Raw genomic sequence first — 144,179 nt, forward strand, 5'->3', positions numbered from 1 at the left:
TAGTTTGTAAAGCTATTTCCTACTCAAATCAGGAGACTACATTTTGAACTTTTTTCAAGGTTGATTTTTTTTTTTTTATCTTTTATGGACAACAGAAAAATTTCCAGCAATATGTAGAGGGGTCTAAATACAGCACAAACAACATTTTTTAAAAGACAAAAAAAAAAGTATATTATAACAAAACGCATTTGACTAGCAGGTCGAACAACTGATGTTCTTAAACCATGCTGACTGCAATTGACGATTGCCAAATAAATTGATCACCAGGTATAACAAAGTGGATCTTTATATTAATTTAATAATCTAATACCAAATAGAAAATAATAAACTTGCGGTAAAGATTGTAAACCACAAACATGAGGTTCTAAAATTTGTACACAATATCCGGATTTCGACAATTAATGTCTCTTCATGGATCGAAAAGTGTTTCAAAGGCCATATTATTTACCTCAATTATTTAGGATAGACTCTTGAACTTTAAAGAGTCGAAATCGGATGAACGGATTATAAGGGAAAATATAAAACAAGCCCAAACGAAATAAATATAAACAAGTCTAATTTGAAAACAACTCTCAAACCTATGATTGCGTCGAATAAAACGCAATATATACAAATAAGGAAATGAAGTATGATTGGCAATGAAACAATAACCAAAACCCTTGTCACAAAGTCAACTATAAAAGGGCCCAAGTTGACAATATTGTGATGAAATTAGTTTTACCTGTTTTATTTTACTAGGATTCAACTTATTATGAATTTTATCAAGTTAAAGCATTGTTATACGAACTCGTATAGTTTGAAAATTGAACGTGTGTTTATTATCGGTAATGTTTTGTTTATGCATTGCTAAAATTTATAATATTTAGAATCAGGAACGGACAGGTTGGGGTTAACAAACCCGGAAATATTTCGATCTGCAATCGTAAAATTAAGAGCCGTCATTCAAACGTTTTAGCAATAAGGATTAGGTATTCTACAAACCCTCTTAGGAACAAAATATTTGGAATCGTCCAAAGTAAATGGTATGGTCCAAAACTTAATATAATTATAGATTATCGTTGATCATCTCAACGAGATTGATTTTCTCGCTTGAGCTGGAACAGCGAAAGTGAGAAAAGCAATCGAGTTGAGATGACCGATGATAATCTGTTTATCGCTATTTTACCTATGACGACGTTGTCAATTTCATGTCAATTTCGTTAGCAACGCCACGTGTCCTCCTTAGTTTCTAGCGATAATTTTTCCATCTCAAGCGAGAAGCATGATATGAAAATTATCACAAAAAAACATCAAAAGAAAAATGCACAAAATAGCGATAAAACCTGATACACTATCAGAAAAAGGGTCGCTTAATGAATAGCGTACCTGAATAAGGTTGCAGGAGGATATAAGTGGAACATACACCTGGAAATAGGTGCATAGGCGACTGTGCGGTAATAAATCACGGGTAAATACGTATAATGCTAAGCATTGCACAGGCGGAACAAGCCAGATAGTGCGTAGGATAGCGGTGAACAGGATAGTAGTGCATAGGTAGCAAACTGCAAAGTTTTTGATATTGCACAGGCTACTGAGTACTGGTTGTTGCTGGACACACAAGGTCTGTTCAGAAACAGTAACACGTCCGTCCCACACATTGTTAGTGTGTGACAGAGGTCAAAGTACAAGTTCAAAGATAGAAAGCTAAGAAACGGTGCATCTTCCAATATCCAGGGGTGAACTCTGGTACTATACCCATAAGTCACTACAACGAGTACGTGAAAATATATGTAACATTTTAACTTCCTCTTGTGGACTTTTAATGCCCGAGGGTATCAACAGCAAAGTAGCTCGGTAGCTCGGTAGGTCGGTACTTCTGCCCTGGCTTGAAAATACGGAAGCGATTTTATTCAAAAACTCAAAATAGATGACAGGGTTATTATGTCAAATACGACGAAGCAATCCATTCATTGGGTAGAAAATCCTTAATATTTACAAGAATTTAACATTTGATAAACAGTAAATTTACCCCCAAAAAAATAATTTACCAAAGATGCTTCATGTCGACGAAAGAATGTTTACAATTAGATGGGGACATTCACAAGCAGTGAAGGGAACTTTCACAAGCAGTGGCATTCGTGAAACGGGAAAGGGATTGTAGTTACGACATAAGGAACATATACGATATCATCTGTGAAACGGTTATTCCATAACGGTCAACCAACTCGTGATGGCGTCCATAAAATTTACGAAGGGATGATTTCAACTTCACCATTTGGAACTCTTGGTTTAATAGCTTCCTTGTGAGCAGCTATCCTCCATCAAAGAAATCATGATAGGATATAAAAGCCCGGGAATATCGTATCAATTGGGAGATATGCTTGCGCTGTTGGAATGTTGCTACATAGAAATGGAAAGTTCACAATTGGGAAACTGAAATCATCTCTTTTGTCGTAAAGTTTTGTTTTCAACCGACCCTCATTGTCAATTTCTATATGTAAGTCAAGATATGAAAAAAGTAAAATCACAAAAATACTGAACTCAGAGGAAGATCAATTGGGAAAGTCCACAATCACATGGCAAAATCAAATAACAAAACGCATCAAAAACGAATGGACCAGAACTGTCATATTCCTGACTTGGTACAGGCATTTTCGAATGTAGAAAATGGTGGATTAAACCTGGTTCTATAGCGCTAACCCTCTCACTTTAATGACAGTCTCATCAATTTCCGATATTTTTACATTGATGCGTTAAATAAACAGACACAATAAATAAAATAGTCAAAATATGGGTACATCAGTCATCATCGTTTAACAATTTTAAAAGGAACAATTTAACAGAACACAAAAACATCTACTATCTACGAACACATTTATTGATTTGAGTGTCTGACGTCAGAAAATTTTATACGTCACATAAATTTGTCGTTCAATGTGCGTACAAACAATTTTAAAATTTTTATGAGGCAGACTTAACTGTATCTGTGGTATCCTTTATCTCTAGTTCGATGGGATAGATTCGTTCAACATAGTCACCAAATTTTGTATTATTTAGTGAGAGAACACCATCTATATAGCGGAACCTAAAGTTAAACGATATTGCTAACTTCTTATCTTTCTTCCTAGGAAGTTCCTGAATGGAGTCAGCCTCATGATAATAAAGAAACAAGTCCTCCAAATTTAACAAATATGTTGTCAATCAAAAAATCAAGCATCTCGATAATGTAGGTTTCAGAGAATTTTCTGTTTGAATCAGAGTGATTCTTTACAAAGTAGGATGTATCCCTCTCCAAGAAAAGATACTTGTATATACGTTCGCCATTCTTTTTAATGAAACAAAGTAAAACTCTTTCAATTTGTCTTTTTGTTTGGAATGAGGAATACTTTTGTAAAGTGTAGAAAAGTCAAATGTTTTAATTATTTTGCAAGATGAGAGAGTCTTAAATTGTATGTCTCTGAAAGATCTTTAGAATTTTTTAGTATCCACATCTAATTCTCGCCACCTCTAGAATAGGCAGTTTCACAATAAATCTGTAGCCCGGCTTTGGTGGCTGATAAAATAAATGTTAATCATTTAAAAAGAGGTTTCGTGGAGCACTTAGAAGACCCAGCAATATACCGTTGTTTATAAGGACACTTATGTAATTTAGGTATCAAATACAGTGATGGAAGATCCAGTTTTTCGTCTTTGGTTGAAATGCCAAATGAACATAGACCGCTATCCTACGCGTTCATTATCACTGGACTAGTATATATTTGTTTAGGGGCCAGCTGAAGGACGCCTCCGGGTGCGGGAATTTCTCGCTATATTGAAGACCTGTTGGTGACCATCTGCTGTTGTTTTTTTATTTGGTCGGGTTGTTGTCTCTTTGACACATTCCCCATTTCCATTCTCAATTTTATAGAGCAGACCTATGATTATCCAGGATTTCCTCTTTGGTAAGTGTCGTGAGGGTGTATGTTGAGTTTGCAATTGAATTGTCAATACCTCATTCATTTATCAAGCAGTTTATGTGATGAGATTTACACACACAAACGATGTTGTTTGAGGATTTATCTTCGGGGACAACAACATATTGGTCATGGGGGTACGACAAGTGTTTTGCCACATTTTGGTCTTTAAAAATTGACGTAGCGTGGGTATTGATACATCCATTTAGTTTCACAATACGGATTTGTATCAACTACCTCACATTCTTAATCAATTCGGAAAGAGTATTATTACTTCTTCTTTCGCGCGTTTAGTTTAGCCCACTGCCTGGCATAATCCTCGACTGAATCCATCAATATTTTGAAGTTGTATTTCCAATTGATAATTTATAAACGTTTTTATCTCAAGCATCCTTAGCTCTGATTCTTTTTCCGGCTTTTGCTATACTTGTGGTCTTTTCTGTTATGTTCGCACTCTCCAAAACATGCAAGCAACTTGGTTATTGATTTAATGTGTCACAAGTGATTTTCTAAATTTACCTTCACCCAGAACGCCCAAAGCCGAATATTTGAAAGCCGAGGAAGTATAAAAACCGAAACAGGGCTATATATGACAAAAGAACTTTTAAAAATAGCTAAATCCATATGAGGTCAATTATTAAGTTTTTGGAGATGTGTTATATTAATAAAATATTCATTTAGTTGAAACAAACCATATCACTTTAAATTACAAATGATTTGATTGGTCCAGCAGTTTTTTGGTTCTAAGATGATGCCAATGATATCATAACTATGCTTGAGTATCAAATAAACTCATCATAGATACCAGGATTAAAATTTTATATTAACGTCTGTTAAAAATGCCAAATAAAGCAAAAATTGTTAAAAAGGCCAAATAAAGTACGGAGTTGAAGAGCATTGAGGACTGAAAATTCCTAAAAGTTTTGCCAAATACAGCTAAGGTAATCTATTCCTGAGGTAGAAAAGCCTTAGTTTTTCCAAAATTCAAAGTTTTTTAAACAGTTAATTTATAATGTGCAGTAAACTGTTATCAATTGCATCCACTATAGTAAGTAGTCTATACCAAACAAATTATTGTCTTGAATTCATAAACATATTTAATCTTTAGTGATCTTTATTACTCTTCTGTCCGTTCCACCGAGTCAAAGTACAAAATTGCATGTTTTGTATGATGTTTCAGGTGTTTCATTTTGATATAAACACTTGTACATTGAACCATAAACATAGGTCACTTATTGTTCTCAAGTGTAATTTGAAAATAAGCACAGGAAATATAGAATTGAGGCAGGGGAAAGTCCTTTTGAAAAAATATTGTTTAAACAAATTGTATTCTATTATTAACAACATGTTTGCACAAAAGAGGATTTTCATTTTCAGCTATTCTAACAATAATACCATAACTTAAAAAAGAAATCAACAGTTTTTGGAACTTTTGGGATACTTGTCATGAAATAAAACTCGTTTGCAATGAAATTTTATTGTTACTATTATTATGATGACAATAAAATTTCATGTCGTCTATATAATTATCACTGATTGATGTCTGCCTTTCAAATGGTCTGAAACTAACGCTCCATATAGAAACAGGTTTAATCCACAATTGTCAATCGGACAATGCCTATAATAAGTCAGTGGGGGAATATGAGTTGTTATCCATTCGTTCCGTTGGTTGATAAAGTCTAACAATTGATTTTATCAGTTTTTATTGACTTAATTCATTTTGAATTTACTTTTGAGTTCGTTTTTTTGGTTCTGCTTTTAAGTAAAAACAATAACTTCTTTCTTAATGCTGTCGATGTTATATAGCAAGCAGCTTATAGTTGTGATCTTCATTTTGTTCTTCTGTACCAATTTAAATTTTAACCAGGTGCTTCGCAGGGCGCAGCTTTATACGACCCCAGTGGTCAAACCCTGAACAGTTGGGGCAAATTTGGTCACAATATTCAAGCTTGATACTGTCTGAATTTTGATTGTGATAAAATTTTTGACATAATATAGGTTTTTGCCACAAAATTAATGTGGTTCAAGATCTAACATATCTATTGCACAATACTGTGCAATTGAATATTTCTTATTGAAACTTTTCAAAATATGAAATTTGAAAAATGTTGAAAAAATCCCTTAAAAAAATGGTAAACTGAGACCCCCCCCCCCCCCCTTGGAGCAATAACCCTTAAACTCAATCCCATGCTTTCCTTTGTAATATTGAACCTTGTAGTACGATTTTAGAGAGATACATACACTTAAACACAAGTTATTGTCATGATTGTTTGGAAACTAGAAACATGCTTCTTTTTGGCCCTTTTTTGGCCCTTAATTCCTACATATTTTGGGCAATTAACCCAAAAGTTTAAACGTAATCCCAGCTTCCCTTTGTTATATGGTACATTGAGATCCATGCAATTACACACAAGGTATTGTCTGGAAACTAGAAAAATGCTTGTTTTGGCCCTTTTTGGCCCTTAATTCCAAAACTTTGGCCCCATAACCCCTTAAATGAATCCAAACCTTCTACTTGTGATTTTAAACATCGCAGTATACTTTCAGAGCAATTGAAATACTGGTAAACAAGTTATTATCCTGAAACTAGAAAAATGCTTGTTTTGGCCCCTTTTGGGCCCCTAATTCCTAAACGGTTCGGACCATCATCCCCAAAATAAATCCCAACCTTCCTTTTGTGGTATTGAACCTTTTGAAAATTTAAGATCTATTCACTTAAACTAAAGTTATTATCCGGAAACCAAAGTGTCTTCGGACGACGACGACGCAGACGACATCATACCATTATACGAACCCAAAATTTTGTTGGGGTCGTATAAAAGATCTATATCAAGGCACAATATGATCAACCGAAAAAAGAAAAGAATGAGATACATAAAAAATAGCAAAAATCGCGGTTAAAGTCAAGTTCAGCAATGGGATCAACAGTTCCGGCGTCCCTAGTCGTGTTGTCCCTATCGAAGTACGACAATTAGTCACAATCAGGGATGCGGTTTCACAAAACAGCGGATTGTTAAATGTTAATTGACAATTTTAGAAAAATCATTGGTACACGTGAGCTAGCTAAGTCTTTTACATGACTGCATGTGAAAGTTTGAAACATAAAGGTAGTATTTTCGGGTGATTAATACACGAGACCTTCACCTAGAGTTATAACTCAGATATTGAAACCTATAATGATAGCTTGTGTCATGTTGCTCATGAAGTCGCATTATGTGATATCATCAACTGGCAGAGAAGGATAATATTGAGCATACGAAAAATGAAACAACCAAACCATGATAAATTTGTAATTTTTGTAAAAACTATGGAAAAGGTGAATTCATCAAAACAGGTTGTTGTGTATTTCAACTAATTAGCAAATAATTATAAAAAGCAGTTGATTTTCTTCTTAGACCTTGACTTTCACATATTTCAAAAATATCCATTTTTGTACCTCATTAAGACAAAGAGTTAGTTGCTGACCTTGTCCTTGAAATATTATTTGTAGAACGCTCAATACTGATTAAAAAAAGTCTTTTGACAATCCTTTGTAATAAAATTCCAGTAATACCTTCATATGAATTAATATGTGCGAATTGATACGATTTGCCAGGACACGAGTTACCAATAATCTAGTCTTTGATGGATTATTGCTGCTTATAATTTGTATTTAACCAAAGCTAGCAAATAATAATGTTAAAAGCTTTCACCAACGAAAGTAAAACGGAATCCTTTATTATTCAATTCAGCGTTATATATGGAATATATTTATCACAAATAACAACACATATAGCCCACTAACTGTTAATGTATAAAAATCGTTCAGACTTGGCGCAACCTTTTTTGAAATTTTGGTATCCAATATTTTCGACTTCGTTTTTGATTTATTCTTCTTATCGTGACCTTTCCTTTTTGAATCTCCTCGGAGACCAGTATTTTTTGTGATTTTACCTTTTACTGTTCTAAATAATATATATAGCCTGGTATCTTTTAAAAGTTTCCAGAACACTGGGTGTATGCCACTACTGGTGGACGTTTTGTCCTAGATAGTATCACTTGCCCAGTAGTCAACACTTAAGTGTTGAATCAAAATATCATTACTGTGACTTGACTAGGTGTTTCCGTTTACCTTTACATATTGTTCAACCAGATTGTTAAATTTACTATATACAGTTAAACCTGTATTAAGAGACCACTAAAGGGAGAGCAAAAAAGGTGTTTCTTAACACCGGTGGTCTTTAAACTACAAATGTTATGGAATCAATGTGCACAAAATATTTGGATTTATTTTATACTAATTCCCTTCTTAGATGTCGTTTAATTTTGCTTCATTTAAAATTTGTGACTTGTTACCAAGAATTGATTGTCTTGAAAGACTCAAGGAGGGAATAATACTGCATGGCTTTCAAATGATGATGTTGTTGTAAGAATTAATTTTGGAGATTATCTTGCAGTATTTTTCTTTGAATTCTGTTACTAATAGGATTTTTGTGCATACAAATTCTTTATGAAAATAAGAAGATGAGATATAATTTCCAATCAGAATCAGACAATAATCCACATAAGTTCAAATAAAGTTGATATAAGTAAACGTATGGCCTTCACTTTATGCTCACTCAATGGAACTTTTTTTTTTTTTTTACAAAATGGGATTAAGTAAATCTAAAAGATAAACAAAAATTAATCAGGAATTCAAGAAGGAAAAAAAAGCTCATACAACATGTTTCAGTGGCATTATATGTGATTTTGAACATATTCATTTTTTTAATATGAAGAACATTCGCCGTTTAGATGGATATATATCATGAAAATGAAATACAATGAATACAGTGGATAGATTCAAATCTACTGATAAATTGAAAATAATTGAATGATATATTGGAAATAGTGATTATAAAGTTCAGAAGTTAGTATTGTTGAACCGTGGCATAGATCTTGGGGAAATGAAATAAAAACGGAATACTGTGGATAAAGTAAAATCAAGTGATATAGTGGAAAATATAAATAAAATTTATAAAGTCAGGATATTTATTTGGAATGTGATATTGGCAGCAAAAATAAAATTATAAAATTCTGGACCTAATAAAAGGATTCTGCATCTATTTCCAAAATTAGAGTTATAATTACGATTTTTAACTCTTTTTTTTTAAACATGCTGGTAATTTTCTAAGAAACTATATTAATAGATTACATTTTTTAATGTGTGTGTTTGGATGAAATGATTAGGATTCTTCACAAATATATAAAATAGTGTGTCTTTCTTTCATAATGGGTTGTCTTTAATTATTTCATTAATAGACGGGATGTGTATGCGCATATTGAATATTCATTTTTAATTAAGTTATCAATATATTCGACAATTGATTTCATTAAATACTACGATTGTTCTTTTAAAATTGACCATTGAATTCAATACATATTCATATCAATCTATCAAAATTTGGAAAAAGGCCAGAGTAGCCTATAAAGGTTTTTGGTCAAATCGGTTGACAACGTAAATAATCATCTGACTACGAAATCCATTTTGTCCATCATGATTTCCATCATGAATATTGAATATGCGGTTCATTTAAAATAATAGTTTTAACTAACAACGACCCATTTTTTCTCATATATTTTTTGTATCTGTCGTTTGAAATTTGTTTAAGCTCGACTTGTGCACATATTCCGAAAAGTACTTCTGAATTTTATATCAAAAGAAGCATAAATGAATGGGTTTAGAACGCTATTCAAAATATAACTATGATACAAAAAACGGAAAAGAGTCATATTATTCCCTAAGAAAGAAACAACATTCCTCAAATTTCCAGCACAAAAGGATTTCATTAAACTGTTTGGTACAAATGATATCACATTAGTTGTGGTAATCGCAAAAAACATTATTGTGTAACAATATGTGTTCTTAATAGATTGTTTATCGTTTCCATGTCTGCAAAATATGGTTTTCAAATTATTGTCTACGTTATCAACAAATGCAGCTTTCTTCTGCAATATCACATTAACATACGAGTGACGTCTGTCTTGAATCTTCTTTTGGTGGTATAACTGTCTAAGGATTAACATATACAATGTATACATTGTAGTGATGACAATAATGCAATAAGCAAATACGAATAGCTCATATACTATCACCGATTTTGATCCCAGATAGTGTGTTTGAATTCCACAAGAAAAAGTATTATTGGGCGAATTTGTCACGTGTATGGGTGTGGATTTTCCGTAGAATTTCAGAACAGGGCTACTACATAAAACAGCAAAAGTAATTGTGGAACATAAACCCACTCTCTTCCATCTCAAAGTCATTTGACCGCCGTTGGGTCTACAAATTAATAAATACCGCTGTACTGCTATTACTAAGAGCAAAGTCCCAGAAGTAATTGGACAAACGCAAGTAATGAATATCATTATTTTGCAAGTTTCTTCCTGAACAAATATAAGCTGCATGCAGTCGGTAACAATATTGAACGTACAGTTAATGCAACAGATAATAAAATCCACCATTGATACAACTGCAATGAAATACTTCTCACTGTATAAGCACTTCAGCTTGAAGACATAAATATAAATGACTAGTGCATTTCCTATAGTTCCAGATATCAGATAAATCAAGTTTGTTATGATGTCGGGAATCGCATCTAATGTGAGCAACTCATTTTCATATTCCAGATCTACACCTTGAGTGACATTATGATCCATTTTTTTTTCAATTTTGATGTAGAACAATTCCAGATGTATCAGTTTATATACATGACTATTGAATCACGTCGAAAGCACATACCTATAAATGAATAAAGGCACCAGTAGTATACCGCTGTTCAAGTCATAAATGAAACATTACCCTCTAAACTTTTCCTGTCACAGTATAAGAGTCTGTCGTTTCCTGTGTGAACATTTCAAAAAATACAAATCTGCCATCTATGCTATATTTAAAACAGTACGTTTTTATGAAAGGTAACTTTTGGATTATAGCTCTTCATCTTTTATGTAAGCTTTGGATTTCAAATATTTTGGCTACGAGCATCACTGAAGAGACATGTATTGTCGAAATGCGCATCTGGTGCAACAAAATTGGTACCGTTGATTTTATTACTACCACTGGGTCGATGCCTCTGCTGGTGGACTATTAGTCCCCGAGGGTATCACCAGCCCAGTAGCCAGTACTTCGGTACTGGCATGAAAATACGGATTTTTTGTGTTTACATATTAAAATTTGCTGTTACAAAATATTAGATATTATTATAAATTAAGGAATGTATCTCCCTCATGCAAAGCTCTGATTCCTTTCACGAATTTGGCTATACTTTTTGGACCTTTTGGATTATAGCTCTTCATCTTTTATGTAAGCTTTGGATTTCAAATATTTTGGCTACGAGCATCACTGAAGAGACATGTATTGTCGAAATGCGCATCTGGTGCAACAAAATTGGTACCGTTGATTTTATTAAGGTACATGATATTTTTTTTATTCTGTGAAGTTTCTAAAAAACAAGACAATGCTAATTTTTGAAAACTACCAAAAAAAACCTTTATTTTGTTACAATGAGATCTTGCAGTTCAATTTTTACAAGTTACTTTATTCATCTGTAGAGACATGTATAGAGGACAACATTTAAAATGAATAGTATTGTATTGCTAAATTACGTATAAAAATTATTTGTTATTTGGGAAAAAGTGCTATTTGTGCATTTTTCCTTTGATCTTTTTTTGAGATAATTTTTCATATCATGCTAATTATTAGGTAAAATAGCGATAAACAAATTATCATTGGTCATCTCAACTCGATTGCGTGACCGGCTCAAGCGAGAAAAGCAATCTCGTTTAGATAACCAACGATAAGCTATAAATATTTGTCAGCGTGCCTAATTATGTGACTTGTTACAATGTGTTCCTTTGCTATTTACTGCATCAAATCGTTTTCCCTTCATGAATATTGGACTTTCATTTGCTCCCTCCATATATATGGTAAATCAACTAGTTCAAAGAATTGTCTGAAAAGTTGTTGAGACAAGCACAATATATGATAAAAAAAATCCTTTTAGCTCCCTTTATGTAATGGCATCTAGACCAGCACCCTTGATAAAATTTGAAATCAGGTTTTGGTCCTTAATGCTCTTTAGCTCAGTACTTTATTTTACCTTTTTAACATTTTTTATTCGAGTGTCACTGGTGAGTCTTTTGAAGATGAAACTCACGTAAAATATACAATATCAATCCTGGTATCTATGATGAGTTTATTGCTTTGCTATTCCGTTTTTAGCAATGTTTAAGTCCTGCATTTAAGGGATAAATCGTATGTCATGTCGCAACGGTTTTCAAATGTAGTGTCGGTGAAATTTGTTAAATCAGAGACTTGAAACAGTTGATCTGAGTCTGCATGGAGTAGACAGTTATCTTTTGATTATAAAAAGCTTCTGGAATGGTTTGACAGTCATTGATGTTAAAATAATTTGTTTTACAACAAACTGAACCTAAATGGTGAACGACGACAGAAAGAACGATCGATATGCTTCACTTCAGCCACTAAATTTCACAGGCCTTATTAAAAGGGTTGTGGTTTTCAGTACCCAGCCCTATTCACGAAAACGTCATATTTACCAATGAACATGGTCAAGGTCAGATGAATCCCTATTAGACGAACTTTGAAATCATTCTATTCATGAAAAACGTTTTATTATTACTTAAAGTATTCCTACTATGACCTTAACTTAACGTTGACCATGAATAATAAAAGAGAAGCCAATGTCAGATGAACATGTAATCCTTGCATTTCGTTTTATACCAAATATAGTTGCCCTATTAATCATTTAAAAAACTTGAAAAATCGCATGATAAAAAAACCTAGACATTCTGACAGCAAAGGATTGTAACCTATATCTAATCTTTGAGGATGCAACAGAGCTATTTTCTTGGTATTGAATCAGATTGACCTCTTCAATAGAATCTATGACAAATGTACCAATTTCATTTTCCTATTTTTCCTTAGTAACATATCATTTGTTGCAGTGCAGTGCAGTGTATTAAGTTTACATATTCCATTAATTCATACACACCATCTTGAATAAATTACTTTTCACATATAGATTCTGATTGGATGTGGCTGAGATACAGCAACAGCTATTGGCTTAAATGAGATAAAGAATTGCAGACTTTTCTTGTTTGCTTTATTACCCTGCATTTTGCACGATTTGCTTTGCTAAACAATGTTTATATGCAATGTTTACAAAAATACATTATCTGTAGTTTATAACTTCTGACAATCTAGGCACAGCATCCTAAATTAATTTGTCAAATACTTATATAAAGTTTCAAGCATGATGAGCAACAGTTCTAAGTCTTAAGTTGATTTAAATACAATTTCATGGTAAACTACCTTAAACCAAACCCCAAACAGGATACAGAGGTAATTGAACAGAACAAAGGACAAACAAAAGACCAGCCTCACTGAAGGATGACTTTAAACATAAAGCCCCACCTAATAATGTAGGTGGGTTATTTAAAGGTCCAAACATTATCAAAAATAGTTTGATTTGAAAAATGTCTCACCATGCACACTAATATATCTGTTTAGATCTATAGACAAAGATTTAACTCGCAATTGCAGTATTATTTTATTTTATAGTTATATGAATGATTTACAATGAAAATATATTTCCTATGCAAATTGTCTGTAAATTGACTGTAAAAAGGTACATATTATTGAAGACACAATGATTGAAAATAATATTGATAACAACATTTAATGAAAACTGATTATTCACTATTCTATTAACTGTGACTTTTAATACATGTATACACAGCTGTTAACAGAATGGTGAGATTGTAGCTAGTAGATTTCAGCTACCAAATAACCAGCAATACGTATTCCACCATTATGATTATTTACAAATGATACTTCTTCATTCAACACTTGTAATCAATGTATAGTTTCTTTGAGGCTAATCTTCTCGATCAAGGATTGTAACATTGTGACAAAATTAAATCACCCAAAAAAACAGTTACGGCCATGTAGATTATTTGTGGACAAAATTAAGAAATGTCTAATTTCAGACGAATTGCTATTGTCATTCACAGCTTGATGATAATATTTCTAGTTACTTTGAATCAAACTATATTCAGCAAAAACAAAGCGTTCTATTGAATCAAGCATCTGTGAGAAAGACAATATATTTTCCACATACAGATCTAAATTAAATATATGCTTCTCACTCTCTTTCACACACAGGCACACACACACACACACACACACACACAGAAACAAACTACTGTCATGACAAAGGCATCAAAATATGAGAGCTACAAAAGGATAATAATAATGACATGACCTTCAGAATATAAGATAAATAGAAAAGGTAGCATACACTCATCCAAATGCTGCTAAAGTTGAATTGCTCAAAGATAGTTTTCTTAACTGTTTCTAATGTGTATTTTAAAGGTCAAATCAGTGTTTAAAAACAAAAATATGATATTTCATATCAATTTTTCTTTCAAGTATGCATAACTACTATAATTAACATAACAACTTGAACACAGACAATTCTTTAATGTCATTCCTGAATTATGCCATGATGTTGTACATGACAGATGATGACAGCACACTGTTTTATAATTTTCACTGTTTCTTTTGTTTATTGCTGAAAAGATCCACTTTCACTGTCCTGTAAATGAATTCCTATTCCTCCTTGTAACATTGTTATACATGATTGTACTGTTCTACACTGGATAGTTTTTGCATGTTGTCTTATTTAAACAAAAGTCCATTGAACTGTTCTACATGGGATAATTTTGCATGACATCTTGTTTGGCCAACTCCAACAACATAGGATCGTCGAAAAACTTATTGATACTGACATCCTCACTGAGGCCCTAAAATAATATTATAAAATCATTTAACCTTCCTTCCTCATTAAAAACTAATTCATATTCTGTAGAAATTAAGAAAAGACTGCATTTTTCACATTACTCAATTTCCCTAAAACAATAATTCATATATTCATTAAGGATCTTTTTAAAGCCCAAATGGAACATATTGGTAGCTGTGTTAGACATATATTCATTTAATTTCATCTTACCCTCTAATAATTTAATTTTGGATGTAACGCATCTTCTGATTGGCCGACGTTGTTTTCTTTATCAGGTCATAGACATAATTTTGTCATGTGACGTAAGAAATAATTGTAATATTTTTTCTGTCTATTCGAAATAACATAAAAAGTGTGGTGGACACTTTAAAATATCCCGCTACCAAGTTATTCAGTGTTCACCACATTTTTTATGTTATTTCTTCATAGACTGAAAAAATATTTCAGTCATTCCTTAAATAAATGTTGTCAATAAATGGGGTATGTGTCCATGGGACACAGATGATGCCCCTGCTTGCATAAAACATTATAAAGGGACATCACTATAAAACAGTAAAAGGGACATTACCCAAATTTGTATTTAAATTGAGTTTAATAGTAAAAAGCATGGTATGTTAGTTTCATAACATTTGGTTGAGGCATACTTAAGTTATAGAACAGAAACCAATTTTTTGACATATGGACGGACGTTGAAGGACAAGGGTTAAACTTAATGTCCACTCTGCTACAGCAGTTAAATTTAGATTAGAAAATATTTTACGTATTCTTACAAATGATATGAAAACATTTACACTGTTTAAAAACAGAATGAATTGACTTTTAGATAAAAAAACCTTTCCTAATTACATTGCAAGAAGAGTAACAAAAACTAACCTTTCTTCGTCTTGATTTGATCATGAATTCTCTAGCTAAATGTGTTGCTGGCTGTGGTTCTAATGGTCTGATTATAATACTTTTGTCCAATGGATCTCCAGGTACTATCTGCCAGTGATGAAATACTGACAGACAAAAGGCTTGTCCTAAAGTATGTGTTCTCAGATCTGTCTCAAAACCAAAGGAATCAATGGCAGGGATAAAAGCTTTAATTGTGTATAATGGTGATCCTGGTACAGGTGCATCCTGGGTAACATGGCCTCTGTGAATAAATAATGTAAATTCTAGATGCTCAGAAAATTAATAAAATTAACCAGATGTGATATTTTTAAATGTTATTGGTGGTTTTTTTAAACTCATGCATGATAACATACTCTTCTCTCAATTTTTTAATTGGGCAGAGTTGTATTCAATCAAGGCTTAAATGAGTTATCTTTTTTTGCAATTTTAAGGGCCAAATAATGGCTCTCAGCATACCTACTTCTTTCAACATCACAGGAGGAAACACATGACGCCACAAACCAAAAATACTTGTTATTTGATTTAAATAAATAACACAAAATATAGATTCAAAATAGCAATAACTTGTATTCTGAATCAAATGTAAAAGATAAATGTTTACTTTTGATCTGATTTGTACCATTAGAAAGAAAAATCTTTTGCAATTTGCATATGATGTTCAATGGGTAAATCGAGCAATTTCTCGCAGTGTAAAATACATTACTTCTCTAATCAATTAATATGTTTACCTTCTTCTTGCTAAAACTGTATATACTGCTGATACACAATCTGCTGGAGCCATTACTTCTACAAAGTAGTATGGTTCCATCATACGTGGGGTAGCCTAAAATATCAATATATGCAATAAAATACTGTAGCAATTTTTGTCTTTTGCAAACATTGAAACATTTAAAGGGAATACAATTATATGCATTTAGTGGAATAAGACTGCTTTTAATTGTTTCCTTAGTGTAAAATTAATATTTTTCTCTTACTATTACTTTTTATAAGAACAAACTTTCATTGATAAGTGAAATAGCAAAACAAAAACACTGCAACTTTAAATAGTTAATGTTACAACACTGAATAAACAATAAAATACATGACATACAAAATAATTTAGGAACCTGCAGTTATGCCACAAGTTTTTAACGTTAACAGTTCCTCAGCTGACATTGAATAAAAAATCTTACCATAAGGAATGCAGAGTATGCCACTCTACGGGCTGTTGGTATAATCTGTCCACCTCCTCTGTGGATTGGTTCCTGTGCTATCACAGCATCTAATATCTTAAATTTGACATTTCTAATGGCTGAAAAATAAAATATTAAAACTCAGATTATTTCAAGTCAAATAGCTGTGACTAATTTTTATCAATAGGTACTAATCAACAATTCTTTTAATACCAGTGTATAATTCCAATTTTTAATTCCATGAGATAATTCATGATTCTATCTGCACTTAAACTACAAATATTTTCAAAGAAGAAGAACCCACAACAGCATTTAATAGATAGAAATATACATTTTTAACCAGGTTATGTCTTATTTTCACAACTGGCATTAAACTCTGAATTCTCAATTGTTTATAAGAGATTACATTAGTGTATACTTTAGCAGTTTAAATATTTAGCAAGCACATATCTAAAATTACAAGATAATGAGAAATGTAAAGTTAGAGTACTTAGGCAAGTATTGAACTTTAAAATTCATACTGTTGAAAACTATATGAATTTCTACATACAATCGGAAATTCAAATAATAATATGAAGATAATAATACTTTTAAAAGACTTGATTTCATCAAACTTACGTTCATCACATAAAGGTCCTTCTCTTGTGGCCCATTGGAACCCTTGTACTATACTATCCTTTACTGCTCCTAACAAACTTTTATCTACCTGTAAGTAATACATGTACATTTTAATTGAAGTTTCTTACAGTATATCTGCACAACTATCTACAGAAGGTAATCTTTTTAGTTTATTTAATGTTATATCATATATCATTTTTATTTTTGTCTTGTGATTCTTGAATATGATTACATATTCATTAACATTCTTAATTTTACAAGCTTTCAATGAATTCAAAGTAACTTTATATATTATGACAATGGTGCATTTCAGCAGTACATTATCAAAGAGATTATAAAATTTGCAAGGATTCCTCGGAACCCAGTGTCTGGCCTACTTTTGCTGTTAATTGCACACTCAACAAAAATGAGGAAAAATATCAATAAAAATATTCCTCTCGATATCATCTTTTGATTGTAAGAAGCTTCTGTCCATGTTTGGAAAAAAATCCAGGATAGTTTATGAATCTAATAAATGTTTTAAAAACTTATCTGCAGACTGTATGCAATGTTAACAGGAAGAAAAACTAAGTCCATTTATAAGTAAAATACAGGGAAAAAAAGATTTTTTTTTACAAAATTTACTTCTGGATACCATCTTATTATCATAAACAAGCTTCTGTCCGTGTCTGGTACAAATCTAGGATAGTTTAAGAAAGTTATTATTATTTTAAAAACTTTAACCCCAGAGTGAATGTAATGTTTCCTGGCAGAAAAATTAAGTCCATTTATAAGTAAAATACAGTAAGAAAGTGATTAAAATTTCAAAAGCTTTAACCACAGAGTGAATATTTGTGAACGCTGCCGCCGCCTCCGACTACAGAATGTAGGATAGCTGTCTTGCTTTTTATTTACTGAAGTCAAGGGCTCGACAAAAATGGCTTCACTGATTAATTATTCAGTGTAGGGACTTGTATCTTATACAAAGATAACCAAAACATATAAATGTAGATAATGAAGATTTATTAAGATAGTATAATAAATTTTTTTTAAAATAATAAGTCCTTACCTCAGATGGTAGAGTATCATCTACAAGAATATTGGGTCCAGTGGCATCGGGACCAAAGGCCCAAATGGACCTAGCTGCTAACAAATCCCAATCATATTTTGTCTGGAAAAATTCTCCAAGCCTTTTCCTTGGCCATGTTATTTGTACAACTTCATTCTCAATATCTTCAGCTAATCCTTTTTCCAAAGGTTCAGCAATCATTGTCAACTTATTTCTGGAAGGCAATCAAACATTAGAAATAAGTCAGCTATTCCTGAATATAAACCATTAAAATTCCTAAATAGACGAACATTTCAAATCATAGCTAGAATTCATGTCTTGTTTGTTCTGCTTTTTTTTTCTAAGATTGAAATAATATTCAAATCTATTAGTTTTAACCTATCTAAATTCTATATTTGACCTCTGCCTCCAAATCTTGGTGATCAAGGAGAAATTTTTGTCCCCTGAACCAAATCAGTCCAGTCTTTTCCCTCCACCCTAGCATCCCATTCTGTCTTCTACCCATCCCAATATTCCACTGTATCTCAATCAACAAACACGTTGAGTCCTATATAATATATATGAACACACTTTAGTATACATAATCAACATATATAATATATTAACCTTTTATTAGGTGTCTCAGCAAAACATTTTAGTGATGACGTCTCCACAACTGTCTCACAGAATGATACTACTGGATCTGCCACTTTTATATCTGTAATTACAAATTTACAAAATCTTTCTGAATGTCTGATGCTCAATATAAATAATACCAACCAAATCTTTTAACTTTAACTTACCCCTACTAAATCTACATTATAACACATTACTATTCTTTTTAAGACATTGCTATTATAATGTCTCATTGTAATCTTCATATCAAAATCTATGTAAAACCAGGAGGCTTGTACTTCTCTGTTGCCATTTTTTTATTCTTGATTGTGATATTTTATTGATTCCTGCTTGTGCAGTCTACATTTTATATTGTATCATGTATATTTGCAGGGACATCTTAAATTCAATGAACATGATATATTATTTTTTTTACAATTTAACCTTTCAAAATATAACAATGCAATACGGATCCTTCACTTAATTTTATTAAAAATACAAGGCTTGTTAATAGAAAAAGATTTCAATTGTAGGAATTACGTAAAATACACAGATAAAATAACGCATAATTTAAGTACTGCATAATGCAAATGTAATTCTTTTCTTTCTGAGTACATACCAATTTCTGAGTACATCTTCCTGAGATCATGCATGACACAATCCAGGTATAGTTCACCTGTACCTAAAATAATGTGTTCTCCAGATTCTTCTACCTGTAAAACATTGGAATAAGATGGAAAAAATTAAAATAAACATATCAAATATGTATTAACATATCAAATATGTATTAAAGACTAAAATATAATTATTAAACATTCAATTAAAATTACTCTACTCAATTTTTTTCCATCATTTCTCCCATATCCCATCAGTTTGGATATCATCAAAAAGATACTGGTAAGGTATATACCAACTAAACCACATATGTAAGAAAAATACCAATAGTTAAGACAGTTGTAATATAAATACTAACTAAAGGACATAGGTAAGATAAATACCAACTGAAAGACAATTGTAAGAAAATACCAATAGAAAGATAATTGTAAGAAAATACCAAAAGTTCAATATATGTTTTTGAGTTTAGTATGACATCCATTTTCAATACAGGTACATATTTTTGTTATGGGGCCAGATGAAGCTTGCCTCTGGGTGCAGGATTTTGTCGCTAAATGTTGAAATACTTATTGGTGGCCTCCAGCTGTTATCTGCTCTTTGGTCAGGTTGTTGTCTCTTTGACACATTCCCCCTTTCCATTCTTAATGTCAAATGTAAGAAAATACCAAGAAAGAGACACTTGTAAGTAAAAAAACCAACTTACCTTAGTATTTAGAAGTGGATAACTTTTGTTAACCTTACGTAAACCATCCAACATTTTAGGAAGTTCTGAGGGGTTGACTGGTTCAACTGCTATCTTAATCACAGAGTTTGTGTTAAATTTGAGTGGTCTAAATATATACACCTGTTAGAATTAAAGATACATTTTAGTCATTTATATTATAAATTACTTAAGGCAGTTTTGTAGTCCAATATGGTTATTTCAAAGGTTGTTATATTGCTACTGACATCATATAATTGCATACATTACACCGTTGTAACATGTGTGCATCTGAAATTAAGTACGAAAACTATATTAAACATGCTTTTCTTCATATGTTTCTTAATTGTATGCCTAATTGCTATGCTACAACTCAATATTTTCAAAACACAGACCCATCATTCCCTTGCAAAGAAGCTATAAAAGATTAATGAAAATTTTCCCTGTATAATGCGAGGTAAAGAGTAAGTGGCTGCACAGCAATTGATTTGTAAACAAGAGTGCACACGCTGAAATGTCTCACCTTCTTTACTAATCATTGATATTATGTTGATAGTCCTAAATATAATATAAAAAAGAAGATGTGGTATGATTGCCAATGAGACAACTATCCACAAAAGACCAAAAATGACACAGACATGAACAACTATAGGTCACCGTACAGCCTTCAACAATGAGCAAAGCCCATACCGCATAGTGAGCTATAAAAGGCCCCGATAAGACAATGTAAAACAATTCAAAGGAGAAAACTAACGTCCTCATTTATGAAAAAAAATGAACGAAAAACAAATATGTAACACATAAACAAACGACAACCACTGAATTACAGGCTCCTGACTTGGGACAGGCACATACATAAATAATGTGGTGGGGTTAAACATGTTAGCGGGATCCCAACCCTCCCCCTAACCTTGGACAGTGGTATAACAGTACAACATAAGAACGAACTATAAAAATCAGTTGAAAAAGGCTTAACTCATCAGATGGACAAAAATACAAGTGGAAAGCTTTATTACACCTGTAACATAAACTTAACATTAACCAAGAAAACTAAACATTGACCAATGAACCATGAAAATGAAGTCAAGGTCAGATGAACCATGCCAGACAGACATGATCGACTAACAATTCTTCCATACATCAAATATAGTTGACTTTTTGCTTATAGTTTAAGAAAAACAGACCAAAACACAAAAACTCAGCACTGAGCAATGAACAGAGAAAATGAGGTCAAGGTCAAATAAAATCAGCGCGACTGACATATAGATCATAAAATATTTAAATACACCAATTATAGTTGACCTATGGCATACAGTATTAGATAAAAAGACCAAACCTCAAAAACTTAACTTTGACCACTGAACCATGAAAATGAGGTTAAGGTCAGATGACATCTGCCCGATAGACATGTACACCTTACAATCATTCCATACAACAAATATAGTCGACCGATTGCATAAAGTATGAGAAAAACAGACCAAAACACAAAAAACTTAACTATAACCACTGAACCATGAAAATGAGGTCAATGTCAGATGATGCCTGCCAGTAAGACATGTACACATTACAGTCCTTCCATACACCGAATATACAAGACCTATTGCTTATAGCATCTGAGATATGGACTTGACCACCAAAACTTAACCTTGTTCACTGATCCATGAAATGAGGTCGAGGTCAAGTGAAAACTGTCGTAACATGAGGCATCTATATATAAAGTATGAAGCATCCAGGTCTTCCACCTTCTAAAATATAAAGCTTTTAAGAAGTGAGCTAACGCCGCGGCCGCCGCTGGATCACTATACCTATGTCAAGCTTTCTGCAACTAAAGTTGCAGGCTCGACAAAAATCAACAGTATCAAGACATTGACCAATTATAAAATCATTTCCTTTATGGCTTTAAAAAAGGCCAAGAAAACTTCGAAGAAAGTTTTTCTACCCAAGGTATTCCATACAAACAGAATAAAGGAATGACAGAGTGGAGCAGTTACTAGACAGGAAAAAATAATTAGGTACATGTATAGCCAATGAGGGATTAAAGTTGAAATTAACTGTGTGTAACGACCTTAACAGAGAGAACCATGAAAAAAACTACCATATTTTGCTGATTTTGTAACTTTTTTGTTGACCTGCAGGATAACTTCATCATGAAGAAAAAACAAATCACAGAAAAGAAATAAGGTTCTCCAAATAGCGGTCTGTTCTAGCTATGATGCATTTATTGACCATTTATACATTTTTCAGATGTTGGGAGGAGACATTTTCATTAGCCTACTTAAAGAGATTCTTAAGGAGTCAAACAAACCCCTTTTCACAGAAAGAAAACAAGTTTATGTCTGTACCTACCTCTTCATTGCTTGAGACATCTGTAATTGTTGATGTTTTGACAATAGGCTGGTCAATGCCTTCTATAAGGATCCAATTACCTGCTGGTACTCTATTTACTTCTACTTTGTACCTGTAAATATATGATAATACTAATTCTGTAGGGAGTTGAAATCTAAGTTCATAGGCAGTGTTATTGTTGCAAATTACATAAAACATCCATGTGAACAGGGATTATTTAAAATATTATCTTGTTTCTTGAAATTTCAACCTTTTAAATATAGTTAATGACTTAATACAATTAAATATTATTCAATGTTCAACCAAATGGTTATACATCATAAACATACTGAAACTCTGCCTATTCATTGTCTTCAGATGTCAATCTATCACATGGCTTAAGAAATTATCCAAACAAAGTTTACAAGAAAGTCAACCAAAGTTTTGGTCATCAAGGATTTTTCAAAATAAGTTCAATTATATAGCAAACTTAATTATTCATTTATATGCAAGTGACAATGTTACTGAAAGGCAGTATAACTTTTGGAACATAAATCTATGTAAGCTGGTGTTTTTAATCAATACCTCGCCTCGGACACCCAAAGTCGACCAACTTGACCAAATCTTGAATCTTCCTCATCTTGAAGAGAATAGTTTTCCCCTAGTATTCTTACTTCCTGGTTAGAATGTAATGTACCACTGATGACTCTTCCAAACACATGGAAACTTGTAGCATCTTGTGTTGGGTACAATTTTGTAGTGTGGATCATTAATGGGCCCTGAAATTTAAATAATTTTCAGATGATAATAATCGAAATTATTCATTAATTTATCTACTTTAACTTTTAAAGAAATAAAAGTTTACTTAAACAAGAATGTGTCGACAGTACACGGATGCCCCACTCACACTATCATTTTCTATGTTCAGTGGACCATGAAAGTGGGATCTAATCTAATTTGGCATTTAAATAAGAAAGATAATATCTTGAGGAACATGTCGTGTGATAAGTTTCAAGTTGATTGGACTTCAACTTCCTCATAAACTACCTTGACCAAAAAGTTTAACCTGAAACTTGCACTTTCATTTTCTATGTTCAGTGGACCCTGAAATTGGGGTAAAAAATCTTATTGGGCTTTAAAATTAGAAAGATCATATCATAGAGAACATGTGTACTAAGTTTGAAGTTGATTGGACTTAAAATTCATCAAAAACTACCTTGACCAAAAACTTTAACCTGAAACGGGACAGATGGACGGACAGACAGACGGACGAACGAACAAACAGACCAGAAAATATAATGCTCCTCTACTATCTTAGGTGGGGCATAAAAAGAAGGTTAGGTTATTAACTTATACAACTTCACAAAAAGGTGTTCATACACCATTGCTTTGTTTTATAAAAGTATTATATGCTATTCTGTGCCATTCATAACTATAAAATTTTAAATAGAAAAGAAAGGATATGCTGTTTCCATTTGTGACACAAAATCAGGACATAAAAAAATAAAAACACAAAAAGCAAAAGAAACACACTTGTATTGCTGTTCTCCATCTCAAAGTCACAGAGAGGCCTTCAACAGGTGGCAAAAAAAATATTAACTCAATGCAAGTTTGAGATGGCCCCTAGCACCGGTATCAGCATTATTTTAGTTTATAGTCACAGATCATTGAAAATGTCTTACAAAAACATGTTTGTTTTCTTACCTCTGGATCACATTGTGCCATGAGCTCAGCTAGATCAGAATCACTCGGTCCAGTATACATATGTTCTATTTTAGTCTGTGCATTGGTCATTGGAGATTTTATATGTTCTACAATCATGTCAACAAAGCCAGTGAAATCTCCAAAGAATCTTTGCCATACTAATCTCATTAATGGGCGAATGTTCAGTTTTCTTTCCTCCTTTGTTAATGCAATACCAAGTTCGTCACACACTCTGGGCAAACATTCATCAACATCACCCACAACCTGCAACAAAATCAAAATTCACATCTAAGTTATCAGTTTAACAAGTAGAGATTTATCATTATGAAACCTATACATGATCACAGATAAGTACAACTTATAACTCAGTGCCTTTGAATCTATGAAAATGTACACAAATGGTAAGGCGACATCAGAACTGTATCGTTATGTTTTTCTTTTTGCCATCTAAATTTTGTTTAAGCTTTAACATTAATTTAAAACCTGTTGCAAAAATGTATACCTTTTATGGATTTGATCTACAAATGATTGTAACTGGTCATTGGATCCATAGCATATCACATATAATGACTCTCTTTTCATCAGTAAGAGATAATAATTACATTACATGTATTTTTCATAAGATCTTTTGATTGGCTGACAACAGGCATGAGGAATTCCAAATTACATTTGTTTATTTCTCAATAGAATGTGAAACAAATGAAAAGCTTGATATAACTCACAATTTCATTGTTGTAGCTTATAAATGTAATTATAAGAATTGAATGCATATTTAAAAAAAAAATTACAGCTGATTTCCTAATGCTTGCAAAGTAAAACTTTGGTTGGCTTGCTTGCTTTGTTTGTATAATTGTTTATACAAGTTTTGTAAAAAAGATTGACATCTTTAAATAATATGTATAGGCATAGTTTAACTTGTAAATATTATATTTGAATTTAATTGGATGTTATCATAATATGATTGTACAATATACAAACAAATCAAGCAAGCTTACCAAAGTTTTGCTCTACATGCATTAGGAAATAAGCTGTAAAGGGTGTAAAAGAGTTGATCATGTACATATTTTTAGTATGAAGTGCTTTAAACAAAGTGTGCTGCAGACAAAGCTTTCACGCATCAAAAAAATTACAAAAACAAATATTCAATTTTTGATTCAAAATCATAATATTAGCTACAAACCCAGAAGACTACCTACTAACAGGAAGAAGTCTAGAGATTGGACATTTATCATAGGCTAGTTTTGTGCAACTTTCAGTAATGGTTAACCAGTACCTTTGCATTCTTAAGTTTTCATTCTTTAAATTTTAAATTCTATAATTTTGGTATTTGTAATGATCAAAAAGATAACTAACCGACTATTTATTGCACACAGAAGCTTGTACTATAAGATTCATAGATACTGTTAGAAATTTGTCAACATTAGGTTTTATATTAATATAATATTTCTTTTTTATTCTTAACATACATACCTGTGCAAAAATTTTGTATAATGGTTCCAGAATAAATTCAACAAAACTTCTTTGAGCAGATCCAGTTTGAGGTTTCTTTGAGAACTTTCTCCTATAATAACAATAATATCATAGAAACAGTATTAATATCATAAAATAAAGTCAAACTTAAACTGAAGCAGCCATTGATTTGAAGGAGGGATGAAGTTTTACAAATATGCCCAACCCCACCACATTCTAAATGTTCCTGTTCCAAGGCAGGACTAGATAATTAAATGGAGGTCATCAGAGGTTGCTGTCTGTCTTCTTTTGATTTTCTTTTGTCATGTTTAGCACAAATCAGACTGTTAGTTTTCTCTTTTAAATTATTACACATTATGTCCTGCCCAGTCCTTGTATACTTATAATTACTATTCAGTTTGGGTTTTGCTCATTGTTGAAATTGAACATTGCCCTTATATTTTTTCATTCTCTTCTTTCATTCTCTCCTTGGTAATGGTCTACTTGGCTATCAATCATGCCACATATCCTTTTTTATTTTTAGTTAAATGGTAAAATTCTAGGGTCACTTTGAATTTCGATCTTTAAATTCAAAGCTGCATATTTAAAATTCAGCTCATTATTTCCTGCATTTATATGAAATTTGTCTGTCAATTTCTCTTCTTTTCTCTTTATATCATAGTCAATGAATTGATTTCAATACAACCCATCATTATTGGGCTGCTGACCAATTATGAAGTCATTTTTTTAGTAGTTATGTAGTTACTGAGAAAATATTCAGTGGATGAAAAACAAGACTGTGTCCACAGTACATGGATGCACCACTCACACTATCATTTTTTATGTTCAGTGGACCGTGAAATTGGGGTAAAAATCTAATTTGGCATTTAAATTTAGAAAGATCATCTCATAGGGAACATGTGTAATGTTTCAAGTTGATTGGACTTCAACTTCCATAACAGAAAACATATCGTAGGTGGGGCATAAAAATGTTGCCAATGAGACAAATATCCACCAAAGTTCAAATAAAGTGATTGAAAGCAATTATAAGCAACTGTACATTGATACATTTATATTTATCTCTAAGGTGATAAAAAATATGGCCCCCCACTAAACCCTTATACTATCCACATCATCCATTTCAACTATGAAATAAATGGTAATAATCCAGTCTCATGTTTCAATTGCGCTCTTTGTCAAGTTATTACAGCACTTAAGGATGTATTCTTCTAACCTTTCAGTCTCATTGAAATCTCATTCTTGAATAATTTTGAAAACGTGTGATACAAGTGGAAAATATCAATGAATTTTTAAAATATTATGATAAAACATAACTCTGTGAAAAAATTGTGTATTTACAATGAATGGTTTTTGAATAAACCAGTTTTCAAATTTTACGACCTATCAAGTCACTATTTTTAGTCAAAATTTTGAGAAAATGGGTGAGGGATACAAAAAATGATTTTACAAGAATTATGTACATCCCATATCATTTAAGTCTTTTCAAATTTTTTAGATATGTATTTATTCAATCATTTATAACAAAAAAAAATTAAACAATATGCATTTTGTTCTTAAAACTGAATAAAATCACAAAAATACAAATTGACAGCATGATAAATTTTACACAAAAAAGCGTCAAAATAGGATAAAACTTTCTTATATTAACACCTACCTATCTAAATGATCAATGAAATCTATAAAATTAATTTGCAACCGAAATCCCTTCAAAATATTTTGAACATAAAATAATTGCAAAGCATTTCTGAAATTTAGGGTAAATTAAAGCGACTTTTGGGCTGTAGTGTCTGTTTTAGTGTGATTTGATGAAAAGGCCATATTTTTTATCATTTTATGTGTTTTGCCACACCCTTATTTTCTATATATATCATTATGTTTAATAAAATTATGTGATTTATACTTCATACACATCCTATCTGTGCTATTAAAGTATTTAAACACTCAGAAGTATTATAGTATTTATTTCTATTTGAGAAATTTATGAAATCTATGCATTTCAATAAATGCATCTATAAATAAACTCGAAAATACTCTAAATCCCTATCGTTGCCATGGTTACCAGCAGTGTAAGGGCTTCAAACTTGCATGACTTTCCTATGAGGTCAACCTGAACATGTCAGCAAAGTTTCATCAAAATCAAACAACTTTGCATGGAGCACCATCTGCATGGTTTTCTCATAGATGTCCATTTTAAAAGGTGGTACCTAACACTACAGGGAGATAACTCTGTAAAATTAGCTAAACATTTTAATTACGTTGCGTTGTTAAGGGAATATTAAGCTTTTCAATGTTCAAAATAAGTGTTTGTCAAAGTGCTATATAACCAGTGTTATTTTTCTGATCAAACGGTTGGTTCAAATTTTTTGAAATTTTTATATTTTTGTCAAAAGGTCAAAGTAAATAATTTGTCAAAATTTTATGAAAATTAAACGAGCCAAATTAATTTTAGTGAAGGTGTTGGGTACCTCCTTAATATGCAAAGTTAAGGAATTTAGATTATAATGTCATACTGGATTGTTTAGAAAATACAATGCAGCACAAAAAAAAATAAAGACCAACCTGATAACTTATAACTAGCAACAATATATATCATACATATATACTTTCTGGTGTATAAAACTTACGTTGCAGCGTTGAAATATATATCACCCCATAATCTCCTTGCAAATTCTTTTTCATTTATACCACCTATAACAAAATATTTAAAGAATGTTATAAATTCATTTGAATCTAAATTCTAAATAAGTGATTCATTGATAGTACACACTGTTTGAAGATATCATTACAAAGTAGCTTGTGAGACCAAAAAAAAAAGAGCTAGTTATTACTTCCCCTCTGTTTGCTGTGACCTTGAAAATTTACTGAAATATGAATACTAAATTTTACTCTAAACAAAATCTGAGTTGACAATAGTTATCAAAGGTTCCAGGATTATAATTTAATACGCTAGACGTGCGTTTCATCTACATGAGACTCATCAGTGACGCTCAGATAAAAAAAGTTATGAAGCCAAACAAATACAAAGTTGAAGAGCATTGAGAACCCAATATTTCAAAAAGACAACTGAGTTTGAATTTGGCCAACAAAATTTACCTATAATTGTACTGTACATATATATATAACTGTATGGTATATTTTAAACTTACCATATGTATCACTATAAATTTTAGCAAAAGACCCCAATGTAAAACAGAATCTGAAGTATGAGCTAGCAAAGCACACATTTCCTAGAACAGGGGATATAACTTGGCCTTCATCTTCTTCTGAATATACACTGAAAGTAAACAAAGCAATGTAATTTTAATTTTATTCAATGACATTCATCTGCAGTTTAACGTAGAATGAGTATAGGATTCTAAATTGTTTTTAAATGCAGTCAAAATATTTATGCAATTTGAGCAAGGGTTTTTTGTCCCATGAAGAAGAATAATAGAAGGCTGAAAGACTAACCTGCAAAATAATTTTTCAGTAGTATAGATTTATGATGATAAGAAGGGTACTGTCTTTTTTTTTTTTTAATTTAACACTTAATACGTTACATCTAAATGTACAAACTTCTGATTTCTTTACATCGGTCAAAATCTTACTCCACAAATTTGCCTGCTTGATATTAATTTTCAAAACTAGCTTAGACTGCCTGATACTTTTGTTTAAAAATATATATCTTTGTAATTTTTTTTTTATATATGTTGAGCACCCTGATACTTCTATTTCAAAAAGAGGAGTATCAACTTAAATTTATGTCATGATAATGTCAAATCTTTGTTTTGAATCAATTGCACTTTTAAAGCCATCAACATTTTCTTTAGAAGTAGTGCATATTCCACTGCAATTTGTTTAAGTTTTACGTAGAACTGTTAGTTCCCAGTCAAAATGTTTATTTTTATAAAATATATTCCTGAGTTTACATTGTTTTTATTTTCATTAAATTTGCAATTCAATTTTAACAATATTTTTTTTTCCCTGGGCAGGATTGCCCTCACCATTACCTTTGGTAAAGTAGTTAGCTAACCTGATTAAACTGTTAATTTCCTCCAGTATATGTCTGAGTTTATAATAAGCATCTGTTGGTGGTAATTTTAATTCCAGTATCAGTCGATCTACTTTGTTAATACACACAGTGATTGGTAGTCTTTCCTGTACAGCATGCTTTATCAATCGTTCTGTGTTCAACATCACCTGTATACAATAAGAAAAAAAAGTATACAATAAAAAATCAATATCTTCAAGAATGACCAAAAAAAAGGGTGGAAAACTGATTACTTCAGTGAATTTCTAAGTTAAAAGGATCAAAACTCTGCACAAAATCATCAGACAGGAACTTAATTCGAATTTGATCTGTTACTTCTCATGATAAAACATTACATCAAATATCAAATCAATATCTTCAAGCATGAAGAATGAAAGTGTGGAAAACTGATTTCCTGGACTCACGAAGTGCAAACCTAGTCTCCTTTGACTTCATCGGTAGGGGACTAATAAAGGCATTGTATCTTTTTATACTGAGTTCATTAATTCCAATCTCAGCTTGCCATAGCATTATCTCACTAGAAGCAAAACAGCTTATGCAGCTTAGATATATTCTAACTGGTAGGAATGTTTGTTACCTATTGTTTTCATAATACCAGTATCTGGATATATATACTTACACCTTCAGCTGCATCCACAAATATAACTGCTCCATCACTTAGTCTGAATGCTGCTGTTGTTTCATCAGAAAAATTTACATGTCCTGCAAGATAATAATGAAAAAAAGAATGGTTTATTTGATTATATTTGTGTGGTTTTCAAGGTAAGAACAACAGTTGTTCTTAATTTTTACAATCTTAACCTGTAGAAAACATGAAAAGTTTTTGAATTTGTGGTTTTGCCAATCTTTGCAAACAAAGCTTATTGAAAATTTGTAATTTTTTAGCATTTGAATTAGAGGTTCACCTGTTTCCACAAAACCCATGAAAATTGATATCCAACAAATTATAATGAATCAACATAAGTCTAGGTTATCAAGTTATTATGGCTAAGCCAAACATAATTTTAAGACTATTAAATTTTATCAAGAGCTAAGGAGGATGAAACAAGCACAGAGAAAAACTGCAGTATCAGTTTAAAACAATACCTGGAGTATCAAACATATTGACAAGATAGGACTTGTTTCTGGTGTCAGGCAGCACTAGGGTTATAGGAGTCGATTTGATGCTGCATCCTCTCTTGAAAGTAAAATCATCTAATGTTTTATTAATGATCATTTAAATGGCAAAGTTTTAAGTTTTTTGGCTTAAAATAGCACTTTGATTAATTTCTAAATGAACAAATTGATCTTTTTCAAAGTAGCAAAGACAACACTTTTAATAGTAAAGATGATGAATTCCTGAGTTTCAATGCCAGTTCCATGCATTTTTATGCAACCTTTACTGTGGAATCTGTCCACCATGAACCAATGAACATGTATTTGTAAAATGTATGTTTTATATATAAATCAATGTTTTAGATATCGCACATCTTTTGTTTCATAAAGATAACATGATGCATTTGTTTCCAACACTGTAGTTGATGAACAGACTTCATTTCAAAGGATGAAAACATTTGACTAGTCAAACTATTTTAGGAAAATGAAATGCTTACCTCCTGCTCTGTAAATAAGATGTCTGAGTAACGAAGCTGAAAAGTAAAACAGGTGAGAAAATTGACAATACAATCTGTACAATAGTAAACAGTTAAATATTTGGAATACATTATCACAAACAAATAGTTTGTTCAATTAGGATTCAAATTTTGTCATTAATGCATTTCACTGTTTATTCTATTGCAAACTGTGTAAGCAATACATTTTATCTAATCGTTTTCTATCATTTTTCTTTATAAGGATTTCCCTCTAAGGCACGGTACAAGTAGAGCACAAAAAGCCAGAAAAAGATATGCAATTGCTTTCTGTTCTATAAAAGTAACAAATAATGTTAAATATTTCAGCAGTTTACGGACAGGTGTATGATGTGAAAAAAAAAATATATTGGCAGATCATTGTCAAAAGCAGAATTCGACAAAAATAAGATTCTGACATCCAAGTATAATTTTATTTTACACCATCCTTAAACAGATGAAAATATGTAATTTAATCAGAGCTAAAACAATGTTTGCTTTTCTTATAGCAAACAAATAAATACTTACATCTTTTTCATCATTGACCTGCATCTCAGGATGTGTTTGAAGCATTAAACAATCAACAAAAGAAGTCTGAAAAATAAACAACAAATCTTAAATCTAGTTATATTGGTTAGGAAGTTTGAAGGTAGAGTATTTTTTTTTTATCCAAAATGGGATATCCCATACTAATTTTATGGTGATGTTGTTTATAGAGCCCATACATTTAGATACAATCAATATATACTGATCAATAAGTAAAGATGATTTATATAACACCGTAGTAAAATCTTTAAAAAATATTGTTTTTCTAAATATTAACACTGATTATGTTTTTGAAAATTGAAACATATCGAAATACATACTGCCATACATGTATAGTTAAAGTACTCATATTCCTTTGCCCTGTTGATACTGTTTTTTATATTTTGGCATTGTGCAAGCTATTAAATGTTTTTTTATATTTAACAATACCGTGACAAATTTGTTTTCAATACCCATTGTAACACAGCAGTTGTTGAAATAATATTACCTTTCCATGGTGAAGATGTCCACACAATGTTACGTTTCTGATCAGATCTGGACTGTCCATTAAATCAGCCAAAAATCTGAAAATATTTATAAATTTTTAATACTTGCTCACCAATGATTGCACTACAAATCTATAATGCAATGTTAAATATTACTATTAACTAAATCACACTAAGCGGACACGTTCCTAATTTTGAAACTACAATCCTATCCCTTTGTCACGAATTTGATCTCCTAAATTAGACTATTACCAGCTTTGTACTAACATAAGCAACATGACAGGTGTCACATGTGGAACAGGATTTATTACCCTCCTGGAGCACCTGAGATCACCCCCAGTTTTTGGTGGGTTACGTGTTGCTTAGTCTTAAGTTTTCTATGTTGTGTTTTGTGTACTTTTGGTTGTAATTTTCTGTCTTAGCCATGGCCGATGGCCTTGTCAGTTTATTTTCAATCTATGAGTTTGAATTTCCTTCTGGTATCTTTTTCCCATCTTTTACACACATCCATACTTACTTTACTGTTTCAAAATTTTTTAAATACTTTTTAAGGATATCCAGGCAAATAACTTGCAATTTCTACTCAACATAATTGACCATTGCTTTAACAAATGATTTGTCTATCTTAGTTTTAAAATTTTTATTATCAACTTACTCCATATTATAAACTGTTTCTGGTAGATCTTGTTCAGCCATTGTAAATTTCTTCTTTTTCACAGGAGCTATAATTGGTTCTGTCAATGGCTGTGTATCTTCTTCTTGTACAATAGTCTGTTGACAAAAAATATTGATTTATTTATATTTTATTATATAGATTAGAATGTTGATTTTCCCGTTTGAATGGTTTAACACTAGTAATTTTTTTATAGCTTGCTATTTGGTGTGAGCAAAACCTCTGTGTAAAAGACCCTACTTTGACCTATAATGGTTTACTTTTGTAAATTGTGACTTGGATGGAGAGATGTCTCATTGGCACTGATACCAAATCTTATTATATCTATTATATGCTCACTCTCTTAATTAATAAAATAAATATGCCCACTCTTATAACTTCTATTAATAACTCCATGTGTGTTCACGTATTTAAAATACCATATAAATATGTGCACTCTTTTAATTCATTTACTCTGATAATTAATCATATAAATATAATTGTGTCATCATGTTTTAACCACAGGTTTATGAACTGACAAATCATTTGATTCACACAACTTTAAAAATTTAGTGTTCTCAACTTTAGGAATGATGACAAACTATACAAGACATATTTATGCTTTTATGCAAATTTGTAAATTTGTCTGTCACAAATTAAAAAAAAATTCCCACAAAATGTTGTATCAAATTTATAACAATTAACTTCATAAATAAAAAGTGATTGTTAAACAATGTCAGTAAGGTATTTGGAGACAGATCTAGGGATCTTTGCAGAAAATTCAGCTGAATATCCCAACATTGTAAATATAATTATTTGTCTTCACAGTTAAAAGTCACTGTGCACAACATAAACAAGTCATCAGAAACAACATACTGATACATGACCAAGCTAAAATAACAAGCACTTCTCAAAATTGTACAAGATAGAGATTTTCAGTTATATTTCTCTTTAGTGTTATAAATACAATCAGGGATTCCTGTACTTTGATAATAAAAAAAAAGCCATTTTTTATTCCTTGTTCTTTTTTCTGTCCTTTTTTTGCAGTTTATTTTCTGTAGCTAACATTCAATATCAACATGTATATGGACCATAATTTGGTATTCGGCCTTTGGTTTCTTTTTGTATCCTTTTTTATAAGTTTTAAAATTTTAACTTTTATTTTGTGGGTTGTGTTGGTGTTAGAATAGTATGAATGGAACAATTGAGTTTTTTCGAGAAAAAATTAATACATTTTGATTCACCGTTTACGTGACATGAAACCAAACAGGAAACCAATCTTTATTTTCTTTATTTTGCACAATATAATTCAAAAGGCATAAATAAACACCATTATTAATGTTACTTGCTTCATGTTAATATTTAAAATCTATTTTCAATGTTATATTAAAGTTTTTTTTAAACCTGACAGGAAACCATAAGAAACCGAAAGCATTTTTTTAGTTTTATTTTATTGCAAAATCTGCTTAAAATAATCTGAACAGTATACTTTTTCTTAAAATCCATCTTAAATGTAACAGTATTATAAAACTCCTAAATATGTGCTTGTTTTGAAAACAATTAGTACAATTTATTCAGAATTTTCCATATTTTCTTCATTGATACAAGATACCATAATCGTTGTATCTTGATGTTTAAGCCAAAAAAATGTATTTATATTTGGTTTTGATATTCCAGTTATATACAATTTATTCCAAATCATTGGCAATGTAACATTCTTTAAATCCAGTAAAGAAAAAAACTTTTAACTTGGAATTAAAATCTTTAAAATAGGCACAATGTGATACTTGTGACCTGTACACCATCTACATGGTTTCCACATTTTAACCTTCTTTAGTGGACTAAAATCAATAAAGTACTTCCTTTCAAGTCATGCATGGTAAAAGTTTACTTCTCCTTTGACAAGTTTATTGCGTTTCTGATAAGTATTTGCAGAACATGAATAAAAAATATTAATTAAAAACTGTGACAAAGATTCCAACTTTGTACATTCCAAGTGTAACGGTATATTAACATGTATTTTTTATTAAATTATATATTTATTCACCTAAAATATCCAATAATATTTACTGCTGAAGTTAAATCAATCCAAAGAGCATTGGTACAATGATAAGAGACGTAATTTCGATTGATTTTTCCAAGGACTCTTCACGTCATTATCGGGAAACGAAGTGTGTTCTAACGTCTGTCAAATATGAAATCGATTTTGTCAAGTCATTGGGCATTTATTTTCACACAGGATCGTATGTAACATTATGCACATAGGAAAAATAACAGACCATCGGCGCAATCTCTTTGACAATTGTATTTTCCTCTTTTAAACAAGACGAAACAAATCTACAGATTAAGTTTGCTAACATCCCGTTGGAAACAAAAACAATGTTTAGACCTAGTATTTCGTACATCCGGCCGTAATGGCGTTATCACATGTTAGTCACATGTTTCACGTATGACCGGAAATGATTAGAACTTAAGGACAAAAACAATTTTAATAAATAACTGGACTTCTGTTTCGTGTGAAATGTAACGCATAACGATAACGTAATTTTCTTACTCAATTATTACGAAGATCAAAACAAGAATGTAAATCATCTCGGATTTACCTGTTTGAACATCTCGCGAGAGTTCATATTTGCATATTGTTTTTAAGGATTCTATTACAACAAAGCAGATTACATCATCTAAAAATTGCGTTACGAAATCGGACACAAAAATCACGCCACTGTTCTTACATCTGCTACATAAATACTTATAGTTCTCGGCATTTTCTTCTCACTATTCTTATTGGTAGATGTTCTTTGTTATTTGAAAGCAAAAGTTACGAATTTGCCGGTGACGATTATCTATAAATCAGTCAGCGTTATGCTCTTCGGAAGCAAAAAATAACGCGAGAAACGACACAAAAATACGGTTGTAGAATCTTTGAAATTCGTATATTTTAATTTTTTTTCTAGAGAAGAGTAGCATACACTTGTATGTTGATAAAAATAATGGCATCTTTAGATGTAGTTGCAACTTTTCTTACAGTAATTCACATTTTATCACTTTTCTATAGTTATAGGAAACGGAGCCCAATAGCAAATTATGGTCCATATATAACATGTATAACACATGTATATAACACAATAAAGTTTCAACACTTTTATCTTATCTGCACAAAAAGTTGAAATTGATGTTTATCAAACATCCAACATTTATTTCATTCTAAGACAATCAGAAGTTATTATTTTGTTAATCCAATATGAAAATTGTAATGGTATAATTAACAAGTCACTATTTCACAGTACTTGATGAAATTAGCCTAAAAACCAGATGCTCCGCAGGGTGCAGCTTTATACGACCGCAGAGTTCGAACCCTGAACAATTGGGGCAAGTATGGACACAACATTCAAGCTTGATACAGCTCTGAATTTGGATTGTGATTAATTAGTTGACACAACATAGGTTTCTGACACAGAATGAATGTGGTCTAAGAACTTAAACTTAAAAACTTAAAAATTTTAAATTGGACATTTACCTACATGTATTATAATCCAATATCCAAAATCTAAATACATGGTTAGATTCATCATATATCAAAGATCCTCATATATTCAATTCTTGTTGAAATCAAACAAAGTTTAATTTTGGACCTCGATTTGGACCAACTTGATAACTGGGCCCTAATATCAAAAATCTAAATACATGTTTAGATTCAGTATATCAAAGAACCCCAAGAATTCAATTTTTGTTGATATCAAACAAAGTCAAATTTTGGACCACGATTTGGACCAACTTGAAAACTGGCCCCATAAGCAAAAATCTTAATACATGTTTAGATTCAGCATATCAAAGAACCCCAAGGATTCAATTTTTGTTGATATCAAACAAAGTTTAATTTGGACCATGATTTGGACCAACTTGAAAACTGGCCCCAAAAGCAACCAGGTGCTCCGCAGGGCGCAGCTTTATACTACCGCAGAGGTCGAACCCTGAACAGTTGGGGCAAGTATGGACAAAACATTCAAGCGTGATACAGCTCTGAATTTGGATTGTGATCAAATTTTTGACATTACATGGTTTTTTTTACACAAAACAAATGTCAAGATTTTACAAATCAATTAAAGATTTCTTCTTCAAACTTTTTAAATCTAAAATTAAATAGTTGACACAGCATAGGTTTCTGACACAGAATGAATGTGGTCTAATGAACTTAAAATATTTTTTTTGCCTTTGAGCAATTCACTATGCTGTTGAATATTAATCCTCTCAAAAAAATGTTTGAAGAAATTTTCTTTTTATTTATGAAATCTGAAATGAGAAAAATTTAACCCCCCCCCCCTTTTTTTTCACATCCCCGTTTCCCTTTTTCCAAAACTGATATCAATTCAAATTTCTAATGGAGTTTGCAACAATAACTACTCTTTTAAATACATCATAAAATATTAAAATGTAAAATAAAGTGCTTGTTATCACTGAATGGTAAAGATTGGTTGGTAGTAAAAGTGAATATACATTGTTTATTGTATAAAACAATAAAAAAAACTTCATCAGCAACATTTTATATTGGCAAATTTCCAATGAAGTTATTTACATAAAGTTATTGGCAAATAAAAATAGAAAATGACATCATAGTCATGTCTGGCAAATGTCCAACATACATTATCTAAAAACATTTTAGATAAGATAAGGAAAAAAAGCTTCATCAGCAACATTTTCTATTGGCAAATTTCCAATGAAGTTATTTACATAAAGTTATTGGCAAATAAAAATAAAAAATGACATCATAGTCATGTCTGGCAAATTTCCAACATATATTATCAACTTCTATTCTATATAAAGAAAGATAACTCCAATTGAAAATTAATTGCTATTGCACAATATTGTGCAATTAGATATTTCTTGCAATTGTGCAATACTGTGCAATTGAAAATTTCTTGCTATTGCACAATACTTGATATGGAATCCTGATTTGGACCAACTTGAAAACTGGGCCCATAATCAAAAATCAAAGTACATATTTAGATAAAGCATATCAAATAAGCCCAAGAATTTAATTTTTGTTAAAATCAAACTTAGTTTAATTTTGGACCCTTTGGACCTTAATGTAGACCATTTGAAAACTGGACCAAAAATTAAGAATCTACATACACAGTTAGATTTGGCATATCAAAGAACCCATTTATTCAATTTTTGATGAACAAAGTTTAATTTTGGACCCCCATTTGGACCAACTTGAAAACTAGGCCAATAATTAAAAATCTAAGTACATTTCTAAATTCAGCATATCAAACAACCCCCAGGATTCAATTTTTGTTAAAATCAAACTAAGTTTAATTTTGGACCCTTTGGACCTTAATGTAGACCAATTTGAAAACAGGACCAAAAATTAAGAATCTGCATACACAGTTAGATTCGGCATACCAAAGAACCCCAATTATTCAATTTTTGATGAAATCAAACAAAGTTTAATTTGGACCCTTTGGGCCCTTTATTCCTAAACTGTTGGGACCAAAACTCCCAAAATCAATACCAACCTTCCTTTTATGGTCATAAACCTTGTATTTAAATTTCATAGATTTCTATTTACTTAAACTAAAGTTATTGTGCGAAAACCAAGAATAATGCTTATTTGAGCCCTTTTTTTGCCCCTTATTCCTAAACTGTTGGAACCAAAACTCCCAAAATCAATCCCAACCTTTCTTTTGTGGTCATAAACCTTGTGTCAAAATTTCATAGATTTCTATTAACTTAAACTAAAGTTATAGTGTGAAAACCAAGAAAATGCTTATTTGGGCCCTTTTTGGCCCCTTTTTCCTAAAATGTTGGGACCAAAACTCCCAAAATCAATCCCAACCTTCCTTTTGTGGTCATAAACCTTATGTTAAAATTTCATAGATTTCTATTCACTTTTACTAAAGTTAGAGTGCGAAAACTAAAAGTATTCGGACGACGACGACGACGACGACGATGACGCCAACGTGATAGCAATATACGACAAATTTTTTTTCAAATTTTGCGGTCGTATAAAAATCTTAATACATGTTTAGATTCTGGACAGCATATTAAAGAACCCCAAGAATTCAATTTTTGTTAAAATCAAACTAAGTTTAATTTTGGACCCTTTGGACCTTAATGTAGACCAATTTGAAAACGGGACCAAAAATTAAGAATCTACATACACAGTTAGATTCGGCATATCAAAGAGCCCCAATTATTCAATTTTTGATGAAATCAAACAAAGTTTAATTTTGGACCCTTTCGGCCCCTAATTCCTAAACTGTTGGGACCAAAACTGCCAAAATCAATCCCAATCTTCCATTTATGGTCATAAACCTTGTGTTTAAATTTCATAGATTTCTATTTACTTATACAAAAGTTATGGTGCGAAAACCAAGAAAAATGCTTATTTGGGCCCCTTTTTGGCCCCTAATTCCTAAACCATTGGGACCAAAACTCCCAAAATCAATCCCAACCTTCCTTTTGTGTTCATAAACCTTGTGTTTTAATTTCATAGATTTCTATTTATACTTAAGTTATTGTGCGAAAACCAAGAAAAATGCTTATTTGGGCCCTTTTTTGGCCCTTAATTCCTAAACTGTTGGGACCAAAACTCCCAAAATCAATCCCAACCTTTGTTCTGTGGTCATAAACCTTGTGTTTAAATTTCATAGATTTCTATTCACTTTAATTAAAGTTTTAGTGCGAAAAACCAATGTGTCTTCGGACGACGACGACGACAACCCCAACGTCATACCAATATACAACCGCAAAAATTTTGCGGTCATATAAAAATTAAAGCTCTTTAAAATACCTCTACTTCCGGACCATACACCTCCTCTGCTGTAGGATAATATTTCTTATCCTCATGTAAGACAACTTGCATCTCAGCTGCGTCATCAGCGTCATCAGCATCCATGTCATCATCGTCATCCTAAAATAAAAAGACAGTCAAAATTTAATGGTCCAATGTATGGAAGTTTTACAAGTGTACATTTGTATGCAGGAAAATGTTGTGCTTAGGTTTTAGGGAGACTGCTTTTTCAATATTATTACATGGTGATATGATAATACTACGAATAACACTGTTTGTGGATAAGAGTGAAACAATAAACTTACTGGTATAAATTGTTAATGCTTGTGTCATTTTGATTGTTATGCAAAAAATGGATTGACAAATTTTCATGATTATTAATTAAGGAAAATTCAATATGAATATTTTAAAACTACTTTTTTGGTACAGTTTGTATATTAAACCTCCAACACATTTATGTCAAGTTGTGCTCTTTTTTCTTTGACAATACATGACTTAAAGTTAAAAACATTTCCAAATGAAAAGAGATTTCTGGTTGACGAACTGCAACTTATCACAATATAGACTAAATTGTTATTAAAACTAAATAAATGTGAATTTAACCAGGACACAATACATCAACTCAGGTTTAAATGTAATGGCAAACACTAAATTCACTCTGGTGGTTTGTGAAGTATAAACAAATGTCATACCTGTTGCTGTTTAGGGGAGCAAAGTTTGTTTTTTTAAATTATTGAATACAAAATGTACTTTTCCCTTGTGCAAATGTTGTGAAGAAATTTTTAAACACCAATATTTTCCTGTTGTTTACATTTTAAATGAACTTACTTCCCCTGCATATTCAGCCATGGCATCCTCTCTGTTCTGATCTTCATCTGCATCCTCATCTTCCTCATCACTATCTAATTCAGGACCTACATAATTACCAAACTCATCATACAGTTCCTGATCCATCGTAAATCAGGACAAAAATCTGTAAAATGCAGAAAAAAACCAACATTTGAAAGTGTTTTTATATCAAAACATATTTAATTCAGTAATATAAAGTAGCTTTCAGTATGTTACGTAACTGCCAGTATTTTTAGATATATTTTTTAGTCTTTATGTTAATAAGATTTTTATTCTGCTTCATGCTGATCTAGGCAAGCCATTTTCTATGGGATTTTACAGAATGCTGTTATATTGTGTTGTTATACCACCATGACCACTGTCCTAGGAAACCAAAATACAAATGTAGTTGAGAACTCATAAACATATGTGCCAGTCCAATGCCTGGAGCCTGTTAAATATATGATATCCTTGGTTGCTGTCTGTCATTTTTATTTCAAGATTTAAAAGGGGACAAAGTTCCCTATAACAGTACAAAAATCAATCCAAAAAAAATCAAAAAAATAATTATCAGGGAACTCAAAATCGTTAACTCATTTTTCGTCACTTTTTTTAATTCCCGCATCTGCACAGAAATCCACAATGTACTTCCTTTTTCCATTTGTTTTCCGGTCTCGTTTGCATGAAACTTTGAGTAAAATATATATTTATCAGTCTAGTATAAAATAGGAAGGAATGCAATACCAATTTCATTTTTAATAATTCTTTGATATGAAAAAACGTTACCTGATCATATAGCCTTTCTTTGTTTACATTGCATATGACATCCTAAGTTAAAGAACGTCACAACTAAAATCCCTAACAACAGAACCAAAATCAGAAACGTTACAGTATTTCTGTTTTGAAATTAAAATATGTTTGAATTAAAAAAAAATTTAATTCATACAGACAGACAGTCCCCTTTCACAGGTAATGATTATGCCTGCCTCATATTATGATAAATGATTCTAAGATGCATTTTTGTGTAGTTAAAAAGAAGTTCTTATAAAATAGGAGCACTGTATACTGTTGAAGACCATGTAGACCTGGAGATATGTGGGCATCTAACTGGATTAGTTAGGAAAGATCTCCTTAAGCTCAATAGGTTAGAGCAATTCTTTGAAATCCCTGACATACTGTTGGTACCATCCATAGATTTTCACAATATTGGCATTGCGAGCATCTACTAGTGTGCACAACTGTATGTAAGTGTCTGGCAGTTTGATATGGTTATTATGTTTGACAGGTCATTGGATGACTGATACATGTCTGACTGACATGCAGGGAACTGATCAGAGGGTTTCAGAGTGACTGCTGAGTTGTACAGTAACGGACCTGTGAGGTCAAATGGATGATGTGCAGCCAAAAAAAGAAAAGAGGGAAGGGTGTTGTAGACCTGGAGTTATAACGGCGTCTAACTCAGTGTTCTCCCCAGAAATTTTGGATAGCATCACATTTTGCGTAAAAAAAAATAACTGTATTTTTTTTTAATGCAGTGTTCTAGGATTTTTTTGGCACCTTGACTTACCACGGGTAAGATCAATAAAAAAATTACTTACCCACATCTAAAAGTTAAATCCGCCAACCAATGCAGACAGCGCCGTCCGCTGCGGCGAGCTAAAGCTCGTCGCCCTTATGGCCGGGGGTCTGGGGGCCGCTCAAAAAACTTTTATGACATGCTTTAAATTATATGTTGTGAAGTTTGTCTGAACAAAGCTGGATTCGGATACGATTGAATTTTATACAAAATTTAAAAAAAACGATTTCTTACTAAATTTGACAAATATGTTATAGTTATTACTATGTCATTTATTAAGAGCTATAATAAATGCAACTGTAAGTTTATTTTCCTCCGATGACAAGAAAAAAAAATCGTTTATGTCCCGATTTAAGCACCAGTTATCAATCCGGATTTTCCGATTTTACCGACACCGTGACCGACTTTTAGAATGATAGGAGAAGAATGTGGTCTCTTTTGCGCTTGATTACACCTAGTAAACGAGTGCTTGAATAAAAGCGCCGATAGACATCGACAAAATCTTCGATCTTTTATCAAAGTTTTTTCTCGTGATTTAATAAAAATAAAAAGCAGATATGGGAAAATTGAAGAGGACCTGGAAATTTCAAGAGTTTTTCGGCTTCCCCGAACTTGAAAATTGACTTACCACCGGGTGACAAAGGCTAAAAAATGACTTACCCGTTGTCCTAATCCACTTACCCCGGGTAACGGGTAATGGGAATCCTAGAACACTGTAATGTCATTTGTCGCGTCGCGTTGATGCTCTATTTCCTTTATATGTTTTAGTTTATATTGTTCAATTCATAACTAAGAATTCAATTAAACTATAACAACAAAAACAGTTGTTTCAGTTTATGTTTTCTTTATTCATTTATAGTTACAGAATTATTTTTTTCCTCTTGTGCCAAATAAAAATAAATATGTGCTTTCAGTTACCCAACACATAAGTCAAATGAATGAATAGTTCATTATAGTGCAACCTGTATATATACAAAACTAAATATCTATTACACAAAATGAACTATTTTTTTATATTATATTAAGTAAAGATAAAGTAGCAAAAGTAGTAAAAAAAAATATCAATTTAAAAACCTTTTTTTATCATGTTTATGAAATTCATTGTTCCATGGCACTCAATGAATTAGTCCCTGTTGTTTCTTATCTTTACATCAAAATGATATGTATTTTTAACAAAGTTATCTAACAAATAGTCTATTAATGCGTAGTTTTCTCTATTGGTATATTTTTTCTGTCTACTGTCCGTCTGTTGTCATTATTGTGAAAATGCGGATTTTTTCATATCTGGTCCGGTTCCGATCTGTAGTATACACAAAAATGTGCTATGGCGGCCGTAGAAAAATTTACGAAAATGAGTCCGAGAATAAACATTGTTTGACAAGAGATTGTGAATGAATAAGACGCTTTTAATGCATTAAATGCATTAAACATAAACTAAAGCCAATTATGATAACTTTTTAAAGAAGTATAAAACTTATTTTAGCTCAAAACCAAAATTCTCGCTCTTGTATTACAGGAAGAGAAAGAAAGTATATTTTGGAGAGTTGCAAATATAAACGACCTTTTAAAAAAAATTCGTTTTAATCTTTGAAATTTTGTAATACAAAACATAGATTTCGAATTGTTTTTGTGATTGCATTTTTCCATGTCGAAGTTGGTGATGGCAGACACGTGGTATAAGTCATGTCACGAGTGTCAGCTTGGGATATTGGCATCCAAACATTTATCACCCTGAGGGCAATTAACACCTGGCTATTTAATCCCTTAATTGCCTTTAGTGTCCGATTTAAAGGGATTACAATTAAAGGTGATGTAATTTTTATGATAATAATCGATAATAGATGAAAGTTCAAAATTGAGGACAAATAAAATAGCATCTTCAAAATAATTATAGCGTCGCGGGAATTATTATAGCATCACGGTGCAAAAATATAGCGTCACGGTACCGCGACGCTAAAACGGCCTGGGGAGAACACTGTAACTGGTTAAGTTCATAGACTTTTTTAAAGCTGCCTTAGGAATAAGGTTTTTGAATCCAGTTGGTTCAATATTATACTTTCTGTCTAATAGTAATAAGCTTCCAATCTTAGGGTTCGAAAAGAGTAACGAAAGTATCATTAGGACATGACAGCTACGGTTCCTCAACTACTTTGACAGGTAACTCAGAGTGAGTGAGGGAAAATAATACCTATGACTGTATGATACTGTAACAAGATCTTTGAGTGGAAAGAAATATTGCATACAGATTTCTCTTAATGTTGGACAGAAGGTTAAATCGTGCGCAAGATGTTCATCCTTCCAGTGGCACAGAGGACATGTTACATTTATTTTGTATTCACTATGTTAAAATTTGTGCTTAATATGAATAATTTTTTTCACAACAGTAGTGATTTTTTTTAGTACAAATGATAACAAAGCAAAAGTAGGGACCCAATCTGATTACGGTGGTCACAGAAAGGCACATTAACCGGCACTCTGTTAAATAATTGAGTTGCGTAATGGTATACCTGATCAGTGTAAGATAAAAGTACTGGAATCAATAGATAAAACAATATTTCAAAAATACATGTGGGACGCCGACACCGGAAGTGTACAAATAACGTTTGGCCTTCGGATTTCTCTAGACTTCAGCTTGTATTAAAACGAAACTGTCCGAGAGTGTTTTTTTCTAAATTCTTTATCAATTACGGACGAAGCAATCAGCTTTGAATACGGAAATGTCACAATTTATGAAAGGAATAATCACAGGCACATTCACAACACTTGCAGCAATTGGCTCTTATCGAATTTTATTTGAAAATGATAACCAAGAAAGTAATGAATTTAAAAAACAAAGATAAAGAATTATTTGAGTTTTTTGCAGTGGTATAAAAATATTAGGGTAAAAGTTTCTATAAAATTTTTGTTGAACACATGAGTCTACACTTACAGTTATACTGTCTTCTATACATGAGGGTAGTAATTCCCTTTATCGTTAGGCATCAAATGGTCATTTTCAGTTGCTGCAAGGATTTGTATAGTCTTACTATACAAATCCTTGGTTGCTGTGAGCGTTAAAATTAAATTGGTAAAAATTTTACAGTGATTCATCAAAATATCTTTATCTTCCTCAATCTTTACAGTGATTCGTCAAAATATCCTTATCTTCCTCAATCTTTATTCATCAGAGGTCCCAAATAATTATCGTCACTGTCTTTTTTGTGAATAGTATAATGTGATTCATCAATATCAGTCGATTTTTTTATCATCTAAAAGAAAGTATACAGTTAATTAACATCATGCACAAAAAATTACCATTAACGTTATTTGGCAACAATTTTACCATTATTTGTCATTAAAGAACCCCCATTACCACCCTCCTATATCTAATAATAATCATGATAATACTGGCATACAAAGTTATTAAAGGTTGTTTTTTTTTTATATGAAAGCTATTGTCACTACCATATAAATCTTCAATTCTCAGCTTTTTATACGACCGCAAATTTTGAAAAAATTTTCGTCGTATATTGCTATCACGTTGGCGTCGGCGTCGTCGTCGTCGTCGTCGTCGTCGGCGTCGTCGTCGTCGTCGTCGTCGTCGTCGTCGTCGTCCGGCGTCCGGCGTCCGAATACTTTTAGTTTTCGCACTCTAACTTTAGTAAAAGTGAATGGAAATCTATGAAATTTTAACACAAGGTTTATGACCACAAAAGGAAGGTTGGTATTGATTTTGGGAGTTTTGGTCCCAACATTTTAGGAATTAGGGGCCAAAAAGGGCCCAAATAAGCATTTTCTTGGTTTTCGCACTATAACTTTAGTTTAAGTTAATAGAAATCTATGAAATTTTGACACAAGGTTTATGACCACAAAAGAACGGTTGGGATTGATTTTGGGAGTTTTGGTCTCAACAGTTTAGGAATTAGGGGCCAAAAAAGGGCCCAAATAAGCATTATTCTTGGTTTTCGCACAATAACATTAGTTTAAGTAAATAGAAATCAATGAAATTTAAACACAATGTTAATGACTACAAAAGGAAGGTTGGTCTTGATTTTGGGAGTTTAGGTCCCAACAGTTTAGGAATTAGGGGCCAAAAAGGGACCCAAATAAGCATTTTTCTTGGTTTTCGCACCATAACGTTAGTATAAGTAAATAGAAATCTATGAAATTTAAACACAAGGTTTATGACCATAAAAGGAAGGTTGGGTTTGATTTTGGGAGTTTTGGTCCCAACAGAATAAGGGGCCCAAAGGGTCCAAAATTAAACTTTGTTTGATTTCATCAAAATTGAATAATTGGGGTTCTTTGATATGCCGAATCTAACTGTCATGACTGTGTATGTAGATTCTTAACTTTTGGTCTGTTTTCAAATTGGTCTACATTAAGGTCCAAAGGGTCCAAAATTAAACTTAGTTTGATTTTGACAAAAAATCAATCAGTTAGGTTCTTTGATATGCTGAATCTAAAAATGTACTTAGATTCTTGATTATTGGCCCAGTTTTCAAGTTGGTCCAAATCGGGGTCCAAAATTAAACTTTGTTTGATTCATCAAAAATTGAATAAATGGGGTTCTTTGATATACCAAATCTAACTGTGTATGTAGATTCTTCATTTTTGGTACTGTTTTCAAATTGGTCTACACTAAAGTCCAAAGGGTCCAAAATTAAACTTAGTCTGATTTTAACAAAAATTGAAATCTTGGGGTTCTTTGATATGCTGAATCCAAAAATGTACTTAGATTTTTTATTATGGGCCCAGTTTTCAAGTTGGTCCAAATCAGGATCTAAAATTATTATATTAAGTATTGTGCAATAGCAAGTCTTTTCAATTGCACAGTATTGCGCAATGGCAAGAAATATCTAATTGCACAATATTGTGAAATAGCAAATTTTTTTTTAATTAGAGTTATCTTTCTTTGTCCAGAATAGTAAGCAAGAAATATCTAATTGCAAAATATTGTGCAATAGCAAGATTTTTTTTTAATTGGAGTTATCTTTCTTTGTCCAGAATCAACTTAAATCTTTGTTATATACAATATACAATGTATATTCACTTTTTACTACCAACTGATGAATTAAAATAATCTTTACCATTCAGTGATAACAAGCAGTTTTTTTACATCTTATTTCCTTATCTTATCTAAAATGTTTTTAGATTATGTATGTTGGACATTTGCCAGACATGACTATGATGTCATTTTCTATTTTTATTTGCCCATTACTTTATGTAAATAACTTCATTGGAAATTTGCCAATATAAAATGTTGCTGATGAAGTTTTTTTTATTGTTTTATACAATAAACAATGTATATTCACTTTTACTACCAACCAATCTTTACCATTCAGTGATAATAAGCACTTTATTTTACATTTTAATATTTTATGATGTATTTAAAAGAGTAGTTATTGTTGCAAACTCCATTAGAAATTTGAATTGATATCAGTTTTGGAAAAAAGGAAACGGGGATGTGAAAAAGGGGGGGGGGTTAAATTTTTCTCATTTCAGATTTCATAAATAAAAAGAAAATTTCTTCAAACATTTTTTTGAGAGGATTAATATTCAACAGCATAGTGAATTGCTAAAAGGCAAAAACAAACTTTTAAGTTCATTAGACCACATTCATTCTGTGTCAGAAACCAATGCTGTTCCAACTATTTAATTTTAGATTTAAAAAGTTTGAAGAAGAAATCTTTAATTGTAAAATTTGTAAAATCTTGACATTTGTTTTGTGTAAAAAAACCCCATGTAATGTCAAAAATTTGATCACAATCCAAATTCAGAGCTGTATCACGCTAGAATGTTTTGTCCATACTTGCCCCAACTGTTCAGGGTTCGACCTCTGCGGTCGTATAAAGCTGCGCCCTGCGGAGCACCTGGTTTGTAAATAATATGTAAATAAGTTTGTGCAAATATAATTGTCTATATTTAAGCCTTACTGATAGTAATGTTTCAGTGAGAAAAGAAGAAGATGTGGTATTATTGTTAATGAGATAGGTACAACTATCCACCAAGAAAACAAAATGACAACAAATTTGATGAGTGTTTTCTTGAACTTACAAATGTATGTCCATCAGATTTATATGGAATCATCAGTCTACACCTATAGCTATACCACTCTTTTGAAGAAAACTTACAGATCTGATGAGTCAAATCTTTTACACAACTAATTTTGATAGTTTATATGTTTTGCTGTTAAACCATTATCCCAAGCTTTTGAGAAAGTTTAGTGCTCACAAACTTGTCCTGAGTGCAGAGCCTGTACTAGTTCATTGGTTGTTGTTGGTTTGTCTGTCTTTTTATTTGTTTGTTTTTTGTTTGTTATTTATTATAAAAAATAATATTTTCAATTGGTTTTCTCTTTTGAATTGTACAACATTTTGTCATGCATAGACATTTTATAACTTTACTATATGAAGGCTCTACAGTCCCCTTTTTCGTTTACATCCCTGTTGATTACTCTCAGTCAACTAGTTTTACTTCTTTTTATATTCACTGTAACATCTGAGAACATTAAAATCTTATATGAGATTTTCAGTAAAGCAGTGTTAGAGAACCCATTTATTACATCACTATTTAATAGATTTCTAATATGTAGAAAGTTAATCTAAATTGGGTAGTATGAAATCATTGATAAAAAATATATCTATGGTAGTAATTTTTTTGTACTTGACCAAAAATGTAATTTATATTGTACATTTTCAGAAATAGAATTAAAATAATAAATCAAGAGGAAATTATCTGAGTTATTTCCCCTTATGAAAAAAAGTATAACTGCTTCTTGAAATGAAAAATTAAAATCTATTGCATTTTATATGAACTGAACAGACAAGATGATCAATTTGGCCAGCAACCCTTTTTTTTAATTGTAGGTTTATCATCAAAGACCAGGGCAAGTGAGACTATTCTCAAGTATGGCATACCAGATCGTGGGCCAGATATAAGGGTTTATGATAATCACATCTTATCATATGATCAGGCAAAGAAAACACCTGTTTGGGTTGCTGAGTATATCACCAAGAGAAATATTGATGGTAATAATTAACATTATGTGAGCCTTATAATTCAAAATGTCTGTAACCTTGGTGACATGAATAATCAAATTGAATTTGTATTAAGAGATCATTTTCTGGTCATAATGTATACACACACTTTTTCCTCCTATTGTTCCATAATTATTTTTTTTGAATAATTGCAGTTTTTAAGAATTTCTATTCCCCTGCAATTTTTGAGAAATTTTATAATTTTGTCAGTCTTGAATAAATAGTATTTTTTTTATTTAAAAGATGATCTGCACTTATTGATTTTATTTATTTAAAAATGACACCAGTAGTTAATCTTTTACTACTATACAGAGTAAGGTTATGATACCATTTGAATTCATAACATGCATAATGAAGAGAGATTTTATAGTGGTTTTGTTTTTCATTTGTTTGTTTGGTTTGGTTTTCATTGCAGTTTAAACATTCAAGGTCTTACAGTCATTTCATAATAAATCCTCTATCTCAAAACTAAATGAAACTCAGAAATCATTTAAGTGATTGTGGGATGTTCTTCAATGAGACAACAACTCAATGAAACATAAAAAAACAACACATATAAAGATACATCTTTTAAATGTCACTTAACAGTATTAGAAATAAGTTAAGTGCTCTATGATTTCAGGACCGGCAGACAGAAGAAAAATCAAATTTAAATCTGATCCAAATGTTCAAACTGAGTTCAGTGCTGAGAACTCTGATTACCTAGGAAGTGGATGGTCTAGGGGTCATATGGCCCCAGCTGGGGATAATAAACACAGTCAGGTCAGTGGTAATAGATTAAATCATGCTGTATATATAATCTTTTATTTATTAGGAATTTAGTAAACACATTTCAATAAGGGCACTCTCCATAGTATGAATATTGTAACAAATAGTTTTTAGGGTGTAGTTACCATATATATTGAGTACAGGTATGTATAGAATCAATCCAAGTTTTTATGAATATTATACAATTACTGTCTTTTGATGAGGAAAAGATAGGGTTTTATTGACTTTTGAAAAGCTGATATTTACTGAGGCAAATGGCTGAGGTGAATATCAGTTTTCCAAAAGTCAATTAAACCACCTATTTACGGAAACAAAAGACAGTAATTGTTTTATTCAATATTCCAAGAGAGTATACAGAGAAAAATGTATGTTATGACAATTATTTGGAAAAAACCAATTGTGCATCATACGATTTTAATATATTTATATATATATATACACGCAAAAGCATATGATTTTTTGCACGGTGAATATGCTTATTTATTCCAAATCACATTCATATAGATAAACCTTCTAAAATTCTATCAAAATGGAATAATCTTATTTACTAGTATATTGATAATTCCCAGAGTTACAGTTGCAAATTATATACTAAATCAGCATAGAATGTTGTTTAATCTTCATCTATTGATTTTAATTGTTTCAGATTTAATTCATTTATTGTCTAAAAGTTATGATGGAAACAATCTTATCTGGATACATGTAGATATCTCTTGGTCAGTACACATAATCAGTAATTCACATGTTGAAATATATCAATGAATGCTGAAATTGTATCACTAGATATAAAAAAATTTGTAAGGGTTCCACGGAACCCAGTGTCTCGCCTACTTTTACTGTTAATCGCAGACTCAACAAAATGAGGAAAAACATCAATAAAAATTTCCCTCTCGATACTGTCTTTTGATTGAAAGAAACTTCCAAGTTTGGTAAAAAAATCCAGGATAGTTTATGAATCTAATAAATGTTTTATAAACTTTAACTGCAGACTGTATGTAATGTTAACTGGAAGAAAAACTAAGTCCATTTATAAGTAAAATACGGAAAAAGTGATTTTTTTTTTCACAAAATTTACTTCTGAATAATATCTTATGATCAGAAACAAGCTTTTGTCTAAGTTTGGTAGAAATCCAGGATAGTTTAAGAACATTATAAAAAATTTTAAAACTTAAACCACAGAGTGAATGTTTTGTTTCTGGTATAAAAAACTAAGTCCATTTATAAGTAAAATACAGAAAAGTGGAAATTTATTTTCACAAAATTTTCTTCTTGATACTATCTTATGATCATAAACAAGCTTCTGTCCAAGTTTGGTACAAATCAAGGATAGTTTATGAAAGTAATTAAAATTTTAAAAACTTTAACCACAGAGTGAATGTAATGTTTCCTGGCAGAAAAACTAAGTCCATTTAAAAGTAAAATACGGAAAAGTGGAAATTTATTTTTACAAAATTTTCTTCTTGATACTATCTTATGATCATAAACAAGCTTCTGTCCAAGTTTGGTACAAATCAAGGATAGTTTATGAAAATTATTAAAATTTTAAAAACTTTAACCACAGGGTGAATGTAATGTTTCCACGCAGAAAAACTAAGTCCATTTATAAGTAAAATACGGAAAAAATGGAATTTTATTTTTACAAAATTTACTTCTGGATACTTTCTTATGATCATAAACAAGCTTCTGTCCAAGTTTGGTAGAAATTCAGTATAGTTAAAGAAAGTTATTAAAATTTCAAAAACTTTAACCACAGAGTGAATATTTGTGGACGCTGACGACGACGCTGACGACGATGGAATGTAGGATCGCTTAGTCTCGCTTTTTCGACTAAAGTCGAAGGCTCGACAAAAAGCGGGGTCCACAAATATTCACTCTATGGTTAAAGTTTTTGAAATTTCAATAACTTTTTTAAACTATACTGGATTTCTACCAAACTTGGACAGAAGCTTGTTTCTGATCATAAGATAGTGTCCAGAAGTAAATTTTGTAAAAATAAAATTCCATTTTTCCCGTATTTTACTTATAAATGGACTTCATTTTTCTGCGGGGAAATATTACATTCACTCTGTGGTTAAGGTTTTTGAAATTTTAATAACTTTCTTAAACTATCCTGGGTTTGTATCAAACTTGGACAGAAGCTTGTTTATGATCATAAGATAGTATCCAGAAGTATATTATGTAAAAAAATTAATCCATTTTTCCCGTATTTTACCTTTAAATGGACTTAGATTTTCTGCCAGGAAACAACACATTCACTCTGTGGTTAAAGTTTATGAAATTTTAATTACTTTCTTAAACTATCCTGGGTTTGTACCAAACTTCAACAGAAGCTTGTTTATGATCATAAGATAGTATCCAGAAGTAAATTTTGTTAAAAAAAATAATCTATTTTTTCCATATTATACCTTTAAATGGACTTAGATTTTCTGGCAGGAAACAACACATTCACTCTGTGGTTAAAGTTTTTAAAATTTCAATAACTATCTTATACTATTTTTAATTTGTACCAAACATGGACAGAAGTTTTTTTATGATCAAAAGCTAGTATCTAGAAGGAAATTTTGTTAAAATTTTATACCTGTGTATCTGTATTTTACTTATAAATGGACTTAATTTTTCTTCCATTTAACATTACATACAGTCTGCAGTTAAAGTTTTTAAAACATTTATTAGATTCATAAACTATCCTGGATTTTTACCAAACTTGGACAGAAGCTTCTAACAATCAAATGATGATATCAAGAGGAATATTTTGATCAATTTTTTTTTCTCATTTTTGTTGAGCCTGCGATTTACAGAAAAAGTAGGCGAGACACTGGGTTCAGCGAAATCCTTAAGAATTTTTTTATTATTAATTTGTCTGAATTTTGGTAAAGACTTTTATGATAGTAAGAAAAACACATTTAAATATTAATAATAGGATTATATGTATTATAGATTGAGAATATGTTTTCTTTGGTCTCTTTTTTCCTACACTTCCATTTATTTGACCGCATAATTTCCTTCAGTTCCTGAGATATTGATAACCAAAACTATATTCTAATTTAGCTGAAGGACATTTTAAAGTAATACTGATCAAGTAAATGGCTCCTGCAAATGAATTTTGGGAAGGGAATGCTGCAAAAAATTAATTCAGGAGTGAAAGTGTTAAGATAATTATTGCTCAAATACCTTTAAAATATCTAAAGTACTGGATTTTTTTTAATTTTATTTTCATTTTCCATAATAATTCAATGTTACATTTGGTATATTATCAAATCACCTATTGATTGCCTTTAATTTTCCTTAAATAATATTCTCCTTGAATTGAAAATAAAAATTACTATTAGTTATTTCACCATGCCATAGATGCCTTACTATTCAGTAGTAGTTATAATATTTCTGTTTTATTACAGGAAGCAATGAAGCAGTCATTTTATTTATCAAATATTTTACCTCAAAACTTGGAAAATAATGGAGGATTCTGGAATAGACTTGAAATGTACTGCAGGGATCTAACAAAAAAATATAAGGGAGTCAGAATAATTAGTGGGCCTCTAGTTTTACCTACCACAGATGAAGATGGATTGCATTATGTAAAATATCCAGTAAGTCATCCATTCAACTTAACTTTTATAATTAGTGTGGGCCTTATGTCTGTTTGAAACTTTTTCCAAATGATTTCAAAATATATTTGAAATAAAAAATCAGCTCAGTAGTGAGTGCGTTTAAGACTAATTGGTGGCCTTCGGCTGTTGTCTGCTCTTTTGTCAGGTTGTTGTCTCTGACATATTCCCCATTTCCATTCACAATTTTATTCAGTAGTGAGTGCTTCAGTAGTGACAGGATTTACAACATATCTTTCTTAGAATCACTATTGATGAATTTAGAAATTGATCTTAAGAAACTAAGGTTCCAATTCCCGTTGCAGAGTTGACAATAGATAGATTTGGCTTTTCTTTGAAGGTATAGTTTGGTCTTATCAACTTACATATTCAAATACTTATACACCCTTGGCTTTCAAATTTTTTGAAGGGAGCATTTTGATCCAGAAAAGTTCTCCTGAAGCCCAAAAGTTATAACAGCTTCAAGTTTGATCATTGTATATTTTTATGTAATCAATATGGGTATTTAACTACTATTCCATAACACCAGTCAAGTCAAAATATTGGTTAGTTCTATGTCAAAGGCATCCCCGAATTAAATTTATGATCTATAGGAAAATGCATTGAACTTCAATACCGAGGAGACCAGGCTCCAGCCTACATTAGTTTCTTACCAGAAATTTGGAGAGATAAAATATATATGTATTAGCAGGGCACTTCAGGAAGTGCTCTTTCTTTAAAATTAATTTTGATGTTTTATGGATAACATGTTTATTACCTGCTTTAATCTTTATTTTATTAAAATTTTGTTTTTACTTTCCAGGTAATTGGTAAAAATGAAGTTTCTGTACCAACACATTTGTATAAAGTGATAATTATAGAAAATGAGAAATCAGAACCATTAGGACTTGGTGCTTTTATTGTTCCAAATCAGCCAATAGGATTTGAGCATAGCTTGAAAGATTTCCAAGTTGATTTGAAAAAACTTGAAAGGTCTTCTGGAATAACATTCACACCAAAACTTGACACTGTGAAAATCCCTGATTTGTGTCAGATAGATTCATGTAATTTGATGAAAAAAGACAAATTTGAATTGTATATGATTGGAAGAAAATTACAAGGAGCTAGAAGTCTGAAATATTTAGAGAAAATTTGGTCAGAAATTGAAACAAAAAACTTAACTCCTGATAGCTATTTGATAAATCTTTACAATAGCAGAAAACTAGAATTAACTTATGAAGAAAAAGTTGTAAGGAATAAAGGTTAAAAAAAGTTAATTGTGTTTTACTGGTACAGTAAACCTATGAAGCACAGTCACCTAGTAATATTAACAATAGCTTTTACTAGTGCTGATCAGGGAGAAGAAACTCACCACTAATTTTAAGCTCACAAACAAAGGAGTAGGTTTGGAAAGGTCTTAAAATGGCCCCCTTTTTTAGCTAGATTTCAATTTAGGATTTATTGACCAATATCACAAAGAAACATACAAAATGTAGCTAATATATAGACTAAATTGGAAATAAGTCATTTTTTGAAAATTTATGTTCCTGTATTTTATTTATGACGTCACAAATAGTACTTATTTGGATTTTCCACTCAAAAGTCAATGAAAATGGGTAAATTTTCACTAATTATTTGACAGGAAACATAGAGCGCATATGTCGACAACAAAGATCTTTTACAGTAATATTTGTAAAGAAATTTTACATGTCTACCTTGAAAATTAAGTTTGTAGACGCCTGCGCTCTATGTTTCCTGGTCCTAAATTTGGTTGAAATTCGGCTGATTTTGTCAAATATTGCCAAAACCTCTTATCTTCACCAATTTTGGATGTAAAAATCAACGCGTTGGAATAAAGCTTTGACAAAAATAATTCTATTTAACTTTCTTACATGTCTTAAAGTCAACTTAAATCATTTTTCATCTCGTTACACTGAACTTTATAATCGAGGCCATTTATGGCCTTTACCGAACTTACTCCAAATTTCCAATTTGATGTACTTTAGATACAACCTTTTAAGTATGTATGGAATATAAGGTTTTAACACAAAGATCACTATAACAGCAGATGCAAAAAAAATCAAAATAACATGATGGTAGCCTAAAAATTCTTTTGGCTTCAAAAATCTATTTGTAAATTTGGTTTGTTAATTCACTTTGATGGAAAAAAGAACCCTATTGATTTTGAGTTTACACAGTTCACAAAAAATATCTGAGTATATTGCTACTTTATAAAGACTCTTACAAATTTGTTCAGGTCCCTGTCTACTTATATTTTGGCATTACTCAAGGTCATGATTTTTCAGGCTATTTATGTTGTCTTTACACTAAATCCATTTGATGTGTATTGATTGATACTTTGGGAGATCATTATTAAATCAGTTGTCAATAGCATTTAATTAAGTTTTCAGTAACTGCAAGCACTCTTATTACGTTAATTTGTATGTATTGTTTTATGTTTGTTGTATTATGTGCTTGTACTGATCTATAGAGTTAAGCCATTTACAACTGACTTCTGTGGTAAGATTGCACTGTTGCAATCAAAATTCTTATGTTGATGACTTGATGTTTCCAGAATTTATCATTACTGTTCAGAAAAAGAAAGAAAAAAAACCATAATGCATGTAACTACCGAATTAGACTATCGAATTAGACTATTTACCGGCCTTGTAATAACATGACCAACACAAGCTTACCATTCTGGACCACTGATATCACCCCAAGTTTTTGGTGAGGTTGGTGTTGCTGTTGAACCCTTATTTGTGACATTTTACCTATTGTGTCTGTTTGTTTTGTTATAATATATAATGGAATTTGATATAACTGTCATACAGTTAAGCAGTTTGGCTAGCTTTAAAACCCGATTTAATCCACCACTTTCTACATAAGAAAATGCCTGTACCAAGTCAGGAATATGACAGTTGTAATTTGTTTGATGTGTTTGAGCTTTTGATTTTGTCATTTGATTAGGGACTTTCCGTTTTGAATTTTCCACGGAGTTCAGTATTTTTGTGATTTTACTTTTTTTTAGCACAACATTCTTTACATCCTATCCATGAACATCTCAAACTATATATCATAGATTATAAGTTTAAAGAAAGCCAGTCAACCACATGGTATAAAAAGACGCAAACAACATCAATAACTATACTCTACAAACAATTTCAAATGGTCACAACTAAAAATAAACTAATTTAAATACTGATAAAAGGTCTTTAGTAACTATTGTTAGACTACAATTGATTTAATTCAACTTTTGGGCTAAAGTAAACCAAACTTGGCCTCAATAATTATTTGGGTATCTTATACTATTTATTATGATTTAAACCTTATTTTACATGACTACCATAAACTCCGTAGATACAGGTGAGCGACACAGGCTCTAGAGAGCCTCTAGTTTCATTTGGTGATGCAACAGACATTTACTTATCTACTATTGTATGATTTTTAATCACTTGATATGCCTCATTAGCGTATTTTCACAGGAGTAATACGACTGGTGTCATAAGTTGATCTCTGAGGTACCTAACCTCTACTGGCAATGGTATTGATTTCGTTTATTAAGACTTTTTAGCCATGGCGTTGTCAGTTTATTTTTGATCTATGAGTTTGAATGTCCTTTTGGTATCTTTCCCCTCTTTTATTGTGCTCTTATGAAGCATAACTTATGCAAAACCTTCTCAAAGATTAATAGATTATCAATTACTAAGTGTTTTAATATTTCACTTTCAGATATATTGAATATGTTCTGTTCTTCAGTAAACCACATTCAATGAATGCTTGCATTTCGTATAGACCAATGAACTTTAGATTAAGAATAATTTCGATGGAAGGAGGTCATCTTAATATCTTGATTTTTTCTTGATATTGACACAGATGCACAATCTCGAACTAGAATCTATGACGAACGTGATTATTACAACTTTCAATTGTCAACTTCACAGTAACTTTCCGAACAGTAAAACATTCTCTGTTCTTTTTACTGTTTGCAAAAGTATGAATTATTTCTTAACCTAGGCATAGATTGCCTTAGCCGTATTTGGAACAACTTTTTGCAATTTTGAGTCCTCAATGCTCTTCAACGTTGTACTTGTTTTGGCTTTCTAACTATTTTGATCTGAGCGTCACTGATGAGTCTTATGTAGACGAAACTTGCTTCTAAAGTATCAAATTATAAGCCTGATACCTTTGATAACTTTTGAATGGCGTTTACATTTCCAATTGATAAGTCAAGCCCTGCATGATTACACCACACGGACTGTATTGACAGGTTTTTTTTCCTACACAAAAACTGCTACATCAGAGGTATAATTAGTTGCGCGGATGATCGACTGAAATCGACAATGCATAAGTTTTACAAAAACATTCACAAATAGCTTTACAGAAATTCGTATCAAGAACTATATATAGCCGGGTGGTCTTTATGTTTGCGTAACATCTTTCACAAGTTCTTACAACCATTGTTTGTTCAGAAATTGATGAGCTTATGAAATATTGTGATGACGTATTATGTGCAGATTTTTCATCACTTTATTAGATACCTAAACTACATAAGTTCTCTATCAAACAACGGTATATTGATAGGTCTTCCAAATTATTAAGATCAATTTTAACAGCCTTCAAAGCCGATTTAAAAGTTATTGTGTAACTGCCAATCATAGGGGTGACGTAAATTAGATGTGGATACTAAATAAATCAAAATATCTTTTAGGATATATACAATCTATGACTCTCATCTTGCAATAGTAGTAAAACATCTGACTTTTCTACACTCTACACAAGTATTCCCCATTCAAAACTAAAAGACAAATTGATAGAGATGGTATTGCTTTGTTTCATAAAAATGACTGGTCAACCTCGAAAAAATCATTATGTTGTCTAAGGGAGGGATAAATCCTAATTTGTAAACAAGCACTCTGATTCAAACATTTTTTTTAAACTGACATTATCAAGATGCTTGATTTATTGATTGACAACATATTTGTTACGTTTGGAGGACCTGTTTTTCAACAAACAATAGGAATTTCCATGGGAACCAACTGTGCCCTTCTTCTCGTCGACTTTTTCCTTTATTCTTATTAGACCGAGCTTATACAAGAACTTCTTAGGAAGAATAAAAAAAATTAGTAATATCCTTCAACTTTACTTTCCGCTATATAGATGATGTTCTCTAACTAAATAATTCAAAATTTGGTGACTATGTTGAACGAATCTATCCAATCGAGTACAGAGATAAAAGAAACAACAGACCCAGTTAAGTCTGCCTCATGTTGACCTACATTTTCACGACAAAGGAGATGGTTTCAGCTTCTAAACGTTCTATGTAGCAACATTCCAGCAGCGCCTGCATATGGAGTATAAAGTAAAATCACAAAAATACTGAACTCAGAGGAAAATCAAATCGGAAAGTCCCTAATCATGGCAAAATTCAAATGACAAAAAACATCAAAAACGAATGGACAATAACTGTCATATTCCTGACTTGGTACAGGCATTTTCAAATGTAGAAATGGTGGATTAAACCTGGTTTTATAGCGCTAAACCTCTCACTTTGTATGACAGTCTCATCAACTTCCGTTATATTTACAGTGATGCGTGAACTAAACAGACATAATAAATAAAATAGTCAAAATATGGGTACAGCAGTCATCATCGTGTTACAATTTTAAGTAGTAAAACACACAACATACACAACTTAATACTAAGCAACTGTAATTTGTATGACAGTCTCATCAAATCGTGTTGCTTAGTATTAGTAAAACAGTATATCTCCAAATTTATACGACATTCCCGTGCTTTATATGCTGTAATGAATTCCTTGATAAACGGTTGCAGCTCAGAATGAAGCTATTAAACCAAGAGTTCCAAATGGTGAAGTTGAAATCTTCCCTTCGTAAATTTTACAGACGCCATCACGAGTTGGTTGAGCATTACGGAATATTCATTTCACAGATGATACCGGATATGTTCCTTATGTCGTAGATACAATCCTATTACCTTTGCCACATGTGGAGCAGGATCTGCTTACCCTTTCGGAGTACCTGGTATCGTGTTGCTTAGTATTTAGTTTTGTATGTTGTGTATCTGTCTTTTTTTTAGCCATGGCGTTGTCAGTTTATTTTTTTTAAATGTCCCTCTGGTATCTTTCGTCCCTTTTAAAAAAATTCTAAAGCTGTTATGGAAAATTACAATTGTGCAGCAATATCAAAACGTTTGATTTTTCTTGACTTTGCACTACTTTTCCCAAAACTTAATTGCCTTTTCTACAAAATTGTGTCATGTCGTGAAGTTTCTCACTGATTGCAAAAATATAAACACTCACTGGCAGTCTGATATGATCTAAATACTTGGTTTTTTTTTTTATCGACGACATATTTTGCTTCAGTTTGATGGATTAATATATCATCAGACAGTCGGAATTTCAACAGACTTAAAGTGTGCACCCATGAAGGGTGACTTGTTATTGTGCTCTTATGGGCCTAACTTATGCAAATCCTTCTTAAAGATTAATAGAAAAAGAACTATAAAGTTTTTTTGAATATTTCGTTTTCAGATATATTAAAGATTTCCTGTACCTCAGTAAACCACATTCCAATGAATGCGTACATTTCGTATAGCCCAATGAACTTAAGATTGATAATTATTTCGATGGAAGAAGGTCATCCTAATATCTTAATCTTTTTCTTGATATTGAATCAGATAAACAATTTCAAACTAGAATCTATGACAAACGTGATGACTTGAATTTTCGAACTTGAAACTTCACATTTTCCCATCGTAAAACATTCTCTGTTCTTTTGGATGGTGTTTACATATCCAGTTGATATGTTCATCCTGCATGTTTTACGGACTGCATTGGCAGGTTTTTGTTCTTTACACAAAAACTGCTACATCAGAGTTATGATCAGTAACGAGGAAGACCGAATGATATCGAAAATGCATAAGATTAACAAAAACAATCACAAATAGGTTCGCCTATACAATATGTCACAATCTTAATTTTCAGATACTAGTACCAGACTAGTTGCTTATGTTGTACTTTTGTCGATTGTGGCATTTCGTCTGAGTGTAAATTTGCATAGTGGATAATGCATGAATAGCAGAAGATGCTCACCCTGTATACGCACCCAAACTATCTTCTTTTGAAGTGTATGCGATCCCCTCAGTTTTATTTTTTGTTTTTACTCGATTTAAGGGAATCGAACATCGTTGGACTACTGTGCCTTAATCATTCAATATCTTCATTTATTGACAGATTTAGTCCCATGAGTAACCGTAGACTCATACAACTGATTCTGTACGAAACAAGAGATGTGATTGGTCCATTTTTTCAACGACCTTCGTCTCTATTTTGCATAAAATAAGATCACTTATTTCGTGTCTTTCATTCCTTTGAAGGGGTGGGGTAGCAGATTATTTCCGGAAAACTTGAATAAATGAGAAATAAATGGAAAAACGAAGTTTAAAAAGTAGGATAGATTTGAAGGTTGACTATTTTTATGTAATTTAATGTTAATAGCAAGCAGTAACGTAAAATGCAATATTGCTTTGCCCTCAAACTTTCCAGGTAGATGAAGCTTCTGTGTCCCAAAAAGTATGCGACTTTTTCAATAGCTTTTTCGCTTTTCATTTTTTTTTGTATTTCTTGGCCTGAGATCTTTATTGAATTCTCATACATAATTTTTTTTCAAATCTCGTTTCGCACCTGTCCACAGTCCAGGTCCAAAGATATATATATATATTAATGTTTGTGGAGATTGCCTTCTCGTCTAGTTCGTCTACACGATCTAGGTCAAATAGCAGTTTTTCGTCTGTGGGAATCACCTGCGCGTCTTGCTCGTGTTTATGATCCAGGTCAAGTGAGATTTTTTCGTTTGTTGGAATTGCATGTTGCTCTGCATCTAGGTGGTCTTTGTGATCAAGGGAAATGAGTATATTTTTGTTTGAAGGAATTCGTCCAATGACAATTTCTTCCTTGATGTGCATCATCACCGGGGAAAACCCTATTACGGGGCCTGTAAACACCCTTAACTAGTTTCCATCAAATGGAGCCATTTTTACTTTCCTTTGTGGGATTCCTCCCCTTAGTGTTGATGTGTTCCGTTAACTACTTATTTTTCAGTTCTTTTGACTGTGTGTGTTAGCGATGACGTCTCAGATTTCAATGAACATAATATTTCCTTTGAAATTGGACTCCAGTACATTTAAACACTTTGGAATGTTTTTCGTTGATGGATCTGAACAGACTTTTTCATTTTGATTACAAACCCGCTTTTGACGTTATAGATAACATTTAAAAAGAGATAAAACAGTCTCATCCATTTGGGAAAAAAACCTTTGGTCATGTTTATATTAAATCATTCGTTTACAAATGCATGAAATTGTTTTTTAACAAATTCTTAACAAATAAAGTGTTTGCATTTATCCTAGATCATAAACGAGAATAGGTTAATCGATTTCTTCAATGTCAAGATATTAATTACTGATGGATTAGAAACGTTAAATCTAAATACAAGGACAAGAAGGTTGTATGAATCTAAATTCAAAATTAATGAGATTAATTCTTTTTGTTACCTTAATTTGTTCGTGATCTACTTTGAATTAAGCTACAATCTGTCGACAAAAGATCGACAAATTAGGAATTAATTTTGGCATGATGTTTTTTTTGTGCTTGGGAAACTGTGAAGCACCAAAGTTTTGCTGCTATTTTAAAATAACATTTTCTTAAACAAATAACATATGGGGAAATGTTTGCTATTTTTATTTAAGTATGATATTGGTTTAAAGATTTTCAGACGTTTGGCCAAGTTTTCTTCGACGGTTTTGGATTGTTCCTGTGTTATCTTCTTCGTTTTAGAAGATGCGTAGTTTAAGAAAACCTCGTTAGAAAACCATATTACGAAAGAAATTGCTAAACCAAGTCAGAAATATGACAGTTATTTTCCATTCGATTGAAGTGTGTGAGCTTTTGATTTTGCTTTTTGATGAGGGACTTCCCTTTTTGTTTTTCCCTAGAGTTAAGTCATAGGAAGTCAAAATTTGTCATTGGCATTTATTAGAGTTTTTAAGTCAATATGCAAAAAACTAATCTCTGATTCTGGATGAAAACGAGGATTCTCTTAAACAAGCTTTGTATATATTTGACTGCCTCGCTGCTGGTGCTGGTTTGCTATTAAATATAGATAAAACTGAGGCCATATTGGTTGGCAAAAGATTAGCCTGTAATGCAACTCTGCTACTAAATAAGAAATTATAATAGAATGCATCAGGAAAGTTTAAATTGTAGTGAATTCGTTTCAATTTCTTGAAAACTATACTGACTGTTCTGTTATTAATGCCAAATCCACCAGTTTAGGTTATGCAAGAAATGAAAGAAATTTTAATCAAATTATTATGAGCTGGAAAGCCAGACAAAATAAAAAGGAAGTATTTATGACAAGGGAGGCTTAAAACTCTTCCATATAAAAAGTGTTGGTATGTACCTTGAAATGCCATGGCTTTATAAAAAAAAAGTAAAATCACAAAAATACTTAACTCCGAGGAAAATTTAAAACGGAAAGTCCCTAATCAAATGACAAAATCAAATGATTATTAGATCCCTTCAATTTTCCCCTTGCAAGATTTATCATTAAGTTATATAGAAAACAAGTGAGGGAATAAACTCGTGCACCTAACTTAAGAGGGTTTTGAAGCTATTGCAAAAATGTTAGATTAGATTTAATAAAATAATGATCTAGTTTTTTAACATATGTTTTTAAAGTTAACTTTTATGTATCTATAAAGAGTTACCGTTGTGAAATGCCTAAGGGAAAATTTTAATAAGTCAAGTGTTTGAGGTTAATTACATTTTTACAGTTAAAAGGGAAAGTACAAGATTTTTCGAAAAATTCACACCAAATTAAAAGACCTTTTTTATTGATTTAACATTATCCAATTGGTATCAATTCATGACACAAAATCACTACGAAAACCCCCCCCCAAAAAAAGTAATAGCACTTTTTTGCTGTTCCTCATCTTCAATTCCAATCTGAGAGAGGGCTTCACTATGGTGTAAGTTTGTTCTCTCATTGCAGTTTTAAGACAACTCATAGCACTTGTTTGGATAGAAATCTTTACAACATTTCAGCCACGATACAAGTCGGCATAAAAGGGGCACTTTTGCACGATTCAAACCGTTTAGTTAAAATATATGTATATAAGATTTGTTTTGTCCCAATTTAAATAGTATTTATATATGCGATGAGCACGTCCTTTCTATCTATTATGAAGTTTGAGTTACTATCAGTTCTAGACGTTTATTCCATTCCCTGTGCAACATCAATGATAAACATTAAGTTCCCAGCAATGAATGCCACGATATAAAATATAAGTGAAATTGTATCAAAAGTTTTTGAGACATCTTGCCAAGTAATTTTCTTCGTATCACCATTGTATGCTATGCAATGATCAACTTTCTCCTCGTTTCCAAGTTCATGAACTTGATTTTTTTCTCGACAACAAAGCTGGTATGTAACGATTTTTTTCATCCAATTTGGAATTGGCTCATCATCACTTCTGTAATAAAATCTAGAGCTCACGATGATGGATCCTACAATTAAACCACTCATAACAAGATCAATCATAAGAGTTACACAAATTGCAGAAATTCTCGGTACAGCGGATGCTGGAAGAAGTCCTTGTGCAATCGTGAGAAATACTACTACAGCTAATAAAAGAGTCACTGAAAATCCAAACCTTTCTCCTGACTCTGTCGGTAATAGAAAAACACCTATGTTCAAAAGTGCAAGAAAAATAACCGGAATGATCAATGTCATGAGTAAAAACATTGGACGTCTCTTAAAGTGGAAGGTATATGTTACCGTTGGTGTTATGGTGTTGGATACATTGACTGACGTTTTACTTAGTTCCCATTCACTATTCGTAGAATATGAAGATGTTTGAACGGTAGAAAGTGGCGAGTTGAAAAAAATATCGGAAGAAGAAACTCCCCATGCTATAATTTGCATAGAACACACTTGTGTATCAAATGGAAAATAAGTTATATCAATATCACATGTGAACTTCAAATTTTGTGCTGGGAGCCATTTAACTTGTCCGTCATAAAGTACATATAATGATAAATCATCTGGATTGAAAATTGAAAATTCTTTAGCACTGTTTGAATTAATCAACGGAGGTTTCCAGATAGCGTCTGCAGGTAATATCATATACCATGCATTGTCGTAATCGGTTGTAGTCCATATCATACTGTTATCTGTCCATACAACATCAAAATAACCAGTCATTGAAACTATTCCTTCAACTGCATTTATTTCCTGCAAGGTTATTATAAAAAATTCTATAGTAATTACTGTAGGATCGTCAAGATCTACCTCAGGTCTTAAGTATTTGTTATGTCCAGATGTAAGGTTTTGGTACAAAGAGTTCATCACGTTAAAAGATGCTGCATCGGTGAGAGTAAAAAATAATACACATATAAATGCTCCTGTGAATTTGGCTTTTTTTATTGTAATTTGATTCCATCGTGATATAGTAATAATTTTCTTCAACTACTACGTTCACCTGGTTTTAGGTACTTTTCGACTGACCAAGTATATATTTTGAAATTGAATTCGGAGATTAAATATTAATGACTTGTTCGTGACTAGAACACAATAACCATTGGATTAATCATAAATATGTTCATTGGAGCAAACGATACATAAGTATATTTCTGTTGACCATTTAAAATCATATTTACCTTATAAAATTTAAAGTGGCATAATGCAAGTGATTCTCTTGCATTTCTTTTGTTTGTTAAAACACTGTTGTAAATCAAATGTAATGTTTAAACGAAAGTTTAAAGTTATAGGATCAATTTAGTCTGTATTTACTTGACACAAGTTCAATATCTAAGCTCAATTTATGTAATTTGATATTCTTACAAGGTATATATGATGCTCTTTATATAATTCATGAAATTTTGCATACAATCCCAAAGGAAACACCAAACCAGTTTAGTAAAATATATTCCTTGCTATGAAAACGTATATATACATGTTAAAATTGCTATACGAATGCATTTTCTTGCTTATCTATTCATATTCATATGTATGATTAGAAAGGATCGTATGCAAAGAGTAAAATCATAAAAATACTACAAGCAATAGTCTTCAGAGGTCACTCAGATGGTATATTTTCTAAATACTGATACATAAAAACGGGTCCATGCATTGTTAAAAGAGGGACGAAAGATACCAAAGGGACAGTCAAACTCATAAATCTAAAACAAACTGACAACGCCATGGCTAAAAATGAAAAAGACAAACAGAAAAACAATAGTACACATGACACAACATAGAAAACTAAAGAATAAACAACACGAACCCCACCAAAAACTAGGGGTGATCTCAGGTGCTCCGGAAGGGTAAGCAGATCCTGCTCCACATGTGGCACCCGTCGTGTTGCTTATGTGATTACAAATCCGGTAAATAGTCTAATTCGGTAGGTCACATTCATGAAAAGGAAGGGGATTGTAGTTACGACGTAAGGAACATATCCGATATCATTTGTGAAACGGTTATTCGATAACGGTCAACCAACTCGTGATGGCGTCCGAAAAAATTACGAAGGGATGATTTCAACTTCACCATTTGGAACTCTTGGTTTAATAGCTTCCTTGTGAGCAGTAACCCTCTATCAAGAAAATCATGATAGGAAATGCAAGCACGGGAATATCGTATCAATTGGGAGATATATACCCCGTATGCAGGTGCTGCTGGAATGTTGCTACTTAGAAATGGAAAGTTCACAATTGGAAAGCTGAAATCATCTCTTTTGTGTTAAAGTTTTGTTTTCAACCGACACTCATTGTCAATTTTTAGATGTAAGTCAAGATATGAAGCCGACTTAACTGTATCTGTAGTATCCTTTATCTCCAATTCGATGGAATAGATGCGTTCCACATAGTCACCAAATTTTGAATTGTTTAGTGAAAGAACGTCATCTATATAGTGGAAAGTAGAGTTAAAGGATATTGCTAACTTCTTATCTTTCTTCCTAAGAAGTTCCTGCATGAAGTCAGCCTCATAATAATAAAGAAACAAGTCGGCAAGTAGAGGGGCACAGTTTGTTCCCATTGGGATGCCGACAGTCTGTTGAAAAACACGTCCTCCGAACGTTACAAATATGTTGTCAATCAAGAAATCAAGCATCTTGATAATATCGGTTTCAGAGAATTTTTTGTTTGAATCAGAGTGATTCTTTACAAAGTATGATTTATCCCTCCCTAAGACAAGATACTTGTATCTACGTTGGCCATTCTTTTAATTGTCTTTTGAACACTTGCAATTTGGGTGTTCAGCTATATCTCGATTAACCTTCCTTCGTATAATTGAAGTGTATGTATTTCTATATCTTATAAAAAAAGAAAACACTCACCAAAGTTACCAGCTTTTAATTTTGTAAGTAAAACTCGCATATCGTCTTCAACAGACTCATCAGTGAGGTTCGGATAAAAAGGTCAATGGTAAAACGAAGTACATATTATGAGAGGCATCAAATTTGTTTTTGTGTCAAACACAGCGATAGTTCATGTAAACACATGAATGCTTTAATACTACTGAGCTGAGGATAACCTTGGTGAACCTTCATCAGCAGTGGCATCAACCCAGTGATTATAAGATTCTTATTTTCTTTTCTTAATAAATAATAAAGATAAGTCAATATGTATTATCATGAATGCTAAAAGAACATAGTTAAACAGACAATCATACGAAAATAATTAAATGCAATTGTACTCAATATGAGGTGAGGATGGGAAGTTGCCACATAAACTGAACTCAACTCGCAGAATAAAGTAAACAAAACAACCCAAGGAAAATGCAAAACAGAAAGTCCCTAATTGCAAAATCAAAAGCCCAAAGAGAGCAAACGAATGGATTACAACTGTTATATTCCTGACTTGGTACAGCCATTTTCTTATGTCGAAAATAGTGGTTTAAACATGGTTTTATAGCTACCGGTAGCTAAACCTCTCATATGTATGACAGTGAACAAACGAAACAGGGAAGCCGTGAATCTTAATCACTAAAAACAAACAAATATGTCAACAAAATGACATATATACAAGGCATATTTGAAAAAACGAAAGACAAGAATACAAATATAGAAAACGATAGAATGCTACTATAAAATTTAAAACGGACTAATTTAAACTTCCAAGTGCTCCACAAAACCTCTTTCTAAATTATTAACATCCATTTTATCAGCAATCAAAGACGGGCTTCAAAGTTATTGTGAAACTGCCTATTCTAGAGGTGGCGTGAATCAGATGTGGATACTTAAAAATTCCAAAGATCTTTTAGAGTACATACAATCTAACTCTCTTTCATCTTGTAACAGTATTAAAACATTTGACTTCTCTACTCTTTACACAAGTATTCCACATTCCAAACTTAAAGACAAATTAAAAGAGTTGGTATTACTTTGCTTCATAAAAAAGAATGGCCAACGTAGATACAAGTATCTTGTCTTAGGGAGGGATAAATCCTACTTTGTAAAGAATCACTCTGATTCAAACAAAAAATTCTCTGAAACCGATATTATCAAGATGCTTGATTTCTTGATTGACAACATATTTGTTACGTTCGGAGGACGTGTTTTTCAACAGACTGTCGGCATACCAATGGGAACAAACTGTGCCCCTCTACTTGCTGACTTGTTTCTTTATTATTATGAGGCTGACTTCATGCAGGAACTTCTTAGGAAGAAAGATAAGAAGTTAGCAATATCCTTTAACTCTACTTTCCGCTATATAGATGACGTTCTTTCACTAAACAATTCAAAATTTGGTGACTATGTGGAACGCATCTATCCCATCGAATTGGAGATAAAGGATACTACAGATACAGTTAAGTCAGCTTCATATCTTGACTTACATCTAGAAATTGACAATGAGGGTCGGTTGAAGACAAAACTTTACGACAAAAGAGATGATTTCAGCTTTCCAATTGTGAACTTTCCATTTCTAAGTAGCAACATTCCAGCAGCACCTGCATACGGGGTATATATCTCTCAATTGATACGATATTCCCGTGCTTGCATTTCCTATCATGATTTTCTTGATAGAGGTTTACTGCTCACAAGGAAGCTATTAAATCAAGAGTTCCAAATGGTGAAGTTGAAATCATCCCTTCGTAAATTTTACGGACGCCATCACGAGTTGGTTGACCGTTATGGAATAACCATTTCACAAATGATATCGGATATGTTCCTCACGTCGTAACTACAATCCCCTTCCCTTTCATGAATTTGACCTACCGAATTAGACTATTTACCGGATTTGTAATCACATAAGCAACACGACGGGTGCCGCATGTGGAGCAGGATCTGCTTACCCTTCCGGAGCACCTGAGATCACCCCTAGTTTTTGGTGGGGTTCGTGTTGTTTATTTCTTTAGTTTTCTATGTTGTGTCATGTGTACTATTGTTTTTCTGTTTGTCTTTTTCATTTTTAGCCATGGCGTTGTCAGTTTGTTTTAGATTTATGAGTTTGACTGTCCCTTTGGTATCTTTCGTCCCTCTTTTAAGTGATCGTACTTTTGTCGCAAAGACTCATCCTGAGAAAAAATCAATTATAAAGCGGATCGAATCCCAGTTGTATATCTAGTATTCTTTATTTCAGTTTTAATTGGATATGAGATGATCATTATAGGTTTCCAAACGAGTGTCGATTAAATATTATTACTAGGGATGTCAACTCGTTGAAGATTTACTAATCGATTACTCGTTCATAACACTGCAGGACGTCAAACAAGCAGCATATAAAAGTACAGGAAATAAATGGCAGAGAAGATAGGAAATATCTGAGAGAGGCAGGGACCTTTATGAAAAAATACCAACTACAAAACACCCAATTATGTATGATTTCCCAACTAAAAGACATTACAGTATATTCGCCCAACTAAGAACTGGCCATACAGAACTAAACTACTACATAAACCGAGTAGGCCAAACCAACGCCATAGAGTCATGCAACTGTGGAGCACCTGAAACGCCTCTCCATTTCCTTTTGGAGTATCCCTGCTTTGAGAACGAACGAGAAGATATATAACATCAAATATCCAAAGAGGTCGGGTCAAAAACCTGAATTTAGCTACTATGCTAACGAGACTGGACGACGAGAACACAGAAGAGACAAAAGCCAAACTACAAACACTGGCACATTACATTGACAGAACAGGCAGATTTAATACTGCTGTTCCTCAATCCCAATCCTAACCAGCGCATACCATTTTCTAATCACAGAGAAGAAAATACGTCGAGGAAAACGCACCATTGGGACAATTCGTGCCAACAGGCCTTAAGGTTGAGGATTGAGGATCGTTTGATTTACCTAGCGATACTCTATACACGGTGCAACAAAATTGTTTTTGTCTGTGACTTTTTGTCCGTGACTTCTTGTCCTACTTTCATATAACCCTAACCCTAAATAATCAACTTACTTACTTATAGCATGTGTAAAATATTTATGTAAGTTTACAACATTGTTTTAGCATTGTATTTGATCATCGTTAGTATTTTTAATGTTTTGTCATTTGGTCTACATCTTACTGGTCTGAACACTTTGTTTCGACAGGAGCGGATGTGGCAGGTATCAGGTATTGCTTGATCATACGATGTGTGGATAGAGGAGGGAATGTGTTCCTATTAACTTGTCAATACATTAAGGGGTATTTTGACAACTCAGAAATGAAGCCATTCGACACAGTTTGGAGAAACGGCCTATGGTTTAAGATGGCATTGAATCACATTGATGGAAAAATGCATACAGTAATACATAGTATGTACAACAATATAAAATCACGAGTTATATATAATGATAAAAAATCTGATTTTTTCCCATGTAACACTGGAGTTAGACAAGAGGAAAATCTTTCCCCTCTATTATTCTCTTTATATATCAATGACCTCACTGATTTTTTGCTATCACATAATGTGAAAGGTTTGTCATCAATATCGAACTCTCTTGAAACTAACCTCAATATCTATTTAAAGCTGTTCATTTTATTATATACCGATGATACTGTTGTAATGTCAGAAACAAAGGAAGACCTTCAAATGCAATTAAATTGCTTCAGTGAATATTGTGATACTTGGAAACTTAAAGTAAATACATCTAAGACTAAAGTTTTAATTTTCTCTAAAGGAAGACAGCCTAATAATATTAATTTCATTAATGAAGAAAATGAAATTGAAATAGTGAAAGAATTTAACTACATTGGACTATTGTTAACCAGATCTTATCCTCAATAAAGCAAAGAAAAGACTATCAGAAAAAGCAGCAAAAGCTATGTACAACGTTATTCAAAAAAAGGGAAGCAGTGTAATTTATCAATTGAATGCCAATTAGAGTTATTAAAAAACTGGTGAAACCAATTCTTTTATACGGATGTGAAGTATGGGGATATGGAAAAAATGACATTATTGAACAAGTTCACCTCAAATTTTTAAAGCATTTACTACACCTCAAGAGATCTACCCCAAGCTTGATTGTGTACGGTGAAACTGGACGATACCCATCGAAAATAAGCATTAAATGTCGAATGATATCATATTGGTGCAGGCTGCTTATAGATAAAAATAAGTTATCATCAATCTTGTATAAATTTGTATATTTCCGATATCACACAAACAATGATGATATTTTATGGATAAAGAACATTAAAAATATATTGGACAATGCCGGATTTTTTAAACTAATTTTATGTGCAAAATACAGACCTCGCCAAATGGTTACCAAATAGTATCAAACTAAGATTAATTGACCAGTTAAAACAAATTTGGAATTCAGCTATTCAGAACACATCAAAATGCATTACTTATAGGCTCTTTAAGGAAAAGTTTGAATTTGAGAATTATTTCAACATCATAAACGATCGAGATATATATACAATTGTAAATTCCGAACATCAAATCATTCACTGCCAATAGAAAAGGGGAGATGGCATAACATTGACAGAAGTGATAAAAAATGTCCAATATGTACGAAAAGAGATATCGGAGACGAATATAACTATATTTTTGTTTGCCCGGATTTACAAGATGAAAGAAGAAGATTTATTCCAAATGAACTAATACTCAGACACAACATTATCAAATTTAACACACTGTTTAATTCAAAACAACCAAAGACACTAAGAGACATCTGCAATTTTATACGATGTATTAATACTAAGCTTACTCCTTCTTTTAAAACAACCATAATTTATTTATCATACTTATACACAAAAAGTATTTCTTTATACAATTTTAGCTATTACATTTGACTGTATAAGTATATATATATTCTTTTATATGTTATTTGATCCGAAATTTTATGCATTTTTATTTTTGTTATTATGTATATTATTTTTTTTAACTTCTCTGTAACCTTTGTACTTACATGGTTGTATGAGAATAAACTATCTATCTATTAAACATAATATTATATAGGAATAAATTAAAAATTTGTCCCTGTTTTTTATCACTTTATAATTATCCAAAAGTATGCTTGTCATTAGATTGAAAATAATTTTAGTACAACAAATGTATAATGTGTAATTATTTCCAATATTTTGCTAACGAGATAATCATGATAATATACATGTAATAATGACATTGTCCCTAGGCTGTTTTATTACACATTTAGTCTGATTAATTGCCATTTGTCTTTAGAGCTGATAATTTTTATTTCTATAATCCTTTTGTGTTTACTTACTTGACAAAATGATTGTGTGCAGTGATTTAAAATTCTAAATGAACTGTCTTAGAAAGATTTACACATTTTTTTAACCATACATACATGTATTGATGGTATTTACAAACATGTTATCACTCTATGTAGATAAAGATATTTCTTAAAAACTAAACAACACCAATATGTGATTCAATTTTTTTTAAAGTTAAAAGACTATTTATCAAACATTTCTGTGTGTCAAATAAATAATATGTATATCAATAACACAATTTCTTATCATTTACATCATAAAAGTACATGTAATTGAAACGTAATTGAAAAGTTATTTAGCATTACATGCATTTTTCATTGTAATTAATTAAATTTCCTACATGTAATTACAAAAATGCTCAATTACACATTACATTCAATTACATGGAAAATTACAATGCATTACACTTAATAACCTTTACATTTTCAATTACCTCATTCCTGTGTGGGAGGGACTTAGATAAGCTAAAAGTGTAAGCCTTGGAAAAAAAATGCTCGTGTTCATATATCCTACACGTTTTTCTGTTTGGAGAAATTTTGAATGACAGTTAAACGCAAACATTCGAATTGTATTTTATTTATTTTTTCATTTTGATTAATATATAATTTCCAGGAAAGCGCTCTCAATAAAACTATTTTTTGTTTAAACAACAACATTATAACAGGAAAACAATTAGTCGAGTATCATTTTGATAATCGATACTCGGTACTACCGAGCGATACTCGAGTACTCGTTGACACCCCTAATTATTACTACTTTAATTAAATAACGAAATTTGATATCAATCAATATCCAATTCGCATAAGTTGTTATACCTATATCTCTTATGTTTGTCTTTTTTTAGCCATGGCGTTGTCAGTTTATAATCGATCTATGAGTTTGACTGTCCCTCTAGTATCTTTTGTCCCTATTTTATGTCAACACTCTCATTCCGCGAATCGTTGCACTAGTCTTTTGAACATTTTAGTATGACGTCATATGTACTTTTCCGTTGTCAAAACAAACATTTTCAGACTTTTTGTGTGCTTCAAAATGTAATAAAATTTCACATCATGAATATTGTCCGGTGAAAAGTGTGAGTGTTTTGTATATTATTGAATATGTCCGTTGCCATGGACAAAATGTACATCGTCGTAAATTTTAAAAGGCATCAATGGCATAACGAATAGCCAATTGAAATGTTGTAATAACGTCTTATGATACTTGATAAACCAATCAGATTAACGCAAATTACCGTATCAATTTTTCGTAACACACTTCGTGCGGTGTGATACGAGAAATATCTATTCATGCAAGACATAGATAACAGGCCAGATAATGCTCACGTTAATAATTTTATACACAATAATCAATAAAGTATAACATATTTTTTGGGGGGTATTACAAAAAAACATCACAAACCTTTTTCTTCGCGACAATTGACGCTCGAAGAAGATAAACAACAATGAAAAACAAAGTCCTTTTAGCCCGACTTGGAAAAGACACAACATTTGATGGGGTTACACAAGCATGATTGTCGTGCGCACATGCCTCTTCTGTTGGCTACCTTAACCATTTGCTGCCTTATTCGAATAAACAAAATTAGGTGAAAAGACGAAAACAGCTGTGAATGATTATGAAGTTCCCTGTACTACATCAATGATAAACATTAAATTGGAACCAATAAACATCATCATATAAGATATAAGAGAAATGTAATCAAATGTTTTCGAGACATCTTGCCACGTAACTTCCTTTTCATTTCTATGCGAATCGTCAACCTTCTCTTTCCTAAATAAAGCTTCATCTTTATCTTTATGTCTGCCAGCCCCAGTACTTTGGCCATCATGAACTCTGTTTTTAGCTCGACAACAAAGCTGGAATGCAACAATTTTCTTCATCCAATTCGGAATTGGCTCATCCTCTGATTTGAAATAAAATCTAGAGCTCACGATGACGGATCCTACAATTAAACCACTCATCATGAAATCAATCATGAGAAATATACAAATCGAAGAAAGTCTTGGTAAAGCGGTGGCCGGAAGAAGCGCTTGTGCGATCGTTAGATATAATACAACAGCTAATAAAAGAGTTACTGCAAATCCAATCCTTTCTCCAGAGTCGGTCGGCAGGAGGAAGACACCAATGTTCAAAAGAACAAGAAAAACACACGGAAGTATTAAAGTCATTGTTAAGAACAGTGGACGTCTCTTGAAGTAGAAGGTAAAACTTGCATTTGGTGTTCCTGTGTTATCTACTGTAACATATGTATTACTTAGTTCCCATTCACTATTTATAGAATATAAAGATGTCTGAATCGTTGAATTAAGAGAGTCAAAAGTAATGTCTTGAGCAGCATGTCCCCATGTTACTATAAGCAAAGTACATTGTTGAGTATCAAAAGGAAAGTACGTTATATCGAAGCTGCAAGTGAACTTCAAATTTTGTCCCGGAAGCCATGTAATTTGTCCGTTATAACGTACATACAAGGATAATTCATCCATACCAAACATTGCCATTTCTTGTGCACTATTTGAATTTATCAGGGGAGGTTTCCAAATAACATTTTCAGGTAAAACAATATACTCTGCATTACCGTGATCGGCAGGGGTCCATGCCATATTATTATCTGTCCATTGAATGTTAAAATAACCAGTTATAGAAACTGTTCCATCTACTTCATTAATATCCTGCAAATTCAGTAAATGAAAGTCTATAGATATTACTGTAGAACTGCTTAAATCTACCTCAGGTCTTAAGTGCTTGTTATGTCCGGAGGTAAGTGTTGTGTACAAAGAATCCATATCCACAAAAGATGTTGCATCGGTGAGGGAAAGAAAACATACACATAGAATTACAAATTTACAACTTGCTTTTCGGTTATTACTGAACTTCATTGTATATCAATTGATATTTATTATAATTGCACTTCCAATGCTACCTTCAACTTTTAAAAGTTGAACTAAGTATTTCTTTCGCAATAGTAGTTAACGTTGATAATAATTTAAAAGAACACAAGTGTATAATGTATTTAATTAAGTTAATGACCCTCGTGTTTACGTAGCATTAAACAATAGATAGCAAAATCTATTTGAACTTAATGGACCTTTTAAATAAATTGTGAGCGACAACTTATGTGATATTTGATAGAGTCATTTGTCATATAGACAACGTCATTTGATCGTCAAATGTTTGGTTTGAAATTTGTAAAATAAATAATAATCTGAATAGCAGTAACTATCATACAATAAAACAAAGTAAATCATTTAAATTTTTCGTGGAGCAAGTAATATATTGATAATTCACTCTCCTTTTTTTTTAACAGCAGGACGATAAGCAAACAATCATCAATCAATTAATATTTATCTTTTAAAACAATTACTAAGAAATGTTGACAAGAAACGAAACTGTTCAATAAATCATTTTTGATCTTTGTACTCGGGAAACGCACAAATTAATTGAGTAAAGTTTGAAAAATTCGGTGCTGAGAAGTATGCTTTTGTCCTTATAAATTACGTTAGATTAAACTGAATAACGTCTCTTCATTGAAACTATTTGGACATTCAAAACCTAATACAAACGTTTCTTAGAATTGATATTACCAAACGGACCTCAAGTATAACCAAACTCAGACAAAAAAATCAAAGACCTGCATTTAAAAAAAAAAAAAAGTAAAACCACAAAATACTAAACTTCTAGAAAATTTCAAAACGAAAAATACCCTAAACAACACGAATAGACAACAACTTTCGTATTCCTGACTTGGTACTGGCATTTTCTTATGTAAAAAATGGTGGATAAAACCTGGTTTAATAGCTTAGCTAGCTTAACCTCTCATTTTTATGACAGTCGCATAATGATCCATTATATTGATAACGATGTGTGAACAAAAACACAATAGGTAAAAATGTTAAAAATAGGGGTACAGCAGTCAACATTGACTGTGCTATTATCTTAACCACTATAAAAAAAAACAAATATGTTAGCACAAATTTATCATGACGGGATGTACAAGTACAGAGCCACGTCATTTGTAACAAAGAAACACAAAAAGGCATATAGACAAACAATTTCCTTCGTTTTTCAATGCATATTTCACAAAAATAAATCGTATTTTCTGGTAAATATCGAAGTACTGAACTACTGGGCCGAGGATACATTCGAAGACTTACAGTTCACCAGTGGGGGTATTTGCCCAGTAATGATTATACTAAACGATGCCAATTTAACTCGACCAGATAGGCATTTCGAAAAATAGTGTTTCTTCACAGAGGCTTAAGTCCAAGATTACAAATAAACAATCAATGTATGTCAATCTCATTTATACTGATCAAAATAAATTTGAATTGAAAATTAAATACAGGAGTTACAATTAATAGTTTAAAGGGTTATTTAAAGTACACTTCGGGTTTTAAATATTTCATATCTGTTGACTTTTGTTAAGGTAGCTCAATATCCGTGCAAATATTACATTAATATTTAGAATACGGTTTGACTAGTTATACAGTTGCTAATTGAGAGAGGTTTTACCGGAAGGATATTTTGACTGCCATTAAAAATTTGGACAGAAATTTTCATTCTTCTTCATTGCTTTCAATCTAAGAAAATAAACACATGAAGAATGAAGACTTTCAAAAATCAATTACCTCAAATTCCCCCTTATAAAGCACTCACTTTATAAAGAAAGATATTCAATGATGAGACTCCAGACATAGGACAGACACAGGCACTTTAACATTAATTCCATAACAACAAAGTAGCAAAGAAAAAAATACAAAAATATCAGATTGAAAAAAAATTATGATATAGGTGGTATATCAACAAAATCTCAGGTGCAGGTATAACACTAAATAATTCTGTTTTAAGGAGTAATCTCGGTTATTCATATAATTGTGTGCCGTACCATGGTCATTTTCGGAATATATCACATACACCAACATCACGAATACTACAGGAAAACACGTTATTGGGAAATGCCAAAATGACAAATAAAGGCAACAGTAGTATACCGCTGTTCGAAATTCATAAATCGATTGAGAAAAAAGCCGGATTATAATCTAAAACTGAGGGAAACACATCAAATATAAGAGACCTACGACACAACAGAAACACGACATTAAAATGGAACACACACAGAAACGAACTATAATATAAAAATGGCCATTTTCCTGACTTGGTACAGGACTTCAATAAAGCAAAATGGTGGGTTGGACCTGGTTTTGTGGCATGCCAAACCCCCCACTTTTATGGCAATGTCGAATATAACATTACAATGAAAACATTACATGATAGGACTATACACTACAAATAAATGGGAAAACAAACGTTTTACTATCTCGACTGTTACCAATGCTATATGATTTAGAGTCTTAGAATATGATATGACATGTAAATGATTGGATATATAAACAAGTAAACATTGTTTATCAATCTTCGTTTACTTTTCATTGATAAAAATCGTGTCTCCATATTGAATTAATTCAAATATTCTTTTATTCACTTTTGATATACTTTTCCATCATTACTCATTAGCTAATACAAAAAGACTATAAGAAAGAATTGTGTACAGCTATTCAACTAACATCTACTATTGTCAATCTAACATTATTTCCGGTTTCGTCAAGACTCTTGTGGCTACATTTATGCTGGATACATACATAATAGACGATACGTATCGTGTGAGCCACCTGGTCATGATTCGGGCGTCACTGATGAGTCTTTTGTAGACGAAACGCGCGTCTGGCGTAAATTTAAAAAATCAATCCTGGTATCTATGATGAGTTTATTTACAACCACTGGGTCGATGCCAATGCTGGTGATTTATTTCCCCGAGGGTATCACCAGACCAGTAGTCAAATCACTTCTGTGCTGACATGAGTTATCATTGATATGTTTATAATCATAAATTAGCTGTTACCAAAACTTTGAATTTTTGAAATACTAAGGCTTTCTACCTCAGGAATAGATTACCTTAGCTGTATTTGGCAAATCTTTTAGGAATTTTTGGTCCTAAATTCTCTTCAACTTCGTCTTTAATTGGGTTTTTAACATTTTTTGATCGAGCGTCTGTCGCAAATAAAAAATTTCAATCCTGGTATTTATGATGAGTTTATTTTATACATATCTAGTTCGAATTCACTCCACGTCTGTGTGTTATTTATTATGTGTATCAAGTATAATGGACTGCCAATGATACAACTATCTACCGAACTTCAAATGAAGTGGATGTGTCTTCATGAATGAGAAAAACACATATCGAATAGTCGGCTTTAAAAGGCCTGACATAACAAATATGAAACAATTTAATTGAGTAAACCAACGGCCTAATTTATAACAAATTAATTACCAAAATATACTTAACAACTTAAGTAACACACCACCTTCATCAATTTCTTTGCAGTACAAATGAATTTTTTAAATTATTATATATGGTCAAATGTGGTATGTAAATGTATTACTGAAAATACGCCTATTAAAACGTTTAAACCCGCTTTATTTGTATGCACCTATCGTTAGTTAGGAACCTGATGTTCAGTGGTAGTCGTTTGTTGATGTGTTTTATAAGTGTTTCTGGTTTGTTGTTTTTGCATAGATTACCCCGTTGGTTTTCGTATTTGATTGGTTTTTTTTTTCGGGATGGGGGATTGATAGCTTGTGTTTGGTCTAAGATAAGGCTTCGTGTGTAAGGCCGTACTTTGACCTATAATGGTTTACTTTTAATGGACTTGAATGGAGAGTTGTTTCATTGGCACTACATCTTCTATTATTATACCTTACATATATTTCAAACAATTCTATTGGGTGATACGTTATCACGTGACATGGAATAATTCAGTTAATTAAGGAATAACAGTACTATAGTTGAAGAGTTGCCACCGTCAATTGTAGATTTGACGGTCGAAAATGCAGTTTTACTGGCGACGCGTAGCGGAGACCGTCAAACGGAGATTTGCGACCGTCAAATCAAAATTGACGGTGGCAACTCTTCAACTACAGTACTGTTATTCCGATTCTGTTGCATTACAAAAAGAAAAAATACGATAAAACTTGATAAGTTGTCTAAATTTGACAAATAGAAAAAAAATCCGCGAAACGTCATGAAAGCTTTTGGCACAAAGACGTCATGGCTAAACGTGACGTCATACAAATGAAAAATTACAAACTGGAGGTTATTACGTTACCTGTACGCTTCAAATTCGGATAAAATTACATTAAAACGGCGAATTCGAGGTAGGTGTCGTTTTATTTTCGATTATATAGTAGTAATCGAACATTTGTTGATTCAACCAATTCAAAATGGCGGGTCCCTTCTTAGTTACGCCTGGTCAACTGTGGATTTGACGACAACTTTTAGCCAATGAAAAAAAATATTACATCCAAATTGCATTCGAAATTTCTTTCAATTGCAAGGAAGGACGAATAACCCTAAACATTTACACTAGCGTTGAATAACCCTATTATTAACCGGGGAATAACCTTTTGAGTTTGTTGATTTGTACTTGAGTTACATGAAAATGACGTAACAGACGTAAATAAACAAAATGGCAGCATTCACGCTACACTGGAAGCCCATCGAGAGACGACGAAATAAGGCATTGGACAGGAATAGAGCTGAGAGTGCCAGAAGCAGATGATATCTCTTATAAACGGTCCTTTTCGGGGCCATCAATATTTTACGAAAAGATTCTACTTTTGTTGTAATTTCAAGAAATGCGAACACAAATGTATTTTCAAATGTCAGTCTGTGTGTTATGTTAAAAATATAGACTAGTTAGTGTTCGAAATGCCCTTCCACTGTTAATTCGGTATAATAAAACAATTGTTGCCCCTTAGAATGGATGAATATCCAAAATTGTCAACCCTTAAAAGTTATTTCACTTCGGGCTGCGCCCTCAATGAAATAACCTTCTCGTGTTGCCAATTTTGGATATTCACCTTTTCAACAGTCCATAATTGTATAATATCTATCCAAAAATAAGTAGTCCAAGAAGGACTATACCATTATAGTGTTTTTTTATTGGAACATCACTAATAAATCAGGACAGTATATCTTTGCTAAAAAAGAAAATATTGCCATAAAGACATTGATTAACTTATTCATGTTTTCTTGAATTTGATACATTCACTATAATATGTGCAAATTCGACAAGTTCTCAAAACATCTATTCTTGTTTGGCCAAAATTGAATCTTCACGTCCTGCTCTTGTAAGACTTGATGATTTTATATATGGTGTCTTGAATTTTTTTACCTTTAACGGGTTTAAGATAAGATATTTTTTTTTATATTCTATCAATTGTACGTGATTAAATGTTGGTTTTGCATTAATCAATTTATATAACTATAACGGTAATAACAATTTCTCCCTTTAGAATGTAACCTAAACATTGTTTTCGTCTAAATTATATGACGTTATACAAATACAGTGCAAATTTACGGAACAAATAAGTTTATTCTTTTGATAAATTAATAGCATTTTAGTATGAATTAATTTCAGGTTCTTAAACATTTATTTGACGTAATTACTTCATTCATTACTAATGAGTACATTAATGATTTTTATCTTCATGATGTAGTCAATGTTTCATCATCAGTCATGACCTTAATTTGACTGTCGATTTTTCCCCTGCGAAAGCTATGGATGCTAAGTACTTGACTAGTAAATGTGAACTCCTCATATTTTGGCTGTCTTAATTATAAGCGTAGAGTGTTAAAGATGATTTGTTTCCTCTTTTTAACGGAAAGGAGGCATATTATTATTTTTTCTGCTTTGTCTACCATAATGTTTTAGTAAAATAAAAGATGTGGAAGATACTAAGGGGACATTCAAAACTCATAAGTCGAAGACACAGTAACAATGCCTTAGCAAAAAATCGATGATAACAAAAAGACAAACGAGTCCACATACACTTCATACAAAACTAAAAATGAACGCCACAAAATACTGTAAGTGATCTTAGGTGCTCCCATGGGATAAGAAAATGTTTTCAACTAGTGGCATGGATCAACTTAATTGGTCAAGATCAGTACAATTTAGGTAATAAGTCTCATTCTGTCATGTTACAATCGTGTACAAAATGGGGAAGATTGTGGTAATGATATTTTAAAGCATATCCGCTGATATCTCCGACACAGATATCCCATAAATTTCGTAAAAGTGTCAATAAAAATTTCAAAGGGGTGAATTCAACCTAAATACTTCGAACCCTTGTTTTAATAGCTTCCTTGAAAGCTGTTATCATCTAACAAGGAAATCATTATAAGAAACATGGAATATCGTATCAACTGGGAGATATATATATTCATCTTACCTCCTATACATTTCTAAGAATATCATTGGTTAAAAGCAACCTCGGGGAGACCGTGTATATTCCATTTTAGGTTAGTAGGTGGGTGGAGCTTTTCAATACACGGTTAGTAGGGGTGTTACGTCCCTTTATAAAAGCAAAATGGAACTGAGAAAAAATCATAAAGGTTTCAACAGACAATGAATGATAGAAATAAATACATAAAACACATTTAAAGCGTACAAGTGGTTCTTGTTGACATTCGTTTTTGAATAATCAACGATCAATGATCAAAGGAAGTATAAAATTGAGAATGGAAATGGGAAATGTGTCAAAGAGACAACAACCCGACCATAGAACAGACAACAGCAGGAGGTTACAGTTTCTTAATGCTTATGATATTGAAGACTATGATATGTCACTAGACTAATGCAACATGTTAAAGTAGTCGGTAAGATAAATTTGTTACATAGTGCACTAGTGACTTAATACGGTATATATGTGGGCAGTAAATTCCATATGGGGTTTTTAAGTCAATATGCAAAAAACTAATCTCTGATTCTGGATAAAAACGAGGATTCTCTTAAACAAGCTTTGTATATATTTGACTGCCTCGCTGCTGGTGCTGGTTTGCTATTAAATATAGATAAAACTGAAGCCATATGGGTTGGCAAAAGATCAGCCTGTAATGCAACTCTGCTACTAAATAAGAAATTATAATAGAATGCATCAGGAAAGTTTAAATTGTAGTGAATTCGTACTGACTGTTCTGATATTAATGCCAAATCCACCAGTTTAGGTTATGCAAAAAATGAAAGGAATTTTAATCAAATTATTATGAGCTGGAAAGCCAGACAAAATAAAAAGGAAGTATTAATGACAAGGGAGGTTTAAAACTCTTCCATATAAAAAGTGTTGGTATGTACCTTGAAATGATTAGATCCCTTCAAGTTTCCCCTTGCAAGATTTCATCATTAAGTTATATAGAAAACAAGTGAGGGAATAAACTCGTGCACCTAACTTAAGAGGGTTTTGAAGCTATTGCAAAAATGTTAGATTAGATTTAATAAAATAATGATCTAGTATTTTAACATATGTTTTTAAAGTTAACTTTTATTAATCTATAAAGAGTTACCGTTGTGAAATGCCTAAGGGAAAATTTTAATAAGTCAAGTGTTTGAGGTTAATTACATTTTTACAGTTAAAAGGGAAAGTACAAGATTTTTCGAAAAATTCACACCAAATTAAAAGACCTTTATTATTGATTTAACATTATCCAATTGGTATCAATTCATGACACAAAATCACTACGAAAAAAAACCCCAAAAAAAGTAATAGCACTTTTTTGCTGTTCCTCATCTTCAATTCCAATCTGAGAGAGGGCTCCACTATGGTGTAAGTTTGTTCTCTCATTGCAGTTTTAAGACAACTCATAGCACTTGTTTGGATAGAAATCTTTACAACATTTCAGCCACGATACAAGTCGGCATAAAAGGGGCACTTTTGCACGATTCCAACCGTTTAGTTAAAATATATGTATATAAGATTTGTTTTGTCCCAATTTAAATAGTATTTATATATGCGATGAGCACGTCCTTTCTATCTATTATGAAGTTTGAGTTACTATCAGTTCTAGACGTTTATTCCATTCCCTGTGCAACATCAATGATAAACATTAAGTTCCCAGCAATGAATGCCACGATATAAAATATAAGTGAAATTGTATCAAAAGTTTTTGAGACATCTTGCCAAGTAATTTTCTTCGTATCACCATTGTATGCTATGCAATGCTCAACTTTCTCCTCGTTTCCAAGATCATGAACTTGATTTTTTTCTCGACAACAAAGCTGGTATGTAACGATTTTTTTCATCCAATTTGGAATTGGCTCATCATCACTTCTGTAATAAAATCTAGAGCTCACGATGATGGATCCTACAATTAAACCACTCATAACAAGATCAATCATAAGAGTTACACAAATTGCAGAAATTCTCGGTACAGCGGATGCTGGAAGTAGTCCTTGTGCAATCGTGAGAAATACTACTACAGCTAATAAAAGAGTCACTGAAAATCCAAACCTTTCTCCTGACTCTGTCGGTAATAGAAAAACACCTATGTTCAAAAGTGCAAGAAAAATAACCGGAATGATCAATGTCATGAGTAAAAACATTGGACGTCTCTTAAAGTGGAAGGTATATGTTACCGTTGGTGTTATGGTGTTGGATACATTGACTGACGTTTTACTTAGTTCCCATTCACTATTCGTAGAATATGAAGATGTTTGAACGGTAGAAAGTGGCGAGTTGAAAGAAATATCGGAAGAAGAAACTCCCCATCCTATAATTTGCATAGAACACACTTGTGTATCAAATGGAAAATAAGTTATATCAATATCACATGTGAACTTCAAATTTTGTGCTGGGAGCCATTTAACTTGTCCGTCATAAAGTACATATAATGATAAATCATCTGGATTGAAAATTGAAAATTCTTTAGCACTGTTTGAATTAATCAACGGAGGTTTCCAGATAGCGTCTGCAGGTAATATCATATACCATGCATTGTCGTAATCGGTTGTAGTCCATATCATACTGTTATCTGTCCATACAACATCAAAATAACCAGTCATTGAAACTATTCCTTCAACTGCATTTATTTCCTGCAAGTTTATTATATAAAATTCTATGGTAATTACTGTAGGATCGTCAAGATCTACCTCAGGTCTTAAGTATTTGTTATGTCCAGATGTAAGGTTTTGGTACAAAGAGTTCATTACGTTAAAAGATGCTGCATCGGTGAGAGTAACAAATAATACACATAAAAATGCTCCTGTGAATTTGGCTTTTTTATTGTAATTTGATTCCATCGTGATATAGTAATATTTTTCTTCAACTGCTACGTTCACCTGGTTTTAGGTACTTTTGGACTGACCAAGTATATATTTTTAAATTTAATTATGAGATTAAATATTAATGACTTGTTCGTGACTAGAACACAATAACCATTGGATTAAATCATAAATATTTTCATTGGAGCAAACGATACATAAGTATATTTCTGTTGACCATTTAAAATCATATTTACCTTATAAAATTTAAAGTGGCATAATGCAAGTGATTCTCTTGCATTTCTTTTGTTTGTTAAAACACTGTTGTAAATCAAATGTAATGTTTAAACGAAAGTTTAAAGTTATATGATGAATTAAGTCTGTATTTACTTGACACAAGGTCAATATGAAAGCTCAATTTATGTAATTTGAGATTCTTTCAAGGTATATATGATGCTCTTTATATAATTCATGAAATTTTGCATACTATCCCAAAGGAAACACCAAACCAGTTTAGTAAAATATATTCCTTGCTATGAAAACGTATATATACATGTTAAGATTGCTATACGAATGCATTTTCTTGCTTATCTATTCATATTCACATGTATGATTAGAAAGGATCGTATGCAAAGAGTAAAATCATAAAAATACTGCAAGCAATAGTCTTCAGAGGTCATTCAGATGGTATATTTTCTAAATACTGATACATGAAAACGGGTCCATGCATTGTTAATTGCCTTTTGGACAAAAAAAAAACACTCACCAAAGTTACCAGCTTTTAATTTTGTAAGTAAAACTCGCATATCGTCTTCAACAGACTCATCAGTGAGGTTCAGATAAAAAGGTCAATGGTAAAACGAAGTACACATTATGAGAGGCGCCAATTTTGTTTTGTGTCAAACAGAGCGATAGCTCATGTAAACACATGAATACTTTAATACTACTGAGCTGAGGATAACCTTGGTGAACCTTCATCAGCAGTGGCATCAACCCAGTGATTATAAGCTTCTTATTTTCTTTTCTTAATAAATAATAAAGATAAGTCAATATGTATTATCATGGATGCTAAAAGAACATAGTTAAACAGACAATCATACAAAAATAATTAAATGCGATTGTACTCAATATGAGGTGAGGATGGGAAGTTGCCACATAAACTGTACTCAACTCGCAGAATAAAGTAAACAAAACAACCCAAGGAAAATGCAAAACAGAAAGTCCCTTATTGTAAAATCAAAAGCTCAAAGAGATCAAACGAATGGATAACAACTGTTATATTCCTGACTTGGTACAGGCATTTTCTTATGTCGAAAATAGTGGCTTAAACATGGTTTTATAGCTAGCTAAACCTCTCATATGTATGACAGTGAAAAACGAAACAGGGAAGCCGTGAATCTTAATCACTAAAAACAAACAAATATGTCAACAAAATGACATATAGACAAGGCATATTTGAAAAAACGAAAGAAAAGAATACAAATATAGAAAACCATAGAATGTTACTATAAATTTTAAAACGGACTAATTTAAGTGATCGTACTTTTGTCGCAAAGACTCATCCTGAGAAAAAATCAATTATAAAGCGGATCGAATCCCAGTTGTATATCTAGTATTCTTTATTTTAGTTTTAATTGGATATGAGATGATCATTATAGGTTTCCAAACGAGTGTCGATTAAATATTACTACTAGGGATGTCAACTCGTTGACGATTTACTAATCGATTACTTGTCATAACACTGCAGGACGTCAAACAAGCAGCATATAAAAGTACAGGAAATAAATGGCAGAGAAGATGGGAAATATCTGAGAGAGGCAGGGACCTTTATGAAAAAATACCAACTACAAAACACCCAATTATTTATGATTTCCCAACTAAATGACATTACAGTATGTTCGCCCAACTAAGAACTGGCTATACAGAACTAAACTACTACAAGAACCGAGTAGGCCAAACCAACGCCATAGAGTCATGCAACTGTGGAGCACCTAAAACGCCTCACCATTTTCTTCTGGTGTATCCCTGCTTTGAGAACGAACGAGAAGATATATAACATCAAATATCCAAAGAGGTCGGGTCAGTAACCTGAATTTAGCTACTATGCTAACGAGGCTGGACGGCGAGAACACAGAAGAGACAAAAGCCAAACTACAAACACTAGCACATTACATTGACAGAACAGGCAGATTTAATACTGCTGTTCCTCAATCCCAATCCTAACCAGCGCATACCATTTTCTAATCACAGAGAAGAAAATACGTCGAGGAAAACGCACCATTGGGACAATTCGTGCCAACAGGCCTTAAGATTGAGGATTGAGGATCGTTTGATTTACCGAGCGATACTCTATACACGGAGCAACAAAATTGTTTTTGTCTGTGACTTTTTGTCCGTGACTTCTTGTCCTACTTTCATATAACCCTTACCCTAAATAATCAACTTACTTACTTATAGCATGTGTAAAATATTTATGTAAGTTTACAACATTGTTTTAGCATTGCATTTGATCATGATCGTTAGTATTTTTAATGTTTTGTCATTTGGTCTACATCTTACTGGTCTGAACACTTTGTTTCGACAGGAGCGGATGTTGCAGGTATCAGGTATTGCTTGATCATACGATGTGTGGATAGAGGAGGGAATGTGTTCCTATTAACTTGTCAATACATTAAGGGGTATTTTGACAACTCAGAAATGAAGCCATTCGACACAGTTTGGAGAAACGGCCTATGGTTTAAGATGGCATTGAATCACATTGATGGAAAAATGACAAATAGTATGTACAACAATATAAAATCACGAGTTATATACAATAATAAAAAATCTGATTTTTTCCCATGTAACACTGGAGTTAGACAAGGGGAAAATCTTTCCCCTCTATTATTCTCTTTATATATCAATGACCTCACTGATTTTTTGCTATCACATAATGTGAAAAGTTTGTCATCAATATCGAACTCCCTTGAAACTAACCTCAATATCTATTTAAAGCTGTTCATTTTATTATATGCCGATGATACTGTTCTAATGTCAGAAACAAAGGAAGACCTTTAAATGCAATTAAATTGCTTCAGTGAATATTGTGATACTTGGAAACTTAAAGTAAATACATCTAAGACTAAAGTTTTAATTTTCTCTAAAGGAAGACAGCCTAATAATATTAATTTCATTAATGAAGAAAATGAAATTGAAATAGTGAAAGAATTTAAAAAGGCCAGGGCTGACCTAGATAGAAATCCGGTTGGAGAGCAATTAAGCCAATAAGGAAATGGGAGGGACCTAACTATATTATCAATTATTTATAGAAATCAGCATGGTTAAAGAAAACAAACACATGTGGAATTTACCTTTGTGTAGAAATTTATAATCCAGACTAAAACTAATAACAAATAACAAGATTATGATGATCAAAAATATTTGCATGATAATAGTTAACACTTGTAAATTAAATAGTGTAATTATTCTGTTTTTAATAGAAACTAGAAATGTAGTGGTTCCAAATGTTTATCCTGTAATTATATGTTAGTTTTTTGTAAATTTTCTTTCCTTTCTGTGAAGCTGGTGCATTGGGATTCCTTGATTTCCACACTGATGTAAAGCCTCTGTCCACATTCTCATTCCAATGGCATACTGCCAAATTTGATCTCAATTTATATTGATCATCACCAAAGCAAATTCTTTTGTCTTGAAATATGTTCACCACATTATTGAAACTTTCAACATAAAATGTGTCTTTAGCAAGAATGTAATCTTGAGGATATTTATAAATAGTTGAACTTTTTATAGCAATCTCTAACATTTTTCTGGCTTTTAAATTTGTAAGTACAGTCCTAGATGGTTCATAGTTTGAATCAAATCTGCACCTTGATGAATGATGACAATTTTCATGGCTATCACAATAATGGTTAACAATGTTATCCAAACTTTCCTTCAGTTTTAGAGAATTTTGCTCACAGTTACGGACAGCCTAGTTAATGTGTGTTGCTATGGGTTCAACTTTATCTCCTAGCTGTACACTCCAACTTATACCCTCTGAACGTTTGGTACCTTTGGAAATCTTGGTGACAGCTTTTTTTACAGCCTTGACAGCATGCCATAAGTCATTCTGATTGACAGTAAATTGAGTGTCCCTCACAAATTTATTTACAGCCAAATTTCTATCATGTGCATGAATTTTTATGGACACATTTTATTCTCCAAATTTTCATAAATTATTTGTGTTCCAAGTCTTTCATGTCGTTGGGCAACTTTATCCTGTGACTTTGTAATATGTTCACAATCCATCATTTTGTGAGTTTTTTCTCCTAATGCTACAACTGTAGTATCTTTTGCATTTTTCCTCCAACCGTGCCTAGCATCTGTCATGATGTTGATGCCATCTAGGTCGTCATATGTAGAAATTTCATCATTTATGGCATTGTCAACTGATTGAACACTTTCATTTTCAGCATGTTCTTTATATTTTCTAAAGAATTTTGATCTTCTCTCTTTAGTGATGCAGCCAATTCCTGCCCCATTAACAAATCTAGTGTAATGTACTGGCAAAAGTCCACTGCTATAAAATGCATGACAAATCCTGTGATTGACCAAGAACTCATCATTCGGAAGGTAAGATGATGACGACCATAAATAGGAATGTGATTTCTCCTTGGTACACATCAGTCTTACAGATGCTACATGTCCTTTCATAGTTCTTTTCAATACTTTTAACTTTCCATTACAAATACTGGTATGTGCCTCAAAGAGTTCTCCATATGTGTCCAAAGATTTTTCTGCAGTAACAAACAGTCCTTGGTCTACATCCTGGGTTCTTGTTTGGGAATAGGTGGATGGAAAAGGATGAAGTTCTTTCAAATTGTCACTTCCAAGTTGTTGTTTAATCCAAAAGTCTAAAAGTTCCTCTATAATTAAACTATTGTTAACTGGCTTATTCAAAGTTGAAGTCAAATAACCCTTTACTTTTTGAAGTTTTTCCAAAATTCTACTTTTGACAGTTTCGTCACCAGGAATTTCTATTCTAAAATTGGGTGGACGTTTTCGTGAAGAATCTTGTTTTTCAGTAGCCATGACTGAAGAAACTGAAGAAATGAGCAGAAATTGGATATGAAATAATCAGGAGATTATGTTTCATGATATTCAGTTTCAACTTAGAAAAATGTGTCTCAAGGGTTCATGATAGTTGATTTTTATATAAATAATAGTGATCTATGCAAATTTCTTTGATCATTACATGGCTTTTTCAATAAATTATTTTTATTTTTTTTTTTAATTTCTGTGATTTGTTGTAAAAAATAGTATTTCATTTCTTGCTAAATGAATAACTACATGTACTCCCCTAATTGCCTCTGGAATTGACATGCAATCCCCTAATTGCCTCTGGACTTGTTTACATCTATTGAACAAATTTATGAGGTCACCTGCAGAGTCAGCAACTTTCTGTACACATAACCTGGTGATAAAATCCAGACCAGATTATCTTTGAAGTCAGTGTAAATATGTTGTTTGTGTGCTTTCTAAATAATCCTAAAAATGAGTGATAAGAAAGTTACTATGGAATTAAGTGATATTCAATTAGAAACTATAAAACCTTTGTTTTGGCATAATGATTGGGAAATTAAAATTCTTGATGACTCTGCTGTTGCTTTTGAAAATGGCGGGAATGCACAAAATCTACACATGACCACAGAACAGAGTACTCAAACAGACAATAATGATGAAGATGAAGATGATGAAGACAATGACCAGCCTGGATTTGTTATACAGCAAGACCCGTCCAAAGAAGAATGCAGATATTGCTTTTGTAGGCCATGCATTACTGATGATCAAAACAGACAAATGTGGTGACATGGTCAGTCAGAAGTAGCCCATCAAAGAAACTCAAGGTGGTGCCTGGAATGATGATAGATATATGCTTATGAAAGCAGATGCCATGACCAGGGACCACAGAAGCCAAAGATTTGACTGGCACAAGAGAGACATTATGCCAAAATGTGTTGTGACACTTGTGCGTTGTTGGTTTCCTAATCCTGGTGGGTTTCCATATATGGGACACATGTGGGAATAGTTTTTTTGTATTCTCCTGCAGGATTTTTTATTAATTATATCGAAATCCTTTGTTTTGTATATAACACAGTTTTGGAGGGAAAATGATTGTGACTGGATAAAATTCAATATTATGACTGTAATTACATTTTTGGCAAATTAGCTGCATATTTATTTGGTTCTTTGAATTATGAAAGAAATATAAAATGGATATGAGGATTAAATAGGAATGGAATGAATTTATCACAACAGGTAAGGTGTTTGTTGATATTTTGCATGGAAGCATGGCTGCATGCATGGCAACATCTACTTCCTGTGTAAACAAAAACAATGTATATATCCGCCCAGCTATCAAACAAAATATATTTCAAATGAAAAGTACCTCTGCTTCATGATTTGTTTTAGGAATATAACAAAATAGAATTAGTTAATAATTTTTATTTTTCTTGCAACAGATAATATAGTTCAGTTCTAGGTTCTGTGACAATTTTTTTTCTAAAAATCACTCTTTGAACAAGGTTATTCTAAAAAATATGTCCCTGATATGAATGTGGCAAAGAAATTTGAATTTACCACTATTTCGTTCATTGGCTGCTATTTATACTCTTTCCCTGGCCTTTAACTACATTGGACTATTGTTAACCAGATCTGATCCTTCAATAAAACAAAGAAAAGACTATCGGAAAAAGCATGTACAACGTTATTAAAAAAACAAGGGAAGCAGTGTAATTTATCAATTGAATGCCAATTAGAGTTATTTGACAAACTGGTGAAACCAATTCTTTTATATGGATGTGAAGTATGGGGATATGGAAAAAATGACATTATTGAACAAGTTCACCTCAAATTTTTAAAGCATTTACTACACCTCAAGAGATCTACCCCAAGCATGATTGTGTACGGTGAAACTGGACGATACCCATCGAAAATAAGCATTAAATGTCGACTGATATCATATTGGTGCAGGCTGCTTATAGATAAAAATAAGTTATCATCAATCTTATATAAATTTGTATATTTCCGATATCACACAAACAATGATGATATTTTATGGATAAAGAACATTAAAAATATATTGGACAATGCCGGATTTTTCAAACTTATTTTATGTGCAAAATACAGCACTCACCAAATGGTTACCAAATAGTATCAAACTAAGATTAATTGACCAGTTAAAACAAATTTGGAATTCAGCTATTCAGAACACATCAAAATGCATTACTTATAGGCTTTTTAAGGAAAAGTTTGAATTTGAGAATTATTTCAACATCATAAACGATCGAGATATATATACAATTGTAAATTCCGAACATCAAATCATTCACTGCCAATAGAAAAGGGGAGATGGCATAACATTGACAGAAGTGATAAAAAATGTCCAATATGTACGAAAAGAGATATCGGAGACGAATATAACTATATTTTTGTTTGCCCGGATTTACAAGATGAAAGAAGAAGATTTATTCCAAATGAACTAATACTCAGACACAACATTATCAAATTTAACACACTGTTTAATTCAAAACAACCAAAGACACTAAGAGACATCTGCAATTTTATACGATGTATTAATACTAAGCTTACTCCTTCTTTTAAAACAACCATAATTTATTTATCATACTTATACACAAAAAGTATTTCTTTATACAATTTTAGCTATTACATTTGACTGTATAAGTATATATATATTCTTTTATATGTTATTTGATCCGAAATTTTATGCATTTTTATTTTTGTTATTATGTATATTATTTTTTTTAACTTCTCTGTAACCTTTGTACTTACATGGTTGTATGAGAATAAACTATCTATCTATTAAACATAATATTATATAGGAATAAATTAAAAATTTGTCCCTGTTTTTTATCACTTTATAATTATCCAAAAGTATGCTTGTCATTAGATTGAAAATAATTTTAGTACAACAAATGTATAATGTGTAATTATTTCCAATATTTTGCTAATGAGATAATCATGATAATATACATGTAATAATGACATTATCCCTAGGCTGTTTTATTACACATTTAGTCTGATTAATTGCCATTTGTCTTTAGAGCTGATAATTTTTATTTCTATAATCCTTTTGTGTTTACTTACTTGACAAAATGATTGTGTGCAGTGATTTAAAATTCTAAATGAACTGTCTTAGAAAGATTTACACATTTTGTTTAACCATACATACATGTATTGATGGTATTTACAAACATGTTATCACTCTATGTAGATAAAGATCTTTCTTAAAAACTAAACAACACCAATATGTGATTCAATTTTTTTTAAAGTTAAAAGACTATTTATCAAACATTTCTGTGTGTCAAATAAATAATATGTATATCAATAACACAATTTCTTATCATTTACATCATAAAAGTACATGTAATTGAAACGTAATTGAAAAGTTATTTAGCATTACATGCATTTTTCATTGTAATTAATTAAATTTCCTACATGTAATTACAAAAATGCTCAATTACACATTACATTCAATTACATGGAAAATTACAATGCATTACACTTAATAACCTTTACATTTTCAATTACCTCATTCCTGTGTGGGAGGGACTTAGATAAGCTAAAAGTGTAAGCCTTGGAAAAAAAATGCTCGTGTTCATATATCCTACACGTTTTTCTGTTTGGAGAAATTTTGAATGACAGTTAAACGCAAACATTCGAATTGTATTTTATTTATTTTTTCATTTTGATTAATATATAATTTCCAGGAAAGCGCTCTCAATAAAACTATTTTTTGTTTAAACAACAACATTATAACAGGAAAACGATTAGTCGAGTATCATTTTGATAATCGATACTCGGTACTACCGAGCGATACTCGAGTACTCGTTGACACCCCTAATTATTACTACTTTAATTAAATAACGAAATTTGATATCAATCAATATCCAATTCGCATAAGTTGTTATACCTATATCTCTTATGTTTGTCTTTTTTTAGCCATGGCGTTGTCAGTTTATAATCGATCTATGAGTTTGACTGTCCCTCTAGTATCTTTTGTCCCTATTTTATGTCAACACTCTCATTCCGCGAATCGTTGCACTAGTCTTTTGAACATTTTAGTATGACGTCATATGTACTTTTCCGTTGTCAAAACAAACATTTTCAGACTTTTTGTGTGCTTCAAAATGTAATAAAATTTCACATCATGAATATTGTCCGGTGAAAAGTGTGAGTGTTTTGTATATTATTGAATATGTCCGTTGCCATGGACAAAATGTACATCGTCGTAAATTTTAAAAGGCATCAATGGCATAACGAATAGCCAATTGAAATGTTGTAATAACGTCTTATGATACTTGATAAGCCAATCAGATTAACGCAAATTACCGTATCAATTTTTCGTAACACACTTCGTGCGGTGTGATACGAGAAATATCTATTCATGCAAGACATAGATAACAGGCCAGATAATGCTCACGTTAATAATTTTATACACAATAATCAATAAAGTATAACATATTTTTTGGGGGGTATTACAAAAAAACATCACAAACCTTTTTCTTCGCGACAATTGACGCTCGAAGAAGATAAACAACAATGAAAAACAAAGTCCTTTTAGCCCGACTTGGAAAAGACACAACATTTGATGGGGTTACACAAGCATGATTGTCGTGCGCACATGCCTCTTCTGTTGGCTACCTTAACCATTTGCTGCCTTATTCGAATAAACAAAATTAGGTGAAAAGACGAAAACAGCTGTGAATGATTATGAAGTTCCCTGTACTACATCAATGATAAACATTAAATTGGAACCAATAAACATCATCATATAAGATATAAGAGAAATGTAATCAAATGTTTTCGAGACATCTTGCCACGTAACTTCTTTTTCATTTCTATGCGAATCGTCAACCTTCTCTTTCCTAAATAAAGCTTCATCTTTATCTTTATGTCTGCCAGCCCCAGTACTTTGGCCATCATGAACTCTGTTTTTAGCTCGACAACAAAGCTGGAATGCAACAATTTTCTTCATCCAATTCGGAATTGGCTCATCCTCTGATTTGAAATAAAATCTAGAGCTCACGATGACGGATCCTACAATTAAACCACTCATCATGAAATCAATCATGAGAAATATACAAATCGAAGAAAGTCTTGGTAAAGCGGTGGCCGGAAGAAGCGCTTGTGCGATCGTTAGATATAATACAACAGCTAATAAAAGAGTTACTGCAAATCCAATCCTTTCTCCAGAGTCGGTCGGCAGGAGGAAGACACCAATGTTCAAAAGAACAAGAAAAACACACGGAAGTATTAAAGTCATTGTTAAGAACAGTGGACGTCTCTTGAAGTAGAAGGTAAAACTTGCCTTTGGTGTTCCTGTGTTATCTACTGTAACATATGTATTACTTAGTTCCCATTCACTATTTATAGAATATAAAGATGTCTGAATCGTTGAATTAAGAGAGTCAAAAGTAATGTCTTGAGCAGCATGTCCCCATGTTACTATAAGCAAAGTACATTGTTGAGTATCAAAAGGAAAGTACGTTATATCGAAGCTGCAAGTGAACTTCAAATTTTGTCCCGGAAGCCATGTAATTTGTCCGTTATAACGTACATACAAGGATAATTCATCCATACCAAACATTGCCATTTCTTGTGCACTATTTGAATTTATCAGGGGAGGTTTCCAAATAACATTTTCAGGTAAAACAATATACTCTGCATTACCGTGATCGGCAGGGGTCCATGCCATATTATTATCTGTCCATTGAATGTTAAAATAACCAGTTATAGAAACTGTTCCATCTACTTCATTAATATTCTGCAAATTCAGTAAATGAAAGTCTATAGATATTACTGTAGAACGTCTTAAATCTACCTCAGGTCTTAAGTGCTTGTTATGTCCGGAGGTAAGTGTTGTGTATAAAGAATCCATATCCACAAAAGATGTTGCATCGGTGAGGGAAAGAAAACATACACATAGAATTACAAATTTACAACTTGCTTTTCGCTTATTACTGAACTTCATTGTATATCAATTGATATTTATTATAATTGCACTTCCAATGCTACCTTCAACTTTTAAAAGTTGAACTAAGTATTTCTTTCGCAATAGTAGTTAACGTTGATAATAATTTAAAAGAACACAAGTGTATAATGTATTTAATTAAGTTAATGACCCTCGTGTTTACGTAGCATTAAACAATAGATAGCAAAATCTATTTGAACTTAATGGACCTTTTAAATAAATTGTGAGGGACAACTTATGTGATATTTGATAGAGTCATTGGTCATATAGACAACGTCATTTGATCGTCAAATGTTTGGTTTGAAATTTGTAAAATAAATAATAATCTGAATAGCAGTAACTATCATACAATAAAACAAAGTAAATCATTTAAATTTTTCGTGGAGCAAGTAATATATTGATAATTCACTCTCCTTTTTTTTTAACAGCAGGACGATAAGCAAACAATCATCAATCAATTAATATTTATCTTTTAAAACAATTACTAAGAAATGTTGACAAGAAACGAAACTGTTCAATAAATCATTTTTGATCTTTGTACTCGGGAAACGCACAAATTAATTGAGTAAAGTTTGAAAAATTCGGTGCTGAGAAGTATGCTTTTGTCCTTATAAATTACGTTAGATTAAACTGAATAACGTCTCTTCATTGAAACTATTTGGACATTCAAAACCTAATACAAACGTTTCTTAGAATTGATATTACCAAACGGACCTCAAGTATAACCAAACTCAGACAAAAAAATCAAAGACCTGCATTTAAAAAAAAAAAAAAAGTAAAACCACAAAATACTAAACTTCTAGAAAATTTCAAAACGAAAAATACCCTAAACAACACGAATAGACAACAACTTTCGTATTCCTGACTTGGTACTGGCATTTTCTTATGTAAAAAATGGTGGATAAAACCTGGTTTAATAGCTTAGCTAGCTTAACCTCTCATTTTTATGACAGTCGCATAATGATCCATTATATTGATAACGATGTGTGAACAAAAACACAATAGGTAAAAATGTTAAAAATAGGGGTACAGCAGTCAACATTGACTGTGCTATTATCTTAACCACTATAAAAAAAACAAATATGTTAACACAAATATATCATGACGGGATGTACAAGTACAGAGCCACGTCATTTGTAACAAAGAAACACAAAAAGGCATATAGACAAACAATTTCCTTCGTTTTTCAATGCATATTTCACAAAAATAAATCGTATTTTCTGGTAAATATCGAAGTACTGAACTACTGGGCCGAGGATACATTCGAAGACTTACAGTTCACCAGTGGGGGTATTTGCCCAGTAATGATTATACTAAACGATGCCAATTTAACTCGACCAGATAGGCATTTCGAAAAATAGTGTTTCTTCACAGAGGCTTAAGTCCAAGATTACAAATAAACAATCAATGTATGTCAATCTCATTTATACTGATCAAAATAAATTTGAATTGAAAATTAAATACAGGAGTTACAATGAATAGTTTAAAGGGTTATTTAAAGTACACTTCGGGTTTTAAATATTTCATATCTGTTGACTTTTGTTAAGGTAGCTCAATATCCGTGCAAATATTACATTAATATTTAGAATACGGTTTGACTAGTTATACAGTTGCTAATTGAGAGAGGTTTTACCGGAAGGATATTTTGACTGCCATTAAAAATTTGGACAGAAATTTTCATTCTTCTTCATTGCTTTCAATCTAAGAAAATAAACACATGAAGAATGAAGACTTTCAAAAATCAATTACCTCAAATTCCCCCTTATAAAGCACTCACTTTATAAAGAAAGATATTCAATGATGAGACTCCAGACATAGGACAGACACAGGCACTTTAACATTAATTCCATAACAACAAAGTAGCAAAGAAAAAAATACAAAAATATCAGATTGAAAAAAAATTATGATATAGGTGGTATATCAACAAAATCTCAGGTGCAGGTATAACACTAAATAATTCTGTTTTAAGGAGTAATCTCGGTTATTCATATAATTGTGTGCCGTACCATGGTCATTTTCGGAATATATCACATACACCAACATCACGAATACTACAGGAAAACACGTTATTGGGAAATGCCAAAATGACAAATAAAGGCAACAGTAGTATACCGCTGTTCGAAATTCATAAATCGATTGAGAAAAAAACCGGATTATAATCTAAAACTGAGGGAAACACATCAAATATAAGAGACCTACGACACAACAGAAACACGACATTAAAATGGAACACACACAGAAACGAACTATAATATAAAAATGGCCATTTTCCTGACTTGGTACAGGACTTCAATAAAGCAAAATGGTGGGTTGGACCTGGTTTTGTGGCATGCCAAACCCCCCACTTTTATGGCAATGTCGAATATAACATTACAATGAAAACATTACATGATAGGACTATACACTACAAATAAATGGGAAAACAAACGTTTTACTATCTCGACTGTTACCAATGCTATATGATTCAGAGTCTTAGAATATGATATGACATGTAAATGATTGGATATATAAACAAGTAAACATTGTTTATCAATCTTCGTTTACTTTTCATTGATAAAAATCGTGTCTCCATATTGAATTAATTCAAATATTCTTTTATTCACTTTTGATATACTTTTCCATCATTACTCATTAGCTAATACAAAAAGACTATAAGAAAGAATTGTGTACAGCTATTCAACTAACATCTACTATTGTCAATCTAACATTATTTCCGGTTTCGTCAAGACTCTTGTGGCTACATTTATGCTGGATACATACATAATAGACGATACGTATCGTGTGAGCCACCTGGTCATGATTCGGGCGTCACTGATGAGTCTTTTGTAGACGAAACGCGCGTCTGGCGTAAATTTAAAAAATCAATCCTGGTATCTATGATGAGTTTATTTACAACCACTGGGTCGATGCCAATGCTGGTGATTTATTTCCCCGAGGGTATCACCAGACCAGTAGTCAGATCACTTCTGTGCTGACATGAGTTATCATTGATATGTTTATAATCATAAATTAGCTGTTACCAAAACTTTGAATTTTTGAAATACTAAGGCTTTCTACCTCAGGAATAGATTACCTTAGCTGTATTTGGCAAATCTTTTAGGAATTTTTGGTCCTAAATTCTCTTCAACTTCGTCTTTAATTGGGTTTTTAACATTTTTTGATCGAGCGTCTGTCGCAAATAAAAAATTTCAATCCTGGTATTTATGATGAGTTTATTTTATACATATCTAGTTCGAATTCACTCCACGTCTGTGTGTTATTTATTATGTGTATCAAGTATAATGGACTGCCAATGATACAACTATCTACCGAACTTCAAATGAAGTGGATGTGTCTTCATGAATGAGAAAAACACATATCGAATAGTCGGCTTTAAAAGGCCTGACATAACAAATATGAAACAATTTAATTGAGTAAACCAACGGCCTAATTTATAACAAAACAATTACCAAAATATACTTAACAACTTAAGTAACACACCACCTTCATCAATTTCTTTGCAGTACAAGTGAATTTTTTAAATTATTATATATGGTCAAATGTGGTATGTAAATGTATTACTGAAAATACGCCTATTAAAACGTTTAAACCCGCTTTATTTGTATGCACCTATCGTTAGTTAGGAACCTGATGTTCAGTGGTAGTCGTTTGTTGATGTGTTTTATAAGTGTTTCTGGTTTGTTGTTTTTGCATAGATTACCCCGTTGGTTTTCGTATTTGATTGGGTTTTTTTTTCGGGATGGGGGATTGATAGCTTGTGTTTGGTCTAAGATAAGGCTTCGTGTGTAAGGCCGTACTTTGACCTATAATGGTTTACTTTTAATGGACTTGAATGGAGAGTTGTTTCATTGGCACTACATCTTCTATTATTATACCTTACATATATTTCAAACAATTCTATTGGGTGATACGTTATCACGTGACATGGAATAATTCAGTTAATTAAGGAATAACAGTACTATAGTTGAAGAGTTGCCACCGTCAATTGTAGATTTGACGGTCGAAAATGCAGTTTTACTTGCGACGCGTAGCGGAGACCGTCAAACGGAGATTTGCGACCGTCAAATCAAAATTGACGGTGGCAACTCTTCAACTACAGTACTGTTATTCCGATTATGTTGCATTACAAAAAGAAAAAATACGATAAAACTTGATAAGTTGTCTAAATTTGACAAATAGAAAAAAAATCCGCGAAACGTCATGAAAGCTTTTGGCACAAAGACGTCATGGCTAAACGTGACGTCATACAAATGAAAAATTACAAACTGGAGGTTATTACGTTACCTGTACGCTTCAAATTCGGATAAAATTACATTAAAACGGCGAATTCGAGGTAGGTGTTGTTTTATTTTCGATTATATAGTAGTAATCGAACATTTGTTGATTCAACCAATTCAAAATGGCGGGTCCCTTCTTAGTTACGCCTGGTCAACTGTGGATTTGACGACAACTTTTAGCCAATGAAAAAAAATATTACATCCAAATTGCATTCGAAATTTCTTTCAATTGCAAGGAAGGACGAATAACCCTAAACATTTACACTAGCGTTGAATAACCCTATTATTAACCGGGGAATAACCTTTTGAGTTTGTTGATTTGTACTTGAGTTACATGAAAATGACGTAACAGACGTAAATAAACAAAATGGCAGCATTCACGCTACACTGGAAGCCCATCGAGAGACGACGAAATAAGGCATTGGACAGGAATAGAGCTGAGAGTGCCAGAAGCAGATGATATCTCTTATAAACGGTCCTTTTCGGGGCCATCAATATTTTACGAAAAGATTCTACTTTTGTTGTAATTTCAAGAAATGCGAACACAAATGTATTTTCAAATGTCAGTATGTGTGTTATGTTAAAAATATAGACTAGTTAGTGTTCGAAATGCCCTTCCACTGTTAATTCGGTATAATAAAACAATTGTTGCCCCTTAGAATGGATGAATATCCAAAATTGTCAACCCTTAAAAGTTATTTCACTTCGGGCTGCGCCCTCAATGAAATAACCTTCTCGTGTTGCCAATTTTGGATATTCACCTTTTCAACGGTCCATAATTGTATAATATCTATCCAAAAATAAGTAGTCCAAGAAGGACTATACCATTATAGTGTTTTTTTATTGGAACATCACTAATAAATCAGGACAGTATATCTTTGCTAAAAAAGAAAATATTGCCATAAAGACATTGATTAACTTATTCATGTTTTCTTGAATTTGATACATTCACTATAATATGTGCCAATTCGACAAGTTCTCAAAACATCTATTCTTGTTTGGCCAAAATTGAATCTTCACGTCCTGCTCTTGTAAGACTTGATGATTTTATATATGATGTCTTGAATTTTTTACCTTTAACGGGTTTAAGATAAGATATTTTTTTTATATTCTATCAATTGTACGTGATTAAATGTTGGTTTTGCATTAATCAATTTATATAACTATAACGGTAATAACAATTTCTCCCTTTAGAATGTAACCTAAACATTGTTTTCGTCTAAATTATATGACGTTATACAAATACAGTGCAAATTTACGGAACAAATAAGTTTATTCTTTTGATAAATTAATAGCATTTTATTATGAATTAATTTCAGGTTCTTAAACATTTATTTGACGTAATTACTTCATTCATTACTAATGAGTACATTAATGATTTTTATCTTCATGATGTAGTCAATGTTTCATCATCAGTCATGACCTTAATTTGACTGTCGATTTTCCCCTGCGAAAGCTATGGATGCTAAGTACTTGACTAGTAAATGTGAACTCCTCAAATTTTGGCTGTCTTAATTATAAGCATAGAGTGTTAAAGATGATTTGTTTCCTCTTTTTAACGGAAAGGAGGCATATTATTATTTTTTTCGCTTTGTCTACCATGTTTTAGTAAAAAGAAAAGATGCGGAAGATACTAAGGGGACATTCAAAACTCATAAGTCGATGACACAGTAACAATGCCTTAGCAAAAAATCGATGATAACAAAAAGACAAACAAGTCCACAAACACTTCATACAAAACTAAAAAGGAACGCCACAAAATACTGTAAGTGATCTTAGGTGCTCCCATGGGATAAGAAAATGTTTTCAACTAGTGGCATGGATCAACTTAATTGGTCAAGATAAGTACAATTTAGGTAATAAGTCTCATTCTGTCATGTTACAATCGTGTACAAAATGTGGAAGATTGTAGTAATGATATTTTAAAGCATATCCGCTGATATCTCCGACACAGATATCCCATAAATTTCGTGAAAGCGTCAATAAAAATTTCAAAGGGGTGAATTCAACCTAAATACTTCGAACCCTTGTTTTAATAGCTTCCTTGAAAGCTGTTATCATCTAACAAGGAAATCATTATAAGAAACATGGAATATCGTATCAACTGGGAGATATATATATATTCATCTTACCTCCTATACATTTCTAAGAATATCATTGGTTAAAAGCAACCTCGTGGAGACCGTGTATATTCCATTTCAGGTTAGTAGATGGGTGGAGCTTTTCAATACACGGTTAGTAGGGGTGTTACGTCCCTTTATAAAAGCAAAACGGTACTGACAAAAAATCATAAAGGTTTCAACAGACAATGAAAGATAGAAATAAATACATAAAACACATTTTAAGCTTACAAGTGGTGCTTGTTGACATTCGTTTTTGAATGATCAACATGATCAAAGGAAGTATAAAATTGAGAATGGAAATGGGGAATGTGTCAAAGAGACAACAGCCCGACCATAGAACAGACAACAGCAGAAGGTCACCAGTTTCTTAATGCTTATGATATTGAAGACTATGATATGTCACTAGACTAATGCAACATGTTAAAATAGTCGGTAAGATAAATTCGTTACATAGTGCACTAGTGACTTAATACGGTATATATGGGGGCAGTAAATTCCATATGGGGATTTGAGCTCTGCTCTCACCCCATATGGAATTTACTGACCCCATATATACCGTATTAGGTCACTAGCACACTATGTAACTAATAGTACAGGCGATAATTGAATGTTGTTAGGTATCAAATTTGGTATGAGTGCCAAAGAGAAAACTCTCAATCAAAGTCACAATTTTTAAAAAGTAAACCATTATAGGTATCCATTCATAGAGATGAAAAGTTCACATTTGACATCATACCTTTTGTCGTAAAGGCTTTCAACCGACCTTAAGTTTCAATATATATGTCGTGACCATGTTATTATTTTGTACAGGATATTACTTGTACAAACATTTTATACAAGTTATTACTTGTATGAATCCATCATACAAGTAATTACTTGTATGAATCCATCATACAAGTAATTACTTGTACAAATACAATTGTACAAGTAATTACTAGTACAATTTTTACTGAGAAAAAGATAATAACTTGTACAAATCATTATATTTGATTTTCTCAAGAAATCGCTTCCCTTCAAACAAATAATGTATGACTTAGACATAAAGGTATAAATTTTCAACATGTGTACTTTTTGAAAAACAAATATATAAGCATAACTTTTAAAAAAAAACTTAAGGGTAAAGATGGAAAACAGTGTAGAAAAAAAATATCAAGAGATAATTAACTCTAATAATTGGATTTCACACGCGTAAGATAGTACAGAGAGAAAATAAGTAATGTAAAGGAAGCCAAATTAAGTTCCAAAACAAAAGCACTTCAAATATATTTCTTATGACAGAATGGTGTTTTGAATGTAGCAGTAATTGAAAAACACATTCGCAAAGGAGACAAAATTGTTTATATTGTGCAGTTCATGAACTTTACCCTTTGATAAGAACAGCACATGCCAAAAGATGATTTAAAATATTTAGAAATTGGAGACAATGTTACAGTGAAATAGTACACAGAGGTCTGATTGACTGTAGAAATATCGAAGGAGTTGTACTGAATATTGCCGAAAATTGAAAAATAGGAACAAAAATTTGGAATCATGATTGGTTTAATGAGTCGAAATTAAATTGAAAAGATTCAGAGAAAGGATTTGACAATGTTGGACATACCAGAGAGCACTAAGGTTAACGTCATGGAAGCAGCAAAAGTGCTTTCTCTAAGTGGTGACCAAGATTATGTTCACTGCAGTTATCGGGGTGGCTGTAAGACCGGCAAATGTAAATGAAAAGATGGAACTTATTTGGTAATTCCAGGTGTCATGCTTCCTTGTATTGTGCAAACAAATAGGTTATTTGATCTATTAGGCTTTACCTTTAATTCAAATATATGATATTACATATGCAACTTTTTATCATGATTTATTTTTGAAAATAAATTGTAGAAGGGTTTTATTTTATTTTTGATTTTAACGACTTTGTCACTTTGCACCAGTAGTCCGTATTTAAGAGACAACAAGCAGTTAAGCTAAATTTGCTCAAGGTCTCCTGCTAGGTTACTTTATAACTCTGCGTTCGTCGTGTGTCTGAATTCTTCTAACATTTAAAACATAATACTAATATAAAAAGATGTTATAGAATTGCCAATGAAACAACTCTCCACAAGAGCCCAAATGGCACAGAAATTGAAAACTATAGTTCACCGCATGGCCTTCAACAGTGAACAAAGCCAATACCACATAGCCAGCTTTAAAAGGCCCCGAAATGGCAAATGTAAACAATTCAAACGAGCCTTATTTGTGTATAAAAATGAACGAAAAAAATATGTAGCACATCCACAAGCGACAACCACTGAATGACAGGCTCCTGGCATGGAACAGGCACATACATAATGTGGCGGGGTTAACCATGTTAGTGGGATCCCAACCCTTCCCATTCCTGGGACAGTGGTGTAACATTAGAAAATAAGAACGAACTATAAAAATCAGTTGAAAAAACTTAACTCATCAGATGGATACAATCAGAAATGCTTTACAGAGTGGACGTGGCCGGATACTTGTATATCCCATGCAACAACCAAAAAACAACAACAACACCAAGTTCAGAATACACATTTGAAAAAAAAAACCAAAAAACAAACAAACACATAAGGCCGTTAGTTTTCTCGTTTGAATTGTTTTACATTGTCTTATCGGGACCTTTTATAGCTGACTATACGGTATGGGCTTTGCTCATTGTTGAAGGTCGTACGGTGACCTATAGTTATTAATGTCTGTGTCATTTTGGTCTTTTGTGGATAGTTGTCTCATTGGCAATTATACCACATCTTCTTTTTTAAACAATAAAGATTTCAAAAATACATACGCTCTATGACAAGAAAATATAAACAAACACATAAATAAATACGAGCAAACAGTTAAAGAAAAATAATACCCGACAATTGACAAAAAAATCCCAGACTTACTTACTCAAACATCTCAAAGAGAGGAGTTTTTCAATAAAACATTTTGTTTAAAGCAAAAGTAAAAGCACATACAACTCGAAGATATTGTGTTGTACAAGTTATTATCTTTTTCTCAACAAAAAATGTACAAGTTATTACTGGTACAATTATATTTGTACAGGTAATAACTTGTATGATGGCATTATACAAGTAATTACTCATACAAAGTTTTTGTAATAACCTGTACAAAATAACAAAATGTACACGATATATGTAAGTCAAGACATGATGCTGACTTTCTCTAATTGTGGAATATTTTTTTTCAAATTTGAAGAGATAAATGCGTCCAACGAAGTCCCTTAACTTTAAATTATTTGTTGAGAGGACATTATCTATAATGCTGAAACATGAAGTTGAAGGAAAACTATGAGAAGTTTTACAGCGCCCGTTGAGTGGGTAGTTTTACAATTATCCCTAAAACGTATGTGAATAAATGGTTACGAAATTTAGTGATGTAGGTTTTTTGACATTTATTTGTAATGTGTTTTTATGTGTTTTTTCTATAAAGGAGTCAGAATATTCAGTGGGCCTCTAGTTTGGCCTACCACAGATGAAAATGGATTGCATTATGTAAAATATCCAGTAAGTCATCCATTCAACTTAACTTTTTTAATTAGCGTGGTCTCCTTATGTCTCTTTGAAACTTCTTCCAAATGATTTCAAAAAATATTTAGAATAAATAATCAGCTCAGCAGTGAGTGCTTCAATATTGACAGGATTTACAATATAATGACATAGATGTGCTATTGATAACATTAGAAATTAATATTAAGAAACTAAGGTTCCAACTCCCGTTGCAGAGATGGATTTGGCTATTCTTTATGGTCCCATTCGGTCTCATCTCCTCAAAAACTCAAATACTATAAGATCCTTGACTTTCAAAAATTAAGTGAGCATCTTTTATCGAGAAAATTATTTCTGATGGCCAAAAGCTATGGCAGATTCAAGTTGGATCATTGTATCTTTTTATATATTCAATACTGGTAGTTGACTCCTATTCCAGTCAAGTCACAATATTGGTTAATTGTATGTCAAAGTAATTCTATGTCAATGGAATCCCTTAATTGAAATGTGAGGTGATATTGTCACAATCTGTGAAATTTTGATATATAGAAAATACAATTTACATCCAAAAAATCTTATTGAGATGTTGCAGTTTGCTGTGGTCGGTTCACTGGCTCAAGTATAAAAATGTTCAAACTGAGCAAAAGAAAAAGTTGAATGACGTTGCTTTCATGAAACAACAATGTTTTGATATATATTGGTAACTAAATGAAGGCTTGATTTGCTATACCATGTATTCACTATACAAACTATACATATATAGTATTTACAAGAAGTGTCCTTTTCTTTTTACCACATCAGACTATTAGGATATTTTTTCTTTTCCTCAAAGAAATATTTCACTAAAACTTTTGAATTTTTATCATTTATTGGGAAAATTCTATTTTATGTCAAATCTGACATATCAAAATATTGGTACATTCATGGTAGATAACTTTTATCCACAGCACATGCAGATATTAAAATACCAGCCATTTGCCTGCCCATGCTGCCTTCCAGCACTGATCAACTACTTTTACAGGAGTTATGTTCCCTAGAAATGTAAATTCTATATAGATAGAAAATTGCATTGTACTTAAATGCTAATATCAAAGGTTTATGTCTTGAACAACATTGAAAATCAATGCCTATCAACTATTTATTCAAGAATAGTTTCCCTTTGAAATGGAAATTTTATTGAATTTTGGACAGATAAAATATATGTTTTGGCAGGGCACTGCAGAAAGTTTTATTTTCTTAAAATTAGTTTTAAAGTTTTATCTTTCTTGCATGCTTAAATTCTTATTTTATTAAAGTTTTGTTTTTACTTTCCAGGTAATTGGTAAAAATGAAGTTTCAGTGCCGACCCTTTGTATAAAGTGATAATTATAGAAAATGACAAATCAGAACCATTAGGACTTGGTGCTTTTATTGTTCCAAATCAGCCAATAGGATTTGAGCATAGCTTGAAAGATTTCCAAGTTGATCTGAAAAAACTTGAAAGGTCTTCTGGAATAATATTCACACCAAAACTTGACACTGTGAAAATCCCTGATTTGTGTCAGATAGATTCATGTAATTTGATTAAACGAGACAAATTTGAATTGTACATGATTGGGAGAAAATTACAAGGAGCTAGAAGTCTAAAATATTTAGAGAAAATTTGGTCAGAAATTGAAACAAAAAACTTAACTCCTGATAATTATTTGATTAATCTTTACAATAGCCGAAAACTGGAACTAAATTATGAAGAAAAAGTTGTAAGAAATAAAGGTTGAAAAAAAGTCATTGGGTTTTTTACTGGTTTTAGTAAACTTATGAAGAACAGGCACATAGTAATATTAACAATAGCTTTTACTTTTATTATGGTAAAAGCTTATATTATGAAGTTGTGTCTGTTGTTAATTAGGGCCCTGCCGAAATTGCAGAAGCCCTATAGGGATCAGTTTGTCTGTCAGTCCATCCGTCCATCCCTCTGTAACAAATTGTGTACGCTCTATACCTAGAGAACCCTTATAACTTCATACTTTATACTTGACATGTATATTAACAAACACCAGAGGGTGTGTCATAATGTCTGTATAACTTCCTAGATCAAAGGTTAAGGTCAAAAACTTTAGTTTCAGTTGACAACCTCATGTCCTATAGTAAAGACAGTTCAGTTCTATATCTTGAGATCCGTTATGATTTCAAAGTTTATACTTGACATGTATATTGATCGACACCAGAGGGAGTGTCATAATGTATGTACAACTTCCTAGGTCGAAGGTCAAGGTAAAAAACTTTGAATATGTCCTGTTCCTCAGAAAACCACATTCCAATGAACTTTAAATTAAGAACAATTTTGATGGAAGGAGGTCATCTTAATATCTTGATCTTTTTCTTGATATTGACACAGGTAGACGATTTCAAACTAGAATCAATGACAAACGTGATGATTACAACTCTCTAAATGTCAACTTCACATTTCCCAACAGTAAACCATTCTCTGTTATTTTTACTGTTTGCAAAAGTATGAATTATCCGAAATACTAAGAATTTTCTTATCCCAGGCATAGATTACCTAAGCCGAATTTGGAATATCTTTTTTGGAATTGTTGGTCCTTGATGCTCTTCAGTTTTGTACTTGTGTTGACTTTCTAACTATTTTGATCTGAGCGTCACCGTTGAGTCTTATGCAGACGAAACGTGCGTCTGGCATATCAAATTATAAGCCTGGTACTTTTGATAACTTTTGAATGGAGTTTGCATATCCAATTGATAAGTCAGGCCTGCATGATTACACCATACGGACTGCATTGACAGTGGTTTTGTTCCCACAGTACTCATACCCCAGAGGTATAATCAGTTATGCGGAAGATCGACTGAAACCGACAGTGCATAAGTCTTACAAAAACATTCACAAATAGCTTCACAGAAATCCGTATCAAGAATATATAGCCAGGTGGTATTTATGTTTGCCTTACATCTTTCCCAAGTTCTTACAACCATTCTTTGTTCAGAAATTGATGAGTCTCCGAAATGTTGTGATGACATATATGCAGAGACGATTTTTCATCACTGTATTAGATATCTAAACTACATAAGTACTCTAACAAGCAACAGTATATTGCTAGGTCTTCCGAGTGCTCCACGAAACCTCTTTCTAAATTATTAACATCAATTTTAACAGCTATCAAAACCGGATTCAAAGTTATTATGAAACTGCCAATCATAGAGGTGAAATGAAGACTGTCAGGGTATATACAATCTAAGACTCTTTCATCTTGCAATAGTAGTAACACATTTGACTTTTCTACACTCAACACGGGTATTCCCCATTCTAAACTAAAAGACAAATGGATAGAGATAATATTGCTTTGTTTCATAAAGAAGAATGGACAACGTAGATACAATTATCTTGGAGAGATACATCCTACTTTGTAAAAAGCACTTTGATTCAAACATTTGTTTTTAAACTGACATTATCAAGATGCTTGATTTCTTGATTGACAAAATTTGTTACGTTTGGATGACCTGAACAACAATCGGCATTTCAATGACAATCAACTGTGCCCCTATTAAACCGAGCTTTCATTTATTCCTATTAAACCGAGCTTATACAAGAAATTTATAGGAAGAAAGAAAAAGAAGTTAGCAATATCCTTCAATTTTACTTTCCGCTATATAGATGATGTTCCCTAACTAAATAATTCAAAATTTTGTGACTATGTTGAACGAATCTATCTAATCGATACAGAGGAAAGAACAGACACAGTTAAGTGTGCTCGTGTTTAAGATTGTGTTTAAGATCCATGTCAATTGAGATTGTTTTTGTTTGTTGGAAACGCCTGTGGTTCTGCATCTAGATGGTCTTTGTGATCCAGGTAAATTGGTATATTTTTGTTTGAAGGAATTGCCGGCTCGTCTAGATCGTCAAGTGGCAATTACTTCCTTAGTGGGCATCATCACCCGGGAAAAAAGTTACGGGTCCTGTAAAACCCTTAACTAGTTTCCATCAAACGGAGCAATCTTCCCTCTCCCCCCCCCCCTTTAGTGTTGATGTGTTCCGTTTACTACTTATTTTTCAGCTCATTTAATTGTGTGTGTTAGTGATGACGTCTCATATTTCAATGAAATAACATTTCCTTTAAAATGGGACTACAGTACATTTAAACACTTTTGATTTTTTTCGTTGATGGATCTGGACAGACTATTTCATTTTTATTACAAACCCGCTTTTGACGTTATAGATTACATTCAAAAAGACGATAAAACATTTTCATCAATTTGGGGGAAAAAAATTGGATATGTTTATATTAAATCATTGTCTTACAAATCCATGAAATGGTGGTTATTTTTTAACAAATTCTTAACAAATAAAGTGTTTGAATTTATCCTAGATTATAAACGAGAATAGATCAATCGATTTCTTCAATGTCAAGACATTTGTATGGATGGATTTGAAACGTTAAATATAAATTTACAAGGACAAGAAGGTTGTATGAATCTAATTCAAAATTAATGAGATAATTTCCCTTTGTTACCTTAATTCGTTTGTGATCTACTTTGAATTAAGCTACAATCTGTCGACAAAAGATCGACAAATTAGGACTTAGTTTTGGCATGATGTTTTTGGTGCTTGGGAAACTGAAGCACCAAAGTTTTGCTGCTATTTTAAAGTAACATTTTATTAAACAAATAACATAAATGTTTGCTATTTTTATTTAAGTATGATATTGGTTTAAAGATTTTCAGACGTTTGGCCAAGTTTTCTTCGACGGTTTTGGATTGTTCCTGTGTTATCTTCTTCGTTTTAGAAGATGCGTAGTTTAAGAAAACCACATTAGAAAACCATATTACGAAGGAAATTGCTAAACCAAGTCAGAAATATGACAGTTATTTTCCATTCGATTGATGTGTGTGAGCTTTTGATTTTGCTTTTTGATGAGGGACTTCCCTTTTTGTTTTTTCCTAGAGTTAAGACATAGGAAGTCAAAATTTGTCATTGGCATTTATTAGAGTTTTTAAGTCAATATGCAAAAAACTAATCTCTGATTCTGGACGAAAACGAGGATTCTCTTAAACAAGCTTTGTATATATTTGACTGCCTCGCTGCTGGTGCTGGTTTGCTATTAAATATAGATAATACTGAAGCCATATGGGTTGGCAAAAGATTAGCCTGTAATGCAACTCTGCTACTAAATAAGAAATTATAATAGAATGCATCAGGAAAGTTTAAATTGTAGTGAATTCGTTTCAATTTCTTGAAAACTATACTGACTGTTCTGATATTAATGCCAAATCCACCAGTTTAGGTTATGCAAGAAATGAAAGGAATTTTAATCAAATTATTATGAGCTGGAAAGCCAGACAAAATAAAAAGGAAGTATTTATGACAAGGGAGGTTTAAAACTCTTCCATGTAAAAAGTGTTGCTATGTACCTTGAAATGCCATGGCTTTATAAAAAAAGTAAAATCACAAAAATACTTAACTCCGAGGAAAATTTAAAACGGAAAGTCCATAATCAAATGGCAAAATCAAATGATTATTAGATCCCTTCAATTTTCCCCTTGCAAGATTTCATCATTAAGTTATATAGAAAACAAGTGAGGGAATAAACTCGTGCACCTAACTTAAGGGGGTTTTGAAGCTATTGCAAAAATGTTAAATTAGATTTAATAAAATAATGATCTAGTATTTTAACATATGTTTTTAAAGTTAACTTTTATTAATCTATAAAGAGTTACCGTTGTGAAATGCCTAAGTGAAAATTTTAATAAGTCAAGTGTTTCAGGTTAATTACATTTTTACAGTTAAAAGGGAAAGTACAAGATTTTTCGAAAAATTCACACCAAATTAAAAGACCTTTTTTTATTGATTTAACATTATCCAATTGGTATCAATTCATGACACAAAATCACTACGAAAAAAAAACTTTTTTGCTGTTCCTCATCTTCAATTCCAATTCTGAGAGAGGGCTTCACTATGGTGTAAGTTTGTTCTCTCATTGCAGTTTTAAGACAACTCATAGCACTTGTTTGGATAGAAATCTTTACAAGTCGGCATAAAAGGGGCACTTTTGCACGATTCAAACCGTTTAGTTAAAATATATGTATATAAGATTTGTTTTGTCCCAATTTAAATAGTATTTATATATGCGATGAGCACGTCCTTTCTATCTATTATGAAGTTTGAGTTACTATCAGTTCTAGGCGTTTATTCCATTCCCTGTGCAACATCAATGATAAACATTAAGTTCCCAGCAATGAATGCCACGATATAAAATATAAGTAAAATTGTATCAAAGTTTTTGAGACATCTTGCCAAGTAATTTTCTTCGTATCACCATTGTATGCTATGCAATGATCAACTTTCTCCTCGTTTCCAAGATCATGAAATTGATTTTTTTCTCGACAACAAAGCTGGTATGTAACGATTTTTTTCATCTGCTACGTTGACCTGGTTTTAGGTACTTTTGGACTGACCAAGTAAATATTTTGAAATTTAATTCGGAGATTAAATATTAATGACTTGTTCGTGACTAGAACACAATAACCATTGGATTAAATCATTAATATTTTCATTGGAGCAAACGATACATAAGTATATTTCTGTTGACCATTTAAAATCATATTTACCTTATAAAATTTAAAGTGGCATAATGCAAGTGATTCTCTTGCATTTCTTTTGTTTATTAAAACACTGTTGTTAATCAAATGTAATGTTTAAACGAAAGTTTAAAGTTATAGGATCAATTTAGTCTGTATTTACTTGACACAAGTTCAATATCAAAGCTCAATTTATGTAATTTGAGATTCTTCCAAGGTATATATGATGCTTTTTATATAATTCATGAAATTTTGCATACAATCCCAAAGGAAACACCAAACCAGTTTAGTAAAATATATTCCTTGCTATGAAAACGTATGTATACATGTTAAAATTGCTATACGAATGCATTTTCTTGCTTATCTATTCATATTCATATGTATGATTAGAAAGGATCGTATGCAAAGAGTAAAATCATAACAAGACTGCAAGCAATAGTCTTCAGAGGTCATTCAGATGGTATATTTTCTAAATACTGATACTTCCTTCGTATAATTGAAGCGTATGTATTTCTATATCTTATAAAAAAAAAAACACTCACCAAAGTTACCAGCTTTTAATTTTGTAAGTAAAACTCGCATATCGTCTTCAACAGACTCATCAGTGAGGTTCGGATAAAAAGGTCAATGGTAAACGAAGTACACATTATGAGAGGCACAATTTTTTTTTTTGTGTCAAACACAGCGATAGTTCATGTAAACACATGAACACTTTAGGGTCTTTGCATCGGAACTAAACACATTTATTCAAAAACCAGTTGTTGGCATGACACGGGTTATGTTCTTCTCATATATGTTATGATGGTATGATACTTAACCCCTAACGGGAAGGATTGTGCCTGATGTTCATATGATGAAATCATAATCTTTCAGTCAGTTTAATTGAAGTCTGGAGCTGGCATGTCAGTTAACTGCTAGTAGTCTGTTGTTATTTATGTATTATTGTCGTTTTGTTTATTTTCTTTGGTTACATCTTCTGACATCAGACTCGGACTTCTCTTGAACTGAATTTTAATGTGCGTATTGTTATGCGTTTACTTTTCTACATTGGCTAGAGGTATAGGGGGAGGGTTGAGATCTCACAAACATGTTTAATCCCGCCGCATTTTGCGCCTGTCCCAAGTCAGGAGCCTCTGGCCTTTGTTAGTCTTGTATTATTTTAATTTTAGTTTCTTGTGTACAATTTGGAAATTAGTATGGCGTTCATTATCACTGAACTAGTATATATTTGTTTAGGGGCCAGCTGAAGGACGCCTCCGGGTGCGGGAATTTCTCGCTACATTGAAGACCTGTTGGTGACCTTCTGCTGTTGTTTTTTTCTATGGTCGGGTTGTTGTCTCTTTGGCACATTCCCCATTTCCATTCTCAATTTTATTTAATACTACTGAGCTGAAGATAACCTTGGTGAACCTTCATCAGCAGTGGCATCAACCCAGTGATTATAAGCTTCTTATTTTCTTTTCTTAATAAATATTAAAGATAAGTCAATATGTATTATCATGGATGCTTAAAGAACATAGTTTAACAGACAATCATACGAAAATAATTAAATGCGATTGTACTCAATATGAGGTGAGGATGGGAAGTTGCCACATAAACTGTACTCAACTCCAGAATAAAGTACAAAACAACCCAAGGAAAATGCAAAACAGAAAGTCCCTAATTGCAAAATCAAAAGCTCAAAGACATCAAACGAATGGATAACAACTGTTATATACTTGACTTGGTACAGGCATTTTCTTACGTCGAAAATAGTGGCTTAAACATGGTTTTATAGCTAGCTAAACCTCTCATATGTATGACAGTGAACAAAAGAAACAGGGAAGCCGTGAATCTTAATCACTAAAAACAAACAAATATGTCAACAAAATGACATATAGACAAGGCATATTTGAAAAAACGAAAGACAAGAATACAAATATAGAAAACGATAGAATGTTCCTATAAAATTAAAAGCGGATTAAGTGATCGTACTCTTGTCGCAAAGACTCATCCTGAGAAAAAATCAATTATGAAGTTGTATATCTAGTATTCTTTATTTCAGTTTTAATTGGATATAAGATGATCATTATAGGTTTCCAAACGAGTGTCGATTAATAATTATTACTAGGGATGTCAACTCGTTGAAGATTTACTAATCGATTACTCGTTCATAACACTGCAGGACGTCAAACAAGCAGCATATAAAAGTTCAGGAAATAAATGGCAGAGAAGATGGGAAATATCTGAGAGAGGCAGGGACCTTTATGAAAAAATACCAACTACAAAACACCCAATTATGTATGATTTCCCAACTAAAAGACATTACAGTATATTCGGCCAACTAAGAACTGGCTATACAGAACTAAACTACTACAAGAACTGAGTAGGCCAAACCAACGCCATAGAGTCATGCAACTGTGGAGCACCTTCTGGAGTATCCCTGCTTTGAGATATCCAAAGAAGTCGGGTCAGAAACCTGAATTTAGCTACTATGCTAACGAGACTGCACGGCGAGAACACAGAAGAGACAAAAGCCAAACTACAAACACTGGCACATTACATTGACAGAACAGGCAGATTTAATACTGCTGTTCCTCAATCCCAATCCTAACCAGGGCATACCACTTTCTAATCACAGAGAAGAAAATACGTCGAGGAAAACGCACCAGAGAGGAAAACTGCACATTGGGACAATTCGTGCCAACAGGCCTGAAGATTGAGGATTGAGGATCTTTTGATTTACCGAGCGATACTCTATACACGGTGCAACAAAATTCTTTCATATAACCCTAACCCTAAATAATCAACTTACTTACTTACTTATAGCATGTGTAAAATATTTATGTAAGTTTACAACATTGTTTTAGCATTGCATTTGATCATCGTTAGTATTTTTAATGTTTTGTCATTTGGTCTACATCTTACTGGTCTGAACACTTTGTTTCGACAGGAGCGGATGTGGCAGGTATCAGGTATTGCTTGATCATACGATGTGTTGAGATTGAGGAGGGAATGTGTTCCTATTAACTTGTCAATACATTAAGGGGTATTTTAAAAACTCAGAAATGAAGCCATTCGACACAGTTTGGAGAAACGGCCTATGGTTTAAGATGGCATTGAATCACATTGATGGAAAAATGCATACAGTAATACATAGTATGTACAACAATATAAAATCACGAGTTATATACAATAATCAAAAATCCGATTTTTTTCGTTGTAACACTGGAGTTAGACAAGGGGAAAATCTTTCTCCTCTATTATTCTCTTTATATATCAATGACCTCACTGATTTTTTGCTATCACATAATGTGAAAGGTTTCTCATCAATATCGAACTCCCTTGAAACTAACCTCAATATCTATTTAAAGCTGTTTATTTTATTATATGCCGATGATACTGTTCTAATGTCAGAAACAAAGGAAGACCTTCAAATGCAATTAAATTGCTTCAGTGAATATTGTGATACTTGGAAACTTAAAGTAAATACATCTAAGACTAAAGTTTTAATTTTCTCTAAAGGAAGACAGCCTAATAATATTAATTTGATTAATGAAGAAAATGAAATTGAAATAGTGAAAGAATTTAACTACATTGGACTATTGTAACCAGATCTGGATCCTTCAATAAAGCAAAGAAAAGACTATCAGAAAAAGCAGCAAAAGCTATGTACAACGTTATTAAAAGAGGGAAGCAGTGTAATTTATCAATTGAATGCCGATTAGAGTTATTTGACAAACTGGTGAAACCAATTCTTTTATACGGATGTGAAGTATGGGGATATGGAAAAAATGACATTATTGAACAAGTTCACCTCAAATTTTTAAAGCATTTACTACACCTCAAGAGATCTACCCCAAGCATGATTGTGTACGGTGAAACTGGACGATATCTATCGAAAATAAGCATTAAATATCGAATGATATCATATTGGTGCAGGCTGCTTATAGATGAAAATAAGTTATCATCAATCTTATATAAATTTTTATATTTTCGATATCACACAAACAATGATGATATTTTATGGATAAAGAACATTAAAAATATATTGGACAATGCCGGATTTAACTTATTTTATGTGCAAAATAAAGACCTTACCAAATGGTTACCAAATAGTATCAAACTAAGATTAATTGACCAGTTTAAACAAATTTGGAATTCAGCTATTCAGAACACATCAAAATGCATTACTTATAGGCTCTTTAAGTCTGTCCCAAGTCAGGAGTCTCTGGCCTTTGTTAGTCCTGTATCATTTTAATTTTAGTTTCTTGTGTACAATTTGAAAATTAGTATGGCGTTCATTACCACTGAACTAGTATATATTTGTTTAGGGGCAAGCTGAAGGACGCCTCCGGGTGCGGGAGTTTCTCGCTACATTGAAGACCTGTTGGTGACCTTCTGCTGTTGTTTTTTTCTATGGTCGGGTTGTTGTCTCTTTGGCACATTCCCCATTTCCATTCTCAATTTTATTTATTATCTTTAAGGAAAACTTTGAATTTGAGAATTATTTCAACATCATAAACGATTGAGATATATATACACTTTGTAAATTCCGAACATCAAATCATTCACTGCCTATAGAAAAGGGGAGATGGCATAACATTGACAGAAGTGATAGAAAATGTCCAATATGTACGAAAAGAGATATCGGAGACAACTATCGCTATATTTTTGTTTGCCCGGCTTTACAAGATGAAAGAAGAAGATTTATTACACTGTTTAATTCAAAACAATCAAAGACACTAAGAGACCTCTGCAATTTTATACGATAAAATTGAGAATGGAAATGGGGAATGTGCCAAAGAGACAACAACCCGACCATATAAAAAAACAACAGCAGGAGGTCACCAACAGGTCTTCAATGTAGCGAGAAATTCCCGCCCCGGAGGCGTCCTTTAACTGGCCCCTAAACAAATATATACTAGTTCAGTGATAATGAATGCCATACTAATTTCCAAATTGTACACAAGAAACTAAAATTAAAATAATACAAGACTAACAAAGGCCAGAGGCTCTTGACTTGGGACAGGCGCAAAAATGCGGCGGGGTTAAACATGTTTGTGAGATCTCAACCCTCCCTCTATACCTCTAGCCAATGTAGAAAAGTAAACGCATAACAATACGTACATTAAAATTCAGTTCAAAAGAAGTCCGTGTCTGATGTCAGAAGATGTAACCAAAGAAAATAAACAAAAATGACAATAATACATAAATAACAACAGACTACTAGCAGTTAACTGACATGCCAGCTCCAGACTTCAATTAAACTGACTGAAAGATTATGATTTCATCATATGAACATCAGGCACAATCCTTCCTGTTAGGGGTTTAGTATCATACCATCATAACATATATGAGAAGAAAATAACCCGTGTCATGCCAATTTGTTTAGTTCCGATGCAAAGACCCTATAAGTGAATCAATATTAACGCCAACATATGCAATCTTTAATGACCTGACAACAGTATCGTAACTATATCCCTTCTTAATAAGTCTATTCAAAGGTTTTGTTAGTTTTTGAGGTGAATACTGACACCTTTGTGCTTTATAAAGAATATGTCCATACAAAATTGGATGTGAAATACCTGAACGTATAAGAAGTCTGCATGTTGACCTGTATTTACGAATGATGTCCTTATACCGATGATAAAATTTAGTAAATGTTTTGACTAGTTTGTGATATCGAAAACCCTGGCGTAATAATTTTTCAGTAATACATAAATTTCTTAGTATTAATACTAAGCTTACTGCTTCTTAACAACCATAATTTATTTATCATACTTATACACAGAAAGTATTTCTTTATACAATTTTAGCTTTTACATTTGACTGTATAAGTATATATATATTCTTTTATATGTTATCTGATCCGAAATTTTATGCATTTTTATTTTTGTTATTATGTATATTATTTTTTTTTTAACTTCTCTGTAACCTTTGTACTTACATGGTTTTATGAGAATAAACTATCTATCTATTAAACATAATATTATATAGGAATAAATAAAAAATTTGTCCCTTGTTTTTTATCACTTTATAATTATTCAAAAGTATGCTTGTCATTAGATTGAAAATAATTTTAGTACAACAAATGTATAATGTCTAATTATTAGCAAAATTTTGCTAATGAGATAATCATGATAATATACATGTAATAATGACATTGTCCCTAGGCTGTTTTATTACACATTTAGTCTGATTAATTGCCATTTGTCTTTAAAGCTGATAATTTTTATTTCTATAATCCTTTTGTGTTTACTTACTTGACAAAATGATTGTGTGCAGTGATTTAAAATTCTAAATGAACTGTCTTAGAAAGATTTACACATTTTTTTAACCATACATACATGTATTGATGGTATTTACAAACATGTTATCACTCTATGTAGATAAAGATCTTTCTTAAAAACTAAACAACACCAATATGTGAGTCATTTTTTTTAAAGTTAAAAGACTATTTATCAAACATTTCTGTGTGTCAAATAAATAATATGTATATCAATAACACAATTTCTTATCATTTACATCATAAAAGTACATGTAATTGAAATGTAATTGAAAAGTTATTTAAGCATTACATGCATTTTTCATTGTAATTAATTAAATTTCCTACATGTAATTACAAAAATGCTCAATTACACATTACATTCAATTACATGGAAAATTACAATGCATTACACTTAATTACCTTTACATTTTCAATTACCCAATCCCTGTGTGGGAGGGACTAAAATTAGCTAAAAGTGTAAGCCTTGGAAAAAAATGCTCGTGTTCATATATCCTACACGTTTTTCTGTTTGGAGAAATTTTAAATGACAGTTAAACGCAAACATTCGAATTGTATTTTTTTTTTTTCATTTTGATTAATCTATAATTTCCAGGAAAGCGCTCTCAATAAAACTATTTTTTGTTTAAACTTAAGAGAGCAACAACATTATAACAGGAAAACGATTAGTCGAGTATCATTTTGATAATCGATACTCGATACTACCGAGCGATACTCGAGTACTCGAGTACTCGTTGACACCCCTAATTATTACTACTTTAATTTCATCAACTAATTTTAAATAGGAAACAACAAATTGTTTGTGTATATTTCAGAGGAGAACATTTATGAGAAATTTAAAGATGGATATAACAGTAATTTCTATAATTTTAGGTAGAGGATAATAATCCTGGCTATAAATTGGATAACTTCTGTATACCTAAACATTATGAAGAGGATCTAAAGAGAGTTTTAGTTCCAGCAGGAAAAATAACGAGATTTGATATCAATCGATATCCAATTCGCACAAGTTGTTATACCTATATCTCTTATGTTTGTCTTTTTTTAGCCATGGCGTTGTCAGTTTATAATCGATCTACGAGTTTAATTGTCCCTCTTATATCTTTTGTCCCTCTTTTATGTCAACACTCTCATTCCGCGAATCGTTGCAATAGTCTTTTGAACATTTTAGTATGACGTCATATGTTCTTTTCCGTTGTCAAAACTAACATTTTCATACTTTTTGTGTGCTTCAAAATGTAATACAAATGACATCATGAATATTGTTCGGTGAAAAGTGTGAGTGTTTTGTATATTATAGAATATGTCCGTTGCCATGGACGAAATGTACATCGTCGTAAATTTTAAAAGGCATCAATGGCATAACGAATAGCCAATTGAAATGTTGTAATAACATCTTATGATACTTGATAAGCCAATCAGATTAACGCAAATTACAGTATCACTTTTTCGTAACACACTTCGTGCGGTGTGATACGAGAAATATCTATTCACGCAAGACATAGATAACAGGCCAGATAATGCTCACGTTAATAATTTTATACACAATAATCAATAAAGTATAACAGATATTTTTTTGGGGGTATTACAAAAAAACATCACAAACTTTTCCTTCGCGACTATATACGCACGAAGAAGACAAACAACAATAAAAAAAACAGTCCTTGTAGCCCGACTTGGAAAAGACACAACATTTGATGGGGTTACACAAGCATGATTGTCGTGCGCACATACCTCTTCTGTTAGCTACCTAAATCATATGCTGCCTTATTCGAATAAACAAAATTAGGTGAAAAGACGAAAACAGCTGTGAATGATTATGAAGTTCCTTGTACAACATCAATGATAAACATCAAATTGGAACCGATAAACATCATCATATAAGATATAACGGAAATGCAATCAAATGTTTTCGAGACATCTTGCCACGTAATTTCTTTTTCATTTCTATGCGAATCGTCAACCTTCTCTTTCCTAAATAAAGCTTCATCTTTATCTTCATGTCTGCCAACCCCAGTACTTTGGCCGTCATGAACTCTGTTTTTAGCTCGACAACAAAGCTGGAATGTAACAATTTTCTTTATCCAATTTGGAATTGGCTCATCTTCCGATTTGAAATAAAATCTAGAGCTCACGATGACGGATCCTACAATTAAACCACTCATCATGAAATCAATCATAAGAAATACACAAATTGCAGAAATTCTCGGTAAAGCGGTGGCCGGAAGTAGCTCTTGTGCTATAGTTAGATATAATACAACAGCCAATAAAAGAGTTACCGCAAATCCAATCCTTTCTCCAGAGTCAGTTGGCAGGAGAAAGACACCAATGTTCAAAAGAACAAGAAAAACACACGGAAGTATTAAAGTCATCGTTAAGTACAGTGGACGTCTTTTGAAGTAGAATGTGAAATTTGTCATTGGTGTTCCTGTGGTATCTACTGTAACAGATGTATTACTTAGTTCCCATTCACTATTTATAGAATAAAAAGATGTCTGAATTGTTGAATTAAGAGCGTTAAACATAATGTCTTGAGCGGCATGTCCCCATGTTATTATAATCAAAGTACATTTTTGAGTATCAAAAGGAAAGTACGTTATATCGAAGCTGCAAGTGAACTTCAAATTTTGTCCCGGAAGCCATGTAACATGTCCATTATAATGCACATACAAGGGTAATTCATCCATTCCAAACATTGCCATTTCTTGTGCACTATTTGAGTTTATCAGAGGAGGTTTCCAAATAACATTTTCAGGTAAAACAATATACTCTGCATTACCGTGATCGGCAGGGATCCATGCCATATTATTATCTGTCCATTGAATGTTAAAATAACCAGTTATAGAAACTGTTCCATCTACTTCATTAACATCCTGCAAATTTAGTAAATAAAAGTCTATAGATATTACTGTAGAACTGCTTAAATCTACCTCAGGTCTTAAGTGCTTGTTATGTCCTGAGGTAAGTGTTGTGTACAAAGAATCCATATCCACAAAAGATGTTGCATCGGTAAGAGAAAGAAAACATACACATAGAATTACAAATTTACAACCAGCTTTTCGATTATTACTGAACTCCATGGTATATCAATTGATATTTATTATAATTGCTTTTCCAGTGCTACCTTCAACTTTTAAAAGTTCATCTAAGTAGTTCTTTCGCAATAGTAGTTAACGTTGATAATAATTTAAAAGAATACAAGTGTATAATGCATTTAATTAAGTTAATGACCCCGTGTTTGCGTAGCATTAAACAATTACTATAGATAGCAAAATCTATTCGAACTTAACGGAGCTTTTAAATAAATTCTGAGCGACAACTTAATCTGAATGTATGTGATATTTGATAGAGTCATTTGTCATATAGACAACGTCATTCGATTCGTCAAAAAACAGGAACCGTTTGAAACTAAGTGTTTGGTTTGAAATTTGATCGCAAAATAAATGATAATCTGAATAGCAGTAACTACAATACAATAAAACAAATTATATCACTTAAATTTTTCGTGGAACAAATAATATTTTGATAATTCTGTCTCATTTTTAGCTCACCTAGCCCAAAGTGCCAAGTGAGCTTTTTCCATCACTTTGCGTCCGGCGTCCGGCGTCCGGCGTCCGGCGTCCGGCGTCGTTAACTTTTACAAAAACCTTCTCCTCTAAAAATACTGGGCCAAATTAAACCAAACTTGGCCACAATCATCCTTGGTGTATCTAGTTTTAAAAATGTGTCCGATGACCCGGCCAACCAACCAAGATGGCCTCCATGGCTAAAAGTAGATCATAGGGGTAAAATGCATTTTTTTGCCTTATAACTCAAAAACCAAAGCATTTAGAGCAAATCTGACATGGGTAAAATTATTTATCAGGTCAAGATCTATCTGCCCTGAAATTTTCAGATGAATCGAACAACCCGTTGTTGGGTTGCTGCCCCTAAATTGGTAATTTTAAGGAAATTTTACTGTTTTGGGTTATTATCTTGAATATTATTATAGATAGAGATAAACTGTAAACAGCAATAATGTTCAGCAAAGTAAGATTTACAAATAAGTCTACATGACCGAAATGGTCAGTTGACCCCTTTACACAGCTACTTTTTCATAGGTACTATTTCTGTACTAAACATTTGTAGTACTGGAAATTTACTTTTAATATTTAGTACTATTTTTTTACTTTAAAAATATTGTAATATTTAGGTACTTGTATTTTACAGTACTTGATTTGTACTAAATATTTTGGTACAAAAATAATACAATATTCCATGTTTGAAAATCATAATTTAAAGAGATTTGAAATAAGAAAAACTTTCAAAATGCTGAAAATGTAACGGTAGTAACCAAAAATCTAAAGTACTTAAATTTCAAGTACAAATTAAGTACTGTAAAAAACAGGTACCTAAATATTACAATAATTTTAAAGTAACAAAATAGTACTGAATATTAAAAGTAAATTTTCAGTACTACATATTTTTAGTACAGAAATCTGACTGGGTAAAATTGTTAATCAGGTCAAGATCTATCTGCCCTTAAATTTTCAGATGAATCGGACAACCTGTTGTTGGGTTGCTGCCCCTAAATTGGTAATTTTAAGGAAATTTTACTGTTTTGGGTTATTATCTTGAATATTATTATAGATAGAAATAAACTTTAAACAGCAATAATGTACAGCAAAGTAAGATTTACAAATAAGTCAAATGACTGATATGGTCAATTGACCCCCTAAGGAGTTATTGTCCTTTATAGTCAATTTTTAACCATTTTTATAAAATTTGTAAATTTTTACTAACATTTTCCACTGAAACTACTGGGCCAAGTTCATTATAGATAGAGATATCTGTAAGCAGCAAGAATGTTCAGTAAAGTAAGTAAGTACAAACACATCACCATCACCAAAACACATTTTTTTCATGAATCCATCTGGTTCCTTTGTTTAATATTCACATAGACCAAGGTGAGCGACACAGGCTCTTTAGAGCCTTTAGTATATATTTGCTTTTGCTACTAGACGGTAAGCAAACAAACATCAATGAATAAATATTTATATAATTTAAAAATTTTACTAAGAAATATTGACATGAAACGAAACTCGGAAAACGTACAAATTAATTGAGTGATGTTTGAAATTGACAGCCACAGGACAGTAACACGACAAAAAATCGTAGAGCAAACAAGGTGTATATGTCCAATTTTCCTCCCACGACACACGACAGCGCCACGATGCTCAAAATATCGTGCGACTGTCGTGCGAATGTCGTAAGACGATCACAGATGACCCGCGATTTGACCAAATTTTATGTCGTGGCGCTGCATATATGTGTCGTGGGTTCGTTGTGACCAGGGCTTTACTGCACGAGATGCGTATTTCGACAAATAATGTCTCTTCATTGATTCTCGAGGACAAAGTATTTGGACATTCAAAATCTAATACAAGCGTTTCTTGGAATTGATATTACAAAAACTGACATCATGTATAACCAAACTTAGACAAAAATTCAGAGATCTGCATTTCCTTGGTTTCAAAAAAGTTAAATCGCAAAATACTAAACTTTAAAAAAAAAATCAAAACGAAAAGTCCCTATTAAACCAAATTGCAAAATCAAAACCTGAAACACATCAAACGAATAGATAACAACTGTCATAATCCTAAGATGGTATATACAGGCATTTTATCATGTAAAAAATGGTGGATTAAACAGGGTTTAATAGCTAGCTTAACCTCTTACTTGTATGAGAGTCGCATAAAGATCCATTATATTGACAACGATGTATGAACAAAACAAACAGACATAATAGGTAAAAATGGGTAACAAATGGGAACAGCAGTTAACATTGTACTATTATATTATCCACTATTTAAAAAATACGTAAACAAATATTTACCATGGCACATTAATATCATGACGGGATGTATAAGTACAAAGCTACGTCATTTGTAACAAAGAAAACCAAAAAGTCATATAGACACGCCATTTCTTTCGTTTTTCAATACATATTTCACAAAAATAATTCGTATTTTCTGGTAAACATCGAAGTACTGAACTACTGGGCCGAGGATACATTTGAAGACCTACAGTCATGATTATACTAAACGATGCCAATTAAAAAATAGTGCTTCTTTACAGAGGGTCCAAGATTACAAATAAACAATCAATGTATATCGATCTCATTCATATTGATCAAAATAAATTTGAATTGACTAGTAAATGCAGGAGTTACAATTAAAAGTTTGAAAGGTTATTTAATGTACACTTGGGATTTTAAATATTTCATATCTGTTGTCTTTTGTTCAGGTAGTTCAATATCCGTGCAAATATTTCATTATTATTTAGGATAAGGTTTGACAAGTTATACAATTACTAATCGAGAGAGGTTTAACCGGAAGGATATTTTGAATATAGAAATTTTCATTCTTCTTCCATGTTCAAGAATATTTGACATTTCCAAGCGAGATAACCCAAAGGAGTAGGTCCGGTAAGGGCCGATTTTGGCCTCAAATTTCAGGTTTATCTAACGAAAGATTTTTGGCACTTTTTAAACACTTAAGTGTCTATTTCAATTGATTCAATTAGTTTATGTGACAGATTTTAACTGATTAAGTCATTAAAAACCCTCCGATTCAAGCTAAAATATAAAAAATCTATCAAATATGCATAAAATCGTCACTTTTCAGATGGTTTTTGTCAAAAATGAAAGTGGCCGCATCCGTGTTCATCCTTAACCTTTATATATGTTATGTATTATCATCAAATGCAACTTACATTTCAATATTATGAATGAACACGAATGCGGCCACTTTCATTTAAGACGGAAACTGTCTAAAATCTAACTAAAATGCTAAAATTGTGACTATTTCAGTAATTTAGCATGACTTCATGATGTTAGTACCCGATATATGTGCATTGTAGTGTCAAAAACATCCCATATTTGTGTGACAGAAACATTCAACTTTCCAATAAATAACTAAAAAATTACATTTTCACAATTTTGCAAAACTGCTTTATTTTGGGGCCAAAATGGGGTCTTACTGAACCTACTCCTTTATTAAAGATTGTTTTTTTATAAAAAAAACCTCTGATAGTTCTAAATTGCTCACCGAGATATAATTTATTATAACACGTGATATCTCGTATGTGTATTTTAATTAAGTCTTCATAATTCTGGTAAATTGACATAACCTCGGTTTTGAATGTATCTGAGTTATTCTATTGTTCATTTTTTTTATCGAATTATATCATGGTCATGCACGGTATATCAAATTCATAAACAAAATACGTAATCTTGATACATTTTTCTGTATCAAATCTCTTAAAATTCGATAGAACTTTCAATAACAATTACAACTTTTTAATTCTAAATGATGAAATTGGGCAAAACAGAAACTTTTATAAAGTCAACCTTTCTATTATGTCGATCCATTTGTATACTGTACATACGACATCTGTCGAACGGAGGTTTGCAGTATGCATTTCAAAATGCAGTTGACAACAGAAAACATTGATTTAAAAAAGAAATGTCTTGATAAATTGATTGTTTCATCATTTTTCAATCTTATCTGCTATGTCTGCGACGATAAATGGAATTTTTATGATTTTTGTAAAGTCAAAGGTACAATAACGGTAACCACAATAGAAACATAGGGGGAATTAAAATGGCCAATGACAACAGTAAACGCTGACTTAAAATTATTATTTTTTTAAGAATCATATTTGGAAATCCTTCTAAAATTTCACTTGCTATGGACGTTTAAGGTAAAAAAAGATATATTGCAAATTATAACAGGGTATAAGTGTTTCCCGTTTAAATCAAGGATAACTATTTATACGATTTGTCAATGACATATAATGTAAAAAATTAAATGTCCTTCGTTCTTGTGTATGATCGCTCCAGATCAAGAAAAAAAAACATGAATAATGAGGACCTCAGGTGCAGGTATAACACTAAATAATTCTGTTTTAAGGAGTAATCTCGGTTATTCATATAATTGTGTGCCGTACCATGCTCATTATCGGAATATCTCACACACACCAGCATCACGAATACTACAGGAAAACACGTTCTTGGGTAATGCCAAAATGACAAACATTTTACTATCTCGACTGTTGTTACCAATGCTATTTGATTCAGTCTCTTAGAATATGACATGACATGTAAATGATAGGATATATAACTAAGTAAACATTGTTTATCATCAGTCTTCGTTCATTGATAAAAAGTCTTTTGTCTCCATATTCAATTAATATATGTTCTTATTAATTCAAATGATCTTTTATTCACTTTTAATATACTCTTCCTTCATTAGTTAATACAAAAAAAAAACCTAAAAGAAAGAATATGTACAGTTGGTCAACTAACATCCATCTAACATTATTACCGATTTCGTCATGAATCTGGTGGCTACATTTAAGCTGGATATATACAAGATACGTATCGTGTGAACCACCTGGTCTTGATTTGAGAGTCATTGATGAGGTGTTTTTTTTAGGTTAAACGCGCGTCTGGCTAAAAAATTCAATCCTGGTATCTATGATGAGTTTATTAACAACCACTTGGTCGATGTCACTGCTGGTGGAGTTTTAATTCCCAGAGGGTATCACCAGCCCAGTAGTGAGCACTCATGTGTTGACTTGAGTTATCATTGATATGTTCATAATTATAAATTAGCTGTTATTAAAACTGATTTTTTGAAATACTAAAGCTTTTCTACCCCAGGAATAGATTACCTTAGCTGTGTTTGGCAAAACTTTTAGAAATTTTTGGTCGTCAATGCTCTTCAACTTCGTACTTAATTTTGTTTTTAACATATTTTTATTCGAGCGTCACTGATGAGTCTTTTGTAGACGAAACGCAAGTCTGACGCAAATAAAAAATTTCAATCCTAGTATCTATGTTGAGTTTATTTAATACATACTAGCTAGTTCGAATTCACCCCAAGTGTGTGTGTTATTTATTATGTGTATCAAGTTTATATGAAAAAAAAAGATTTTGTATGACTGCCAATTATACAACTATCTACCGAAGTTCAAATCAATTGGATGTAGGCAACCGTACGGCTTCATGAATGAGAAAAACACATATCGAATAGTCGGCTATAAAAGGCCTGACATATTAAATATTAAACAATTCAATTGAGGAAACCAACGGCCTAATTTCTAACAACACAATTACCAATATATACTTAACAACATAAGTACAAATGAAATTTTAAAATTATTATATATCATGTATATGGTCAAATGTGGTGTATAAATGTATTACTAAATATACGTCTATTAAAACGTTTAAACCCACTGCATTTGTTTGTACCTGTCCTTAGTCAGGAACCTGATGTTCAGTGGTTGTCGTTTGTTGATGTGGCATATAAGTGTTTCTGTTTTCTTGGTTTTTTGCATAGATTAGACCGTTGGTTTTCGTGTTTGAATGGTTTTATACTACTCTTTGTTTTAGGGGGGGGGGGGGGGGGGAATTTATAGCTTGCGTTTGGTCGAAGATTAGGCTTCGTGTTGAACTTCATGCTTTACTTTTAAAAATTATGACTTGGATGGAGAGTTGTCTCATTGGCACTCATACTACATCTTCTAATATCTATCTAAAAATAAGTAGTCCAAGCAGGACTATACCATTATAGTGATTTTTCATTGGAACATCACTTATATAAATCAGGACATTTATTTTGTTTAAAAAAAAGAAAATGTTGCTATAAAGACATTGATTAACTTATTCATGCTTTTTTTTATTTGAAAAAAGTAAAATGACAAAAAAACTGAACTCAGAGGAAAATCCAATCGGAAAGTCCATAATCACATGGCAAAATCAAATGACAAAACACTTCAAAAACGAATGATACATTCCCTATAATATTTGCAAAATTTGACAAGTTTTCAAAACATTTTATCTTGTTTGGCCACAATTGAATCTTCACGTCCTGTTCTTGTAAGACTTGATGATTTTATATATGCTGTGTTGAATTTTGGACCTTTAAAGGGTTTAGGATAAGATATTTTTTACATTCTATCGATTGTACGTGATTAAATGTTGGTTTTGCATTAATCAATTTATACAACTATAACGGTTATTACAATTTCTCCCTTTAGATTTTAACCTAAACATTGTTTTCGTCTAAATTATATGACGTTATACAAATACAGTGCAAATTTACGGAACAAATCATTTAATTCTGTTGATAAACTAATAATAGCATTTTAGTATGAATTAATATCAGGTTTTCAAATATTTATTTAACTTAATTATTCAATTCATTATTAATGAGTACATTAATGATTTTTATCTTTATGATGTAGTCAATGTGAAACGCGCGTCTGGCGTATGTACAAAATTTAGTCCTGGTATCTATGATGAGTTTATTTTCATCATCAGTCATGATTTTTAACCTTATATTAATTTGACTGTCGATTTTTTCCCCTGCTAAAGCTCTGGATGCTACTTGACGAGTGAATGTGAACTCCGCAGATTTTGGCTGTCTTAATTATTAGCGTAGAGTGTTAAAGATGACTTGTTTCCTCTTTTTAACGGAAAAAGAGGCATCGTTTTATTTTTTCCGCTTTGTCTATCATTATGTTTTTGTTATAGGGGACAAAAGATGCAGAAGATACTATGGGTACATTCAAAACTCATAAGTCGAAGACACAGTAACAATACCTTAACAAAAAAATCAATGATGACAAAAAGACAAAAAAGTTCACAAGTAAATATAACGGAAATTGATGAGACTGTCATCAAAGTGAGAGGGTTAGCGCTATAAAACCAGGTTTAATACACCATTTTCTACATTTGAAAATGCCTGTACCAAGTCAGGAATATAAAAGATAAAGATAAAAGATAAAGATATTTTATTTCTAATCATAGGGCTCATAACAAGCATGTAATCACATAAAGTAAAAATAAAAAGCCTTCTCTCCCATTCGCATACACTCACACATACAACTATCGTTCTGATTAAGAATGATTGATTAAACAGTACAACATGTAAATGAAAAATAAAATACAGATAAAAATACAGACACAAATGTATTTTTTTAAGGAGAGTCAGTTACCTACATTGAATATGACAGTTCTTGTCCATTCGTTTTTAATTAAGGTTCATACTCCGTCGGCAAACTTGACATGCAGGATTTTGGTGTATTCTTTTTGTATTCTTTTTGTTATATAACTCCTCCAGCCTCCAGTATTCTACTTTTATTGTTATACATCCTTTGTTTCATTCTTTTTATTTGAACGTTTCTGTTGAAGGCAACGCAATGGAAAGCATTGTTTTCATTTTATGACAGCACATTGAACCGCCTTACAAGTCCCTCTATCTAAATACTCAAATGAATTTCCTGTAGTAAACTTACTTGATCTTTAATCATAAGTTTATTAAAAATGATTACAAAACATTTGTTTAATATATTATATTGATAATGCCCACGTCAGTTTAGGTTATTTAATGAGAACGATTAACTTGAAAAATATAATAAGTTGTTTTCATAGTACTATTATTTTTAATCGAATACACTCGTTATTATACAAACATATCGTTTATAACTAAGCGACAAGGTTTGTAACAAATTCTATTTTAACTTGGAACGTTTAGATATTTGTTTTTTTTCTTTCTCTTTTATCGATATAATGGACATTGCTTGGCTGTTAGTTTTATTATCAGTTCCACAAGTTCTTCAGATAAATGCATCGACATATTCTGAAATCAGCTCTCTTTATCATACATTGACGACTGGATACAATAAATATCTGCGACCTCAATCGGATTATTCGGAAGCAGCACACCTCTACATCTCAATGAATATACTAAATCTAAAGGAAATAAATGCTGTTGAAGGAACTGTTACAATATCCGTGTATTTCACTTTACAGTGGGACGACTTCAACTTGAAATGGACGCCAAGTAGCTTCAACAACACAGAGTATGTAGTTTTACCAACAGACCAAGTCTGGAAACCACCACTTATTAATTCCAATACCGCTAAGGAATTCAGCATGTTTGGCAATACAAATTCATATGTTATAATACATAACAGTGGAATAGTCACTTGGCAGCCTGGCCATCAGTTGGAATTCTCATGTAATATAGACACGACATATTTTCCCTTCGACACACAGAAATGTACACTGGATGTAATAACTTGGGGGTACAATATGGGTGATATTTATTTCACACCAACCCGTTCAAATATAGATACAATACATTATGTTGAGAACAGTGAATGGGATATGACATTTACTTCCGTTGTATCAGAAGATGGTCCGCCTCCAACCACAAAATTTACAATGCATTTAAAGCGTCGTCCATTATATTTGATCATTAATTTGATATTTCCAGTAATTCTATTAGCACTTCTTAATATAACAGTATTTCTTTTGCCACAAGATTCTGGGGAACGTGTTGGATTCGCAATCACTCTGCTGCTTTCTATTGTTGTATTTTTAACCATTGCGCAAGGACTTCTTCCAGCAACTGCGCAACCAAGACTCTCCGCTGTTTGCATAGTGCTAATCTTGAATATGGTAATGAGTGGTATGATAACTGTGTCTGTTATTGTAAGCGGGTGGATTTATTACAAGCCAGAAGATTATGATGTACCAAACTGGATTCAAAAAGTTATTCGCTTTAAACTGTACCATCGACCCACTAATACAAACCAGGTACATGTGATAAATGTTCAAAATGAAAAGACAATAGACAAACCACTATTCGACGGAAATGAATCAAAAGTTACTTGGCATATGGTCGCTAAATACTATGACAGGATTTCGCTCATATTTTATGTTATTTGTTTTGTGTGCGGACATGTCTCTTACGCTATTGATATTGTAAAAGGAGAATGATTTTATCAATAATTTTTTTCTGTCGTTTTAAACTGAAAATAATTTGAGGTATTACTTAAGAATGTCAATTTACGAAAACGTTTACCTAAACGTTTTATAACTTGGCCTGTGTACTAAAACATGCTATATTTTGTATATTTTTTTCAAACTGTAATATAAATCATGTATAATATTAAATTAATAATCCAACCGTTAAGTGAGATCGAAAATAATATAATGTGATCATTACCTTGAATATTATCGTAAAGGCACTGACAATGATCGATTCGGAAAGAAAATATTGCGACTTTCATTTTAAGATAATGCACATAGTTGTAACTACCAAACACTGTGAATAAAATGTTATGTTAGTAGACGTCATTCAAACAACAGCACAAACAATACCATACTAATTTACATACATTTTTGTCTTACTTTTAGACATTAGCAGGTAGGCTTTGAACAAAAGACATGTGTCCAAAATAAATTTGTCAAAATGTAAAATTTCCCAAACCTCTTAAGAATTAGTCGAAGAAACATTGTCAAAACTGATGCCATAAACAAAAATTTCTTGAAAAGCATTAAGACATCGTCAGTGATATTGGCTGGCGAGGTTCCAGTCTTTATACGGACGCGCTATTTTGCAACTGGGATAAATTAGCTTTTTTGGGTTCTCACGCCTTCCCGTCATCACCATATATTGACAGTAGTGATGATGTCGGTAGTCTTTATACAGACGCACTAAAAGACCCAAGACCACAATTAATGACCCCGCTTTTCGTTGTTCACGAATATAGTTCCCTTTAATTATAGTGTATTTTGTCTTTATTTTTTTTTCTTTCCCTTTCTTATTCATTTCTTAGTTTTTCTGGGATGGAAATGAAAGAAGAGAGCTGAAATAAACTTTTAGATGTTTTATTTTAACTGATTTTAATAAGGAAAGAGTGATTAGGCCAGGTGCAAAAAGGTAATATTTACACTTTTCGGATCATCTCTTGACTTGCCTATAGGGGTATGGATGTGTATTGGCCAAATTTGTATGATGTTTTTTGGACTTACATTACACACACACAAAAATAGACAAAAAGAATAGGCAAAACTGTTTTAATGCGAAAAAACGTTATAAAGAAATGATAGAGGAATTAATTGTGGTCTCGGGCCAAAAGAGGGGCGAAAGATACCAGAGGGACAGTCAAACTCATGGATTGAAAATAAACTGACAACGACATGGCTAAAATATAAAAAAGACAAACAGACAAATAATAGTACACAAGAAACAACATGGAAAACTAAAGACTAAGCAACACGAACCCCACCAAAAACCGGGGGTGATCTCAGGTGCTCCGGAAGGGTAAGCAGATTCTGCACCCGTCGTGTAACTTATGTTATTACAAATTCGGTAAATAGTCTAATTCGGTATTTCACATAATATCCAGCAGGAACATACAACTGTTTTGGTACTAAACCCTTCACACTATCACAAGATATCGACAGTGATGACGACTCACGACTCACGACTCACGAGGTTCTTGTATTTATACAGACTCTCTATTATGCAGCAGGGATATACTAGCTTGGATCTCTACCCTTCCCATCACTATTACAAGATATCGACAGTAATGATGACTGGTGAGGTTCCTAGCTTTAAAATGAAACACTATTATGTTGCGGGGATATTCTAGCTTGTTGGATACTTACCACTCCCCATCATCACATAGACTGTAATAATGACTGGCGAGGCTCCGGTCTTAATACATTCGTGCTTTTATGTAGCGGGCATATACTAGCTTGTTGAGTGATCACCACTCCCCATCATCACAAGATATCGACAGTAACAATGACTGACGATGTTCCTGGATTTCTACAGACGCGCCTTTATGTAGCAGTGATATACTAACTTGTTTGGTGGTCACCCCTCACATCAATACAAGATATCGACGGTAATAATGACTGGCGAGTTTCCGGTCTTCATACAGACGCGCAGCTACTATGCAGCGGAATATACTAGTTTGTTGTACTCACCTCTTCCCATCACAGGATAATAACAGTGATGATGCCTGGAGCGGTTCCTGTCAATATACAGCCGCGCTATTATACAGCAAGGATTTACTAGCTTGTTGGTTACTCACCCTTCCCATCATCACAAGATATCGAGCAACAAAAGATACAAATACAAGTGCAACATATGGCCAAAGGGAAGCTATTCCATTGAAATATGTTTCACTTTGATTACAAGAATTATCCTCCTTCTAGTACTTCGCAGAGTTTAATTTTTTAGCATGGTAGAAATCATTAAGAAAATATTTACAGATGGCCAAAAGGTAAGTTATTCTTTCGTAGACGAAACGCGCGTCTGGCGTATATATAAAATTTCAATCCTGGTATCTATGATGAGTTTATTTATAACCACTGGGTCGATGCCACTGCTGCTGGAGATTTATTTCCCCGAGGGTATCACCAGCACAGTAGTCAGCACTTATGTGTTGACTTGAGTTATCATTGATATGTTCATAATTATAAATTATCTGTTAACAAAACTTTTTTAAATACTAAGGCTTTTCTACCTCAGGAATAGATTACCTTAGCTGTATTTGGCAAAACTTTTAGAAATTTTTTGGTCCTCAATGTTCGTCAACTTCGTACTTCATTTGGTCTTTTTGACATTTCTCTATTCCAGCGTCACTGATGAGTCTTTTGTAGACAAGAAGCGCGTCTGGCGTATATATATAAAATTTCAATCCTGGTATCTATGAGTTTATTTATTCCATTCAAATATTTTATACTTTGGTTACCAGAGTTATCCCTCTTTTAGTACTTAAAGCGACGTTCCGCAGAGTTTAATTGGTCTTTTTTTTTAAATTACCTTGAAGTTTTGTATTTCAGTTAATACTTTTTCATACCGCTTACAGCAAGTTACAACCCCGGGATGCCTGTATGAGTCAAAGCAAGACCAGTAATGTGTGTGTATTTGGGATGGGATAAGCGTCTTTCAATGAACAAACATAGTTTTACCTAAAATCTGCACAGAAGTACTCGGTTTTAATTGTTTTGTCTGATGTGTATGAGCTTTTGAATTTGTCATATATGTAGGCACTTTCCGTTTTGACTAATTCTCAGCGTTCAGTATTTTAGTGATTTTACTTTTTCTAACTCGTGTGATCGCATTGTTTATTTAAGAGTTTGTCAATTAATCACTCAAATTATCTTTAAGACTTTTTCCAATCTTAAATATTTCAGAAATGATTCTACCTATTTTTTCCACACTTATATTTATGAATAAAGGCAACAGTAGTATACCGCTGTTCAAAACTCGTAAATCTATGGACAAAAAACAAAATCGGAGTAACAAACCAAAACTGAGGAAAACGCATTAAATATAAGAGGAGAACAACGACACAACATTAAAATGTAACACACACAGAAACGGACTAAGCATTAGACACTTATATTTATGAACTATCAACAAGTCTAGAAAAGTTTAATAAATCTTGAAATATTATACAAATTGATTATGCGATTATTTTGATGGTGTATTCCGTCAAAGCTGTTAGGCATAATTTTCTAAGAACAAACGCAAATAATGGTTATGGAAAAAATGTGTACATTTATCAAATCTATGCTATAACATGTTATACGGATAGAAAGATAGGTCGGATCTTTAATATTTACCGGATTTGTTATAACATAAGCAACACGACGGGTGCCACATGTGGAGCAGGATCTGCCTACCCTTCCAGAGCACCTGAGATCACCCCTAGTTTTTGGTGGGGTTCGTGTTGTTTATTCTTTAGTTTTCTATGTTGTGTCATGTGTACTATTGTTTGTCTGTTTGTCCTTTTCATTTTTAGCCATGGTGTTTTCTTTTTTTTTCGAATTATGAGTTTGGCTGTCCCTCTGGTATCTTTTTCCCTCTTTTAGTCATTTTTACCAGTTTTTCAGTGCATGATTATATATTTCTCTTTTATTATAGATTCAAATTAGTATTACATCTAATTTTTGAAACTCAGAGGTTGTCTCTTTGAATTTAGTATTAAAAAGACGCCAGCATAAAAGGTGCAGTAGATAGTAAATTTCAAATTTGACGATGACGTCAACAAAAAGCGTCTTTGTCGTTGATAGTATATACCGTATACGGGTATATATATATAAACATTTTCTCGATAAGTGAATATTAAGTATATAAATACAAATTTGGTTAAATAGGAACAACACCGTAAAAACCTATTGTGTGCGAAACGCCGCTTTACCTCAGGATCAACCTGCACCAGAAATGCACAAAGTTAAATAGTTAAAAACTCGATGGGGGAATGCATTAAGTATTTGTCGTTATTTTTTAAATTTAAGTAACCAAAACATAATAGGTACTTTCAAATGTTCAGAAAAGACCGTATGCTTTGATATAGTAGTGTTATTATATCCACTATTTGATTCATCTAAGAGCGCACAGCCTTTCATCTAGAAGACTATCAATCATTTCTAAGAACATCCGTGTACGTCATATCTCCACCACAATATTGCTTGTTTTAAGTATTTGGTTTTATACGAACAGCAACAATTTGCGATTACTCAAACTTTATTTGTAATTCTCGAAATTCACGTATAATTAATCTCTTATTAATTTCAAAATGATTTTTTTTAAATGTGATATGCAAAATTAACATTTTAGTATATTCAATAAAATAAAATAAGTGACACCAATTTTATCAATACAATGATCGAGAATCAACAAATCTAGCTAAGGTGGAGTAAACAAACACTCAGTAAACGCCCAGTAAAACTTATAGTTTAAAAGAAATTTGAGTCCGTTGTTGGAATAGATAACAGAAGAAACTAAGTAAAATGACAATGGCTATGGTCAACATAAATTTTAAACATTACTAGGAGTAACTGACATGTAATCACTAGACCTCAATTAAACTGATCGAAAGATTAATTCTTAATAATATGAAAATTAAGTGATATTATACACCTATTGACTGGGTGTGAGGGTAATAGCAAGTTTGTTGTCCCTGAGGTACCAACTATTGCTCGAGGCAAAGACGAGAGCAATAGTTGGTATGCGAAGGGACAATAAACTTGCTATTACCCGCACAACCAGTCATTATGTGTTTTATTATACTGAACAACACAGCCATTAAGTGTTTTTATATACCAAATAACTAATTTTCTAAAAGTGTATATACCTTATCTGAAAGAAAGAAAAAATGTGACATAACTTTACATGCACATGATGAACTTTACTTTTTTTATAATTCGTTTTGTATTTATAAATATTTCATTAATTTCAATCCTTGTGTTAAACTTTCCGTGCTTATTATAAATCCTAGTTAAAGTACACCAAACGCAAATTCACTTTTAATATACGGAGACCTAACCCATATTATGAATAAGGTACTATATTTTAGATCTTTTAAAAAATTTCCATGAAGATTTTCTTTCTCTTTTATAATTGCTTCTTGTAAGTGAAATTACAATCAAAACAAACAGATTCCACCGTTTACAATATAAGAGTGAGTTTGACGTTGCAAAGCATACGTAACCAAGCAGAGTAGTCAATGACAACATTATCGTCCAATGAAAAATAAGCATGGAAAAGTACGGGAAAGATGATTATGAAACTATTAACCGGGGCAATAGTCTTTGAAACTATTAACTGGCAAATTGTCTTTAGAATGAAATAGCACAACTATTTCATTTATTTTATAAAGGAAAAAAACTCTTGAAGTGTAATAATTAGTATTGAGATTATTAAAAGATGTTGACTGCTGTAATTTGTTTTTACATTTTTACCTATTATGTCTGTTTTATCATGGAATTTGATGCGACTGTCATACAAGTGAGAGGTTTAACTAAAAAATGTCTGTACCTAGTCAGGAATATGACAGTTATTGTCCATTCGTTTGAGCCTTTGAGTTTGACATTTGATGAGGGACTTTCCTATTTCATTTTTCCTCGGAGTTCATATCATGCAAATAACAGGTTTTAGAATTTTGTTTATTTCCCCATGAGTGAATTGGCATTTATTCAAAAAAATGCCACCTTTAATCACTTGACAGCAATATATCCCTTCAAAATAAGTCTGTTTTAAGGTTTGGTTAGCTTTTGAGGTAAATGACGACATGTTTGTGCTTTGTTTAGAATATTGCAATAAAGGATGGAATGTGAAATAACATCTAAGATGCATGCACGTCCTTGTACCGATGATATGTGATATCAAAATTCCTGGTGTAATAATTCTTCAATGATAGAGATTGCTGTCGTTAAAATAAAGTACGTTGTTGCATACACGAGCACATCAAACATGTTTGGATATATAAACGCCATAAGATGTTGCCAAGGGAACGTCTCCATTTAAATAAAGGGATATCTAATAATATGAAATAAATATATTTTGTAAAAAGAGCCCCTTGATGATAACATTGTTTTATGTCCATCAATTCAATACTAAATAAAATTGAGAAAGGACATGGGGAATAGGTCAAAGCGACAACAACCCGACCATAGAGCAGACATCAGCCGAAGGCCACCAATAGTAAAGTTCATTTGAAAATGAACCCGTAAAAAGTGTCCTCGGTGTTTTGTGAAGAAAGAACAAATGATTGATTTTATTACTGAGAAGTGGACAACTGTTTCCCAGTTATTGTAAATGAAAAAATCAAACTGTTTCTCCATTATTGTTGGTGAAGTACCCAATCATTTGGAGTAGAGAAGTACCATGACTATACTTTACACAAATAACTTACACCAGCTGTCTAACCAAACATTGTATGTTATATACTTCAAGTACTTTTACCCAATAAAAACCGTACGTAATTCTATATTAGCCTTTATTTATACAATACAAATCATATTTTAGTTGATTGTCATTCATTGAGCTAAGCTTATTGTTCAATCTAAAGTTGTAAACGGCTGTGATTCAATGATCTTTATTTGATTGTGTTCATGTGGTAATTGAGTCATATTTTCGAGTACTTTGGTTTAAGTAATCATTTTGCTCTTCACATGGAACATTGATTTGATTTAGCTAATCCTTTCTATACATTGCGATGAGAAAAGAAAATTGTTATGCCTACTAGCAGTTTAAAATGAAAACTAAATATGCGTTTATCCATTGACAATATCTTAATGTAATAGAAGGAAAAAATTTAGATGACAAAGTTGTTCGAGTGAGATAGAGAGGGTGAATTTGCGATGATGTTTAGCAAAACTTCTTTAAGTGGCGCAGTCATCCAAAAATCAATTTATTAGAAATATCCTAATAATTTTTTTTTTGTATTGTTCGGTTGATTTATTCTTGTATTTACAGAATCGGTTAACTTTATCGTCTTTGAAAAACAATGCGCTTGCTTTTTTTCTACTGTCACCGTAATTTCTAAATTAAAAAAAAAAACATGAAAAGAAAAAAAGGGAAGGGAACACACTGTCAACATATGTATATGATTAAATACAAGACAACTGCCATATATAGGGTAGAAGCTTATTCCCTGTTTTGAGCACAATGGAATTCTATACGCCTCATTTCTGATATGTTCACTCATACAGAATTAACTATCTAAAACTCACAGAAAATGAGCATTTCATCAGTATATCTTATTCAACAAACAATTCCTAGTCCCAGTGGGTATACTTTCCACACTGACTACAAACATGGAAATTCATCATCATTAACTGCTTAAATGATCAGTCATCTCATTTGAAATTCAAATCTGATTAATACAAAACATTGTACTTCTGTAAGAACATCTTATTGAGAGCTGGTTAAACAATATTCTTTACGGCTAATACTGACTGTTAAAAATGTTATTAATGGAGACGGGGCCAATTGAGTGACATGGTATTTAACGCTGAAATGAACAATTGACAATTTTCTTCTGCCACGCGACAAGAAATACACAAGGGAAATTTGATTTTATTATAGTTTAAATGTTTTGCGCACAGAGTCATGAATTTGTAAGCCGTCTGTTTCGAAATGTAATAATCATTGGGTGTGAGATCTATACCACAGGAGAATACGTATCAAATATAGTGTAAATAAAACCAATTAATGAAATCATTTGTAACAAAGATATCAATCATCAACTTACATACAGTATTCGTCTACATATATTAATGTTGAAATGTGCATAGTTTAAAATAAGTTTGGTAACGCTATATATATATCTTTATTCTCACAAACCAAATTACAAAGGTATAGAGATAATTATACATATTTCAATACAATATACATAAATAAATAATGTACGAAGGTAGATAGAGGCGTTCACAAATTGTTCACCCAGAAAAGTTCAATTTGTTATTGATCTCCTTAATAAGTTTACATAGTTCGTTCAGTTCTGTACATTTTTTAGAATTCATTAATTCATAAAACTTCAATGAGTTTGGTCTATTTCTATAGTAAAATGCAATACTTTGTTTTCTACAACTATCAAAAGGTGAAACATGCATGTAAACGTTAGGACAATTACACACCAAAAAACAGACATTAGAAAGAAAATGGTCATGCCATTACGTATAGAAATGGTTTATGTCTTTGTGCTTTTGAGGTGCTTTAAGGACACCCATGCTACCACTTCTGCATTAAACACACAAAAAAATCATAGATAATAAAATGGTTAATAACATACTCGAAAAATCAAATACAAATGTATTTCCAAATATTTAACAAGTTTTCAAACATAAGATAGGAAAAATCCAAATATTAGATTTGAATTATTTTTGTTATACTGAATATGGGTCGTAATTTAATTGTTGTACTTATCTCGTTGCATTTCTTTTTTAATATAAACGGTGTCTACAATCAGACCCATACATATAAACTAAAAAATGAGGATAACTGCTTAATAGGGAGTGTAAGCACTACATTTGCTTACACCTAACTAAATTTGATTAAAAGTATTGTACTTTTAATTGACGTTTGAATCAATCTGACAACTCTATATATAGATTTTGAGTGCTAACGACTGAACTAATGAAAAAATAAAAGTAAAATCATAAAAATACTGAACTCCGAGGAAAATTCAAAACGGAAAGTTCCAAACCAAATAGCAAAAAAGTGAACCTTGCAAACAACAGATAAGAACTTTGATCTGACCGTCAGTAAGTGTTATATCATAAATACTTTTATACAATGGTCGATCATGTTTCAATATTTAAATTACCGTAAAAAACTTTACATTATAAACATAAATATAACGGAGTATTAACGTGAATCACGTTAATACACTGAACTGAGTATTAAAGTGTTTTCATGATATTATCTGTTTTTTGTTTACTTATGTCAAAGGGGATTGAAATAATAAGAAATAAGAGACGAAATGAACATAGTTTTCGAACTGTAAATATTGTCACAGATGCTGATATGTATCCGAACGTTTGTCGCTTTGTACTCCAGCATGAAAATCATTAATGCACAATGTGCTGTATGCTGCACAAATTAATAATAGACAATCATTTTATACATCAAAATACACCAAGAACTATAGTTTAAATATTTCAAGAGTCAAACGTTATTAGCTTCCGTATTGTATACACGTGTCGTATCCAGGATTGTGGCAGATTAGAAAAACTGTTTCATAGCTCGTGAATTTATAAAATATTGAATATGTTTGTTTTTTACTCCCTCGGGTTATTTGTCGCAGATGTCACTCATTTCAATGAATATAAAGAATACAACATTGAAGGGTGTACAGCCACTGGATTATTTCTTCCGGTGTCATACGTTTCTCTTTTACTCAAATTTATACAATCTACTTCATTACTGGTGTATTGATGATTTAATTATCCGGTGACCATTTAAAAGGTTGATTGCCAATTGTCGCAATGTTTAACAGTGTGAAGGCTAATTGAAACGAAACAATAGATAAAGGCTGAAATAAATAAAAACATTACCGGTTACAATTTATAACAATTTTCATTTCTGTCAATAAAGACATCAGAGGAAGTGGTATGTTTTTCAATGAGACAACTGCGACAGTACGACCATCAACAATGAACGAAATCTATACTTTATGTACTGCTATAAAAGGTCAAAAAATGAAATACAGTAACCAACGACAACCATTTAGTTACAATCTCTTGATTTGGGACAGGTACACAGAGAATGTGGTTGAGAGGTTAAATATGTTTTTGAGCTCTTAACCCGGTATTGTGGTGTAACAGCACAACCTAAGAACAAATAACACTAACATAGAAACAAAAGACATGAAGTAACTATCTAACAGTACTCACAGTTTCTAAAAGCTAGTTCAAAACTAATTACAGAAAATAAATAGTTCATGTTTACCCAGTCCAAATTTATATTATTGCAGCTATATATAAAAGGCGGGTTGTTTCAATCTGCGGAATCTGTTGTAGAGTTGTCACTGGCTCAGACGTACTTATAAATATAATTATTTTCTGTGACTGTATCTTACATTAATTTGTAGGATCCTTTACTATAATACACGAAAATAAAATTTAACTAGCTTCGTTGCATGCAGTGTAATGGGCAATCATTAAGGTTAAATCCATCGAAAGTTCACGACCTATCGTCAAGCTGTTTAGAAAGGTTTGATACTGAACTAATGTTAGATCATAGTGAGGTAATACAAATACATTGATGCAAATGCTTTCAACATTAACCTTTGTCTTTACTTTAGGGTTTTGAATAACTGAAGGTGTTCAGATTTAAATGAAGTAAATCAGCAGACAATAAATGATATGATCTAATTTTTAATGGCTTTTCATTATTTTTGTTTCCTTCGATAGTATAGTGGTACACAGAAACTTTCTTGTTATGTAAAATCCATGCTAAAGAGAAACTTCCGTTTGACTATGCAGGATGTAAAAATACTACAAGGACTTGGCACCTGAGATCACCCCAAGTGTTGAGTGGGGTTCGTGTTGCCTGGTATTTAGTTTTCTATGTTGTGTCTTGTGAACTTTATCTGTTTGTCTTTTTTCTTTTTTAGCCATGGCGTTGTCAGTTTATTTTCGATCTATGACTGACCCTCTGGTAACTTTCGCCCCTCTTTTTTAACATGAAATGTTGTGATCTGAATGCTAAAAAGTGATCAAAATAAAATGTAATCAATCCTTTTATAGTTATATTGAAGTAAATAATATTCTCTGCTTTGGAAAAAATGTTTCTTGTTTCTAGTCTGTCTTTGCGATGTAAAATGTTTCTTAAATTTGATTTGCAGATGTCTGGTTCAGGCATATATTCTATTTCTTTTCTTGCAGTTCTATTACAAAGGAAATACACAAAGGGGAAATTAGACGGCTAACGAATCTATAGCATATTTTTCAGACGTTTATAACGGTCATCGTCCAAAAGAGAGGCGAAAGATAACTCATAGGTCGAAAATAGACTGACAACGCCATGGCTAAAAAAGAAAAAGCCAAACATAACTAAAACTACGCAAAACTCAACATGTAAAAAACTAAAGATGGTGCAACACGACCCCCACACCAAAAAAACCTCGGGTTGGGTCTCAGGTAATCCGGAATGTTAGCAGATTCAGTTACACATGTTGTCACCGGCTTATTTTAACTAGTCGTGGCCTTTACAAACAAATAATTAGATGTATGTTTCATTATAATACGTTACGTTATTCGGATTGGCTACACTGCAATCTCGCGTTATTCCTTGTATTACACAATAAAATTTATTATTCATGATGACACGAGGTCCCACAATAAAATGCACAGGTAAATCAAATAAAAACTTGATAAAAATCGTGTTTTTATGATCCTATAGCTAAAAAATGTAATTATAAGTATTGAATGCTTCTTTTTGTAACTTCATAGGGTTGTAAAAGCGTTGACCGTGCGCACATTTTTAGAATGTACATACAAAATGTACTCCGGTCAACACTTTTACACCCCAATAAAGTTACAAAAAGAAGCATTCAATTCTTAATTGTTATACCACATACAAGGATGTGGACCTGTGGACATTAACCAATTAGAGGTTCTTCTTCGTTATTAAAATTTTTGGTTTTAATTACTTAATACCCCAAGAAGTAGAACTTTATTTGCATCATTTATGTCTTTGTCAACTAGCGTCGAAGAACACAAGGAACTTTGTTCATAAGTAAACAGAACACTATTGTCTGGTTGAATTTTGTGTTTGAGTTTCAAAGTATTCATCTTCAAATTTACTTCATATCTTCTTCAACGTTCGAATGAAGTTTAACATTTTGAATAAACAAGCTTCGATCATCTCTAAAGAGACATTGATTGTCGAAATGATTATCTGAAGCAGTAACACTGGAACCGTGAATATCTTTTCATATCTTTAGCACAGGTCGGACGAGCAGCGTAGTTTGTATCCAGGTATAAACCAACATCCGAGTCCTTCGTTTACTCTTGCAAGTATTCAAATGAAGGGAGGACAAAACAACACTCTGTCTATTCTCTCCTAAATTGGGATGATTATTAATCTTCGATGATAAAGATTTGAAGGACTTGGCACCGTTAATCTTTTGCACGCTTCTGATTTTTTTATTCACCGGATTCTTGAAAATTCCTACACAAATGAATTTATGTAGATATTTGTATAAGTTTCTTAGTCTTATAATGAATTTTTTTGCACTGTGAAAACAACAGGCGTATATGTGTTTTAATATCACCAAAGGTAATCTGTGGTTAACCATGAATTGTAAAGCTGGTTTACTGACATATCAAAATAAGAAGATGTGGTGTGATTGCCAATGAGACAACAATCCACCAGAGACTAAATGAGATATAAATTTAGAAATATATAGGTCGACGTACGATCTTCAACAATGAGCAAAATCCATGTTGCATAGTCCGCGGTAAAAGACATCAAAGTGACAAATGAAAACTATTCAAACCAGAAATGACTTACCATATAGGAAGATGTGGTATGAATGCCAATGAGACAACTCTCCATCCAAATAACAATTTATAAAAGTAAACCAATTATATTGTATGTATTTTAATAAAGACCGACTTCA

General features: G+C 32.1%; 8 protein-coding genes across 8 annotated transcripts; 2 read left to right on the forward strand and 6 right to left on the reverse strand.

Annotated features, from left to right (window-relative positions):
* Positions 1-13,058: 13,058 nt before the first annotated feature.
* Positions 13,059-45,084, reverse strand: LOC139510309 (116 kDa U5 small nuclear ribonucleoprotein component-like). The gene is made up of 25 exons (XM_071296815.1): positions 44,938-45,084; positions 40,855-40,999; positions 40,027-40,146; positions 33,237-33,352; positions 32,584-32,659; positions 32,079-32,144; positions 31,536-31,571; positions 31,030-31,120; positions 30,563-30,645; positions 29,926-30,092; positions 29,060-29,187; positions 28,538-28,601; positions 25,914-26,004; positions 24,444-24,707; positions 23,325-23,518; positions 22,761-22,872; positions 20,418-20,558; positions 19,719-19,812; positions 19,112-19,202; positions 18,506-18,719; positions 17,458-17,545; positions 16,840-16,958; positions 16,396-16,490; positions 15,647-15,908; positions 13,059-14,777 (listed from the first exon to the last, which is right to left on the reverse strand). The coding sequence occupies exons 2-25, from the start codon at positions 40,978-40,980 to the stop codon at positions 14,682-14,684; spliced, it is 2,934 nt and encodes a 977-aa protein (XP_071152916.1). The 5' UTR covers positions 40,981-40,999; positions 44,938-45,084; the 3' UTR covers positions 13,059-14,681.
* A 16-nt stretch (positions 45,085-45,100) lies between these two features.
* LOC139510310 (nuclease EXOG, mitochondrial-like) lies at positions 45,101-55,078 on the forward strand. Its single transcript, XM_071296816.1, has 5 exons — positions 45,101-45,244; positions 49,279-49,440; positions 50,072-50,211; positions 53,613-53,804; positions 54,625-55,078. Exons 1-5 carry the CDS (start codon positions 45,148-45,150, stop codon positions 55,066-55,068), a joined length of 1,035 nt encoding a protein of 344 aa, XP_071152917.1. The 5' UTR covers positions 45,101-45,147; the 3' UTR covers positions 55,069-55,078.
* Positions 55,079-63,560: 8,482 nt separating this feature from the next.
* Positions 63,561-65,281, reverse strand: LOC139510311 (neuronal acetylcholine receptor subunit alpha-3-like). The gene has a single exon (XM_071296817.1). It carries the CDS (start codon positions 65,228-65,230, stop codon positions 64,097-64,099), a length of 1,134 nt encoding a protein of 377 aa, XP_071152918.1. The 5' UTR covers positions 65,231-65,281; the 3' UTR covers positions 63,561-64,096.
* A 7,488-nt stretch (positions 65,282-72,769) lies between these two features.
* Positions 72,770-75,468, reverse strand: LOC139510312 (acetylcholine receptor subunit alpha-1-A-like). The gene has a single exon (XM_071296818.1). The coding sequence runs from the start codon at positions 75,424-75,426 to the stop codon at positions 74,164-74,166; it is 1,263 nt and encodes a 420-aa protein (XP_071152919.1). The 5' UTR covers positions 75,427-75,468; the 3' UTR covers positions 72,770-74,163.
* Positions 75,469-83,454: 7,986 nt separating this feature from the next.
* Positions 83,455-84,681, reverse strand: LOC139511042 (neuronal acetylcholine receptor subunit alpha-3-like). Its single transcript, XM_071297611.1, has one exon. It carries the CDS (start codon positions 84,679-84,681, stop codon positions 83,455-83,457), a length of 1,227 nt encoding a protein of 408 aa, XP_071153712.1.
* Positions 84,682-92,970: 8,289 nt separating this feature from the next.
* Positions 92,971-95,581, reverse strand: LOC139511043 (neuronal acetylcholine receptor subunit alpha-6-like). The gene has a single exon (XM_071297612.1). It carries the CDS (start codon positions 95,579-95,581, stop codon positions 94,412-94,414), a length of 1,170 nt encoding a protein of 389 aa, XP_071153713.1. The 3' UTR covers positions 92,971-94,411.
* Positions 95,582-119,930: 24,349 nt separating this feature from the next.
* LOC139513145 (acetylcholine receptor subunit alpha-1-A-like) lies at positions 119,931-121,549 on the reverse strand. The gene has a single exon (XM_071301406.1). It carries the CDS (start codon positions 121,484-121,486, stop codon positions 120,224-120,226), a length of 1,263 nt encoding a protein of 420 aa, XP_071157507.1. The 5' UTR covers positions 121,487-121,549; the 3' UTR covers positions 119,931-120,223.
* Positions 121,550-130,013: 8,464 nt separating this feature from the next.
* On the forward strand, positions 130,014-131,347 carry LOC139510697 (acetylcholine receptor subunit alpha-like). Its single transcript, XM_071297236.1, has one exon. The coding sequence runs from the start codon at positions 130,027-130,029 to the stop codon at positions 131,239-131,241; it is 1,215 nt and encodes a 404-aa protein (XP_071153337.1). The 5' UTR covers positions 130,014-130,026; the 3' UTR covers positions 131,242-131,347.
* Positions 131,348-144,179: the final 12,832 nt, after the last annotated feature.

This window comes from Mytilus edulis, chromosome 2 (genome assembly GCF_963676685.1).
Source record: "Mytilus edulis chromosome 2, xbMytEdul2.2, whole genome shotgun sequence".
In the NCBI taxonomy this organism is placed as follows: Eukaryota; Metazoa; Mollusca; class Bivalvia; order Mytilida; family Mytilidae; genus Mytilus; species Mytilus edulis.

Coding starts and splice junctions, on each gene's coding strand:
- LOC139511042 (XM_071297611.1), bottom strand. CDS start 84,681: ATGGAATCAAATTACAATAAAAAAGCCAAATTCACAGGAGCATTTTTA.
- LOC139510311 (XM_071296817.1), bottom strand. CDS start 65,230: ATGAACTCTTTGTACCAAAACCTTACATCTGGACATAACAAATACTTA.
- LOC139510312 (XM_071296818.1), bottom strand. CDS start 75,426: ATGAAGTTCAGTAATAACCGAAAAGCAAGTTGTAAATTTGTAATTCTA.
- LOC139513145 (XM_071301406.1), bottom strand. CDS start 121,486: ATGGAGTTCAGTAATAATCGAAAAGCTGGTTGTAAATTTGTAATTCTA.
- LOC139510697 (XM_071297236.1), top strand. CDS start 130,027: ATGGACATTGCTTGGCTGTTAGTTTTATTATCAGTTCCACAAGTTCTT.
- LOC139510310 (XM_071296816.1), top strand. CDS start 45,148: ATGTCACAATTTATGAAAGGAATAATCACAGGCACATTCACAACACTT. Junction 50,212..53,612: donor GGGATAATAAACACAGTCAG/GTCAGTGGTAAT, acceptor GTTTTATTACAG/GAAGCAATGAAGCAGTCATT. Junction 53,805..54,624: donor TGCATTATGTAAAATATCCA/GTAAGTCATCCA, acceptor TTTACTTTCCAG/GTAATTGGTAAAAATGAAGT.
- LOC139511043 (XM_071297612.1), bottom strand. CDS start 95,581: ATGGATTCTTTATACACAACACTTACCTCCGGACATAACAAGCACTTA.
- LOC139510309 (XM_071296815.1), bottom strand. CDS start 40,980: ATGGATCAGGAACTGTATGATGAGTTTGGTAATTATGTAGGTCCTGAA. Junction 32,660..33,236: donor GAAACAGTTTATAATATGGA/GTAAGTTGATAA, acceptor AAATATTTTCAG/ATTTTTGGCTGATTTAATGG. Junction 18,720..19,111: donor GCTGAGACACCTAATAAAAG/GTTAATATATTA, acceptor ATTGCCTTCCAG/AAATAAGTTGACAATGATTG.